At 45.8% G+C, this 102,678-nt stretch overlaps 73 non-coding genes and 2 pseudogenes across 73 annotated transcripts; all 75 read left to right on the top strand.

Moving 5' to 3' along the window:
* Positions 1 to 430: 430 nt before the first annotated feature.
* LOC141247226 (U2 spliceosomal RNA) lies at positions 431 to 528 on the top strand (annotated as a pseudogene).
* Positions 529 to 6,072: 5,544 nt separating this feature from the next.
* Positions 6,073 to 6,273, top strand: LOC141247225 (U2 spliceosomal RNA; annotated as a pseudogene).
* A 1,120-nt stretch (positions 6,274 to 7,393) lies between these two features.
* On the top strand, positions 7,394 to 7,584 carry LOC141247208 (U2 spliceosomal RNA). Its single transcript, XR_012310694.1, has one exon. It is a non-coding gene; the product is annotated as a U2 spliceosomal RNA (small nuclear RNA).
* Positions 7,585 to 8,703: 1,119 nt separating this feature from the next.
* Positions 8,704 to 8,894, top strand: LOC141247207 (U2 spliceosomal RNA). Its single transcript, XR_012310693.1, has one exon. It is a non-coding gene; the product is annotated as a U2 spliceosomal RNA (small nuclear RNA).
* Positions 8,895 to 10,014: 1,120 nt separating this feature from the next.
* LOC141247221 (U2 spliceosomal RNA) lies at positions 10,015 to 10,205 on the top strand. Its single transcript, XR_012310707.1, has one exon. It is a non-coding gene; the product is annotated as a U2 spliceosomal RNA (small nuclear RNA).
* A 1,112-nt stretch (positions 10,206 to 11,317) lies between these two features.
* LOC141247219 (U2 spliceosomal RNA) lies at positions 11,318 to 11,509 on the top strand. The gene has a single exon (XR_012310705.1). It is a non-coding gene; the product is annotated as a U2 spliceosomal RNA (small nuclear RNA).
* Positions 11,510 to 12,629: 1,120 nt separating this feature from the next.
* On the top strand, positions 12,630 to 12,820 carry LOC141247206 (U2 spliceosomal RNA). Its single transcript, XR_012310692.1, has one exon. It is a non-coding gene; the product is annotated as a U2 spliceosomal RNA (small nuclear RNA).
* A 1,124-nt stretch (positions 12,821 to 13,944) lies between these two features.
* On the top strand, positions 13,945 to 14,135 carry LOC141247203 (U2 spliceosomal RNA). Its single transcript, XR_012310690.1, has one exon. It is a non-coding gene; the product is annotated as a U2 spliceosomal RNA (small nuclear RNA).
* Positions 14,136 to 15,265: 1,130 nt separating this feature from the next.
* LOC141247202 (U2 spliceosomal RNA) lies at positions 15,266 to 15,456 on the top strand. The gene has a single exon (XR_012310689.1). It is a non-coding gene; the product is annotated as a U2 spliceosomal RNA (small nuclear RNA).
* A 1,119-nt stretch (positions 15,457 to 16,575) lies between these two features.
* LOC141247201 (U2 spliceosomal RNA) lies at positions 16,576 to 16,766 on the top strand. The gene has a single exon (XR_012310688.1). It is a non-coding gene; the product is annotated as a U2 spliceosomal RNA (small nuclear RNA).
* A 1,120-nt stretch (positions 16,767 to 17,886) lies between these two features.
* On the top strand, positions 17,887 to 18,077 carry LOC141247212 (U2 spliceosomal RNA). Its single transcript, XR_012310698.1, has one exon. It is a non-coding gene; the product is annotated as a U2 spliceosomal RNA (small nuclear RNA).
* A 1,124-nt stretch (positions 18,078 to 19,201) lies between these two features.
* On the top strand, positions 19,202 to 19,392 carry LOC141247200 (U2 spliceosomal RNA). The gene has a single exon (XR_012310687.1). It is a non-coding gene; the product is annotated as a U2 spliceosomal RNA (small nuclear RNA).
* A 1,121-nt stretch (positions 19,393 to 20,513) lies between these two features.
* On the top strand, positions 20,514 to 20,704 carry LOC141247199 (U2 spliceosomal RNA). The gene has a single exon (XR_012310686.1). It is a non-coding gene; the product is annotated as a U2 spliceosomal RNA (small nuclear RNA).
* Positions 20,705 to 21,828: 1,124 nt separating this feature from the next.
* Positions 21,829 to 22,019, top strand: LOC141247274 (U2 spliceosomal RNA). Its single transcript, XR_012310757.1, has one exon. It is a non-coding gene; the product is annotated as a U2 spliceosomal RNA (small nuclear RNA).
* Positions 22,020 to 23,143: 1,124 nt separating this feature from the next.
* LOC141247273 (U2 spliceosomal RNA) lies at positions 23,144 to 23,334 on the top strand. The gene has a single exon (XR_012310756.1). It is a non-coding gene; the product is annotated as a U2 spliceosomal RNA (small nuclear RNA).
* A 1,120-nt stretch (positions 23,335 to 24,454) lies between these two features.
* Positions 24,455 to 24,645, top strand: LOC141247272 (U2 spliceosomal RNA). Its single transcript, XR_012310755.1, has one exon. It is a non-coding gene; the product is annotated as a U2 spliceosomal RNA (small nuclear RNA).
* A 1,119-nt stretch (positions 24,646 to 25,764) lies between these two features.
* Positions 25,765 to 25,955, top strand: LOC141247223 (U2 spliceosomal RNA). The gene has a single exon (XR_012310709.1). It is a non-coding gene; the product is annotated as a U2 spliceosomal RNA (small nuclear RNA).
* A 1,121-nt stretch (positions 25,956 to 27,076) lies between these two features.
* On the top strand, positions 27,077 to 27,267 carry LOC141247271 (U2 spliceosomal RNA). The gene has a single exon (XR_012310754.1). It is a non-coding gene; the product is annotated as a U2 spliceosomal RNA (small nuclear RNA).
* A 1,121-nt stretch (positions 27,268 to 28,388) lies between these two features.
* Positions 28,389 to 28,579, top strand: LOC141247270 (U2 spliceosomal RNA). Its single transcript, XR_012310753.1, has one exon. It is a non-coding gene; the product is annotated as a U2 spliceosomal RNA (small nuclear RNA).
* A 1,120-nt stretch (positions 28,580 to 29,699) lies between these two features.
* LOC141247268 (U2 spliceosomal RNA) lies at positions 29,700 to 29,890 on the top strand. Its single transcript, XR_012310751.1, has one exon. It is a non-coding gene; the product is annotated as a U2 spliceosomal RNA (small nuclear RNA).
* Positions 29,891 to 31,010: 1,120 nt separating this feature from the next.
* On the top strand, positions 31,011 to 31,201 carry LOC141247267 (U2 spliceosomal RNA). The gene has a single exon (XR_012310750.1). It is a non-coding gene; the product is annotated as a U2 spliceosomal RNA (small nuclear RNA).
* A 1,123-nt stretch (positions 31,202 to 32,324) lies between these two features.
* Positions 32,325 to 32,515, top strand: LOC141247266 (U2 spliceosomal RNA). The gene has a single exon (XR_012310749.1). It is a non-coding gene; the product is annotated as a U2 spliceosomal RNA (small nuclear RNA).
* A 1,120-nt stretch (positions 32,516 to 33,635) lies between these two features.
* On the top strand, positions 33,636 to 33,826 carry LOC141247265 (U2 spliceosomal RNA). The gene has a single exon (XR_012310748.1). It is a non-coding gene; the product is annotated as a U2 spliceosomal RNA (small nuclear RNA).
* Positions 33,827 to 34,947: 1,121 nt separating this feature from the next.
* On the top strand, positions 34,948 to 35,138 carry LOC141247264 (U2 spliceosomal RNA). The gene has a single exon (XR_012310747.1). It is a non-coding gene; the product is annotated as a U2 spliceosomal RNA (small nuclear RNA).
* A 1,121-nt stretch (positions 35,139 to 36,259) lies between these two features.
* LOC141247213 (U2 spliceosomal RNA) lies at positions 36,260 to 36,450 on the top strand. The gene has a single exon (XR_012310699.1). It is a non-coding gene; the product is annotated as a U2 spliceosomal RNA (small nuclear RNA).
* Positions 36,451 to 37,571: 1,121 nt separating this feature from the next.
* Positions 37,572 to 37,762, top strand: LOC141247217 (U2 spliceosomal RNA). Its single transcript, XR_012310703.1, has one exon. It is a non-coding gene; the product is annotated as a U2 spliceosomal RNA (small nuclear RNA).
* Positions 37,763 to 38,883: 1,121 nt separating this feature from the next.
* LOC141247263 (U2 spliceosomal RNA) lies at positions 38,884 to 39,074 on the top strand. The gene has a single exon (XR_012310746.1). It is a non-coding gene; the product is annotated as a U2 spliceosomal RNA (small nuclear RNA).
* A 1,124-nt stretch (positions 39,075 to 40,198) lies between these two features.
* On the top strand, positions 40,199 to 40,389 carry LOC141247262 (U2 spliceosomal RNA). Its single transcript, XR_012310745.1, has one exon. It is a non-coding gene; the product is annotated as a U2 spliceosomal RNA (small nuclear RNA).
* A 1,120-nt stretch (positions 40,390 to 41,509) lies between these two features.
* Positions 41,510 to 41,700, top strand: LOC141247261 (U2 spliceosomal RNA). Its single transcript, XR_012310744.1, has one exon. It is a non-coding gene; the product is annotated as a U2 spliceosomal RNA (small nuclear RNA).
* Positions 41,701 to 42,821: 1,121 nt separating this feature from the next.
* Positions 42,822 to 43,012, top strand: LOC141247260 (U2 spliceosomal RNA). The gene has a single exon (XR_012310743.1). It is a non-coding gene; the product is annotated as a U2 spliceosomal RNA (small nuclear RNA).
* Positions 43,013 to 44,132: 1,120 nt separating this feature from the next.
* On the top strand, positions 44,133 to 44,323 carry LOC141247259 (U2 spliceosomal RNA). The gene has a single exon (XR_012310742.1). It is a non-coding gene; the product is annotated as a U2 spliceosomal RNA (small nuclear RNA).
* A 1,121-nt stretch (positions 44,324 to 45,444) lies between these two features.
* Positions 45,445 to 45,635, top strand: LOC141247257 (U2 spliceosomal RNA). The gene has a single exon (XR_012310740.1). It is a non-coding gene; the product is annotated as a U2 spliceosomal RNA (small nuclear RNA).
* Positions 45,636 to 46,755: 1,120 nt separating this feature from the next.
* On the top strand, positions 46,756 to 46,946 carry LOC141247256 (U2 spliceosomal RNA). Its single transcript, XR_012310739.1, has one exon. It is a non-coding gene; the product is annotated as a U2 spliceosomal RNA (small nuclear RNA).
* A 1,120-nt stretch (positions 46,947 to 48,066) lies between these two features.
* Positions 48,067 to 48,257, top strand: LOC141247255 (U2 spliceosomal RNA). Its single transcript, XR_012310738.1, has one exon. It is a non-coding gene; the product is annotated as a U2 spliceosomal RNA (small nuclear RNA).
* A 1,122-nt stretch (positions 48,258 to 49,379) lies between these two features.
* LOC141247254 (U2 spliceosomal RNA) lies at positions 49,380 to 49,570 on the top strand. Its single transcript, XR_012310737.1, has one exon. It is a non-coding gene; the product is annotated as a U2 spliceosomal RNA (small nuclear RNA).
* Positions 49,571 to 50,691: 1,121 nt separating this feature from the next.
* On the top strand, positions 50,692 to 50,882 carry LOC141247218 (U2 spliceosomal RNA). Its single transcript, XR_012310704.1, has one exon. It is a non-coding gene; the product is annotated as a U2 spliceosomal RNA (small nuclear RNA).
* A 1,122-nt stretch (positions 50,883 to 52,004) lies between these two features.
* On the top strand, positions 52,005 to 52,195 carry LOC141247253 (U2 spliceosomal RNA). Its single transcript, XR_012310736.1, has one exon. It is a non-coding gene; the product is annotated as a U2 spliceosomal RNA (small nuclear RNA).
* A 1,119-nt stretch (positions 52,196 to 53,314) lies between these two features.
* On the top strand, positions 53,315 to 53,505 carry LOC141247252 (U2 spliceosomal RNA). The gene has a single exon (XR_012310735.1). It is a non-coding gene; the product is annotated as a U2 spliceosomal RNA (small nuclear RNA).
* Positions 53,506 to 54,625: 1,120 nt separating this feature from the next.
* On the top strand, positions 54,626 to 54,816 carry LOC141247251 (U2 spliceosomal RNA). The gene has a single exon (XR_012310734.1). It is a non-coding gene; the product is annotated as a U2 spliceosomal RNA (small nuclear RNA).
* Positions 54,817 to 55,936: 1,120 nt separating this feature from the next.
* Positions 55,937 to 56,127, top strand: LOC141247250 (U2 spliceosomal RNA). Its single transcript, XR_012310733.1, has one exon. It is a non-coding gene; the product is annotated as a U2 spliceosomal RNA (small nuclear RNA).
* A 1,123-nt stretch (positions 56,128 to 57,250) lies between these two features.
* Positions 57,251 to 57,441, top strand: LOC141247249 (U2 spliceosomal RNA). Its single transcript, XR_012310732.1, has one exon. It is a non-coding gene; the product is annotated as a U2 spliceosomal RNA (small nuclear RNA).
* Positions 57,442 to 58,564: 1,123 nt separating this feature from the next.
* Positions 58,565 to 58,755, top strand: LOC141247210 (U2 spliceosomal RNA). The gene has a single exon (XR_012310696.1). It is a non-coding gene; the product is annotated as a U2 spliceosomal RNA (small nuclear RNA).
* A 1,120-nt stretch (positions 58,756 to 59,875) lies between these two features.
* Positions 59,876 to 60,066, top strand: LOC141247215 (U2 spliceosomal RNA). The gene has a single exon (XR_012310701.1). It is a non-coding gene; the product is annotated as a U2 spliceosomal RNA (small nuclear RNA).
* Positions 60,067 to 61,192: 1,126 nt separating this feature from the next.
* Positions 61,193 to 61,383, top strand: LOC141247248 (U2 spliceosomal RNA). The gene has a single exon (XR_012310731.1). It is a non-coding gene; the product is annotated as a U2 spliceosomal RNA (small nuclear RNA).
* Positions 61,384 to 62,504: 1,121 nt separating this feature from the next.
* LOC141247246 (U2 spliceosomal RNA) lies at positions 62,505 to 62,695 on the top strand. Its single transcript, XR_012310729.1, has one exon. It is a non-coding gene; the product is annotated as a U2 spliceosomal RNA (small nuclear RNA).
* A 1,122-nt stretch (positions 62,696 to 63,817) lies between these two features.
* Positions 63,818 to 64,008, top strand: LOC141247245 (U2 spliceosomal RNA). Its single transcript, XR_012310728.1, has one exon. It is a non-coding gene; the product is annotated as a U2 spliceosomal RNA (small nuclear RNA).
* Positions 64,009 to 65,129: 1,121 nt separating this feature from the next.
* Positions 65,130 to 65,320, top strand: LOC141247244 (U2 spliceosomal RNA). The gene has a single exon (XR_012310727.1). It is a non-coding gene; the product is annotated as a U2 spliceosomal RNA (small nuclear RNA).
* Positions 65,321 to 66,444: 1,124 nt separating this feature from the next.
* Positions 66,445 to 66,635, top strand: LOC141247209 (U2 spliceosomal RNA). The gene has a single exon (XR_012310695.1). It is a non-coding gene; the product is annotated as a U2 spliceosomal RNA (small nuclear RNA).
* A 1,126-nt stretch (positions 66,636 to 67,761) lies between these two features.
* Positions 67,762 to 67,952, top strand: LOC141247243 (U2 spliceosomal RNA). The gene has a single exon (XR_012310726.1). It is a non-coding gene; the product is annotated as a U2 spliceosomal RNA (small nuclear RNA).
* Positions 67,953 to 69,078: 1,126 nt separating this feature from the next.
* Positions 69,079 to 69,269, top strand: LOC141247242 (U2 spliceosomal RNA). Its single transcript, XR_012310725.1, has one exon. It is a non-coding gene; the product is annotated as a U2 spliceosomal RNA (small nuclear RNA).
* A 1,114-nt stretch (positions 69,270 to 70,383) lies between these two features.
* Positions 70,384 to 70,574, top strand: LOC141247241 (U2 spliceosomal RNA). The gene has a single exon (XR_012310724.1). It is a non-coding gene; the product is annotated as a U2 spliceosomal RNA (small nuclear RNA).
* A 1,122-nt stretch (positions 70,575 to 71,696) lies between these two features.
* On the top strand, positions 71,697 to 71,887 carry LOC141247240 (U2 spliceosomal RNA). The gene has a single exon (XR_012310723.1). It is a non-coding gene; the product is annotated as a U2 spliceosomal RNA (small nuclear RNA).
* Positions 71,888 to 73,005: 1,118 nt separating this feature from the next.
* LOC141247239 (U2 spliceosomal RNA) lies at positions 73,006 to 73,196 on the top strand. Its single transcript, XR_012310722.1, has one exon. It is a non-coding gene; the product is annotated as a U2 spliceosomal RNA (small nuclear RNA).
* A 1,122-nt stretch (positions 73,197 to 74,318) lies between these two features.
* LOC141247238 (U2 spliceosomal RNA) lies at positions 74,319 to 74,509 on the top strand. Its single transcript, XR_012310721.1, has one exon. It is a non-coding gene; the product is annotated as a U2 spliceosomal RNA (small nuclear RNA).
* A 1,115-nt stretch (positions 74,510 to 75,624) lies between these two features.
* On the top strand, positions 75,625 to 75,815 carry LOC141247237 (U2 spliceosomal RNA). The gene has a single exon (XR_012310720.1). It is a non-coding gene; the product is annotated as a U2 spliceosomal RNA (small nuclear RNA).
* A 1,114-nt stretch (positions 75,816 to 76,929) lies between these two features.
* On the top strand, positions 76,930 to 77,120 carry LOC141247234 (U2 spliceosomal RNA). Its single transcript, XR_012310718.1, has one exon. It is a non-coding gene; the product is annotated as a U2 spliceosomal RNA (small nuclear RNA).
* A 1,117-nt stretch (positions 77,121 to 78,237) lies between these two features.
* LOC141247233 (U2 spliceosomal RNA) lies at positions 78,238 to 78,428 on the top strand. Its single transcript, XR_012310717.1, has one exon. It is a non-coding gene; the product is annotated as a U2 spliceosomal RNA (small nuclear RNA).
* A 1,121-nt stretch (positions 78,429 to 79,549) lies between these two features.
* On the top strand, positions 79,550 to 79,740 carry LOC141247232 (U2 spliceosomal RNA). Its single transcript, XR_012310716.1, has one exon. It is a non-coding gene; the product is annotated as a U2 spliceosomal RNA (small nuclear RNA).
* A 1,114-nt stretch (positions 79,741 to 80,854) lies between these two features.
* On the top strand, positions 80,855 to 81,045 carry LOC141247231 (U2 spliceosomal RNA). The gene has a single exon (XR_012310715.1). It is a non-coding gene; the product is annotated as a U2 spliceosomal RNA (small nuclear RNA).
* A 1,117-nt stretch (positions 81,046 to 82,162) lies between these two features.
* LOC141247230 (U2 spliceosomal RNA) lies at positions 82,163 to 82,353 on the top strand. Its single transcript, XR_012310714.1, has one exon. It is a non-coding gene; the product is annotated as a U2 spliceosomal RNA (small nuclear RNA).
* Positions 82,354 to 83,474: 1,121 nt separating this feature from the next.
* On the top strand, positions 83,475 to 83,665 carry LOC141247229 (U2 spliceosomal RNA). The gene has a single exon (XR_012310713.1). It is a non-coding gene; the product is annotated as a U2 spliceosomal RNA (small nuclear RNA).
* A 1,120-nt stretch (positions 83,666 to 84,785) lies between these two features.
* Positions 84,786 to 84,976, top strand: LOC141247228 (U2 spliceosomal RNA). Its single transcript, XR_012310712.1, has one exon. It is a non-coding gene; the product is annotated as a U2 spliceosomal RNA (small nuclear RNA).
* Positions 84,977 to 86,101: 1,125 nt separating this feature from the next.
* On the top strand, positions 86,102 to 86,292 carry LOC141247227 (U2 spliceosomal RNA). Its single transcript, XR_012310711.1, has one exon. It is a non-coding gene; the product is annotated as a U2 spliceosomal RNA (small nuclear RNA).
* A 1,120-nt stretch (positions 86,293 to 87,412) lies between these two features.
* Positions 87,413 to 87,603, top strand: LOC141247216 (U2 spliceosomal RNA). The gene has a single exon (XR_012310702.1). It is a non-coding gene; the product is annotated as a U2 spliceosomal RNA (small nuclear RNA).
* A 1,120-nt stretch (positions 87,604 to 88,723) lies between these two features.
* Positions 88,724 to 88,913, top strand: LOC141247222 (U2 spliceosomal RNA). Its single transcript, XR_012310708.1, has one exon. It is a non-coding gene; the product is annotated as a U2 spliceosomal RNA (small nuclear RNA).
* Positions 88,914 to 90,033: 1,120 nt separating this feature from the next.
* On the top strand, positions 90,034 to 90,224 carry LOC141247205 (U2 spliceosomal RNA). Its single transcript, XR_012310691.1, has one exon. It is a non-coding gene; the product is annotated as a U2 spliceosomal RNA (small nuclear RNA).
* Positions 90,225 to 91,350: 1,126 nt separating this feature from the next.
* On the top strand, positions 91,351 to 91,541 carry LOC141247220 (U2 spliceosomal RNA). Its single transcript, XR_012310706.1, has one exon. It is a non-coding gene; the product is annotated as a U2 spliceosomal RNA (small nuclear RNA).
* A 1,123-nt stretch (positions 91,542 to 92,664) lies between these two features.
* LOC141247269 (U2 spliceosomal RNA) lies at positions 92,665 to 92,855 on the top strand. Its single transcript, XR_012310752.1, has one exon. It is a non-coding gene; the product is annotated as a U2 spliceosomal RNA (small nuclear RNA).
* Positions 92,856 to 93,977: 1,122 nt separating this feature from the next.
* Positions 93,978 to 94,168, top strand: LOC141247258 (U2 spliceosomal RNA). Its single transcript, XR_012310741.1, has one exon. It is a non-coding gene; the product is annotated as a U2 spliceosomal RNA (small nuclear RNA).
* A 1,120-nt stretch (positions 94,169 to 95,288) lies between these two features.
* Positions 95,289 to 95,479, top strand: LOC141247214 (U2 spliceosomal RNA). The gene has a single exon (XR_012310700.1). It is a non-coding gene; the product is annotated as a U2 spliceosomal RNA (small nuclear RNA).
* Positions 95,480 to 96,606: 1,127 nt separating this feature from the next.
* On the top strand, positions 96,607 to 96,797 carry LOC141247247 (U2 spliceosomal RNA). Its single transcript, XR_012310730.1, has one exon. It is a non-coding gene; the product is annotated as a U2 spliceosomal RNA (small nuclear RNA).
* Positions 96,798 to 97,922: 1,125 nt separating this feature from the next.
* LOC141247211 (U2 spliceosomal RNA) lies at positions 97,923 to 98,113 on the top strand. The gene has a single exon (XR_012310697.1). It is a non-coding gene; the product is annotated as a U2 spliceosomal RNA (small nuclear RNA).
* A 1,122-nt stretch (positions 98,114 to 99,235) lies between these two features.
* On the top strand, positions 99,236 to 99,426 carry LOC141247224 (U2 spliceosomal RNA). Its single transcript, XR_012310710.1, has one exon. It is a non-coding gene; the product is annotated as a U2 spliceosomal RNA (small nuclear RNA).
* Positions 99,427 to 100,547: 1,121 nt separating this feature from the next.
* Positions 100,548 to 100,738, top strand: LOC141247236 (U2 spliceosomal RNA). Its single transcript, XR_012310719.1, has one exon. It is a non-coding gene; the product is annotated as a U2 spliceosomal RNA (small nuclear RNA).
* Positions 100,739 to 101,862: 1,124 nt separating this feature from the next.
* On the top strand, positions 101,863 to 102,053 carry LOC141247198 (U2 spliceosomal RNA). Its single transcript, XR_012310685.1, has one exon. It is a non-coding gene; the product is annotated as a U2 spliceosomal RNA (small nuclear RNA).
* The last annotated feature ends 625 nt before the right edge of the window (positions 102,054 to 102,678 follow it).

The following is a 102,678-nucleotide window of genomic DNA, read 5'->3' as shown; positions in this document are numbered from 1 at the left end:
AACGCTGGCTGCGCGTGTCATAATAGGCTCTGAGCCTTTATATACCTGCGCACAGCAGCAGCCACCTTCAGTCTGCTGCTGGACAGCCAGCAGCAGCAGCAGCAGGAGAGGTAATTAATCAGCAACCCTCCTGCTAAGGGTAGACAGCTGCTCGTTCCACCCCCCCCACCGCCTTAATTGGTTCTCCTCCCTTCCAACGGTGTTGAGGCGGGTGGGAACAGCCGGGGGTTGAGGGTACTGTGCTAAAAGAGGTGGAGTTATGCAGATCTAAAACGCGTGGATTGCAGCAGCAGCAAGCCGAAAAGTGCAGGCATGTGAGGGATCTAGAGGTTGACAGCATGTCTTCTTAACGGGAGTCCAGGTGGCCATCTCCACAAATGGACTTTTCAGAATCCTTGGGTGGCACCGTAGTCGGAAACCAATTCTGGTTATCGCTTCTCGGCCTTTTGGCTAAGATCAAGTGTAGTATCTGTTCTTTTAAGAACACAAGAGCTACGATCTACACTTGACGAGAGCGATCGAACTCAGAAGGAGAAGAGCTTCGGAGCCCAGCTGACATCGGAGAAGGAAGGCGGATATCGGTGGGAGGAAGAAGCTCTAAAGAATCCAGAAGAAGACGAAGACTCGGAGAAGAATTGGGCTGTCCTGTGGAATCTTCGACGTAGAAAATCATCGAGACAAAGACCTTTCGGGGAATTTGTCCAGAACACGACGGGAGAAGAATCTGCATAGCTCCACCCATTCCGGGAAGAGTTCCAGATCCAGCTCCAAGAAGTAACTGCAGGAGGAAAGCCATGGCAAGCGCTGCGAGGAAGGCCGAAAAGAAGAGCCTGGAGCCGGGGACAGCCAGGAGGGCCCAGCCAGGAGCCGATTCTGACCCCAAGGACTCTGCCTCCACGAATGGCCAGCAGAAGGGACCCCAGAAGCCCCGCCACGAAGCTCCAGCCCTGGAGCCATGGATGCGGCAGACGGTGGCCCTGAAGCTGAAGGAAGTGGATGGGAGGGTGCCGGACATGTCCTCGGACGTGTTCTGCCAGAAGATGCTGCTGGATCGAGGCTTCTCCAGGTCGGACACCCTCAGCATCCAGACCTTCTTGACGGGGATCTTCTTCGTCACCTTCGCCACTGTGAACACCTGCAGGAGGTTCTGGGAAATGGTAAGCGCAAAAGGACCGGATAATTCTTTCTCTGCCTTTACAGGTAGCTGCCCTATCCAGAGGGACGAAAGGAGGATCACGGTCTCCATGCGCAACCCGCACACCCCAGGCCAAGACATCTGTACCTTCCTGAGACGCTTCTGTTTGGTTGTGAAGGAACCCTCTCACATCCTGAATGGACTCGGCTTCTGGACAGGTAAGTGGTCGGTGACCGTTAGACTTCACAGGGACCTGGCGTACTCAGACGGACTTCGGCACCTGCCCCCGACATTCTCCCTGGGCAACTCCTACGGCCTCATCTATTACCCGGACATGCCGCGGAACTGCAGGAGATGCGGCAAGAACGGCCACGAGATGAAGAACTGCAAGGAGGATGCCTGCAGGATTTGTCGAGTGACGGGACACAGCTCGAAGGACTGCCCGAAGAAGACGTCCTGCAACCTGTGTGGGCTGGCGGCTCATCTGTACAAGGATTGCCCCAAGCGTGAGAGATCCTGGGCATCGGTGGTTGCGACGACCCCTGCTCCGGAGGACAAGGCCCCGACGACCAGGCCTGTGAAGGTCAAGGACGCGACGACCAAGGCCCCAGCGGCCAAGGCCGAGACGACCAAGGCCAAAGCGGTCAAGGAGTCGGTGGCCAAAGCCGCAGCGACGGTCCCAGCAGCTCCGAAGCAGAAGAAAAAGTCAAAGGAGGGTAAGAGTTCTGTCACCCCTCTCTCGATCCCTCCCCCTGCCACCCCTGTCCAATCCCCCCCCACCCCGGCCACCCCTGCTGAGGATTCCACTTCCTCTTCTTCCTTCCCCTACTCCTCAGCAGGTGTCCTTTCCCCTGCCCCGGCAGCCACTCTCCCTCCCCAGACCATGGTAGCGGTGGAATTAACCTTTCCTCCACCTGCCGCTATCTATTCCGAGGAGGATTTTCCCCTTCTTGTCTCCCCAGTTCCAACTCGGGGAAAGAGGAAGGTGGAGGACAGCCCTGCTACTGAATCCTCCAAAAAGAAGATTCTGGATTTCGTAGGCGAAAAGGAGGATACCCTCCCTGAGCCAGAAGAGATGGAGCACATGGTTGAGACCCTGGTGGCCGAGCCAGAAGAGGAGGAACTGGTGGTCGCCGAGATCGAGGCCGCGCTGCTTGACCAGATGGAGGAAGAGGGCCTGCTGGTGATCCCGTCACCAGCAGTCAACACCGACGAGGGACCACCCGACCGGAGTGGTAACTAAGGTGTATTGCCTGCGCTAACTTTTTCTTTTTTCCCTACATGATGGCTAATATTAACTTATTTTCCATTAATGTCAGGAGCATCAAGGACAAGTTCAGACGTCAGACTATTTATGCCTTCCTTACTTCCCAGTTGTGTGATGTTTATATGTTGCAGGAATGTTCCCTTCCCTCCTCTAGGTCCTTCAAACATCTGGCCAGGGAGTGGTCCCACGGTCCATCCTACTGGTCCGGTGGGGGTGACTGCAAGTCTGCGGGGGTCGCAATTCTGATCAGGGGGGGCGCATTCACGCTTGAGTCCGTCCAGGAGCTCATCTGCAGCAGGGCTCTTGTTGTAGATGGCAACTGGGCGGGAGAACCTGTCAGGTTCATCAACGTGTATGCGTCCCCACTGAAGAATGAGCGTTTGGAGCTTTTCCAGACCCTGCGGCTTCAGCTTGCCACCACCAGGACCTTAGTGATGGCCGGGGATTTCAACTGCCCCATCGAGGAGGATGGTCGTAGTTCTGGCACATCTGCCAAGTTGGACTTCACGTCCAAGCTGCTCATCGAGATGGTAACCGAGGCCTCTCTTCAGGACGTGGTGGGCTCCATGGGGAGAGGCTCCACAAACTATTCGTGGAGCCGACCCGATGGCTCACTCCGCTCCAGGATTGACTTTGTGTTCACCTCTCGGGCAGTCAGGCAGAGTAGGCACTCGATGGTCCCCTGCTTCTTCTCCGACCACAGAGCCATTCACTTACAAGGTGTCCTCGGCGACGGTTTTCCGTCCGGCCCCGGCTCCTGGAAGCTGAATTGTGCTCTGCTGGCTCAGGATGAAGTCGTGGAGGAGCTGAGAGCAGCCTACGCAATGTGGCAGTCCTACAAGGGTAGCTTCCAAACAGTCTCTGATTGGTGGGAATATGTTAAACTTGAGTTTCGCTGTTTCTTTCAGGCCAAGGGTCGACAACAGGCGTGTGAGAAGAGGAGGGACTTCAGAGGGCTGCAGCGCGAGCTGCGGTCGCTGCAGGACCTTCTTCACTGCGGCTGGGACGTGAGGGAGGAGCTGGAGGAGACCAAGAAGAGCCTGAAAAGGCACTTTGAGGAGGAGTCCAAGCGAATCGTCTTCCGTTCCAAAGTGGAGAATCTGGAGAAGGGTGAGAAATGTAACTCATTCTTTTTCAGGAAACTTCATGCCGGTCACACGCCCCTGAACGAGCTGCGAGACGAGAGCGGAAACATGCGACGTGGGAAGGAGGACGTGATGAGGGTCGTCAGCGACTTCTACAGCGAACTCTACTCCCACAAGACTACCGACCCCGACGCTGCTGATAAGTTCCTGTCAGGTATCACTAACCATCTTGATCCTGCAGGCACGGCAGCCTTGGACAAACCTCTGATGGTGGGCGAATTGCTCTCTGCCGCTAAATCCTTTAGGACCGGCAGGACCCCGGGCAGTGATGGTCTTCCAGCGGAGCTCTATGTAGCGCTGGGAGACCTCATCTGTCCGGACCTGTTGGACCTGTACGAGGAGATGGTGGTGGAGGGTAGAATGCCTCCATCTTTGAGGGAAGGAATGGTCACGATCCTGTACAAGCGGAAGGGAGAGAGGTGCGACCTGAGGAATTGGCGTCCCATCACTCTGCTCAACGTGGACTACAAGATCCTGGCCAAGACGATGGCGACACGACTTAAGACGGTCATCGGACGGATTATCCACCCGGACCAGACCTGCGGCATCCCTGGACGTCGCATCGCAGACAGCCTCGCTCTCGTGCGGGACACGGTCGAGTACATCAAGGTCCGCCGCGCACACGCGGCCCTGGTCTCCTTGGATCAGGAGAAGGCCTTCGACCGGGTTTCCCACGAGTTCATGGGCCGAGCTCTGCACCGGTTAGGTTTGGGTAACATGTTTTGTTCGTATGTCCGTCTGATGTATTTTGATATCCACAGCTCGGTGTTGGTGAACGGCTGGAAGACTGACCCCTTCCCTGTCCTCTCTGGGGTCAGACAAGGCTGCCCTCTATCACCTCTTCTTTTTGTTTGTGTTATAGAACTCTTCGCAGAGGCTATCCGGCAGAATGGAGAGATCAGAGGGATCACCGCACCGGGTCCGGGACGACACGAGGTCAAGTGCTCGCTCTACATGGACGACGTCACCGTCTTCTGCGCTGATCGTGGTTCAGTCGACGCCCTCGTCCAGACGTGTGAGAGGTTCGGCCGGGCTTCAGGGGCCAAAGTCAACTGCAGGAAGTCGGAAGCCATGCTCTTCGGGGATTGGCAGCCGGCCTCCTCCGCCCCCTTCCCCTTCAACATTCAACCGGATTTCCTCAAGGTGCTGGGAGTCTGGTTCGGGAAGGAAGGAGCGGCCCTCAAGTCCTGGCAAGAACGCTTGGCCAAGGTGAAGCAACGGATCGGACTCTGGAGCCTCAGACACCTCACTTGTGAGGGTAAGGCACTCGTCCTGCGTAATGAGGTCCTGCCCGTCTTGCAGTACACGGCGCAGGCCTGGCCCCCACACGTCACTGTGTGCAGGGCCATTACCAGGACAGTGTTTCACTTTGTCTGGGGATCCAAGATGGACAGAGTCAGGCGGGCCGTCATGTACAAGGAGCCTCGCAAGGGTGGGAAGGGCGTTCCAGATATCCCCACCCTCCTGCGATCCTCTTTTGTGTGTGATTGTGTCCGCCGGACTTTGCAAGTCAAGAATGGCTCCGCGGGCAGGTCCATGTCTCGCTTCTTCCTGCTTCCTCTTTGGAGGCGACTCGGCTGGGACAAGTGGGACAGCTCCTTCCCCTACAACTGGACGACGCCATGGTTCTACGGAGACGTCGTTCGATTTGTGGGGGAACATCAACTGGAGGGACTCAAGCCCGACTTGTGGAAGCCCAAAACTATCCACAAGCTCATCAGAGCCAAGGATGACGTGGAGAACATCACAGGACTTCACCAGGACACGCTGGAGACTGTGTGGACAAATGTGTCGTCTGACAGGCTGACCAACGGGCACAAGGACTTGTCGTGGATGGCGATTCAGGGCGGACTGCCCGTCCGGTCATTCATGCATGCCCGGAACCTGTGCAAGACCCGGTACTGCCAAAGATGCCCCTTCGTGGAGGAAACATCTTTGCACACTTTTTGGGACTGCGGATTTGCACAGCGCCTGTTGACTGCCCTTGAGGACGACCTGAGGAACTCTGTCCCCAGGGCGAGCCTATCGCACCATTCTGTGTTTTACGGACTCTTCCCTGGGGTTCATACCGTCGGAGCCATCCAGGAGGCTTGGCGCCTTATGAACTGCTTCAAGGATGCCGTTTGGGTCGCCAGGAACCGGCTCATCTTGAGGAGGGAGAGGATGTCCATCCAGGACTGCCGCAGGCTGATCCACAGCCTGCTCAGAGACTATTCCATCGTGGACAGTACGGAGGACGAGGATGAGGACTAAACCCCTCCTCCCCCTCTCCCCTTATGTGTCTTGTCTTTCAATAAAGCTTCGGGCCTGTGATTTTCCCCTCCCCATCCCCTTTTTCCCAATCCCCATCCCTTTTCACGGTTCGTCGTACTGTATTGATTGACATGCTTTTTCTTTCAGATTGAGTGTTTTGTGTAGCATAGGGGTGTGATGTGTCTAGTTAGTGCGTCGTATCCTCATGCTATGTAAATATGATGTAGAATTCTGTGTGTACTGGGCTGCGGCACTGTACACTGTCTGTTAACTTATTTTTTTGTGCTAATAAAAGATATATTCAATAAAAAAAAAAAAATTCTGTTCTTATCAGTTTAATATCTGATACGTCCCCTATCTGGGGAACATATATTAAATGGATTTTTAGAACAGGGAGATGGAAAAAGAGCTTGCTCTGTCCACTCCACGCATTGACCTGGTATTGCAGTATCTCCAGGACCGGTGCACCCCTTCTTTAATGCAGTTTCTAAAATCAGAAAGAATTGAATTCAATGCTTTTTGTTCATTTTGCTTGTTTGTCGGATTTTGGGATGGACTCTTTGGCTTTGCTTTTCTTCTCCTCATTGGATTTTTCATGTTAAAAGTTGCAGAAGCCAGATGACAAGCTCATTTTGGTTCAACTGCAGCAACTGTGCATTGCATTGCCATGTAATGTAATGTAATGCAATGCTATCTATCTAGCTCTCCCTCTATACTTCCTTTTGGATAAACAGACATATTAGGCAAGCATTTTGGAGCTTTCACCTAAATAACTACAGGTGGTGAGATAAGCTGCACAATATAATTGACCTTTCAGTATATTGTTGCACACACACCATCTATTTAGCAAATGCCCTTGTTATCAACAGCAGCCTTTTAAACTCACCTGAGCTAACAGGTATGTGAGCTGGTTACTCTGCTGCGCTTAAAATTTCTTTTTTGGTTTGCTACAATGCCTTTTCTGAAACGTTGTCTCCCTCTGCTGGAACACTGACTTCTTTCATTTAATGCCTGCAGACTATAAAAGAGAAACCAACCCAAAAAGTTTGGTTGATTAGTCTGTGTCATTCTTTTAAACTGTTGCTTATGGCGGTCTCTGTGAGCTTCTCAGTGACATTCAGCCATCCAGGTATCCCGCCTGCAGTAGACGGAATGTGGCAATGGAACGCTGGCTGCGCGTGTCATAATAGGCTCTGAGCCTTTATATACCTGCGCACAGCAGCAGCCACCTTCAGTCTGCTGCTGGACAGCCAGCAGCAGCAGCAGCAGGAGAGGTAATTAATCAGCAACCCTCCTGCTAAGGGTAGACAGCTGCTCGTTCCACCCCCCCCCCGCCTTAATTGGTTCTCCTCCCTTCCAACGGTGTTGAGGCGGGTGGGAACAGCCGGGGGTTGAGGGTACTGTGCTAAAAGAGGTGGAGTTATGCAGATCTAAAACGCGTGGATTGCAGCAGCAGCAAGCCGAAAAGTGCAGGCATGTGAGGGATCTAGAGGTTGACAGCATGTCTTCTTAACGGGAGTCCAGGTGGCCATCTCCACAAATGGACTTTTCAGAATCCTTGGGTGGCACCGTAGTCGGAAACCAATTCTGGTTATCGCTTCTCGGCCTTTTGGCTAAGATCAAGTGTAGTATCTGTTCTTATCAGTTTAATATCTGATACGTCCCCTATCTGGGGACCATATATTAAATGGATTTTTAGAACAGGGAGATGGAAAAAGAGCTTGCTCTGTCCACTCCACGCATTGACCTGGTATTGCAGTATCTCCAGGACCGGTGCACCCCTTCTTTAATGCAGTTTCTAAAATCAGAAAGAATTGAATTCAATGCTTTTTGTTCATTTTGCTTGTTTGTTGGATTTTGGGATGGACTCTTTGGCTTTGCTTTTCTTCTCCTCATTGGATTTTTCATGTTAAAAGTTGCAGAAGCCAGATGACAAGCTCATTTTGGTTCAACTTCAGCAACTGTGCATTGCATTGCCATGTAATGTAATGTAATGCAATGCTATCTATCTAGCTCTCCCTCTATACTTCCTTTTGGATAAACAGACATATTAGGCAAGCATTTTGGAGCTTTCACCTAAATAACTACAGGTGGTGAGATAAGCTGCACAATATAATTGACCTTTCAGTATATTGTTGCACACACACCATCTATTTAGCAAATGCCCTTGTTATCAACAGCAGCCTTTTAAACTCACCTGAGCTAACAGGTATGTGAGCTGGTTACTCTGCTGCGCTTAAAATTTCTTTTTTGGTTTGCTACAATGCCTTTTCTGAAACGTTGTCTCCCTCTGCTGGAACACTGACTTCTTTCATTTAATGCCTGCAGACTATAAAAGAGAAACCAACCCAAAAAGTTTGGTTGATTAGTCTATGGCATTCTTTTAAACTGTTGCTTATGGCGGTCTCTGTGAGCTTCTCAGTGACATTCAGCCATCCAGGTATCCCGCCTGCAGTAGACGGAATGTGGCAATGGAACGCTGGCTGCGCGTGTCATAATAGGCTCTGAGCCTTTATATACATGCGCACAGCAGCAGCCACCTTCAGTCTGCTGCTGGACAGCCAGCAGCAGCAGCAGCAGGAGAGGTAATTAATCAGCAACCCTCCTGCTAAGGGTAGACAGCTGCTCGTTCCACCCCCCCCCGCCTTAATTGGTACTCCTCCCTTCCAACGGTGTTGAGGCGGGTGGGAACAGCCGGGGGTTGAGGGTACTGTGCTAAAAGAGGTGGAGTTATGCAGATCTAAAACGCGTTGATTGCAGCAGCAGCAAGCCGAAAAGTGCAGGCATGTGAGGGATCTAGAGGTTGACAGCATGTCTTCTTAACGGGAGTCCAGGTGGCCATCTCCACAAATGGACTTTTCAGAATCCTTGGGTGGCACCGTAGTCGGAAACCAATTCTGGTTATCGCTTCTCGGCCTTTTGGCTAAGATCAAGTGTAGTATCTGTTCTTATCAGTTTAATATCTGATACGTCCCCTATCTGGGGACCATATATTAAATGGATTTTTAGAACAGGGAGATGGAAAAAGAGCTTGCTCTGTCCACTCCACGCATTGACCTGGTATTGCAGTATCTCCAGGACCGGTGCACCCCTTCTTTAATGCAGTTTCTAAAATCAGAAAGAATTGAATTCAATGCTTTTTGTTCATTTTGCTTGTTTGTCGGATTTTGGGATGGACTCTTTGGCTTTGCTTTTCTTCTCCTCATTGGATTTTTCATGCTAAAAGTTGCAGAAGCCAGATGACAAGCTCATTTTGGTTCAACTTCAGCAACTGTGCATTGCATTGCCATGTAATGTAATGTAATGCAATGCCATCTATCTAGCTCTCCCTCTATACTTCCTTTTGGATAAACAGACATATTAGGCAAGCATTTTGGAGCTTTCACCTAAATAACTACAGGTGGTGAGATAAGCTGCACAATATAATTGACCTTTCAGTATATTGTTGCACACACACCATCTATTTAGCAAATGCCCTTGTTATCAACAGCAGCCTTTTAAACTCACCTGAGCTAACAGGTATGTGAGCTGGTTACTCTGCTGCGCTTAAAATTTCTTTTTTGGTTTGCTACAATGCCTTTTCTGAAACGTTGTCTCCCTCTGCTGGAACACTGACTTCTTTCATTTAATGCCTGCAGACTATAAAAGAGAAACCAACCCAAAAAGTTTGGTTGATTAGTCTGTGGCATTCTTTTAAACTGTTGCTTATGGCGGTCTCTGTGAGCTTCTCAGTGACATTCAGCCATCCAGGTATCCCGCCTGCAGTAGACGGAATGTGGCAATGGAACGCTGGCTGCGCGTGTCATAATAGGCTCTGAGCCTTTATATACCTGCGCACAGCAGCAGCCACCTTCAGTCTGCTGCTGGACAGCCAGCAGCAGCAGCAGCAGGAGAGGTAATTAATCAGCAACCCTCCTGCTAAGGGTAGACAGCTGCTCGTTCCACCCCCCCCCCCCGCTTAATTGGTTCTCCTCCCTTCCAACGGTGTTGAGGCGGGTGGGAACAGCCGGGGGTTGAGGGTACTGTGCTAAAAGAGGTGGAGTTATGCAGATCTAAAACGCGTGGATTGCAGCAGCAGCAAGCCGAAAAGTGCAGGCATGTGAGGGATCTAGAGGTTGACAGCATGTCTTCTTAACGGGAGTCCAGGTGGCCATCTCCACAAATGGACTTTTCAGAATCCTTGGGTGGCACGTAGTCGGAAACCAATTCTGGTTATCGCTTCTCGGCCTTTTGGCTAAGATCAAGTGTAGTATCTGTTCTTATCAGTTTAATATCTGATACGTCCCCTATCTGGGGACCATAATATTAAATGGATTTTTAGAACAGGGAGATGGAAAAGAGCTTGCTCTGTCCACTCCACGCATTGACCTGGTATTGCAGTATCTCCAGGACAGGTGCACCCCTTCTTTAATGCAGTTTCTAAAATCAGAAAGAATTGAATTCAATGCTTTTTGTTCATTTTGCTTGTTTGTCGGATTTTGGGATGGACTCTTTGGCTTTGCTTTTCTTCTCCTCATTGGATTTTTCATGTTAAAGTTGCAGAAGCCAGCTGACAAGCTCATTTTGTTCAACTTCAGCAACTGTGCATTGCATTGCCATGTAATGTAATGTAATGCAATGCTATCTATCTAGCTCTCCCTCTATACTTCCTTTTGGATAAACAGACATATTAGGCAAGCATTTTGGAGCTTTCACCTCAATAACTACAGGTGGTGAGATAAGCTGCACAATATAATTGACCTTTCAGTATATTGTTGCACACACACCATCTATTTAGCAAATGCCCTTGTTATCAACGCAGCCTTTTAAAACTCACCTGAGCTAACAGGTATGTGAGCTGGTTACTCTGCTGCGCTTAAAATTTCTTTTTTGGTTTGCTACAATGCCTTTTCTGAAACGTTGTTCTCCTCTGCTGGAACACTGACTTCTTCATTTAATGCCTGCAGACTATAAAAGAGAAACCAACCCAAAAAGTTTGGTTGATTAGTCTGTGGCATTCTTTTAAACTGTTGCTTATGGCGGTCTCTGTGAGCTTCTCAGGGACATTCAGCCTTCCAGGTATCCGCCTGCAGTAGACGGAATGTGGCAATGGAACGCTGGCTGCGCGTGTCTTAATAGGCTCTGAGCCTTTATATACCTGCGCACAGCAGCAGCCACCTTCAGTCTGCTGCTGGACAGCCGGCAGCAGCAGCAGCAGGAGAGGTAATTAATCAGCAACCCTCCTGCTAAGGGTAGACAGCTGCTCGTTCCACCCCCCCCCCGCCTTAATTGGTCTCCTCCCTTCCAACGGTGTTGAGGCGGGTGGGAACAGCCGGGGGTTGAGGGTACTGTGTATAAGAGGTGGAGTTATGCAGATCTAAAACGCGTGGATTGCAGCAGCAGCAAGCCGAAAAGTGCAGGCATGTGAGGGATCTAGAGGTTGACAGCATGTCTTCTTAACGGAGTCCAGGTGGCCATCTCACAAATGGACTTTTCAGATTCCTTGGGTGGCACCGTAGTCGGAAACCAATTCTGGTTATCGCTTCTCCGGCCTTTTGGCTAAGATCAAGTGTAGTATCTGTTCTTATCAGTTTAATATCTGATACGTCCCCTATCTGGGGACCATATATTAAATGGATTTTTAGAACAGGGAGATGGAAAAAGAGCTTGCTCTGTCCACTCCACGCATTGACCTGGTATTGCAGTATCTCCAGGACCGGTGCACCCTTCTTTAATGCAGTTTCTAAAATCAGAAAGAATTGAATTCAATGCTTTTTGTTCATTTTGCTTGTTTGTCGGATTTTGGATGGACTCTTTGGCTTTGCTTTTCTTCTCCTCATTGGATTTTTCATGTTAAAAGTTGCAGAAGCCAGATGACAAGCTCATTTTGGTTCAACTTCAGCAACTGTGCATTGCATTGCCATGTAATGTAATGTAATGCAATGCTATCTATCTAGCTCTCCCTCTATACTTCCTTTTGGATAAACAGACATATTAGGCAAGCATTTTGGAGCTTTCACCTAAATAACTACAGGTGGTGAGATAAGCTGCACAATATAATTGACCTTTCAGTATATTGTTGCACACACACCATCTATTTAGCAAATGCCCTTGTTATCAACAGCAGCCTTTTAAACTCACCTGAGCTAACAGGTATGTGAGCTGGTTACTCTGCTGCGCTTAAAATTTCTTTTTTGGTTTGCTACAATGCCTTTTCTGAAACGTTGTCTCCCTCTGCTGGAACACTGACTTCTTTCATTTAATGCCTGCAGACTATAAAAGAGAAACCAACCCAAAAAGTTTGGCTGATTAGTCTGTGGCATTCTTTTAAACTGTTGCTTATGTCGGTCTCTGTGAGCTTCTCAGTGACATTCAGCCATCCAGGTATCCCGCCTGCAGTAGACGGAATGTGGCAATGGAACGCTGGCTGCGCGTGTCATAATAGGCTCTGAGCCTTTATATACCTGCGCACAGCAGCAGCCACCTTCAGTCTGCTGCTGGACAGCCAGGAGCAGCAGCAGCAGGAGAGGTAATTAATCAGCAACCCTCCTGCTAAGGGTAGACAGCTGCTCGTTCCACCCCCCCCCCCCGCCTTAATTGGTTCTCCTCCCTTCCAACGGTGTTGAGGCGGGTGGGAACAGCCGGGGGTTGAGGGTACTGTGCTAAAAGAGGTGGAGTTATGCAGATCTAAAACGCGTGGATTGCAGCAGCAGCAAGCCGAAAAGTGCAGGCATGTGAGGGATCTAGAGGTTGACAGCATGTCTTCTTAACGGGAGTCCAGGTGGCCATCTCCACAAATGGACTTTTCAGAATCCTTGGGTGGCACCGTAGTCGGAAACCAATTCTGGTTATCGCTTCTCGGCCTTTTGGCTAAGATCAAGTGTAGTATCTGTTCTTATCAGTTTAATATCTGATACGTCCCCTATCTGGGGACCATATATTAAATGGATTTTTAGAACAGGGAGATGGAAAAAGAGCTTGCTCTGTCCACTCCACGCATTGACCTGGTATTGCAGTATCTCCAGGACCGGTGCACCCCTTCTTTAATGCAGTTTCTAAAATCAGAAAGAATTGAATTCAATGCTTTTTGTTCATTTTGCTTGTTTGTCGGATTTTGGGATGGACTCTTTGGCTTTGCTTTTCTTCTCCTCATTGGATTTTTCATGTTAAAAGTTGCAGAAGCCAGATGACAAGCTCATTTTGGTTCAACTTCAGCAATTGTGCATTGCATTGCCATGTAATGTAATGTAATGCAATGCTATCTATCTAGCTCTCCCTCTATACTTCCTTTTGGATAAACAGACATATTAGGCAAGCATTTTGGAGCTTTCACCTAAATAACTACAGGTGGTGAGATAAGCTGCACAATATAATTGACCTTTCAGTATATTGTTGCACACACACCATCTATTTAGCAAATGCCCTTGTTATCAACAGCAGCCTTTTAAACTCACCTGAGCTAACAGGTATGTGAGCTGGTTACTCTGCTGCGCTTAAAATTTCTTTTTTGGTTTGCTACAATGCCTTTTCTGAAACGTTGTCTCCCTCTGCTGGAACACTGACTTCTTTCATTTAATGCCTGCAGACTATAAAAGAGAAACCAACCCAAAAAGTTTGGTTGATTAGTCTGTGGCATTCTTTTAAACTGTTGCTTATGGCGGTCTCTGTGAGCTTCTCAGTGACATTCAGCCATCCAGGTATCCCGCCTGCAGTAGACGGAATGTGGCAATGGAACGCTGGCTGCGCGTGTCATAATAGGCTCTGAGCCTTTATATACCTGCGCACAGCAGCAGCCACCTTCAGTCTGCTGCTGGACAGCCAGCAGCAGCAGCAGCAGGAGAGGTAATTAATCAGCAACCCTCCTGCTAAGGGTAGACAGCTGCTCGTTCCACCCCCCCCCCCCCCGCCTTAATTGGTTCTCCTCCCTTCCAACGGTGTTGAGGCGGGTGGGAACAGCCGGAGGTTGAGGGTACTGTGCTAAAAGAGGTGGAGTTATGCAGATCTAAAACGCGTGGATTGCAGCAGCAGCAAGCCGAAAAGTGCAGGCATGTGAGGGATCTAGAGGTTGACAGCATGTCTTCTTAACGGGAGTCCAGGTGGCCATCTCCACAAATGGACTTTTCAGAATCCTTGGGTGGCACCGTAGTCGGAAACAAATTCTGGTTATCGCTTCTCGGCCTTTTGGCTAAGATCAAGTGTAGTATCTGTTCTTATCAGTTTAATATCTGATACGTCCCCTATCTGGGGACCATATATTAAATGGATTTTTAGAACAGGGAGATGGAAAAAGAGCTTGCTCTGTCCACTCCACGCATTGACCTGGTATTGCAGTATCTCCAGGACCGGTGCACCCCTTCTTTAATGCAGTTTCTAAAATCAGAAAGAATTGAATTCAATGCTTTTTGTTCATTTTGCTTGTTTGTCGGATTTTGGGATGGACTCTTTGGCTTTGCTTTTCTTCTCCTCATTGGATTTTTCATGTTAAAAGTTGCAGAAGCCAGATGACAAGCTCATTTTGGTTCAACTTCAGCAACTGTGCATTGCATTGCCATGTAATGTAATGTAATGCAATGCTATCTATCTAGCTCTCCCTCTATACTTCCTTTTGGATAAACAGACATATTAGGCAAGCATTTTGGAGCTTTCACCTAAATAACTACAGGTGGTGAGATAAGCTGCACAATATAATTGACCTTTCAGTATATTGTTGCACACACACCATCTATTTAGCAAATGCCCTTGTTATCAACAGCAGCCTTTTAAACTCACCTGAGCTAACAGGTATGTGAGCTGGTTACTCTGCTGCGCTTAAAATTTCTTTTTTGGTTTGCTACAATGCCTTTTCTGAAACGTTGTCTCCCTCTGCTGGAACACTGACTTCTTTCATTTAATGCCTGCAGACTATAAAAGAGAAACCAACCCAAAAAGTTTGGTTGATTAGTCTGTGGCATTCTTTTAAACTGTTGCTTATGGCGGTCTCTGTGAGCTTCTCAGTGACATTCAGCCATCCAGGTATCCCGCCTGCAGTAGACGGAATGTGGCAATGGAACGCTGGCTGCGCGTGTCATAATAGGCTCTGAGCCTTTATATACCTGCGCACAGCAGCAGCCACCTTCAGTCTGCTGCTGGACAGCCAGCAGCAGCAGCAGCAGGAGAGGTAATTAATCAGCAACCCTCCTGCTAAGGGTAGACAGCTGCTCGTTCCACCCCCCCCCCGCCTTAATTGGTTCTCCTCCCTTCCAACGGTGTTGAGGCGGGTGGGAACAGCCGGGGGTTGAGGGTACTGTGCTAAAAGAGGTGGAGTTATGCAGATCTAAAACGCGTGGATTGCAGCAGCAGCAAGCCGAAAAGTGCAGGCATGTGAGGGATCTAGAGGATGACAGCATGTCTTCTTAACGGGAGTCCAGGTGGCCATCTCCACAAATGGACTTTTCAGAATCCTTGGGTGGCACCGTAGTCGGAAGTAGTCGGAAACCAATTCTGGTTATCGCTTCTCGGCCTTTTGGCTAAGATCAAGTGTAGTATCTGTTCTTATCAGTTTAATATCTGATACGTCCCCTATCTGGGGACCATATATTAAATGGATTTTTAGAACAGGGAGATGGAAAAAGAGCTTGCTCTGTCCACTCCACGCATTGACCTGGTATTGCAGTATCTCCAGGACCGGTGCACCCCTTCTTTAATGCAGTTTCTAAAATCAGAAAGAATTGAATTCAATGCTTTTTGTTCATTTTGCTTGTTTGTCGGATTTTGGGATGGACTCTTTGGCTTTGCTTTTCTTCTCCTCATTGGATTTTTCATGTTAAAAGTTGCAGAAGCCAGATGACAAGCTCATTTTGGTTCAACTTCAGCAACTGTGCATTGCATTGCCATGTAATGTAATGTAATGCAATGCTATCTATCTAGCTCTCCCTCTATACTTCCTTTTGGATAAACAGACATATTAGGCAAGCATTTTGGAGCTTTCACCTAAATAACTACAGGTGGTGAGATAAGCTGCACAATATAATTGACCTTTCAGTATATTGTTGCACACACACCATCTATTTAGCAAATGCCCTTGTTATCAACAGCAGCCTTTTAAACTCACCTGAGCTAACAGGTATGTGAGCTGGTTACTCTGCTGCGCTTAAAATTTCTTTTTTGGTTTGCTACAATGCCTTTTCTGAAACGTTGTCTCCCTCTGCTGGAACACTGACTTCTTTCATTTAATGCCTGCAGACTATAAAAGAGAAACCAACCCAAAAAGTTTGGTTGATTAGTCTGTGGCATTCTTTTAAACTGTTGCTTATGGCGGTCTCTGTGAGCTTCTCAGTGACATTCAGCCATCCAGGTATCCCGCCTGCAGTAGACGGAATGTGGCAATGGAACGCTGGCTGCGCGTGTCATAATAGGCTCTGAGCCTTTATATACCTGCGCACAGCAGCAGCCACCTTCAGTCTGCTGCTGGACAGCCAGCAGCAGCAGCAGCAGGAGAGGTAATTAATCAGCAACCCTCCTGCTAAGGGTAGACAGCTGCTCGTTCCACCCCCCCCCGCCTTAATTGGTTCTCCTCCCTTCCAACGGTGTTGAGGCGGGTGGGAACAGCCGGGGGTTGAGGGTACTGTGCTAAAAGAGGTGGAGTTATGCAGATCTAAAACGCGTGGATTGCAGCAGCAGCAAGCCGAAAAGTGCAGGCATGTGAGGGATCTAGAGGTTGACAGCATGTCTTCTTAACGGGAGTCCAGGTGGCCATCTCCACAAATGGACTTTTCAGAATCCTTGGGTGGCACCGTAGTCGGAAACCAATTCTGGTTATCGCTTCTCGGCCTTTTGGCTAAGATCAAGTGTAGTATCTGTTCTTATCAGTTTAATATCTGATACGTCCCCTATCTGGGGACCATATATTAAATGGATTTTTAGAACAGGGAGATGGAAAAAGAGCTTGCTCTGTCCACTCCACGCATTGACCTGGTATTGCAGTATCTCCAGGACCGGTGCACCCCTTCTTTAATGCAGTTTCTAAAATCAGAAAGAATTGAATTCAATGCTTTTTGTTCATTTTGCTTGTTTGTCGGATTTTGGGATGGACTCTTTGGCTTTGCTTTTCTTCTCCTCATTGGATTTTTCATGTTAAAAGTTGCAGAAGCCAGATGACAAGCTCATTTTGGTTCAACTTCAGCAACTGTGCATTGCATTGCCATGTAATGTAATGTAATGCAATGCTATCTATCTAGCTCTCCCTCTATACTTCCTTTTGGATAAACAGACATATTAGGCAAGCATTTTGGAGCTTTCACCTAAATAACTACAGGTGGTGAGATAAGCTGCACAATATAATTGACCTTTCAGTATATTGTTGCACACACACCATCTATTTAGCAAATACCCTTGTTATCAACAGTAGCCTTTTAAACTCACCTGAGCTAACAGGTATGTGAGCTGGTTACTCTGCTGCGCTTAAAATTTCTTTTTTGGTTTGCTACAATGCCTTTTCTGAAACGTTGTCTCCCTCTGCTGGAACACTGACTTCTTTCATTTAATGCCTGCAGACTATAAAAGAGAAACCAACCCAAAATGTTTGGTTGATTAGTCTGTGGCATTCTTTTAAACTGTTGCTTATGGCGGTCTCTGTGAGCTTCTCAGTGACATTCAGCCATCCAGGTATCCCGCCTGCAGTAGACGGAATGCGGCAATGGAACGCTGGCTGCGCGTGTCATAATAGGCTCTGAGCCTTTATATACCTGCGCACAGCAGCAGCCACCTTCAGTCTGCTGCTGGACAGCCAGCAGCAGCAGCAGGAGAGGTAATTAATCAGCAACCCTCCTGCTAAGGGTAGACAGCTGCTCGTTCCACCCCCCCCCCCCCGCCTTAATTGGTTCTCCTCCCTTCCAACGGTGTTGAGGCGGGTGGGAACAGCCGGGGGTTGAGGGTACTGTGCTAAAAGAGGTGGAGTTATGCAGATCTAAAACGCGTGGATTGCAGCAGCAGCAAGCCGAAAAGTGCAGGCATGTGAGGGATCTAGAGGTTGACAGCATGTCTTCTTAACGGGAGTCCAGGTGGCCATCTCCACAAATGGACTTTTCAGAATCCTTGGGTGGCACCGTAGTCGGAAACCAATTCTGGTTATCGCTTCTCGGCCTTTTGGCTAAGATCAAGTGTAGTATCTGTTCTTATCAGTTTAATATCTGATACGTCCCCTATCTGGGGACCATATATTAAATGGATTTTTAGAACAGGGAGATGGAAAAAGAGCTTGCTCTGTCCACTCCACGCATTGACCTGGTATTGCAGTATCTCCAGGACTGGTGCACCCCTTCTTTAATGCAGTTTCTAAAATCAGAAAGAATTGAATTCAATGCTTTTTGTTCATTTTGCTTGTTTGTCGGATTTTGGGATGGACTCTTTGGCTTTGCTTTTCTTCTCCTCATTGGATTTTTCATGTTAAAAGTTGCAGAAGCCAGATGACAAGCTCATTTTGGTTCAACTTCAGCAACTGTGCATTGCATTGCCATGTAATGTAATGTAATGCAATGCTATCTATCTAGCTCTCCCTCTATACTTCCTTTTGGATAAACAGACATATTAGGCAAGCATTTTGGAGCTTTCACCTAAATAACTACAGGTGGTGAGATAAGCTGCACAATATAATTGACCTTTCAGTATATTGTTGCACACACACCATCTATTTAGCAAATGCCCTTGTTATCAACAGCAGCCTTTTAAACTCACCTGAGCTAACAGGTATGTGAGCTGGTTACTCTGCTGCGCTTAAAATTTCTTTTTTGGTTTGCTACAATGCCTTTTCTGAAACGTTGTCTCCCTCTGCTGGAACACTGACTTCTTTCATTTAATGCCTGCAGACTATAAAAGAGAAACCAACCCAAAAAGTTTGGTTGATTAGTCTGTGGCATTCTTTTAAACTGTTGCTTATGGCGGTCTCTGTGAGCTTCTCAGTGACATTCAGCCATCCAGGTATCCCGCCTGCAGTAGACGGAATGTGGCAATGGAACGCTGGCTGCGCGTGTCATAATAGGCTCTGAGCCTTTATATACCTGCGCACAGCAGCAGCCACCTTCAGTCTGCTGCTGGACAGCCAGCAGCAGCAGCAGCAGGAGAGGTAATTAATCAGCAACCCTCCTGCTAAGGGTAGACAGCTGCTCGTTCCACCCCCCCCCCCCCCGCCTTAATTGGTTCTCCTCCCTTCCAACGGTGTTGAGGCGGGTGGGAACAGCCGGGGGTTGAGGGTACTGTGCTAAAAGAGGTGGAGTTATGCAGATCTAAAACGCGTGGATTGCAGCAGCAGCAAGCCGAAAAGTGCAGGCATGTGAGGGATCTAGAGGTTGACAGCATGTCTTCTTAACGGGAGTCCAGGTGGCCATCTCCACAAATGGACTTTTCAGAATCCTTGGGTGGCACCGTAGTCGGAAACCAATTCTGGTTATCGCTTCTCGGCCTTTTGGCTAAGATCAAGTGTAGTATCTGTTCTTATCAGTTTAATATCTGATACGTCCCCTATCTGGGGACCATATATTAAATGGATTTTTAGAACAGGGAGATGGAAAAAGAGCTTGCTCTGTCCACTCCACGCATTGACCTGGTATTGCAGTATCTCCAGGACCGGTGCACCCCTTCTTTAATGCAGTTTCTAAAATCAGAAAGAATTGAATTCAATGCTTTTTGTTCATTTTGCTTGTTTGTCGGATTTTGGGATGGACTCTTTGGCTTTGCTTTTCTTCTCCTCATTGGATTTTTCATGTTAAAAGTTGCAGAAGCCAGATGACAAGCTCATTTTGGTTCAACTTCAGCAACTGTGCATTGCATTGCCATGTAATGTAATGTAATGCAATGCTATCTATCTAGATCTCCCTCTATACTTCCTTTTGGATAAACAGACATATTAGGCAAGCATTTTGGAGCTTTCACCTAAATAACTACAGGTGGTGAGATAAGCTGCACAATATAATTGACCTTTCAGTATATTGTTGCACACACACCATCTATTTAGCAAATGCCCTTGTTATCAACAGCAGCCTTTTAAACTCACCTGAGCTAACAGGTATGTGAGCTGGTTACTCTGCTGCGCTTAAAATTTCTTTTTTGGTTTGCTACAATGCCTTTTCTGAAACGTTGTCTCCCTCTGCTGGAACACTGACTTCTTTCATTTAATGCCTGCAGACTATAAAAGAGAAACCAACCCAAAAAGTTTGGTTGATTAGTCTGTGGCATTCTTTTAAACTGTTGCTTATGGCGGTCTCTGTGAGCTTCTCAGTGACATTCAGCCATCCAGGTATCCCGCCTGCAGTAGACGGAATGTGGCAATGGAACGCTGGCTGCGCGTGTCATAATAGGCTCTGAGCCTTTATATACCTGCGCACAGCAGCAGCCACCTTCAGTCTGCTGCTGGACAGCCAGCAGCAGCAGCAGCAGGAGAGGTAATTAATCAGCAACCCTCCTGCTAAGGGTAGACAGCTGCTCGTTCCACCCCCCCCCCCGCCTTAATTGGTTCTCCTCCCTTCCAACGGTGTTGAGGCGGGTGGGAACAGCCGGGGGTTGAGGGTACTGTGCTAAAAGAGGTGGAGTTATGCAGATCTAAAACGCGTGGATTGCAGCAGCAGCAAGCCGAAAAGTGCAGGCATGTGAGGGATCTAGAGGTTGACAGCATGTCTTCTTAACGGGAGTCCAGGTGGCCATCTCCACAAATGGACTTTTCAGAATCCTTGGGTGGCACCGTAGTCGGAAACCAATTCTGGTTATCGCTTCTCGGCCTTTTGGCTAAGATCAAGTGTAGTATCTGTTCTTATCAGTTTAATATCTGATACGTCCCCTATCTGGGGACCATATATTAAATGGATTTTTAGAACAGGGAGATGGAAAAAGAGCTTGCTCTGTCCACTCCACGCATTGACCTGGTATTGCAGTATCTCCAGGACCGGTGCACCCCTTCTTTAATGCAGTTTCTAAAATCAGAAAGAATTGAATTCAATGCTTTTTGTTCATTTTGCTTGTTTGTCGGATTTTGGGATGGACTCTTTGGCTTTGCTTTTCTTCTCCTCATTGGATTTTTCATGTTAAAAGTTGCAGAAGCCAGATGACAAGCTCATTTTGGTTCAACTTCAGCAACTGTGCATTGCATTGCCATGTAATGTAATGTAATGCAATGCTATCTATCTAGCTCTCCCTCTATACTTCCTTTTGGATAAACAGACATATTAGGCAAGCATTTTGGAGCTTTCACCTAAATAACTACAGGTGGTGAGATAAGCTGCACAATATAATTGACCTTTCAGTATATTGTTGCACACACACCATCTATTTAGCAAATGCCCTTGTTATCAACAGCAGCCTTTTAAACTCACCTGAGCTAACAGGTATGTGAGCTGGTTACTCTGCTGCGCTTAAAATTTCTTTTTTGGTTTGCTACAATGCCTTTTCTGAAACGTTGTCTCCCTCTGCTGGAACACTGACTTCTTTCATTTAATGCCTGCAGACTATAAAAGAGAAACCAACCCAAAAAGTTTGGTTGATTAGTCTGTGGCATTCTTTTAAACTGTTGCTTATGGCGGTCTCTGTGAGCTTCTCAGTGACATTCAGCCATCCAGGTATCCCGCCTGCAGTAGACGGAATGTGGCAATGGAACGCTGGCTGCGCGTGTCATAATAGGCTCTGAGCCTTTATATACCTGCGCACAGCAGCAGCCACCTTCAGTCTGCTGCTGGACAGCCAGCAGCAGCAGCAGCAGGAGAGGTAATTAATCAGCAACCCTCCTGCTAAGGGTAGACAGCTGCTCGTTCCACCCCCCCCCCCCCCGCCTTAATTGGTTCTCCTCCCTTCCAACGGTGTTGAGGCGGGTGGGAACAGCCGGGGGTTGAGGGTACTGTGCTAAAAGAGGTGGAGTTATGCAGATCTAAAACGCGTGGATTGCAGCAGCAGCAAGCCGAAAAGTGCAGGCATGTGAGGGATCTAGAGGTTGACAGCATGTCTTCTTAACGGGAGTCCAGGTGGCCATCTCCACAAATGGACTTTTCAGAATCCTTGGGTGGCACCGTAGTCGGAAACCAATTCTGGTTATCGCTTCTCGGCCTTTTGGCTAAGATCAAGTGTAGTATCTGTTCTTATCAGTTTAATATCTGATACGTCCCCTATCTGGGGACCATATATTAAATGGATTTTTAGAACAGGGAGATGGAAAAAGAGCTTGCTCTGTCCACTCCACGCATTGACCTGGTATTGCAGTATCTCCAGGACCGGTGCACCCCTTCTTTAATGCAGTTTCTAAAATCAGAAAGAATTGAATTCAATGCTTTTTGTTCATTTTGCTTGTTTGTCGGATTTTGGGATGGACTCTTTGGCTTTGCTTTTCTTCTCCTCATTGGATTTTTCATGTTAAAAGTTGCAGAAGCCAGATGACAAGCTCATTTTGGTTCAACTTCAGCAACTGTGCATTGCATTGCCATGTAATGTAATGTAATGCAATGCTATCTATCTAGCTCTCCCTCTATACTTCCTTTTGGATAAACAGACATATTAGGCAAGCATTTTGGAGCTTTCACCTAAATAACTACAGGTGGTGAGATAAGCTGCACAATATAATTGACCTTTCAGTATATTGTTGCACACACACCATCTATTTAGCAAATGCCCTTGTTATCAACAGCAGCCTTTTAAACTCACCTGAGCTAACAGGTATGTGAGCTGGTTACTCTGCTGCGCTTAAAATTTCTTTTTTGGTTTGCTACAATGCCTTTTCTGAAACGTTGTCTCCCTCTGCTGGAACACTGACTTCTTTCATTTAATGCCTGCAGACTATAAAAGAGAAACCAACCCAAAAAGTTTGGTTGATTAGTCTGTGGCATTCTTTTAAACTGTTGCTTATGGCGGTCTCTGTGAGCTTCTCAGTGACATTCAGCCATCCAGGTATCCCGCCTGCAGTAGACGGAATGTGGCAATGGAACGCTGGCTGCGCGTGTCATAATAGGCTCTGAGCCTTTATATACCTGCGCACAGCAGCAGCCACCTTCAGTCTGCTGCTGGACAGCCAGCAGCAGCAGCAGCAGGAGAGGTAATTAATCAGCAACCCTCCTGCTAAGGGTAGACAGCTGCTCGTTCCACCCCCCCCCCCCCCGCCTTAATTGGTTCTCCTCCCTTCCAACGGTGTTGAGGCGGGTGGGAACAGCCGGGGGTTGAGGGTACTGTGCTAAAAGAGGTGGAGTTATGCAGATCTAAAACGCGTGGATTGCAGCAGCAGCAAGCCGAAAAGTGCAGGCATGTGAGGGATCTAGAGGTTGACAGCATGTCTTCTTAACGGGAGTCCAGGTGGCCATCTCCACAAATGGACTTTTCAGAATCCTTGGGTGGCACCGTAGTCGGAAACCAATTCTGGTTATCGCTTCTCGGCCTTTTGGCTAAGATCAAGTGTAGTATCTGTTCTTATCAGTTTAATATCTGATACGTCCCCTATCTGGGGACCATATATTAAATGGATTTTTAGAACAGGGAGATGGAAAAAGAGCTTGCTCTGTCCACTCCACGCATTGACCTGGTATTGCAGTATCTCCAGGACCGGTGCACCCCTTCTTTAATGCAGTTTCTAAAATCAGAAAGAATTGAATTCAATGCTTTTTGTTCATTTTGCTTGTTTGTCGGATTTTGGGATGGACTCTTTGGCTTTGCTTTTCTTCTCCTCATTGGATTTTTCATGTTAAAAGTTGCAGAAGCCAGATGACAAGCTCATTTTGGTTCAACTTCAGCAACTGTGCATTGCATTGCCATGTAATGTAATGTAATGCAATGCTATCTATCTAGCTCTCCCTCTATACTTCCTTTTGGATAAACAGACATATTAGGCAAGCATTTTGGAGCTTTCACCTAAATAACTACAGGTGGTGAGATAAGCTGCACAATATAATTGACCTTTCAGTATATTGTTGCACACACACCATCTATTTAGCAAATGCCCTTGTTATCAACAGCAGCCTTTTAAACTCACCTGAGCTAACAGGTATGTGAGCTGGTTACTCTGCTGCGCTTAAAATTTCTTTTTTGGTTTGCTACAATGCCTTTTCTGAAACGTTGTCTCCCTCTGCTGGAACACTGACTTCTTTCATTTAATGCCTGCAGGCTATAAAAGAGAAACCAACCCAAAAAGTTTGGTTGATTAGTCTGTGGCATTCTTTTAAACTGTTGCTTATGGCGGTCTCTGTGAGCTTCTCAGTGACATTCAGCCATCCAGGTATCCCGCCTGCAGTAGACGGAATGTGGCAATGGAACGCTGGCTGCGCGTGTCATAATAGGCTCTGAGCCTTTATATACCTGCGCACAGCAGCAGCCACCTTCAGTCTGCTGCTGGACAGCCAGCAGCAGCAGCAGCAGGAGAGGTAATTAATCAGCAACCCTCCTGCTAAGGGTAGACAGCTGCTCGTTCCACCCCCCCCCCGCCTTAACTGGTTCTCCTCCCTTCCAACGGTGTTGAGGCGGGTGGGAACAGCCGGGGGTTGAGGGTACTGTGCTAAAAGAGGTGGAGTTATGCAGATCTAAAACGCGTGGATTGCAGCAGCAGCAAGCCGAAAAGTGCAGGCATGTGAGGGATCTAGAGGTTGACAGCATGTCTTCTTAACGGGAGTCCAGGTGGCCATCTCCACAAATGGACTTTTCAGAATCCTTGGGTGGCACCGTAGTCGGAAACCAATTCTGGTTATCGCTTCTCGGCCTTTTGGCTAAGATCAAGTGTAGTATCTGTTCTTATCAGTTTAATATCTGATACGTCCCCTATCTGGGGACCATATATTAAATGGATTTTTAGAACAGGGAGATGGAAAAAGAGCTTGCTCTGTCCACTCCACGCATTGACCTGGTATTGCAGTATCTCCAGGACCGGTGCACCCCTTCTTTAATGCAGTTTCTAAAATCAGAAAGAATTGAATTCAATGCTTTTTGTTCATTTTGCTTGTTTGTCGGATTTTGGGATGGACTCTTTGGCTTTGCTTTTCTTCTCCTCATTGGATTTTTCATGTTAAAAGTTGCAGAAGCCAGATGACAAGCTCATTTTGGTTCAACTTCAGCAACTGTGCATTGCATTGCCATGTAATGTAATGTAATGCAATGCTATCTATCTAGCTCTCCCTCTATACTTCCTTTTGGATAAACAGACATATTAGGCAAGCATTTTGGAGCTTTCACCTAAATAACTACAGGTGGTGAGATAAGCTGCACAATATAATTGACCTTTCAGTATATTGTTGCACACACACCATCTATTTAGCAAATGCCCTTGTTATCAACAGTAGCCTTTTAAACTCACCTGAGCTAACAGGTATGTGAGCTGGTTACTCTGCTGCGCTTAAAATTTCTTTTTTGGTTTGCTACAATGCCTTTTCTGAAACGTTGTCTCCCTCTGCTGGAACACTGACTTCTTTCATTTAATGCCTGCAGACTATAAAAGAGAAACCAACCCAAAAAGTTTGGTTGATTAGTCTGTGGCATTCTTTTAAACTGTTGCTTATGGCGGTCTCTGTGAGCTTCTCAGTGACATTCAGCCATCCAGGTATCCCGCCTGCAGTAGACGGAATGCGGCAATGGAACGCTGGCTGCGCGTGTCATAATAGGCTCTGAGCCTTTATATACCTGCGCACAGCAGCAGCCACCTTCAGTCTGCTGCTGGACAGCCAGCAGCAGCAGCAGGAGAGGTAATTAATCAGCAACCCTCCTGCTAAGGGTAGACAGCTGCTCGTTCCACCCCCCCCCCCCGCCTTAATTGGTTCTCCTCCCTTCCAACGGTGTTGAGGCGGGTGGGAACAGCCGGGGGTTGAGGGTACTGTGCTAAAAGAGGTGGAGTTATGCAGATCTAAAACGCGTGGATTGCAGCAGCAGCAAGCCGAAAAGTGCAGGCATGTGAGGGATCTAGAGGTTGACAGCATGTCTTCTTAACGGGAGTCCAGGTGGCCATCTCCACAAATGGACTTTTCAGAATCCTTGGGTGGCACCGTAGTCGGAAACCAATTCTGGTTATCGCTTCTCGGCCTTTTGGCTAAGATCAAGTGTAGTATCTGTTCTTATCAGTTTAATATCTGATACGTCCCCTATCTGGGGACCATATATTAAATGGATTTTTAGAACAGGGAGATGGAAAAAGATCTTGCTCTGTCCACTCCACGCATTGACCTGGTATTGCAGTATCTCCAGGACTGGTGCACCCCTTCTTTAATGCAGTTTCTAAAATCAGAAAGAATTGAATTCAATGCTTTTTGTTCATTTTGCTTGTTTGTCGGATTTTGGGATGGACTCTTTGGCTTTGCTTTTCTTCTCCTCATTGGATTTTTCATGTTAAAAGTTGCAGAAGCCAGATGACAAGCTCATTTTGGTTCAACTTCAGCAACTGTGCATTGCATTGCCATGTAATGTAATGTAATGCAATGCTATCTATCTAGCTCTCCCTCTATACTTCCTTTTGGATAAACAGACATATTAGGCAAGCATTTTGGAGCTTTCACCTAAATAACTACAGGTGGTGAGATAAGCTGCACAATATAATTGACCTTTCAGTATATTGTTGCACACACACCATCTATTTAGCAAATGCCCTTGTTATCAACAGAAGCCTTTTAAACTCACCTGAGCTAACAGGTATGTGAGCTGGTTACTCTGCTGCGCTTAAAATTTCTTTTTTGGTTTGCTACAATGCCTTTTCTGAAACGTTGTCTCCCTCTGCTGGAACACTGACTTCTTTCATTTAATGCCTGCAGACTATAAAAGAGAAACCAACCCAAAAAGTTTGGTTGATTAGTCTGTGGCATTCTTTTAAACTGTTGCTTATGGCGGTCTCTGTGAGCTTCTCAGTGACATTCAGCCATCCAGGTATCCCGCCTGCAGTAGACGGAATGTGGCAATGGAACGCTGGCTGCGCGTGTCATAATAGGCTCTGAGCCTTTATATACCTGCGCACAGCAGCAGCCACCTTCAGTCTGCTGCTGGACAGCCAGCAGCAGCAGCAGCAGGAGAGGTAATTAATCAGCAACCCTCCTGCTAAGGGTAGACAGCTGCTCGTTCCACCCCCCCCCCCGCCTTAACTGGTTCTCCTCCCTTCCAACGGTGTTGAGGCGGGTGGGAACAGCCGGGGGTTGAGGGTACTGTGCTAAAAGAGGTGGAGTTATGCAGATCTAAAACGCGTGGATTGCAGCAGCAGCAAGCCGAAAAGTGCAGGCATGTGAGGGATCTAGAGGTTGACAGCATGTCTTCTTAACGGGAGTCCAGGTGGCCATCTCCACAAATGGACTTTTCAGAATCCTTGGGTGGCACCGTAGTCGGAAACCAATTCTGGTTATCGCTTCTCGGCCTTTTGGCTAAGATCAAGTGTAGTATCTGTTCTTATCAGTTTAATATCTGATACGTCCCCTATCTGGGGACCATATATTAAATGGATTTTTAGAACAGGGAGATGGAAAAAGAGCTTGCTCTGTCCACTCCACGCATTGACCTGGTATTGCAGTATCTCCAGGACCGGTGCACCCCTTCTTTAATGCAGTTTCTAAAATCAGAAAGAATTGAATTCAATGCTTTTTGTTCATTTTGCTTGTTTGTCGGATTTTGGGATGGACTCTTTGGCTTTGCTTTTCTTCTCCTCATTGGATTTTTCATGTTAAAAGTTGCAGAAGTCAGATGACAAGCTCATTTTGGTTCAACTTCAGCAACTGTGCATTGCATTGCCATGTAATGTAATGTAATGCAATGCTATCTATCTAGCTCTCCCTCTATACTTCCTTTTGGATAAACAGACATATTAGGCAAGCATTTTGGAGCTTTCACCTAAATAACTACAGGTGGTGAGATAAGCTGCACAATATAATTGACCTTTCAGTATATTGTTGCACACACACCATCTATTTAGCAAATGCCCTTGTTATCAACAGAAGCCTTTTAAACTCACCTGAGCTAACAGGTATGTGAGCTGGTTACTCTGCTGCGCTTAAAATTTCTTTTTTGGTTTGCTACAATGCCTTTTCTGAAACGTTGTCTCCCTCTGCTGGAACACTGACTTCTTTCATTTAATGCCTGCAGACTATAAAAGAGAAACCAACCCAAAAAGTTTGGTTGATTAGTCTGTGGCATTCTTTTAAACTGTTGCTTATGGCGGTCTCTGTGAGCTTCTCAGTGACATTCAGCCATCCAGGTATCCCGCCTGCAGTAGACGGAATGTGGCAATGGAACGCTGGCTGCGCGTGTCATAATAGGCTCTGAGCCTTTATATACCTGCGCACAGCAGCAGCCACCTTCAGTCTGCTGCTGGACAGCCAGCAGCAGCAGCAGCAGGAGAGGTAATTAATCAGCAACCCTCCTGCTAAGGGTAGACAGCTGCTCGTTCCACCCCCCCCCCCGCCTTAACTGGTTCTCCTCCCTTCCAACGGTGTTGAGGCGGGTGGGAACAGCCGGGGGTTGAGGGTACTGTGCTAAAAGAGGTGGAGTTATGCAGATCTAAAACGCGTGGATTGCAGCAGCAGCAAGCCGAAAAGTGCAGGCATGTGAGGGATCTAGAGGTTGACAGCATGTCTTCTTAACGGGAGTCCAGGTGGCCATCTCCACAAATGGACTTTTCAGAATCCTTGGGTGGCACCGTAGTCGGAAACCAATTCTGGTTATCGCTTCTCGGCCTTTTGGCTAAGATCAAGTGTAGTATCTGTTCTTATCAGTTTAATATCTGATACGTCCCCTATCTGGGGACCATATATTAAATGGATTTTTAGAACAGGGAGATGGAAAAAGAGCTTGCTCTGTCCACTCCACGCATTGACCTGGTATTGCAGTATCTCCAGGACCGGTGCACCCCTTCTTTAATGCAGTTTCTAAAATCAGAAAGAATTGAATTCAATGCTTTTTGTTCATTTTGCTTGTTTGTCGGATTTTGGGATGGACTCTTTGGCTTTGCTTTTCTTCTCCTCATTGGATTTTTCATGTTAAAAGTTGCAGAAGTCAGATGACAAGCTCATTTTGGTTCAACTTCAGCAACTGTGCATTGCATTGCCATGTAATGTAATGTAATGCAATGCTATCTATCTAGCTCTCCCTCTATACTTCCTTTTGGATAAACAGACATATTAGGCAAGCATTTTGGAGCTTTCACTTAAATAACTACAGGTGGTGAGATAAGCTGCACAATATAATTGACCTTTCAGTATATTGTTGCACACACACCATCTATTTAGCAAATGCCCTTGTTATCAACAGCAGCCTTTTAAACTCACCTGAGCTAACAGGTATGTGAGCTGGTTACTCTGCTGCGCTTAAAATTTCTTTTTTGGTTTGCTACAATGCCTTTTCTGAAACGTTGTCTCCCTCTGCTGGAACACTGACTTCTTTCATTTAATGCCTGCAGACTATAAAAGAGAAACCAACCCAAAAAGTTTGGTTGATTAGTCTGTGGCATTCTTTTAAACTGTTGCTTATGGCGGTCTCTGTGAGCTTCTCAGTGACATTCAGCCATCCAGGTATCCCGCCTGCAGTAGACGGAATGTGGCAATGGAACGCTGGCTGCGCGTGTCATAATAGGCTCTGAGCCTTTATATACCTGCGCACAGCAGCAGCCACCTTCAGTCTGCTGCTGGACAGCCAGCAGCAGCAGCAGCAGGAGAGGTAATTAATCAGCAACCCTCCTGCTAAGGGTAGACAGCTGCTCGTTCCACCCCCCCCCCGCCTTAATTGGTTCTCCTCCCTTCCAACGGTGTTGAGGCGGGTGGGAACAGCCGGGGGTTGAGGGTACTGTGCTAAAAGAGGTGGAGTTATGCAGATCTAAAACGCGTGGATTGCAGCAGCAGCAAGCCGAAAAGTGCAGGCATGTGAGGGATCTAGAGGTTGACAGCATGTCTTCTTAACGGGAGTCCAGGTGGCCATCTCCACAAATGGACTTTTCAGAATCCTTGGGTGGCACCGTAGTCGGAAACCAATTCTGGTTATCGCTTCTCGGCCTTTTGGCTAAGATCAAGTGTAGTATCTGTTCTTATCAGTTTAATATCTGATACGTCCCCTATCTGGGGACCATATATTAAATGGATTTTTAGAACAGGGAGATGGAAAAAGAGCTTGCTCTGTCCACTCCACGCATTGACCTGGTATTGCAGTATCTCCAGGACCGGTGCACCCCTTCTTTAATGCAGTTTCTAAAATCAGAAAGAATTGAATTCAATGCTTTTTGTTCATTTTGCTTGTTTGTCGGATTTTGGGATGGACTCTTTGGCTTTGCTTTTCTTCTCCTCATTGGATTTTTCATGTTAAAAGTTGCAGAAGCCAGATGACAAGCTCATTTTGGTTCAACTTCAGCAACTGTGCATTGCATTGCCATGTAATGTAATGTAATGCAATGCTATCTATCTAGCTCTCCCTCTATACTTCCTTTTGGATAAACAGACATATTAGGCAAGCATTTTGGAGCTTTCACCTAAATAACTTCAGGTGGTGAGATAAGCTGCACAATATAATTGACCTTTCAGTATATTGTTGCACACACACCATCTATTTAGCAAATGCCCTTGTTATCAACAGCAGCCTTTTAAACTCACCTGAGCTAACAGGTATGTGAGCTGGTTACTCTGCTGCGCTTAAAATTTCTTTTTTGGTTTGCTACAATGCCTTTTCTGAAACGTTGTCTCCCTCTGCTGGAACACTGACTTCTTTCATTTAATGCCTGCAGACTATAAAAGAGAAACCAACCCAAAAAGTTTGGTTGATTAGTCTGTGGCATTCTTTTAAACTGTTGCTTATGGCGGTCTCTGTGAGCTTCTCAGTGACATTCAGCCATCCAGGTATCCCGCCTGCAGTAGACGGAATGTGGCAATGGAACGCTGGCTGCGCGTGTCATAATAGGCTCTGAGCCTTTATATACCTGCGAACAGCAGCAGCCACCTTCAGTCTGCTGCTGGACAGCCAGCAGCAGCAGCAGCAGGAGAGGTAATTAATCAGCAACCCTCCTGCTAAGGGTAGACAGCTGCTCGTTCCACCCCCCCCCCGCCTTAATTGGTTCTCCTCCCTTCCAACGGTGTTGAGGCGGGTGGGAACAGCCGGGGGTTGAGGGTACTGTGCTAAAAGAGGTGGAGTTATGCAGATCTAAAACGCGTGGATTGCAGCAGCAGCAAGCCGAAAAGTGCAGGCATGTGAGGGATCTAGAGGTTGACAGCATGTCTTCTTAACGGGAGTCCAGGTGGCCATCTCCACAAATGGACTTTTCAGAATCCTTGGGTGGCACCGTAGTCGGAAACCAATTCTGGTTATCGCTTCTCGGCCTTTTGGCTAAGATCAAGTGTAGTATCTGTTCTTATCAGTTTAATATCTGATACGTCCCCTATCTGGGGACCATATATTAAATGGATTTTTAGAACAGGGAGATGGAAAAAGAGCTTGCTCTGTCCACTCCACGCATTGACCTGGTATTGCAGTATCTCCAGGACCGGTGCACCCCTTCTTTAATGCAGTTTCTAAAATCAGAAAGAATTGAATTCAATGCTTTTTGTTCATTTTGCTTGTTTGTCGGATTTTGGGATGGACTCTTTGGCTTTGCTTTTCTTCTCCTCATTGGATTTTTCATGTTAAAAGTTGCAGAAGCCAGATGACAAGCTCATTTTGGTTCAACTTCAGCAACTGTGCATTGCATTGCCATGTAATGTAATGTAATGCGATGCTATCTATCTAGCTCTCCCTCTATACTTCCTTTTGGATAAACAGACATATTAGGCAAGCATTTTGGAGCTTTCACCTAAATAACTACAGGTGGTGAGATAAGCTGCACAATATAATTGACCTTTCAGTATATTGTTGCACACACACCATCTATTTAGCAAATGCCCTTGTTATCAACAGCAGCCTTTTAAACTCACCTGAGCTAACAGGTATGTGAGCTGGTTACTCTGCTGCGCTTAAAATTTCTTTTTTGGTTTGCTACAATGCCTTTTCTGAAACGTTGTCTCCCTCTGCTGGAACACTGACTTCTTTCATTTAATGCCTGCAGACTATAAAAGAGAAACCAACCCAAAATGTTTGGTTGATTAGTCTGTGGCATTCTTTTAAACTGTTGCTTATGGCGGTCTCTGTGAGCTTCTCAGTGACATTCAGCCATCCAGGTATCCCGCCTGCAGTAGACGGAATGTGGCAATGGAACGCTGGCTGCGCGTGTCATAATAGGCTCTGAGCCTTTATATACCTGCGCACAGCAGCAGCCACCTTCAGTCTGCTGCTGGACAGCCAGCAGCAGCAGCAGCAGGAGAGGTAATTAATCAGCAACCCTCCTGCTAAGGGTAGACAGCTGCTCGTTCCACCCCCCCTCCCCCGCCTTAATTGGTTCTCCTCCCTTCCAACGGTGTTGAGGCGGGTGGGAACAGCCGGGGGTTGAGGGTACTGTGCTAAAAGAGGTGGAGTTATGCAGATCTAAAACGCGTGGATTGCAGCAGCAGCAAGCCGAAAAGTGCAGGCATGTGAGGGATCTAGAGGTTGACAGCATGTCTTCTTAACGGGAGTCCAGGTGGCCATCTCCACAAATGGACTTTTCAGAATCCTTGGGTGGCACCGTAGTCGGAAACCAATTCTGGTTATCGCTTCTCGGCCTTTTGGCTAAGATCAAGTGTAGTATCTGTTCTTATCAGTTTAATATCTGATACGTCCCCTATCTGGGGACCATATATTAAATGGATTTTTAGAACAGGGAGATGGAAAAAGAGCTTGCTCTGTCCACTCCACGCATTGACCTGGTATTGCAGTATCTCCAGGACCGGTGCACCCCTTCTTTAATGCAGTTTCTAAAATCAGAAAGAATTGAATTCAATGCTTTTTGTTCATTTTGCTTGTTTGTCGGATTTTGGGATGGACTCTTTGGCTTTGCTTTTCTTCTCCTCATTGGATTTTTCATGTTAAAAGTTGCAGAAGCCAGATGACAAGCTCATTTTGGTTCAACTTCAGCAACTGTGCATTGCATTGCCATGTAATGTAATGTAATGCAATGCTATCTATCTAGCTCTCCCTCTATACTTCCTTTTGGATAAACAGACATATTAGGCAAGCATTTTGGAGCTTTCACCTAAATAACTACAGGTGGTGAGATAAGCTGCACAATATAATTGACCTTTCAGTATATTGTTGCACACACACCATCTATTTAGCAAATGCCCTTGTTATCAACAGCAGCCTTTTAAACTCACCTGAGCTAACAGGTATGTGAGCTGGTTACTCTGCTGCGCTTAAAATTTCTTTTTTGGTTTGCTACAATGCCTTTTCTGAAACGTTGTCTCCCTCTGCTGGAACACTGACTTCTTTCATTTAATGCCTGCAGACTATAAAAGAGAAACCAACCCAAAAAGTTTGGTTGATTAGTCTGTGGCATTCTTTTAAACTGTTGCTTATGGCGGTCTCTGTGAGCTTCTCAGTGACATTCAGCCATCCAGGTATCCCGCCTGCAGTAGACGGAATGTGGCAATGGAACGCTGGCTGCGCGTGTCATAATAGGCTCTGAGCCTTTATATACCTGCGCACAGCAGCAGCCACCTTCAGTCTGCTGCTGGACAGCCAGCAGCAGCAGCAGCAGGAGAGGTAATTAATCAGCAACCCTCCTGCTAAGGGTAGACAGCTGCTCGTTCCACCCCCCCCCCGCCTTAACTGGTTCTCCTCCCTTCCAACGGTGTTGAGGCGGGTGGGAACAGCCGGGGGTTGAGGGTACTGTGCTAAAAGAGGTGGAGTTATGCAGATCTAAAACGCGTGGATTGCAGCAGCAGCAAGCCGAAAAGTGCAGGCATGTGAGGGATCTAGAGGTTGACAGCATGTCTTCTTAACGGGAGTCCAGGTGGCCATCTCCACAAATGGACTTTTCAGAATCCTTGGGTGGCACCGTAGTCGGAAACCAATTCTGGTTATCGCTTCTCGGCCTTTTGGCTAAGATCAAGTGTAGTATCTGTTCTTATCAGTTTAATATCTGATACGTCCCCTATCTGGGGACCATATATTAAATGGATTTTTAGAACAGGGAGATGGAAAAAGAGCTTGCTCTGTCCACTCCACGCATTGACCTGGTATTGCAGTATCTCCAGGACCGGTGCACCCCTTCTTTAATGCAGTTTCTAAAATCAGAAAGAATTGAATTCAATGCTTTTTGTTCATTTTGCTTGTTTGTCGGATTTTGGGATGGACTCTTTGGCTTTGCTTTTCTTCTCCTCATTGGATTTTTCATGTTAAAAGTTGCAGAAGCCAGATGACAAGCTCATTTTGGTTCAACTTCAGCAACTGTGCATTGCATTGCCATGTAATGTAATGTAATGCAATGCTATCTATCTAGCTCTCCCTCTATACTTCCTTTTGGATAAACAGACATATTAGGCAAGCATTTTGGAGCTTTCACCTAAATAACTACAGGTGGTGAGATAAGCTGCACAATATAATTGACCTTTCAGTATATTGTTGCACACACACCATCTATTTAGCAAATGCCCTTGTTATCAACAGCAGCCTTTTAAACTCACCTGAGCTAACAGGTATGTGAGCTGGTTACTCTGCTGCGCTTAAAATTTCTTTTTTGGTTTGCTACAATGCCTTTTCTGAAACGTTGTCTCGCTCTGCTGGAACACTGACTTCTTTCATTTAATGCCTGCAGACTATAAAAGAGAAACCAACCCAAAAAGTTTGGTTGATTAGTCTGTGGCATTCTTTTAAACTGTTGCTTATGGCGGTCTCTGTGAGCTTCTCAGTGACATTCAGCCATCCAGGTATCCCGCCTGCAGTAGACGGAATGTGGCAATGGAACGCTGGCTGCGCGTGTCATAATAGGCTCTGAGCCTTTATATACCTGCGCACAGCAGCAGCCACCTTCAGTCTGCTGCTGGACAGCCAGCAGCAGCAGCAGCAGGAGAGGTAATTAATCAGCAACCCTCCTGCTAAGGGTAGACAGCTGCTCGTTCCACCCCCCCCCCCGCCTTAATTGGTTCTCCTCCCTTCCAACGGTGTTGAGGCGGGTGGGAACAGCCGGGGGTTGAGGGTACTGTGCTAAAAGAGGTGGAGTTATGCAGATCTAAAACGCGTGGATTGCAGCAGCAGCAAGCCGAAAAGTGCAGGCATGTGAGGGATCTAGAGGTTGACAGCATGTCTTCTTAACGGGAGTCCAGGTGGCCATCTCCACAAATGGACTTTTCAGAATCCTTGGGTGGCACCGTAGTCGGAAACCAATTCTGGTTATCGCTTCTCGGCCTTTTGGCTAAGATCAAGTGTAGTATCTGTTCTTATCAGTTTAATATCTGATACGTCCCCTATCTGGGGACCATATATTAAATGGATTTTTAGAACAGGGAGATGGAAAAAGAGCTTGCTCTGTCCACTCCACGCATTGACCTGGTATTGCAGTATCTCCAGGACCGGTGCACCCCTTCTTTAATGCAGTTTCTAAAATCAGAAAGAATTGAATTCAATGCTTTTTGTTCATTTTGCTTGTTTGTCGGATTTTGGGATGGACTCTTTGGCTTTGCTTTTCTTCTCCTCATTGGATTTTTCATGTTAAAAGTTGCAGAAGCCAGATGACAAGCTCATTTTGGTTCAACTTCAGCAACTGTGCATTGCATTGCCATGTAATGTAATGTAATGCAATGCTATCTATCTAGATCTCCCTCTATACTTCCTTTTGGATAAACAGACATATTAGGCAAGCATTTTGGAGCTTTCACCTAAATAACTACAGGTGGTGAGATAAGCTGCACAATATAATTGACCTTTCAGTATATTGTTGCACACACACCATCTATTTAGCAAATGCCCTTGTTATCAACAGCAGCCTTTTAAACTCACCTGAGCTAACAGGTATGTGAGCTGGTTACTCTGCTGCGCTTAAAATTTCTTTTTTGGTTTGCTACAATGCCTTTTCTGAAACGTTGTCTCCCTCTGCTGGAACACTGACTTCTTTCATTTAATGCCTGCAGACTATAAAAGAGAAACCAACCCAAAAAGTTTGGTTGATTAGTCTGTGGCATTCTTTTAAACTGTTGCTTATGGCGGTCTCTGTGAGCTTCTCAGTGACATTCAGCCATCCAGGTATCCCGCCTGCAGTAGACGGAATGTGGCAATGGAACGCTGGCTGCGCGTGTCATAATAGGCTCTGAGCCTTTATATACCTGCGCACAGCAGCAGCCACCTTCAGTCTGCTGCTGGACAGCCAGCAGCAGCAGCAGCAGGAGAGGTAATTAATCAGCAACCCTCCTGCTAAGGGTAGACAGCTGCTCGTTCCACCCCCCCCCCCGCCTTAATTGGTTCTCCTCCCTTCCAACGGTGTTGAGGCGGGTGGGAACAGCCGGGGGTTGAGGGTACTGTGCTAAAAGAGGTGGAGTTATGCAGATCTAAAACGCGTGGATTGCAGCAGCAGCAAGCCGAAAAGTGCAGGCATGTGAGGGATCTAGAGGTTGACAGCATGTCTTCTTAACGGGAGTCCAGGTGGCCATCTCCACAAATGGACTTTTCAGAATCCTTGGGTGGCACCGTAGTCGGAAACCAATTCTGGTTATCGCTTCTCGGCCTTTTGGCTAAGATCAAGTGTAGTATCTGTTCTTATCAGTTTAATATCTGATACGTCCCCTATCTGGGGACCATATATTAAATGGATTTTTAGAACAGGGAGATGGAAAAAGAGCTTGCTCTGTCCACTCCACGCATTGACCTGGTATTGCAGTATCTCCAGGACCGGTGCACGCCTTCTTTAATGCAGTTTCTAAAATCAGAAAGAATTGAATTCAATGCTTTTTGTTCATTTTGCTTGTTTGTCGGATTTTGGGATGGACTCTTTGGCTTTGCTTTTCTTCTCCTCATTGGATTTTTCATGTTAAAAGTTGCAGAAGCCAGATGACAAGCTCATTTTGGTTCAACTTCAGCAACTGTGCATTGCATTGCCATGTAATGTAATGTAATGCAATGCTATCTATCTAGCTCTCCCTCTATACTTCCTTTTGGATAAACAGACATATTAGGCAAGCATTTTGGAGCTTTCACCTAAATAACTACAGGTGGTGAGATAAGCTGCACAATATAATTGACCTTTCAGTATATTGTTGCACACACACCATCTATTTAGCAAATGCCCTTGTTATCAACAGCAGCCTTTTAAACTCACCTGAGCTAACAGGTATGTGAGCTGGTTACTCTGCTGCGCTTAAAATTTCTTTTTTGGTTTGCTACAATGCCTTTTCTGAAACGTTGTCTCCCTCTGCTGGAACACTGACTTCTTTCATTTAATGCCTGCAGACTATAAAAGAGAAACCAACCCAAAAAGTTTGGTTGATTAGTCTGTGGCATTCTTTTAAACTGTTGCTTATGGCGGTCTCTGTGAGCTTCTCAGTGACATTCAGCCATCCAGGTATCCCGCCTGCAGTAGACGGAATGTGGCAATGGAACGCTGGCTGCGCGTGTCATAATAGGCTCTGAGCCTTTATATACCTGCGCACAGCAGCAGCCACCTTCAGTCTGCTGCTGGACAGCCAGCAGCAGCAGCAGCAGGAGAGGTAATTAATCAGCAACCCTCCTGCTAAGGGTAGACAGCTGCTCGTTCCACCCCCCCCCCCGCCTTAATTGGTTCTCCTCCCTTCCAACGGTGTTGAGGCGGGTGGGAACAGCCGGGGGTTGAGGGTACTGTGCTAAAAGAGGTGGAGTTATGCAGATCTAAAACGCGTGGATTGCAGCAGCAGCAAGCCGAAAAGTGCAGGCATGTGAGGGATCTAGAGGTTGACAGCATGTCTTCTTAACGGGAGTCCAGGTGGCCATCTCCACAAATGGACTTTTCAGAATCCTTGGGTGGCACCGTAGTCGGAAACCAATTCTGGTTATCACTTCTCGGCCTTTTGGCTAAGATCAAGTGTAGTATCTGTTCTTATCAGTTTAATATCTGATACGTCCCCTATCTGGGGACCATATATTAAATGGATTTTTAGAACAGGGAGATGGAAAAAGAGCTTGCTCTGTCCACTCCACGCATTGACCTGGTATTGCAGTATCTCCAGGACCGGTGCACGCCTTCTTTAATGCAGTTTCTAAAATCAGAAAGAATTGAATTCAATGCTTTTTGTTCATTTTGCTTGTTTGTCGGATTTTGGGATGGACTCTTTGGCTTTGCTTTTCTTCTCCTCATTGGATTTTTCATGTTAAAAGTTGCAGAAGCCAGATGACAAGCTCATTTTGGTTCAACTTCAGCAACTGTGCATTGCATTGCCATGTAATGTAATGTAATGCAATGCTATCTATCTAGCTCTCCCTCTATACTTCCTTTTGGATAAACAGACATATTAGGCAAGCATTTTGGAGCTTTCACCTAAATAACTACAGGTGGTGAGATAAGCTGCACAATATAATTGACCTTTCAGTATATTGTTGCACACACACCATCTATTTAGCAAATGCCCTTGTTATCAACAGCAGCCTTTTAAACTCACCTGAGCTAACAGGTATGTGAGCTGGTTACTCTGCTGCGCTTAAAATTTCTTTTTTGGTTTGCTACAATGCCTTTTCTGAAACGTTGTCTCCCTCTGCTGGAACACTGACTTCTTTCATTTAATGCCTGCAGACTATAAAAGAGAAACCAACCCAAAAAGTTTGGTTGATTAGTCTGTGGCATTCTTTTAAACTGTTGCTTATGGCGGTCTCTGTGAGCTTCTCAGTGACATTCAGCCATCCAGGTATCCCGCCTGCAGTAGACGGAATGTGGCAATGGAACGCTGGCTGCGCGTGTCATAATAGGCTCTGAGCCTTTATATACCTGCGCACAGCAGCAGCCACCTTCAGTCTGCTGCTGGACAGCCAGCAGCAGCAGCAGCAGGAGAGGTAATTAATCAGCAACCCTCCTGCTAAGGGTAGACAGCTGCTCGTTCCACCCCCCCCCCCGCCTTAACTGGTTCTCCTCCCTTCCAACGGTGTTGAGGCGGGTGGGAACAGCCGGGGGTTGAGGGTACTGTGCTAAAAGAGGTGGAGTTATGCAGATCTAAAACGCGTGGATTGCAGCAGCAGCAAGCCGAAAAGTGCAGGCATGTGAGGGATCTAGAGGTTGACAGCATGTCTTCTTAACGGGAGTCCAGGTGGCCATCTCCACAAATGGACTTTTCAGAATCCTTGGGTGGCACCGTAGTCGGAAACCAATTCTGGTTATCGCTTCTCGGCCTTTTGGCTAAGATCAAGTGTAGTATCTGTTCTTATCAGTTTAATATCTGATACGTCCCCTATCTGGGGACCATATATTAAATGGATTTTTAGAACAGGGAGATGGAAAAAGAGCTTGCTCTGTCCACTCCACGCATTGACCTGGTATTGCAGTATCTCCAGGACCGGTGCACCCCTTCTTTAATGCAGTTTCTAAAATCAGAAAGAATTGAATTCAATGCTTTTTGTTCATTTTGCTTGTTTGTCGGATTTTGGGATGGACTCTTTGGCTTTGCTTTTCTTCTCCTCATTGGATTTTTCATGTTAAAAGTTGCAGAAGTCAGATGACAAGCTCATTTTGGTTCAACTTCAGCAACTGTGCATTGCATTGCCATGTAATGTAATGTAATGCAATGCTATCTATCTAGCTCTCCCTCTATACTTCCTTTTGGATAAACAGACATATTAGGCAAGCATTTTGGAGCTTTCACTTAAATAACTACAGGTGGTGAGATAAGCTGCACAATATAATTGACCTTTCAGTATATTGTTGCACACACACCATCTATTTAGCAAATGCCCTTGTTATCAACAGCAGCCTTTTAAACTCACCTGAGCTAACAGGTATGTGAGCTGGTTACTCTGCTGCGCTTAAAATTTCTTTTTTGGTTTGCTACAATGCCTTTTCTGAAACGTTGTCTCCCTCTGCTGGAACACTGACTTCTTTCATTTAATGCCTGCAGACTATAAAAGAGAAACCAACCCAAAAAGTTTGGTTGATTAGTCTGTGGCATTCTTTTAAACTGTTGCTTATGGCGGTCTCTGTGAGCTTCTCAGTGACATTCAGCCATCCAGGTATCCCGCCTGCAGTAGACGGAATGTGGCAATGGAACGCTGGCTGCGCGTGTCATAATAGGCTCTGAGCCTTTATATACCTGCGCACAGCAGCAGCCACCTTCAGTCTGCTGCTGGACAGCCAGCAGCAGCAGCAGCAGGAGAGGTAATTAATCAGCAACCCTCCTGCTAAGGGTAGACAGCTGCTCGTTCCACCCCCCCCCCCCCCGCCTTAATTGGTTCTCCTCCCTTCCAACGGTGTTGAGGCGGGTGGGAACAGCCGGGGGTTGAGGGTACTGTGCTAAAAGAGGTGGAGTTATGCAGATCTAAAACGCGTGGATTGCAGCAGCAGCAAGCCGAAAAGTGCAGGCATGTGAGGGATCTAGAGGTTGACAGCATGTCTTCTTAACGGGAGTCCAGGTGGCCATCTCCACAAATGGACTTTTCAGAATCCTTGGGTGGCACCGTAGTCGGAAACCAATTCTGGTTATCGCTTCTCGGCCTTTTGGCTAAGATCAAGTGTAGTATCTGTTCTTATCAGTTTAATATCTGATACGTCCCCTATCTGGGGACCATATATTAAATGGATTTTTAGAACAGGGAGATGGAAAAAGAGCTTGCTCTGTCCACTCCACGCATTGACCTGGTATTGCAGTATCTCCAGGACCGGTGCACCCCTTCTTTAATGCAGTTTCTAAAATCAGAAAGAATTGAATTCAATGCTTTTTGTTCATTTTGCTTGTTTGTCGGATTTTGGGATGGACTCTTTGGCTTTGCTTTTCTTCTCCTCATTGGATTTTTCATGTTAAAAGTTGCAGAAGCCAGATGACAAGCTCATTTTGGTTCAACTTCAGCAACTGTGCATTGCATTGCCATGTAATGTAATGTAATGCAATGCTATCTATCTAGCTCTCCCTCTATACTTCCTTTTGGATAAACAGACATATTAGGCAAGCATTTTGGAGCTTTCACCTAAATAACTACAGGTGGTGAGATAAGCTGCACAATATAATTGACCTTTCAGTATATTGTTGCACACACACCATCTATTTAGCAAATGCCCTTGTTATCAACAGCAGCCTTTTAAACTCACCTGAGCTAACAGGTATGTGAGCTGGTTACTCTGCTGCGCTTAAAATTTCTTTTTTGGTTTGCTACAATGCCTTTTCTGAAACGTTGTCTCCCTCTGCTGGAACACTGACTTCTTTCATTTAATGCCTGCAGACTATAAAAGAGAAACCAACCCAAAAAGTTTGGTTGATTAGTCTGTGGCATTCTTTTAAACTGTTGCTTATGGCGGTCTCTGTGAGCTTCTCAGTGACATTCAGCCATCCAGGTATCCCGCCTGCAGTAGACGGAATGTGGCAATGGAACGCTGGCTGCGCGTGTCATAATAGGCTCTGAGCCTTTATATACCTGCGCACAGCAGCAGCCACCTTCAGTCTGCTGCTGGACAGCCAGCAGCAGCAGCAGCAGGAGAGGTAATTAATCAGCAACCCTCCTGCTAAGGGTAGACAGCTGCTCGTTCCACCCCCCCCCCGCCTTAATTGGTTCTCCTCCCTTCCAACGGTGTTGAGGCGGGTGGGAACAGCCGGGGGTTGAGGGTACTGTGCTAAAAGAGGTGGAGTTATGCAGATCTAAAACGCGTGGATTGCAGCAGCAGCAAGCCGAAAAGTGCAGGCATGTGAGGGATCTAGAGGTTGACAGCATGTCTTCTTAACGGGAGTCCAGGTGGCCATCTCCACAAATGGACTTTTCAGAATCCTTGGGTGGCACCGTAGTCGGAAACCAATTCTGGTTATCGCTTCTCGGCCTTTTGGCTAAGATCAAGTGTAGTATCTGTTCTTATCAGTTTAATATCTGATACGTCCCCTATCTGGGGACCATATATTAAATGGATTTTTAGAACAGGGAGATGGAAAAAGAGCTTGCTCTGTCCACTCCACGCATTGACCTGGTATTGCAGTATCTCCAGGACCGGTGCACCCCTTCTTTAATGCAGTTTCTAAAATCAGAAAGAATTGAATTCAATGCTTTTTGTTCATTTTGCTTGCTTGTCGGATTTTGGGATGGACTCTTTGGCTTTGCTTTTCTTCTCCTCATTGGATTTTTCATGTTAAAAGTTGCAGAAGCCAGATGACAAGCTCATTTTGGTTCAACTTCAGCAACTGTGCATTGCATTGCCATGTAATGTAATGTAATGCAATGCTATCTATCTAGCTCTCCCTCTATACTTCCTTTTGGATAAACAGACATATTAGGCAAGCATTTTGGAGCTTTCACCTAAATAACTACAGGTGGTGAGATAAGCTGCACAATATAATTGACCTTTCAGTATATTGTTGCACACACACCATCTATTTAGCAAATGCCCTTGTTATCAACAGCAGCCTTTTAAACTCACCTGAGCTAACAGGTATGTGAGCTGGTTACTCTGCTGCGCTTAAAATTTCTTTTTTGGTTTGCTACAATGCCTTTTCTGAAACGTTGTCTCCCTCTGCTGGAACACTGACTTCTTTCATTTAATGCCTGCAGACTATAAAAGAGAAACCAACCCAAAAAGTTTGGTTGATTAGTCTGTGGCATTCTTTTAAACTGTTGCTTATGGCGGTCTCTGTGAGCTTCTCAGTGACATTCAGCCATCCAGGTATCCCGCCTGCAGTAGACGGAATGTGGCAATGGAACGCTGGCTGCGCGTGTCATAATAGGCTCTGAGCCTTTATATACCTGCGCACAGCAGCAGCCACCTTCAGTCTGCTGCTGGACAGCCAGCAGCAGCAGCAGCAGGAGAGGTAATTAATCAGCAACCCTCCTGCTAAGGGTAGACAGCTGCTCGTTCCACCCCCCCCCCCGCCTTAATTGGTTCTCCTCCCTTCCAACGGTGTTGAGGCGGGTGGGAACAGCCGGGGGTTGAGGGTACTGTGCTAAAAGAGGTGGAGTTATGCAGATCTAAAACGCGTGGATTGCAGCAGCAGCAAGCCGAAAAGTGCAGGCATGTGAGGGATCTAGAGGTTGACAGCATGTCTTCTTAACGGGAGTCCAGGTGGCCATCTCCACAAATGGACTTTTCAGAATCCTTGGGTGGCACCGTAGTCGGAAACCAATTCTGGTTATCGCTTCTCGGCCTTTTGGCTAAGATCAAGTGTAGTATCTGTTCTTATCAGTTTAATATCTGATACGTCCCCTATCTGGGGACCATATATTAAATGGATTTTTAGAACAGGGAGATGGAAAAAGAGCTTGCTCTGTCCACTCCACGCATTGACCTGGTATTGCAGTATCTCCAGGACCGGTGCACCCCTTCTTTAATGCAGTTTCTAAAATCAGAAAGAATTGAATTCAATGCTTTTTGTTCATTTTGCTTGTTTGTCGGATTTTGGGATGGACTCTTTGGCTTTGCTTTTCTTCTCCTCATTGGATTTTTCATGTTAAAAGTTGCAGAAGCCAGATGACAAGCTCATTTTGGTTCAACTTCAGCAACTGTGCATTGCATTGCCATGTAATGTAATGTAATGCAATGCTATCTATCTAGCTCTCCCTCTATACTTCCTTTTGGATAAACAGACATATTAGGCAAGCATTTTGGAGCTTTCACCTAAATAACTACAGGTGGTGAGATAAGCTGCACAATATAATTGACCTTTCAGTATATTGTTGCACACACACCATCTATTTAGCAAATGCCCTTGTTATCAACAGCAGCCTTTTAAACTCACCTGAGCTAACAGGTATGTGAGCTGGTTACTCTGCTGCGCTTAAAATTTCTTTTTTGGTTTGCTACAATGCCTTTTCTGAAACGTTGTCTCCCTCTGCTGGAACACTGACTTCTTTCATTTAATGCCTGCAGACTATAAAAGAGAAACCAACCCAAAAAGTTTGGTTGATTAGTCTGTGGCATTCTTTTAAACTGTTGCTTATGGCGGTCTCTGTGAGCTTCTCAGTGACATTCAGCCATCCAGGTATCCCGCCTGCAGTAGACGGAATGTGGCAATGGAACGCTGGCTGCGCGTGTCATAATAGGCTCTGAGCCTTTATATACCTGCGCACAGCAGCAGCCACCTTCAGTCTGCTGCTGGACAGCCAGCAGCAGCAGCAGCAGGAGAGGTAATTAATCAGCAACCCTCCTGCTAAGGGTAGACAGCTGCTCGTTCCACCCCCCCCCCGCCTTAACTGGTTCTCCTCCCTTCCAACGGTGTTGAGGCGGGTGGGAACAGCCGGGGGTTGAGGGTACTGTGCTAAAAGAGGTGGAGTTATGCAGATCTAAAACGCGTGGATTGCAGCAGCAGCAAGCCGAAAAGTGCAGGCATGTGAGGGATCTAGAGGTTGACAGCATGTCTTCTTAACGGGAGTCCAGGTGGCCATCTCCACAAATGGACTTTTCAGAATCCTTGGGTGGCACCGTAGTCGGAAACCAATTCTGGTTATCGCTTCTCGGCCTTTTGGCTAAGATCAAGTGTAGTATCTGTTCTTATCAGTTTAATATCTGATACGTCCCCTATCTGGGGACCATATATTAAATGGATTTTTAGAACAGGGAGATGGAAAAAGAGCTTGCTCTGTCCACTCCACGCATTGACCTGGTATTGCAGTATCTCCAGGACCGGTGCACCCCTTCTTTAATGCAGTTTCTAAAATCAGAAAGAATTGAATTCAATGCTTTTTGTTCATTTTGCTTGTTTGTCGGATTTTGGGATGGACTCTTTGGCTTTGCTTTTCTTCTCCTCATTGGATTTTTCATGTTAAAAGTTGCAGAAGTCAGATGACAAGCTCATTTTGGTTCAACTTCAGCAACTGTGCATTGCATTGCCATGTAATGTAATGTAATGCAATGCTATCTATCTAGCTCTCCCTCTATACTTCCTTTTGGATAAACAGACATATTAGGCAAGCATTTTGGAGCTTTCACTTAAATAACTACAGGTGGTGAGATAAGCTGCACAATATAATTGACCTTTCAGTATATTGTTGCACACACACCATCTATTTAGCAAATGCCCTTGTTATCAACAGCAGCCTTTTAAACTCACCTGAGCTAACAGGTATGTGAGCTGGTTACTCTGCTGCGCTTAAAATTTCTTTTTTGGTTTGCTACAATGCCTTTTCTGAAACGTTGTCTCCCTCTGCTGGAACACTGACTTCTTTCATTTAATGCCTGCAGACTATAAAAGAGAAACCAACCCAAAAAGTTTGGTTGATTAGTCTGTGGCATTCTTTTAAACTGTTGCTTATGGCGGTCTCTGTGAGCTTCTCAGTGACATTCAGCCATCCAGGTATCCCGCCTGCAGTAGACGGAATGTGGCAATGGAACGCTGGCTGCGCGTGTCATAATAGGCTCTGAGCCTTTATATACCTGCGCACAGCAGCAGCCACCTTCAGTCTGCTGCTGGACAGCCAGCAGCAGCAGCAGCAGGAGAGGTAATTAATCAGCAACCCTCCTGCTAAGGGTAGACAGCTGCTCGTTCCACCCCCCCCCCCGCCTTAATTGGTTCTCCTCCCTTCCAACGGTGTTGAGGTGGGTGGGAACAGCCGGGGGTTGAGGGTACTGTGCTAAAAGAGGTGGAGTTATGCAGATCTAAAACGCGTGGATTGCAGCAGCAGCAAGCCGAAAAGTGCAGGCATGTGAGGGATCTAGAGGTTGACAGCATGTCTTCTTAACGGGAGTCCAGGTGGCCATCTCCACAAATGGACTTTTCAGAATCCTTGGGTGGCACCGTAGTCGGAAACCAATTCTGGTTATCGCTTCTCGGCCTTTTGGCTAAGATCAAGTGTAGTATCTGTTCTTATCAGTTTAATATCTGATACGTCCCCTATCTGGGGACCATATATTAAATGGATTTTTAGAACAGGGAGATGGAAAAAGAGCTTGCTCTGTCCACTCCACGCATTGACCTGGTATTGCAGTATCTCCAGGACCGGTGCACCCCTTCTTTAATGCAGTTTCTAAAATCAGAAAGAATTGAATTCAATGCTTTTTGTTCATTTTGCTTGTTTGTCGGATTTTGGGATGGACTCTTTGGCTTTGCTTTTCTTCTCCTCATTGGATTTTTCATGTTAAAAGTTGCAGAAGCCAGATGACAAGCTCATTTTGGTTCAACTTCAGCAACTGTGCATTGCATTGCCATGTAATGTAATGTAATGCAATGCTATCTATCTAGCTCTCCCTCTATACTTCCTTTTGGATAAACAGACATATTAGGCAAGCATTTTGGAGCTTTCACCTAAATAACTACAGGTGGTGAGATAAGCTGCACAATATAATTGACCTTTCAGTATATTGTTGCACACACACCATCTATTTAGCAAATGCCCTTGTTATCAACAGCAGCCTTTTAAACTCACCTGAGCTAACAGGTATGTGAGCTGGTTACTCTGCTGCGCTTAAAATTTCTTTTTTGGTTTGCTACAATGCCTTTTCTGAAACGTTGTCTCCCTCTGCTGGAACACTGACTTCTTTCATTTAATGCCTGCAGACTATAAAAGAGAAACCAACCCAAAAAGTTTGGTTGATTAGTCTGTGGCATTCTTTTAAACTGTTGCTTATGGCGGTCTCTGTGAGCTTCTCAGTGACATTCAGCCATCCAGGTATCCCGCCTGCAGTAGACGGAATGTGGCAATGGAACGCTGGCTGCGCGTGTCATAATAGGCTCTGAGCCTTTATATACCTGCGCACAGCAGCAGCCACCTTCAGTCTGCTGCTGGACAGCCAGCAGCAGCAGCAGCAGGAGAGGTAATTAATCAGCAACCCTCCTGCTAAGGGTAGACAGCTGCTCGTTCCACCCCCCCCCCGCCTTAATTGGTTCTCCTCCCTTCCAACGGTGTTGAGGCGGGTGGGAACAGCCGGGGGTTGAGGGTACTGTGCTAAAAGAGGTGGAGTTATGCAGATCTAAAACGCGTGGATTGCAGCAGCAGCAAGCCGAAAAGTGCAGGCATGTGAGGGATCTAGAGGTTGACAGCATGTCTTCTTAACGGGAGTCCAGGTGGCCATCTCCACAAATGGACTTTTCAGAATCCTTGGGTGGCACCGTAGTCGGAAACCAATTCTGGTTATCGCTTCTCGGCCTTTTGGCTAAGATCAAGTGTAGTATCTGTTCTTATCAGTTTAATATCTGATACGTCCCCTATCTGGGGACCATATATTAAATGGATTTTTAGAACAGGGAGATGGAAAAAGAGCTTGCTCTGTCCACTCCACGCATTGACCTGGTATTGCAGTATCTCCAGGACCGGTGCACCCCTTCTTTAATGCAGTTTCTAAAATCAGAAAGAATTGAATTCAATGCTTTTTGTTCATTTTGCTTGCTTGTCGGATTTTGGGATGGACTCTTTGGCTTTGCTTTTCTTCTCCTCATTGGATTTTTCATGTTAAAAGTTGCAGAAGCCAGATGACAAGCTCATTTTGGTTCAACTTCAGCAACTGTGCATTGCATTGCCATGTAATGTAATGTAATGCAATGCTATCTATCTAGCTCTCCCTCTATACTTCCTTTTGGATAAACAGACATATTAGGCAAGCATTTTGGAGCTTTCACCTAAATAACTACAGGTGGTGAGATAAGCTGCACAATATAATTGACCTTTCAGTATATTGTTGCACACACACCATCTATTTAGCAAATGCCCTTGTTATCAACAGCAGCCTTTTAAACTCACCTGAGCTAACAGGTATGTGAGCTGGTTACTCTGCTGCGCTTAAAATTTCTTTTTTGGTTTGCTGCAATGCCTTTTCTGAAACGTTGTCTCCCTCTGCTGGAACACTGACTTCTTTCATTTAATGCCTGCAGACTATAAAAGAGAAACCAACCCAAAAAGTTTGGTTGATTAGTCTGTGGCATTCTTTTAAACTGTTGCTTATGGCGGTCTCTGTGAGCTTCTCAGTGACATTCAGCCATCCAGGTATCCCGCCTGCAGTAGACGGAATGTGGCAATGGAACGCTGGCTGCGCGTGTCATAATAGGCTCTGAGCCTTTATATACCTGCGCACAGCAGCAGCCACCTTCAGTCTGCTGCTGGACAGCCAGCAGCAGCAGCAGCAGGAGAGGTAATTAATCAGCAACCCTCCTGCTAAGGGTAGACAGCTGCTCGTTCCACCCCCCCCCCGCCTTAATTGGTTCTCCTCCCTTCCAACGGTGTTGAGGCGGGTGGGAACAGCCGGGGGTTGAGGGTACTGTGCTAAAAGAGGTGGAGTTATGCAGATCTAAAACGCGTGGATTGCAGCAGCAGCAAGCCGAAAAGTGCAGGCATGTGAGGGATCTAGAGGTTGACAGCATGTCTTCTTAACGGGAGTCCAGGTGGCCATCTCCACAAATGGACTTTTCAGAATCCTTGGGTGGCACCGTAGTCGGAAACCAATTCTGGTTATCGCTTCTCGGCCTTTTGGCTAAGATCAAGTGTAGTATCTGTTCTTATCAGTTTAATATCTGATACGTCCCCTATCTGGGGACCATATATTAAATGGATTTTTAGAACAGGGAGATGGAAAAAGAGCTTGCTCTGTCCACTCCACGCATTGACCTGGTATTGCAGTATCTCCAGGACCGGTGCACCCCTTCTTTAATGCAGTTTCTAAAATCAGAAAGAATTGAATTCAATGCTTTTTGTTCATTTTGCTTGTTTGTCGGATTTTGGGATGGACTCTTTGGCTTTGCTTTTCTTCTCCTCATTGGATTTTTCATGTTAAAAGTTGCAGAAGCCAGATGACAAGCTCATTTTGGTTCAACTTCAGCAACTGTGCATTGCATTGCCCTGTAATGTAATGTAATGCGATGCTATCTATCTAGCTCTCCCTCTATACTTCCTTTTGGATAAACAGACATATTAGGCAAGCATTTTGGAGCTTTCACCTAAATAACTACAGGTGGTGAGATAAGCTGCACAATATAATTGACCTTTCAGTATATTGTTGCACACACACCATCTATTTAGCAAATGCCCTTGTTATCAACAGCAGCCTTTTAAACTCACCTGAGCTAACAGGTATGTGAGCTGGTTACTCTGCTGCGCTTAAAATTTCTTTTTTGGTTTGCTACAATGCCTTTTCTGAAACGTTGTCTCCCTCTGCTGGAACACTGACTTCTTTCATTTAATGCCTGCAGACTATAAAAGAGAAACCAACCCAAAATGTTTGGTTGATTAGTCTGTGGCATTCTTTTAAACTGTTGCTTATGGCGGTCTCTGTGAGCTTCTCAGTGACATTCAGCCATCCAGGTATCCCGCCTGCAGTAGACGGAATGTGGCAATGGAACGCTGGCTGCGCGTGTCATAATAGGCTCTGAGCCTTTATATACCTGCGCACAGCAGCAGCCACCTTCAGTCTGCTGCTGGACAGCCAGCAGCAGCAGCAGCAGGAGAGGTAATTAATCAGCAACCCTCCTGCTAAGGGTAGACAGCTGCTCGTTCCACCCCCCCACCCCGCCTTAATTGGTTCTCCTCCCTTCCAACGGTGTTGAGGCGGGTGGGAACAGCCGGGGGTTGAGGGTACTGTGCTAAAAGAGGTGGAGTTATGCAGATCTAAAACGCGTGGATTGCAGCAGCAGCAAGCCGAAAAGTGCAGGCATGTGAGGGATCTAGAGGTTGACAGCATGTCTTCTTAACGGGAGTCCAGGTGGCCATCTCCACAAATGGACTTTTCAGAATCCTTGGGTGGCACCGTAGTCGGAAACCAATTCTGGTTATCGCTTCTCGGCCTTTTGGCTAAGATCAAGTGTAGTATCTGTTCTTATCAGTTTAATATCTGATACGTCCCCTATCTGGGGACCATATATTAAATGGATTTTTAGAACAGGGAGATGGAAAAAGAGCTTGCTCTGTCCACTCCACGCATTGACCTGGTATTGCAGTATCTCCAGGACCGGTGCACCCCTTCTTTAATGCAGTTTCTAAAATCAGAAAGAATTGAATTCAATGCTTTTTGTTCATTTTGCTTGTTTGTCGGATTTTGGGATGGACTCTTTGGCTTTGCTTTTCTTCTCCTCATTGGATTTTTCATGTTAAAAGTTGCAGAAGCCAGATGACAAGCTCATTTTGGTTCAACTTCAGCAACTGTGCATTGCATTGCCATGTAATGTAATGTAATGCAATGCTATCTATCTAGCTCTCCCTCTATACTTCCTTTTGGATAAACAGACATATTAGGCAAGCATTTTGGAGCTTTCACCTAAATAACTACAGGTGGTGAGATAAGCTGCACAATATAATTGACCTTTCAGTATATTGTTGCACACACACCATCTATTTAGCAAATGCCCTTGTTATCAACAGCAGCCTTTTAAACTCACCTGAGCTAACAGGTATGTGAGCTGGTTACTCTGCTGCGCTTAAAATTTCTTTTTTGGTTTGCTACAATGCCTTTTCTGAAACGTTGTCTCCCTCTGCTGGAACACTGACTTCTTTCATTTAATGCCTGCAGACTATAAAAGAGAAACCAACCCAAAAAGTTTGGTTGATTAGTCTGTGGCATTCTTTTAAACTGTTGCTTATGGCGGTCTCTGTGAGCTTCTCAGTGACATTCAGCCATCCAGGTATCCCGCCTGCAGTAGACGGAATGTGGCAATGGAACGCTGGCTGCGCGTGTCATAATAGGCTCTGAGCCTTTATATACCTGCGCACAGCAGCAGCCACCTTCAGTCTGCTGCTGGACAGCCAGCAGCAGCAGCAGCAGGAGAGGTAATTAATCAGCAACCCTCCTGCTAAGGGTAGACAGCTGCTCGTTCCACCCCCCCCCCCGCCTTAATTGGTTCTCCTCCCTTCCAACGGTGTTGAGGCGGGTGGGAACAGCCGGGGGTTGAGGATACTGTGCTAAAAGAGGTGGAGTTATGCAGATCTAAAACGCGTGGATTGCAGCAGCAGCAAGCCGAAAAGTGCAGGCATGTGAGGGATCTAGAGGTTGACAGCATGTCTTCTTAACGGGAGTCCAGGTGGCCATCTCCACAAATGGACTTTTCAGAATCCTTGGGTGGCACCGTAGTCGGAAACCAATTCTGGTTATCGCTTCTCGGCCTTTTGGCTAAGATCAAGTGTAGTATCTGTTCTTATCAGTTTAATATCTGATACGTCCCCTATCTGGGGACCATATATTAAATGGATTTTTAGAACAGGGAGATGGAAAAAGAGCTTGCTCTGTCCACTCCACGCATTGACCTGGTATTGCAGTATCTCCAGAACCGGTGCACCCCTTCTTTAATGCAGTTTCTAAAATCAGAAAGAATTGAATTCAATGCTTTTTGTTCATTTTGCTTGTTTGTCGGATTTTGGGATGGACTCTTTGGCTTTGCTTTTCTTCTCCTCATTGGATTTTTCATGTTAAAAGTTGCAGAAGCCAGATGACAAGCTCATTTTGGTTCAACTTCAGCAACTGTGCATTGCATTGCCATGTAATGTAATGTAATGCAATGCTATCTATCTAGCTCTCCCTCTATACTTCCTTTTGGATAAACAGACATATTAGGCAAGCATTTTGGAGCTTTCACCTAAATAACTACAGGTGGTGAGATAAGCTGCACAATATAATTGACCTTTCAGTATATTGTTGCACACACACCATCTATTTAGCAAATGCCCTTGTTATCAACAGCAGCCTTTTAAACTCACCTGAGCTAACAGGTATGTGAGCTGGTTACTCTGCTGCGCTTAAAATTTCTTTTTTGGTTTGCTACAATGCCTTTTCTGAAACGTTGTCTCCCTCTGCTGGAACACTGACTTCTTTCATTTAATGCCTGCAGACTATAAAAGAGAAACCAACCCAAAAAGTTTGGTTGATTAGTCTGTGGCATTCTTTTAAACTGTTGCTTATGGCGGTCTCTGTGAGCTTCTCAGTGACATTCAGCCATCCAGGTATCCCGCCTGCAGTAGACGGAATGTGGCAATGGAACGCTGGCTGCGCGTGTCATAATAGGCTCTGAGCCTTTATATACCTGCGCACAGCAGCAGCCACCTTCAGTCTGCTGCTGGACAGCCAGCAGCAGCAGCAGCAGGAGAGGTAATTAATCAGCAACCCTCCTGCTAAGGGTAGACAGCTGCTCGTTCCACCCCCCCCCCCCGCCTTAATTGGTTCTCCTCCCTTCCAACGGTGTTGAGGCGGGTGGGAACAGCCGGGGGTTGAGGGTACTGTGCTAAAAGAGGTGGAGTTATGCAGATCTAAAACGCGTGGATTGCAGCAGCAGCAAGCCGAAAAGTGCAGGCATGTGAGGGATCTAGAGGTTGACAGCATGTCTTCTTAACGGGAGTCCAGGTGGCCATCTCCACAAATGGACTTTTCAGAATCCTTGGGTGGCACCGTAGTCGGAAACCAATTCTGGTTATCGCTTCTCGGCCTTTTGGCTAAGATCAAGTGTAGTATCTGTTCTTATCAGTTTAATATCTGATACGTCCCCTATCTGGGGACCATATATTAAATGGATTTTTAGAACAGGGAGATGGAAAAAGAGCTTGCTCTGTCCACTCCACGCATTGACCTGGTATTGCAGTATCTCCAGGACCGGTGCACCCCTTCTTTAATGCAGTTTCTAAAATCAGAAAGAATTGAATTCAATGCTTTTTGTTCATTTTGCTTGTTTGTCGGATTTTGGGATGGACTCTTTGGCTTTGCTTTTCTTCTCCTCATTGGATTTTTCATGTTAAAAGTTGCAGAAGCCAGATGACAAGCTCATTTTGGTTCAACTTCAGCAACTGTGCATTGCATTGCCATGTAATGTAATGTAATGCAATGCTATCTATCTAGCTCTCCCTCTATACTTCCTTTTGGATAAACAGACATATTAGGCAAGCATTTTGGAGCTTTCACCTAAATAACTACAGGTGGTGAGATAAGCTGCACAATATAATTGACCTTTCAGTATATTGTTGCACACACACCATCTATTTAGCAAATGCCCTTGTTATCAACAGCAGCCTTTTAAACTCACCTGAGCTAACAGGTATGTGAGCTGGTTACTCTGCTGCGCTTAAAATTTCTTTTTTGGTTTGCTACAATGCCTTTTCTGAAACGTTGTCTCCCTCTGCTGGAACACTGACTTCTTTCATTTAATGCCTGCAGACTATAAAAGAGAAACCAACCCAAAAAGTTTGGTTGATTAGTCTGTGGCATTCTTTTAAACTGTTGCTTATGGCGGTCTCTGTGAGCTTCTCAGTGACATTCAGCCATCCAGGTATCCCGCCTGCAGTAGACGGAATGTGGCAATGGAACGCTGGCTGCGCGTGTCATAATAGGCTCTGAGCCTTTATATACCTGCGCACAGCAGCAGCCACCTTCAGTCTGCTGCTGGACAGCCAGCAGCAGCAGCAGCAGGAGAGGTAATTAATCAGCAACCCTCCTGCTAAGGGTAGACAGCTGCTCGTTCCACCCCCCCCCGCCTTAATTGGTTCTCCTCCCTTCCAACGGTGTTGAGGCGGGTGGGAACAGCCGGGGGTTGAGGGTACTGTGCTAAAAGAGGTGGAGTTATGCAGATCTAAAACGCGTGGATTGCAGCAGCAGCAAGCCGAAAAGTGCAGGCATGTGAGGGATCTAGAGGTTGACAGCATGTCTTCTTAACGGGAGTCCAGGTGGCCATCTCCACAAATGGACTTTTCAGAATCCTTGGGTGGCACCGTAGTCGGAAACCAATTCTGGTTATCGCTTCTCGGCCTTTTGGCTAAGATCAAGTGTAGTATCTGTTCTTATCAGTTTAATATCTGATACGTCCCCTATCTGGGGACCATATATTAAATGGATTTTTAGAACAGGGAGATGGAAAAAGAGCTTGCTCTGTCCACTCCACGCATTGACCTGGTATTGCAGTATCTCCAGGACCGGTGCACCCCTTCTTTAATGCAGTTTCTAAAATCAGAAAGAATTGAATTCAATGCTTTTTGTTCATTTTGCTTGTTTGTCGGATTTTGGGATGGACTCTTTGGCTTTGCTTTTCTTCTCCTCATTGGATTTTTCATGTTAAAAGTTGCAGAAGCCAGATGACAAGCTCATTTTGGTTCAACTTCAGCAACTGTGCATTGCATTGCCATGTAATGTAATGTAATGCAATGCTATCTATCTAGCTCTCCCTCTATACTTCCTTTTGGATAAACAGACATATTAGGCAAGCATTTTGGAGCTTTCACCTAAATAACTACAGGTGGTGAGATAAGCTGCACAATATAATTGACCTTTCAGTATATTGTTGCACACACACCATCTATTTAGCAAATGCCCTTGTTATCAACAGCAGCCTTTTAAACTCACCTGAGCTAACAGGTATGTGAGCTGGTTACTCTGCTGCGCTTAAAATTTCTTTTTTGGTTTGCTACAATGCCTTTTCTGAAACGTTGTCTCCCTCTGCTGGAACACTGACTTCTTTCATTTAATGCCTGCAGACTATAAAAGAGAAACCAACCCAAAAAGTTTGGTTGATTAGTCTGTGGCATTCTTTTAAACTGTTGCTTATGGCGGTCTCTGTGAGCTTCTCAGTGACATTCAGCCATCCAGGTATCCCGCCTGCAGTAGACGGAATGTGGCAATGGAACGCTGGCTGCGCGTGTCATAATAGGCTCTGAGCCTTTATATACCTGCGCACAGCAGCAGCCACCTTCAGTCTGCTGCTGGACAGCCAGCAGCAGCAGCAGCAGGAGAGGTAATTAATCAGCAACCCTCCTGCTAAGGGTAGACAGCTGCTCGTTCCACCCCCCCCCCGCCTTAATTGGTTCTCCTCCCTTCCAACGGTGTTGAGGCGGGTGGGAACAGCCGGGGGTTGAGGGTACTGTGCTAAAAGAGGTGGAGTTATGCAGATCTAAAACGCGTGGATTGCAGCAGCAGCAAGCCGAAAAGTGCAGGCATGTGAGGGATCTAGAGGTTGACAGCATGTCTTCTTAACGGGAGTCCAGGTGGCCATCTCCACAAATGGACTTTTCAGAATCCTTGGGTGGCACCGTAGTCGGAAACCAATTCTGGTTATCGCTTCTCGGCCTTTTGGCTAAGATCAAGTGTAGTATCTGTTCTTATCAGTTTAATATCTGATACGTCCCCTATCTGGGGACCATATATTAAATGGATTTTTAGAACAGGGAGATGGAAAAAGAGCTTGCTCTGTCCACTCCACGCATTGACCTGGTATTGCAGTATCTCCAGGACCGGTGCACCCCTTCTTTAATGCAGTTTCTAAAATCAGAAAGAATTGAATTCAATGCTTTTTGTTCATTTTGCTTGTTTGTCGGATTTTGGGATGGACTCTTTGGCTTTGCTTTTCTTCTCCTCATTGGATTTTTCATGTTAAAAGTTGCAGAAGTCAGATGACAAGCTCATTTTGGTTCAACTTCAGCAACTGTGCATTGCATTGCCATGTAATGTAATGTAATGCAATGCTATCTATCTAGCTCTCCCTCTATACTTCCTTTTGGATAAACAGACATATTAGGCAAGCATTTTGGAGCTTTCACCTAAATAACTACAGGTGGTGAGATAAGCTGCACAATATAATTGACCTTTCAGTATATTGTTGCACACACACCATCTATTTAGCAAATGCCCTTGTTATCAACAGCAGCCTTTTAAACTCACCTGAGCTAACAGGTATGTGAGCTGGTTACTCTGCTGCGCTTAAAATTTCTTTTTTGGTTTGCTACAATGCCTTTTCTGAAACGTTGTCTCCCTCTGCTGGAACACTGACTTCTTTCATTTAATGCCTGCAGACTATAAAAGAGAAACCAACCCAAAAAGTTTGGTTGATTAGTCTGTGGCATTCTTTTAAACTGTTGCTTATGGCGGTCTCTGTGAGCTTCTCAGTGACATTCAGCCATCCAGGTATCCCGCCTGCAGTAGACGGAATGTGGCAATGGAACGCTGGCTGCGCGTGTCATAATAGGCTCTGAGCCTTTATATACCTGCGCACAGCAGCAGCCACCTTCAGTCTGCTGCTGGACAGCCAGCAGCAGCAGCAGCAGGAGAGGTAATTAATCAGCAACCCTCCTGCTAAGGGTAGACAGCTGCTCGTTCCACCCCCCCCCCGCCTTAATTGGTTCTCCTCCCTTCCAACGGTGTTGAGGCGGGTGGGAACAGCCGGGGGTTGAGGGTACTGTGCTAAAAGAGGTGGAGTTATGCAGATCTAAAACGCGTGGATTGCAGCAGCAGCAAGCCGAAAAGTGCAGGCATGTGAGGGATCTAGAGGTTGACAGCATGTCTTCTTAACGGGAGTCCAGGTGGCCATCTCCACAAATGGACTTTTCAGAATCCTTGGGTGGCACCGTAGTCGGAAACCAATTCTGGTTATCGCTTCTCGGCCTTTTGGCTAAGATCAAGTGTAGTATCTGTTCTTATCAGTTTAATATCTGATACGTCCCCTATCTGGGGACCATATATTAAATGGATTTTTAGAACAGGGAGATGGAAAAAGAGCTTGCTCTGTCCACTCCACGCATTGACCTGGTATTGCAGTATCTCCAGGACCGGTGCACCCCTTCTTTAATGCAGTTTCTAAAATCAGAAAGAATTGAATTCAATGCTTTTTGTTCATTTTGCTTGTTTGTCGGATTTTGGGATGGACTCTTTGGCTTTGCTTTTCTTCTCCTCATTGGATTTTTCATGTTAAAAGTTGCAGAAGCCAGATGACAAGCTCATTTTGGTTCAACTTCAGCAACTGTGCATTGCATTGCCATGTAATGTAATGTAATGCAATGCTATCTATCTAGCTCTCCCTCTATACTTCCTTTTGGATAAACAGACATATTAGGCAAGCATTTTGGAGCTTTCACCTAAATAACTACAGGTGGTGAGATAAGCTGCACAATATAATTGACCTTTCAGTATATTGTTGCACACACACCATCTATTTAGCAAATGCCCTTGTTATCAACAGCAGCCTTTTAAACTCACCTGAGCTAACAGGTATGTGAGCTGGTTACTCTGCTGCGCTTAAAATTTCTTTTTTGGTTTGCTACAATGCCTTTTCTGAAATGTTGTCTCCCTCTGCTGGAACACTGACTTCTTTCATTTAATGCCTGCAGACTATAAAAGAGAAACCAACCCAAAAAGTTTGGTTGATTAGTCTGTGGCATTCTTTTAAACTGTTGCTTATGGCGGTCTCTGTGAGCTTCTCAGTGACATTCAGCCATCCAGGTATCCCGCCTGCAGTAGACGGAATGTGGCAATGAAACGCTGGCTGCGCGTGTCATAATAGGCTCTGAGCCTTTATATACCTGCGCACAGCAGCAGCCACCTTCAGTCTGCTGCTGGACAGCCAGCAGCAGCAGCAGCAGGAGAGGTAATTAATCAGCAACCCTCCTGCTAAGGGTAGACAGCTGCTCGTTCCACCCCCCCCCCCCCGCCTTAATTGGTTCTCCTCCCTTCCAACGGTGTTGAGGCGGGTGGGAACAGCCGGGGGTTGAGGGTACTGTGCTAAAAGAGGTGGAGTTATGCAGATCTAAAACGCGTGGATTGCAGCAGCAGCAAGTCGAAAAGTGCAGGCATGTGAGGGATCTAGAGGTTGACAGCATGTCTTCTTAACGGGAGTCCAGGTGGCCATCTCCACAAATGGACTTTTCAGAATCCTTGGGTGGCACCGTAGTCGGAAACCAATTCTGGTTATCGCTTCTCGGCCTTTTGGCTAAGATCAAGTGTAGTATCTGTTCTTATCAGTTTAATATCTGATACGTCCCCTATCTGGGGACCATATATTAAATGGATTTTTAGAACAGGGAGATGGAAAAAGAGCTTGCTCTGTCCACTCCACGCATTGACCTGGTATTGCAGTATCTCCAGGACCGGTGCACCCCTTCTTTAATGCAGTTTCTAAAATCAGAAAGAATTGAATTCAATGCTTTTTGTTCATTTTGCTTGTTTGTCGGATTTTGGGATGGACTCTTTGGCTTTGCTTTTCTTCTCCTCATTGGATTTTTCATGTTAAAAGTTGCAGAAGCCAGATGACAAGCTCATTTTGGTTCAACTTCAGCAACTGTGCATTGCATTGCCATGTAATGTAATGTAATGCAATGCTATCTATCTAGCTCTCCCTCTATACTTCCTTTTGGATAAACAGACATATTAGGCAAGCATTTTGGAGCTTTCACCTAAATAACTACAGGTGGTGAGATAAGCTGCACAATATAATTGACCTTTCAGTATATTGTTGCACACACACCATCTATTTAGCAAATGCCCTTGTTATCAACAGCAGCCTTTTAAACTTACCTGAGCTAACAGGTTTGTGAGCTGGTTACTCTGCTGCGCTTAAAATTTCTTTTTTGGTTTGCTACAATGCCTTTTCTGAAACGTTGTCTCCCTCTGCTGGAACACTGACTTCTTTCATTTAATGCCTGCAGACTATAAAAGAGAAACCAACCCAAAAAGTTTGGTTGATTAGTCTGTGGCATTCTTTTAAACTGTTGCTTATGGCGGTCTCTGTGAGCTTCTCAGTGACATTCAGCCATCCAGGTATCCCGCCTGCAGTAGACGGAATGTGGCAATGGAACGCTGGCTGCGCGTGTCATAATAGGCTCTGAGCCTTTATATACCTGCGCACAGCAGCAGCCACCTTCAGTCTGCTGCTGGACAGCCAGCAGCAGCAGCAGCAGGAGAGGTAATTAATCAGCAACCCTCCTGCTAAGGGTAGACAGCTGCTCGTTCCACCCCCCCCACCCCGCCTTAATTGGTTCTCCTCCCTTCCAACGGTGTTGAGGCGGGTGGGAACAGCCGGGGGTTGAGGGTACTGTGCTAAAAGAGGTGGAGTTATGCAGATCTAAAACGCGTGGATTGCAGCAGCAGCAAGCCGAAAAGTGCAGGCATGTGAGGGATCTAGAGGTTGACAGCATGTCTTCTTAACGGGAGTCCAGGTGGCCATCTCCACAAATGGACTTTTCAGAATCCTTGGGTGGCACCGTAGTCGGAAACCAATTCTGGTTATCGCTTCTCGGCCTTTTGGCTAAGATCAAGTGTAGTATCTGTTCTTATCAGTTTAATATCTGATACGTCCCCTATCTGGGGACCATATATTAAATGGATTTTTAGAGCAGGGAGATGGAAAAAGAGCTTGCTCTGTCCACTCCACGCATTGACCTGGTATTGCAGTATCTCCAGGACCGGTGCACCCCTTCTTTAATGCAGTTTCTAAAATCAGAAAGAATTGAATTCAATGCTTTTTGTTCATTTTGCTTGTTTGTCGGATTTTGGGATGGACTCTTTGGCTTTGCTTTTCTTCTCCTCATTGGATTTTTCAAGTTAAAAGTAGCAGAAGCCAGATGACAAGCTCATTTTGGTTCAACTTCAGCAACTGTGCATTGCATTGCCATGTAATGTAATGTAATGCAATGCTATCTATCTAGCTCTCCCTCTATACTTCCTTTTGGATAAACAGACATATTAGGCAAGCATTTTGGAGCTTTCACCTAAATAACTACAGGTGGTGAGATAAGCTGCACAATATAATTGACCTTTCAGTATATTGTTGCACACACACCATCTATTTAGCAAATGCCCTTGTTATCAACAGCAGCCTTTTAAACTCACCTGAGCTAACAGGTATGTGAGCTGGTTACTCTGCTGCGCTTAAAATTTCTTTTTTGGTTTGCTACAATGCCTTTTCTGAAACGTTGTCTCCCTCTGCTGGAACACTGACTTCTTTCATTTAATGCCTGCAGACTATAAAAGAGAAACCAACCCAAAAAGTTTGGTTGATTAGTCTGTGGCATTCTTTTAAACTGTTGCTTATGGCGGTCTCTGTGAGCTTCTCAGTGACATTCAGCCATCCAGGTATCCCGCCTGCAGTAGACGGAATGTGGCAATGGAACGCTGGCTGCGCGTGTCATAATAGGCTCTGAGCCTTTATATACCTGCGCACAGCAGCAGCCACCTTCAGTCTGCTGCTGGACAGCCAGCAGCAGCAGCAGCAGGAGAGGTAATTAATCAGCAACTCTCCTGCTAAGGGTAGACAGCTGCTCGTTCCACCCCCCCCCCACCTTAATTGGTTCTCCTCCCTTCCAACGGTGTTGAGGCGGGTGGGAACAGCCGGGGGTTGAGGGTACTGTGCTAAAAGAGGTGGAGTTATGCAGATCTAAAACGCGTGGATTGCAGCAGCAGCAAGCCGAAAAGTGCAGGCATGTGAGGGATCTAGAGGTTGACAGCATGTCTTCTTAACGGGAGTCCAGGTGGCCATCTCCACAAATGGACTTTTCAGAATCCTTGGGTGGCACCGTAGTCGGAAACCAATTCTGGTTATCGCTTCTCGGCCTTTTGGCTAAGATCAAGTGTAGTATCTGTTCTTATCAGTTTAATATCTGATACGTCCCCTTTCTGGGGACCATATATTAAATGGATTTTTAGAGCAGGGAGATGGAAAAAGAGCTTGCTCTGTCCACTCCACGCATTGACCTGGTATTGCAGTATCTCCAGGACCGGTGCACCCCTTCTTTAATGCAGTTTCTAAAATCAGAAAGAATTGAATTCAATGCTTTTTGTTCATTTTGCTTGTTTGTCGGATTTTGGGATGGACTCTTTGGCTTTGCTTTTCTTCTCCTCATTGGATTTTTCAAGTTAAAAGTAGCAGAAGCCAGATGACAAGCTCATTTTGGTTCAACTTCAGCAACTGTGCATTGCATTGCCATGTAATGTAATGTAATGCAATGCTATCTATCTAGCTCTCCCTCTATACTTCCTTTTGGATAAACAGACATATTAGGCAAGCATTTTGGAGCTTTCACCTAAATAACTACAGGTGGTGAGATAAGCTGCACAATATAATTGACCTTTCAGTATATTGTTGCACACACACCATCTATTTAGCAAATGCCCTTGTTATCAACAGCAGCCTTTTAAACTCACCTGAGCTAACAGGTATGTGAGCTGGTTACTCTGCTGCGCTTAAAATTTCTTTTTTGGTTTGCTACAATGCCTTTTCTGAAACGTTGTCTCCCTCTGCTGGAACACTGACTTCTTTCATTTAATGCCTGCAGACTATAAAAGAGAAACCAACCCAAAAAGTTTGGTTGATTAGTCTGTGGCATTCTTTTAAACTGTTGCTTATGGCGGTCTCTGTGAGCTTCTCAGTGACATTCAGCCATCCAGGTATCCCGCCTGCAGTAGACGGAATGTGGCAATGGAACGCTGGCTGCGCGTGTCATAATAGGCTCTGAGCCTTTATATACCTGCGCACAGCAGCAGCCACCTTCAGTCTGCTGCTGGACAGCCAGCAGCAGCAGCAGCAGGAGAGGTAATTAATCAGCAACCCTCCTGCTAAGGGTAGACAGCTGCTCGTTCCACCCCCCCCCCCACCCCGCCTTAATTGGTTCTCCTCCCTTCCAACGGTGTTGAGGCGGGTGGGAACAGCCGGGGGTTGAGGGTACTGTGCTAAAAGAGGTGGAGTTATGCAGATCTAAAACGCGTGGATTGCAGCAGCAGCAAGCCGAAAAGTGCAGGCATGTGAGGGATCTAGAGGTTGACAGCATGTCTTCTTAACGGGAGTCCAGGTGGCCATCTCCACAAATGGACTTTTCAGAATCCTTGGGTGGCACCGTAGTCGGAAACCAATTCTGGTTATCGCTTCTCGGCCTTTTGGCTAAGATCAAGTGTAGTATCTGTTCTTATCAGTTTAATATCTGATACGTCCCCTATCTGGGGACCATATATTAAATGGATTTTTAGAACAGGGAGATGGAAAAAGAGCTTGCTCTGTCCACTCCACGCATTGACCTGGTATTGCAGTATCTCCAGGACCGGTGCACCCCTTCTTTAATGCAGTTTCTAAAATCAGAAAGAATTGAATTCAATGCTTTTTGTTCATTTTGCTTGTTTGTCGGATTTTGGGATGGACTCTTTGGCTTTGCTTTTCTTCTCCTCATTGGATTTTTCATGTTAAAAGTTGCAGAAGCCAGATGACAAGCTCATTTTGGTTCAACTTCAGCAACTGTGCATTGCATTGCCATGTAATGTAATGTAATGCAATGCTATCTATCTAGCTCTCCCTCTATACTTCCTTTTGGATAAACAGACATATTAGGCAAGCATTTTGGAGCTTTCACCTAAATAACTACAGGTGGTGAGATAAGCTGCACAATATAATTGACCTTTCAGTATATTGTTGCACACACACCATCTATTTAGCAAATGCCCTTGTTATCAACAGCAGCCTTTTAAACTCACCTGAGCTAACAGGTATGTGAGCTGGTTACTCTGCTGCGCTTAAAATTTCTTTTTTGGTTTGCTACAATGCCTTTTCTGAAACGTTGTCTCCCTCTGCTGGAACACTGACTTCTTTCATTTAATGCCTGCAGACTATAAAAGAGAAACCAACCCAAAAAGTTTGGTTGATTAGTCTGTGGCATTCTTTTAAACTGTTGCTTATGGCGGTCTCTGTGAGCTTCTCAGTGACATTCAGCCATCCAGGTATCCCGCCTGCAGTAGACGGAATGTGGCAATGGAACGCTGGCTGCGCGTGTCATAATAGGCTCTGAGCCTTTATATACCTGCGCACAGCAGCAGCCACCTTCAGTCTGCTGCTGGACAGCCAGCAGCAGCAGCAGCAGGAGAGGTAATTAATCAGCAACTCTCCTGCTAAGGGTAGACAGCTGCTCGTTCCACCCCCCCCCCCGCCTTAATTGGTTCTCCTCCCTTCCAACGGTGTTGAGGCGGGTGGGAACAGCCGGGGGTTGAGGGTACTGTGCTAAAAGAGGTGGAGTTATGCAGATCTAAAACGCGTGGATTGCAGCAGCAGCAAGCCGAAAAGTGCAGGCATGTGAGGGATCTAGAGGTTGACAGCATGTCTTCTTAACGGGAGTCCAGGTGGCCATCTCCACAAATTGACTTTTCAGAATCCTTGGGTGGCACCGTAGTCGGAAACCAATTCTGGTTATCGCTTCTCGGCCTTTTGGCTAAGATCAAGTGTAGTATCTGTTCTTATCAGTTTAATATCTGATACGTCCCCTATCTGGGGACCATATATTAAATGGATTTTTAGAACAGGGAGATGGAAAAAGAGCTTGCTCTGTCCACTCCACGCATTGACCTGGTATTGCAGTATCTCCAGGACCGGTGCACCCCTTCTTTAATGCAGTTTCTAAAATCAGAAAGAATTGAATTCAATGCTTTTTGTTCATTTTGCTTGTTTGTCGGATTTTGGGATGGACTCTTTGGCTTTGCTTTTCTTCTCCTCATTGGATTTTTCATGTTAAAAGTTGCAGAAGCCAGATGACAAGCTCATTTTGGTTCAACTTCAGCAACTGTGCATTGCATTGCCATGTAATGTAATGTAATGCAATGCTATCTATCTAGCTCTCCCTCTATACTTCCTTTTGGATAAACAGACATATTAGGCAAGCATTTTGGAGCTTTCACCTAAATAACTACAGGTGGTGAGATAAGCTGCACAATATAATTGACCTTTCAGTATATTGTTGCACACACACCATCTATTTAGCAAATGCCCTTGTTATCAACAGCAGCCTTTTAAACTCACCTGAGCTAACAGGTATGTGAGCTGGTTACTCTGCTGCGCTTAAAATTTCTTTTTTGGTTTGCTACAATGCCTTTTCTGAAATGTTGTCTCCCTCTGCTGGAACACTGACTTCTTTCATTTAATGCCTGCAGACTATAAAAGAGAAACCAACCCAAAAAGTTTGGTTGATTAGTCTGTGGCATTCTTTTAAACTGTTGCTTATGGCGGTCTCTGTGAGCTTCTCAGTGACATTCAGCCATCCAGGTATCCCGCCTGCAGTAGACGGAATGTGGCAATGGAACGCTGGCTGCGCGTGTCATAATAGGCTCTGAGCCTTTATATACCTGCGCACAGCAGCAGCCACCTTCAGTCTGCTGCTGGACAGCCAGCAGCAGCAGCAGCAGGAGAGGTAATTAATCAGCAACCCTCCTGCTAAGGGTAGACAGCTGCTCGTTCCACCCCCCCCCCCCGCCTTAATTGGTTCTCCTCCCTTCCAACGGTGTTGAGGCGGGTGGGAACAGCCGGGGGTTGAGGGTACTGTGCTAAAAGAGGTGGAGTTATGCAGATCTAAAACGCGTGGATTGCAGCAGCAGCAAGCCGAAAAGTGCAGGCATGTGAGGGATCTAGAGGTTGACAGCATGTCTTCTTAACGGGAGTCCAGGTGGCCATCTCCACAAATGGACTTTTCAGAATCCTTGGGTGGCACCGTAGTCGGAAACCAATTCTGGTTATCGCTTCTCGGCCTTTTGGCTAAGATCAAGTGTAGTATCTGTTCTTATCAGTTTAATATCTGATACGTCCCCTATCTGGGGACCATATATTAAATGGATTTTTAGAACAGGGAGATGGAAAAAGAGCTTGCTCTGTCCACTCCACGCATTGACCTGGTATTGCAGTATCTCCAGGACCGGTGCACCCCTTCTTTAATGCAGTTTCTAAAATCAGAAAGAATTGAATTCAATGCTTTTTGTTCATTTTGCTTGTTTGTCGGATTTTGGGATGGACTCTTTGGCTTTGCTTTTCTTCTCCTCATTGGATTTTTCATGTTAAAAGTTGCAGAAGCCAGATGACAAGCTCATTTTGGTTCAACTTCAGCAACTGTGCATTGCATTGCCATGTAATGTAATGTAATGCAATGCTATCTATCTAGCTCTCCCTCTATACTTCCTTTTGGATAAACAGACATATTAGGCAAGCATTTTGGAGCTTTCACCTAAATAACTACAGGTGGTGAGATAAGCTGCACAATATAATTGACCTTTCAGTATATTGTTGCACACACACCATCTATTTAGCAAATGCCCTTGTTATCAACAGCAGCCTTTTAAACTTACCTGAGCTAACAGGTATGTGAGCTGGTTACTCTGCTGCGCTTAAAATTTCTTTTTTGGTTTGCTACAATGCCTTTTCTGAAACGTTGTCTCCCTCTGCTGGAACACTGACTTCTTTCATTTAATGCCTGCAGACTATAAAAGAGAAACCAACCCAAAAAGTTTGGTTGATTAGTCTGTGGCATTCTTTTAAACTGTTGCTTATGGCGGTCTCTGTGAGCTTCTCAGTGACATTCAGCCATCCAGGTATCCCGCCTGCAGTAGACGGAATGTGGCAATGGAACGCTGGCTGCGCGTGTCATAATAGGCTCTGAGCCTTTATATACCTGCGCACAGCAGCAGCCACCTTCAGTCTGCTGCTGGACAGCCAGCAGCAGCAGCAGCAGGAGAGGTAATTAATCAGCAACCCTCCTGCTAAGGGTAGACAGCTGCTCGTTCCACCCCCCCCCCCGCCTTAATTGGTTCTCCTCCCTTCCAACGGTGTTGAGGCGGGTGGGAACAGCCGGGGGTTGAGGGTACTGTGCTAAAAGAGGTGGAGTTATGCAGATCTAAAACGCGTGGATTGCAGCAGCAGCAAGCCGAAAAGTGCAGGCATGTGAGGGATCTAGAGGTTGACAGCATGTCTTCTTAACGGGAGTCCAGGTGGCCATCTCCACAAATGGACTTTTCAGAATCCTTGGGTGGCACCGTAGTCGGAAACCAATTCTGGTTATCGCTTCTCGGCCTTTTGGCTAAGATCAAGTGTAGTATCTGTTCTTATCAGTTTAATATCTGATACGTCCCCTATCTGGGGACCATATATTAAATGGATTTTTAGAACAGGGAGATGGAAAAAGAGCTTGCTCTGTCCACTCCACGCATTGACCTGGTATTGCAGTATCTCCAGGACCGGTGCACCCCTTCTTTAATGCAGTTTCTAAAATCAGAAAGAATTGAATTCAATGCTTTTTGTTCATTTTGCTTGTTTGTCGGATTTTGGGATGGACTCTTTGGCTTTGCTTTTCTTCTCCTCATTGGATTTTTCATGTTAAAAGTTGCAGAAGCCAGATGACAAGCTCATTTTGGTTCAACTTCAGCAACTGTGCATTGCATTGCCATGTAATGTAATGTAATGCAATGCTATCTATCTAGCTCTCCCTCTATACTTCCTTTTGGATAAACAGACATATTAGGCAAGCATTTTGGAGCTTTCACCTAAATAACTACAGGTGGTGAGATAAGCTGCACAATATAATTGACCTTTCAGTATATTGTTGCACACACACCATCTATTTAGCAAATGCCCTTGTTATCAACAGCAGCCTTTTAAACTCACCTGAGCTAACAGGTATGTGAGCTGGTTACTCTGCTGCGCTTAAAATTTCTTTTTTGGTTTGCTACAATGCCTTTTCTGAAACGTTGTCTCCCTCTGCTGGAACACTGACTTCTTTCATTTAATGCCTGCAGACTATAAAAGAGAAACCAACCCAAAAAGTTTGGTTGATTAGTCTGTGGCATTCTTTTAAACTGTTGCTTATGGCGGTCTCTGTGAGCTTCTCAGTGACATTCAGCCATCCAGGTATCCCGCCTGCAGTAGACGGAATGTGGCAATGGAACGCTGGCTGCGCGTGTCATAATAGGCTCTGAGCCTTTATATACCTGCGCACAGCAGCAGCCACCTTCAGTCTGCTGCTGGACAGCCAGCAGCAGCAGCAGCAGGAGAGGTAATTAATCAGCAACCCTCCTGCTAAGGGTAGACAGCTGCTCGTTCCACCCCCCCCCACCCCGCCTTAATTGGTTCTCCTCCCTTCCAACGGTGTTGAGGCGGGTGGGAACAGCCGGGGGTTGAGGGTACTGTGCTAAAAGAGGTGGAGTTATGCAGATCTAAAACGCGTGGATTGCAGCAGCAGCAAGCCGAAAAGTGCAGGCATGTGAGGGATCTAGAGGTTGACAGCATGTCTTCTTAACGGGAGTCCAGGTGGCCATCTCCACAAATGGACTTTTCAGAATCCTTGGGTGGCACCGTAGTCGGAAACCAATTCTGGTTATCGCTTCTCGGCCTTTTGGCTAAGATCAAGTGTAGTATCTGTTCTTATCAGTTTAATATCTGATACGTCCCCTATCTGGGGACCATATATTAAATGGATTTTTAGAGCAGGGAGATGGAAAAAGAGCTTGCTCTGTCCACTCCACGCATTGACCTGGTATTGCAGTATCTCCAGGACCGGTGCACCCCTTCTTTAATGCAGTTTCTAAAATCAGAAAGAATTGAATTCAATGCTTTTTGTTCATTTTGCTTGTTTGTCGGATTTTGGGATGGACTCTTTGGCTTTGCTTTTCTTCTCCTCATTGGATTTTTCAAGTTAAAAGTAGCAGAAGCCAGATGACAAGCTCATTTTGGTTCAACTTCAGCAACTGTGCATTGCATTGCCATGTAATGTAATGTAATGCAATGCTATCTATCTAGCTCTCCCTCTATACTTCCTTTTGGATAAACAGACATATTAGGCAAGCATTTTGGAGCTTTCACCTAAATAACTACAGGTGGTGAGATAAGCTGCACAATATAATTGACCTTTCAGTATATTGTTGCACACACACCATCTATTTAGCAAATGCCCTTGTTATCAACAGCAGCCTTTTAAACTCACCTGAGCTAACAGGTATGTGAGCTGGTTACTCTGCTGCGCTTAAAATTTCTTTTTTGGTTTGCTACAATGCCTTTTCTGAAACGTTGTCTCCCTCTGCTGGAACACTGACTTCTTTCATTTAATGCCTGCAGACTATAAAAGAGAAACCAACCCAAAAAGTTTGGTTGATTAGTCTGTGGCATTCTTTTAAACTGTTGCTTATGGCGGTCTCTGTGAGCTTCTCAGTGACATTCAGCCATCCAGGTATCCCGCCTGCAGTAGACGGAATGTGGCAATGGAACGCTGGCTGCGCGTGTCATAATAGGCTCTGAGCCTTTATATACCTGCGCACAGCAGCAGCCACCTTCAGTCTGCTGCTGGACAGCCAGCAGCAGCAGCAGCAGGAGAGGTAATTAATCAGCAACCCTCCTGCTAAGGGTAGACAGCTGCTCGTTCCACCCCCCCCCCCACCCCGCCTTAATTGGTTCTCCTCCCTTCCAACGGTGTTGAGGCGGGTGGGAACAGCCGGGGGTTGAGGGTACTGTGCTAAAAGAGGTGGAGTTATGCAGATCTAAAACGCGTGGATTGCAGCAGCAGCAAGCCGAAAAGTGCAGGCATGTGAGGGATCTAGAGGTTGACAGCATGTCTTCTTAACGGGAGTCCAGGTGGCCATCTCCACAAATGGACTTTTCAGAATCCTTGGGTGGCACCGTAGTCGGAAACCAATTCTGGTTATCGCTTCTCGGCCTTTTGGCTAAGATCAAGTGTAGTATCTGTTCTTATCAGTTTAATATCTGATACGTCCCCTATCTGGGGACCATATATTAAATGGATTTTTAGAACAGGGAGATGGAAAAAGAGCTTGCTCTGTCCACTCCACGCATTGACCTGGTATTGCAGTATCTCCAGGACCGGTGCACCCCTTCTTTAATGCAGTTTCTAAAATCAGAAAGAATTGAATTCAATGCTTTTTGTTCATTTTGCTTGTTTGTCGGATTTTGGGATGGACTCTTTGGCTTTGCTTTTCTTCTCCTCATTGGATTTTTCATGTTAAAAGTTGCAGAAGCCAGATGACAAGCTCATTTTGGTTCAACTTCAGCAACTGTGCATTGCATTGCCATGTAATGTAATGTAATGCAATGCTATCTATCTAGCTCTCCCTCTATACTTCCTTTTGGATAAACAGACATATTAGGCAAGCATTTTGGAGCTTTCACCTAAATAACTACAGGTGGTGAGATAAGCTGCACAATATAATTGACCTTTCAGTATATTGTTGCACACACACCATCTATTTAGCAAATGCCCTTGTTATCAACAGCAGCCTTTTAAACTCACCTGAGCTAACAGGTATGTGAGCTGGTTACTCTGCTGCGCTTAAAATTTCTTTTTTGGTTTGCTACAATGCCTTTTCTGAAACGTTGTCTCCCTCTGCTGGAACACTGACTTCTTTCATTTAATGCCTGCAGACTATAAAAGAGAAACCAACCCAAAAAGTTTGGTTGATTAGTCTGTGGCATTCTTTTAAACTGTTGCTTATGGCGGTCTCTGTGAGCTTCTCAGTGACATTCAGCCATCCAGGTATCCCGCCTGCAGTAGACGGAATGTGGCAATGGAACGCTGGCTGCGCGTGTCATAATAGGCTCTGAGCCTTTATATACCTGCGCACAGCAGCAGCCACCTTCAGTCTGCTGCTGGACAGCCAGCAGCAGCAGCAGCAGGAGAGGTAATTAATCAGCAACCCTCCTGCTAAGGGTAGACAGCTGCTCGTTCCACCCCCCCCCCCACCCCGCCTTAATTGGTTCTCCTCCCTTCCAACGGTGTTGAGGCGGGTGGGAACAGCCGGGGGTTGAGGGTACTGTGCTAAAAGAGGTGGAGTTATGCAGATCTAAAACGCGTGGATTGCAGCAGCAGCAAGCCGAAAAGTGCAGGCATGTGAGGGATCTAGAGGTTGACAGCATGTCTTCTTAACGGGAGTCCAGGTGGCCATCTCCACAAATGGACTTTTCAGAATCCTTGGGTGGCACCGTAGTCGGAAACCAATTCTGGTTATCGCTTCTCGGCCTTTTGGCTAAGATCAAGTGTAGTATCTGTTCTTATCAGTTTAATATCTGATACGTCCCCTATCTGGGGACCATATATTAAATGGATTTTTAGAACAGGGAGATGGAAAAAGAGCTTGCTCTGTCCACTCCACGCATTGACCTGGTATTGCAGTATCTCCAGGACCGGTGCACCCCTTCTTTAATGCAGTTTCTAAAATCAGAAAGAATTGAATTCAATGCTTTTTGTTCATTTTGCTTGTTTGTCGGATTTTGGGATGGACTCTTTGGCTTTGCTTTTCTTCTCCTCATTGGATTTTTCATGTTAAAAGTTGCAGAAGCCAGATGACAAGCTCATTTTGGTTCAACTTCAGCAACTGTGCATTGCATTGCCATGTAATGTAATGTAATGCAATGCTATCTATCTAGCTCTCCCTCTATACTTCCTTTTGGATAAACAGACATATTAGGCAAGCATTTTGGAGCTTTCACCTAAATAACTACAGGTGGTGAGATAAGCTGCACAATATAATTGAACTTTCAGTATATTGTTGCACACACACCATCTATTTAGCAAATGCCCTTGTTATCAACAGCAGCCTTTTAAACTCACCTGAGCTAACAGGTATGTGAGCTGGTTACTCTGCTGCGCTTAAAATTTCTTTTTTGGTTTGCTACAATGCCTTTTCTGAAACGTTGTCTCCCTCTGCTGGAACACTGACTTCTTTCATTTAATGCCTGCAGACTATAAAAGAGAAACCAACCCAAAAAGTTTGGTTGATTAGTCTGTGGCATTCTTTTAAACTGTTGCTTATGGCGGTCTCTGTGAGCTTCTCAGTGACATTCAGCCATCCAGGTATCCCGCCTGCAGTAGACGGAATGTGGCAATGGAACGCTGGCTGCGCGTGTCATAATAGGCTCTGAGCCTTTATATACCTGCGCACAGCAGCAGCCACCTTCAGTCTGCTGCTGGACAGCCAGCAGCTGCAGGAGAGGTAATTAATCAGCAACCCTCCTGCTAAGGGTAGACAGCTGCTCGTTCCACCCCCCCCCCGCCTTAATTGGTTCTCCTCCCTTCCAACGGTGTTGAGGCGGGTGGGAACAGCCGGGGGTTGAGGGTACTGTGCTAAAAGAGGTGGAGTTATGCAGATCTAAAACGCGTGGATTGCAGCAGCAGCAAGCCGAAAAGTGCAGGCATGTGAGGGATCTAGAGGTTGACAGCATGTCTTCTTAACGGGAGTCCAGGTGGCCATCTCCACAAATGGACTTTTCAGAATCCTTGGGTGGCACCGTAGTCGGAAACCAATTCTGGTTATCGCTTCTCGGCCTTTTGGCTAAGATCAAGTGTAGTATCTGTTCTTATCAGTTTAATATCTGATACGTCCCCTATCTGGGGACCATATATTAAATGGATTTTTAGAACAGGGAGATGGAAAAAGAGCTTGCTCTGTCCACTCCACGCATTGACCTGGTATTGCAGTATCTCCAGGACCGGTGCACCCCTTCTTTAATGCAGTTTCTAAAATCAGAAAGAATTGAATTCAATGCTTTTTGTTCATTTTGCTTGTTTGTCGGATTTTGGGATGGACTCTTTGGCTTTGCTTTTCTTCTCCTCATTGGATTTTTCATGTTAAAAGTTGCAGAAGCCAGATGACAAGCTCATTTTGGTTCAACTTCAGCAACTGTGCATTGCATTGCCATGTAATGTAATGTAATGCAATGCTATCTATCTAGCTCTCCCTCTATACTTCCTTTTGGATAAACAGACATATTAGGCAAGCATTTTGGAGCTTTCACCTAAATAACTACAGGTGGTGAGATAAGCTGCACAATATAATTGACCTTTCAGTATATTGTTGCACACACACCATCTATTTAGCAAATGCCCTTGTTATCAACAGCAGCCTTTTAAACTCACCTGAGCTAACAGGTATGTGAGCTGGTTACTCTGCTGCGCTTAAAATTTCTTTTTTGGTTTGCTACAATGCCTTTTCTGAAACGTTGTCTCCCTCTGCTGGAACACTGACTTCTTTCATTTAATGCCTGCAGACTATAAAAGAGAAACCAACCCAAAAAGTTTGGTTGATTAGTCTGTGGCATTCTTTTAAACTGTTGCTTATGGCGGTCTCTGTGAGCTTCTCAGTGACATTCAGCCATCCAGGTATCCCGCCTGCAGTAGACGGAATGTGGCAATGGAACGCTGGCTGCGCGTGTCATAATAGGCTCTGAGCCTTTATATACCTGCGCACAGCAGCAGCCACCTTCAGTCTGCTGCTGGACAGCCAGCAGCAGCAGCAGCAGGAGAGGTAATTAATCAGCAACCCTCCTGCTAAGGGTAGACAGCTGCTCGTTCCACCCCCCCCCCCCGCCTTAATTGGTTCTCCTCCCTTCCAACGGTGTTGAGGCGGGTGGGAACAGCCGGGGGTTGAGGGTACTGTGCTAAAAGAGGTGGAGTTATGCAGATCTAAAACGCGTGGATTGCAGCAGCAGCAAGCCGAAAAGTGCAGGCATGTGAGGGATCTAGAGGTTGACAGCATGTCTTCTTAACGGGAGTCCAGGTGGCCATCTCCACAAATGGACTTTTCAGAATCCTTGGGTGGCACCGTAGTCGGAAACCAATTCTGGTTATCGCTTCTCGGCCTTTTGGCTAAGATCAAGTGTAGTATCTGTTCTTATCAGTTTAATATCTGATACGTCCCCTATCTGGGGACCATATATTAAATGGATTTTTAGAACAGGGAGATGGAAAAAGAGCTTGCTCTGTCCACTCCACGCATTGACCTGGTATTGCAGTATCTCCAGGACCGGTGCACCCCTTCTTTAATGCAGTTTCTAAAATCAGAAAGAATTGAATTCAATGCTTTTTGTTCATTTTGCTTGTTTGTCGGATTTTGGGATGGACTCTTTGGCTTTGCTTTTCTTCTCCTCATTGGATTTTTCATGTTAAAAGTTGCAGAAGCCAGATGACAAGCTCATTTTGGTTCAACTTCAGCAACTGTGCATTGCATTGCCATGTAATGTAATGTAATGCAATGCTATCTATCTAGCTCTCCCTCTATACTTCCTTTTGGATAAACAGACATATTAGGCAAGCATTTTGGAGCTTTCACCTAAATAACTACAGGTGGTGAGATAAGCTGCACAATATAATTGACCTTTCAGTATATTGTTGCACACAGACCATCTATTTAGCAAATGCCCTTGTTATCAACAGCAGCCTTTTAAACTCACCTGAGCTAACAGGTATGTGAGCTGGTTACTCTGCTGCGCTTAAAATTTCTTTTTTGGTTTGCTACAATGCCTTTTCTGAAACGTTGTCTCCCTCTGCTGGAACACTGACTTCTTTCATTTAATGCCTGCAGACTATAAAAGAGAAACCAACCCAAAAAGTTTGGTTGATTAGTCTGTGGCATTCTTTTAAACTGTTGCTTATGGCGGTCTCTGTGAGCTTCTCAGTGACATTCAGCCATCCAGGTATCCCGCCTGCAGTAGACGGAATGTGGCAATGGAACGCTGGCTGCGCGTGTCATAATAGGCTCTGAGCCTTTATATACCTGCGCACAGCAGCAGCCACCTTCAGTCTGCTGCTGGACAGCCAGCAGCAGCAGCAGCAGGAGAGGTAATTAATCAGCAACCCTCCTGCTAAGGGTAGACAGCTGCTCGTTCCACCCCCCCCGCCTTAATTAGTTCTCCTCCCTTCCAACGGTGTTGAGGCGGGTGGGAACAGCCGGGGGTTGAGGGTACTGTGCTAAAAGAGGTGGAGTTATGCAGATCTAAAACGCGTGGATTGCAGCAGCAGCAAGCCGAAAAGTGCAGGCATGTGAGGGATCTAGAGGTTGACAGCATGTCTTCTTAACGGGAGTCCAGGTGGCCATCTCCACAAATGGACTTTTCAGAATCCTTGGGTGGCACCGTAGTCGGAAACCAATTCTGGTTATCGCTTCTCGGCCTTTTGGCTAAGATCAAGTGTAGTATCTGTTCTTATCAGTTTAATATCTGATACGTCCCCTATCTGGGGACCATATATTAAATGGATTTTTAGAACAGGGAGATGGAAAAAGAGCTTGCTCTGTCCACTCCACGCATTGACCTGGTATTGCAGTATCTCCAGGACCGGTGCACCCCTTCTTTAATGCAGTTTCTAAAATCAGAAAGAATTGAATTCAATGCTTTTTGTTCATTTTGCTTGTTTGTCGGATTTTGGGATGGACTCTTTGGCTTTGCTTTTCTTCTCCTCATTGGATTTTTCATGTTAAAAGTTGCAGAAGCCAGATGACAAGCTCATTTTGGTTCAACTTCAGCAACTGTGCATTGCATTGCCATGTAATGTAATGTAATGCAATGCTATCTATCTAGCTCTCCCTCTATACTTCCTTTTGGATAAACAGACATATTAGGCAAGCATTTTGGAGCTTTCACCTAAATAACTACAGGTGGTGAGATAAGCTGCACAATATAATTGACCTTTCAGTATATTGTTGCACACACACCATCTATTTAGCAAATGCCCTTGTTATCAACAGCAGCCTTTTAAACTCACCTGAGCTAACAGGTATGTGAGCTGGTTACTCTGCTGCGCTTAAAATTTCTTTTTTGGTTTGCTACAATGCCTTTTCTGAAACGTTGTCTCCCTCTGCTGGAACACTGACTTCTTTCATTTAATGCCTGCAGACTATAAAAGAGAAACCAACCCAAAAAGTTTGGTTGATTAGTCTGTGGCATTCTTTTAAACTGTTGCTTATGGCGGTCTCTGTGAGCTTCTCAGTGACATTCAGCCATCCAGGTATCCCGCCTGCAGTAGACGGAATGTGGCAATGGAACGCTGGCTGCGCGTGTCATAATAGGCTCTGAGCCTTTATATACCTGCGCACAGCAGCAGCCACCTTCAGTCTGCTGCTGGACAGCCAGCAGCAGCAGCAGCAGGAGAGGTAATTAATCAGCAACCCTCCTGCTAAGGGTAGACAGCTGCTCGTTCCACCCCCCCCCCCCGCCTTAATTGGTTCTCCTCCCTTCCAACGGTGTTGAGGCGGGTGGGAACAGCCGGGGGTTGAGGGTACTGTGCTAAAAGAGGTGGAGTTATGCAGATCTAAAACGCGTGGATTGCAGCAGCAGCAAGCCGAAAAGTGCAGGCATGTGAGGGATCTAGAGGTTGACAGCATGTCTTCTTAACGGGAGTCCAGGTGGCCATCTCCACAAATGGACTTTTCAGAATCCTTGGGTGGCACCGTAGTCGGAAACCAATTCTTGTTATCGCTTCTCGGCCTTTTGGCTAAGATCAAGTGTAGTATCTGTTCTTATCAGTTTAATATCTGATACGTCCCCTATCTGGGGACCATATATTAAATGGATTTTTAGAACAGGGAGATGGAAAAAGAGCTTGCTCTGTCCACTCCACGCATTGACCTGGTATTGCAGTATCTCCAGGACCGGTGCACCCCTTCTTTAATGCAGTTTCTAAAATCAGAAAGAATTGAATTCAATGCTTTTTGTTCATTTTGCTTGTTTGTCGGATTTTGGGATGGACTCTTTGGCTTTGCTTTTCTTCTCCTCATTGGATTTTTCATGTTAAAAGTTGCAGAAGCCAGATGACAAGCTCATTTTGGTTCAACTTCAGCAACTGTGCATTGCATTGCCATGTAATGTAATGTAATGCAATGCTATCCATCTAGCTCTCCCTCTATACTTCCTTTTGGATAAACAGACATATTAGGCAAGCATTTTGGAGCTTTCACCTAAATAACTACAGGTGGTGAGATAAGCTGCACAATATAATTGACCTTTCAGTATATTGTTGCACACACACCATCTATTTAGCAAATGCCCTTGTTATCAACAGCAGCCTTTTAAACTCACCTGAGCTAACAGGTATGTGAGCTGGTTACTCTGCTGCGCTTAAAATTTCTTTTTTGGTTTGCTACAATGCCTTTTCTGAAACGTTGTCTCCCTCTGCTGGAACACTGACTTCTTTCATTTAATGCCTGCAGACTATAAAAGAGAAACCAACCCAAAAAGTTTGGTTGATCAGTCTGTGGCATTCTTTTAAACTGTTGCTTATGGCGGTCTCTGTGAGCTTCTCAGTGACATTCAGCCATCCAGGTATCCCGCCTGCAGTAGACGGAATGTGGCAATGGAACGCTGGCTGCGCGTGTCATAATAGGCTCTGAGCCTTTATATACCTGCGCACAGCAGCAGCCACCTTCAGTCTGCTGCTGGACAGCCAGCAGCAGCAGGAGAGGTAATTAATCAGCAACCCTCCTGCTAAGGGTAGACAGCTGCTCGTTCCACCCCCCCCCCCGCCTTAATTGGTTCTCCTCCCTTCCAACGGTGTTGAGGCGGGTGGGAACAGCCGGGGGTTGAGGGTACTGTGCTAAAAGAGGTGGAGTTATGCAGATCTAAAACGCGTGGATTGCAGCAGCAGCAAGCCGAAAAGTGCAGGCATGTGAGGGATCTAGAGGTTGACAGCATGTCTTCTTAACGGGAGTCCAGGTGGCCATCTCCACAAATGGACTTTTCAGAATCCTTGGGTGGCACCGTAGTCGGAAACCAATTCTGGTTATCGCTTCTCGGCCTTTTGGCTAAGATCAAGTGTAGTATCTGTTCTTATCAGTTTAATATCTGATACGTCCCCTATCTGGGGACCATATATTAAATGGATTTTTAGAACAGGGAGATGGAAAAAGAGCTTGCTCTGTCCACTCCACGCATTGACCTGGTATTGCAGTATCTCCAGGACCGGTGCACCCCTTCTTTAATGCAGTTTCTAAAATCAGAAAGAATTGAATTCAATGCTTTTTGTTCATTTTGCTTGTTTGTCGGATTTTGGGATGGACTCTTTGGCTTTGCTTTTCTTCTCCTCATTGGATTTTTCATGTTAAAAGTTGCAGAAGCCAGATGACAAGCTCATTTTGGTTCAACTTCAGCAACTGTGCATTGCATTGCCATGTAATGTAATGTAATGCAATGCTATCTATCTAGCTCTCCCTCTATACTTCCTTTTGGATAAACAGACATATTAGGCAAGCATTTTGGAGCTTTCACCTAAATAACTACAGGTGGTGAGATAAGCTGCACAATATAATTGACCTTTCAGTATATTGTTGCACACACACCATCTATTTAGCAAATGCCCTTGTTATCAACAGCAGCCTTTTAAACTCACCTGAGCTAACAGGTATGTGAGCTGGTTACTCTGCTGCGCTTAAAATTTCTTTTTTGGTTTGCTACAATGCCTTTTCTGAAACGTTGTCTCCCTCTGCTGGAACACTGACTTCTTTCATTTAATGCCTGCAGACTATAAAAGAGAAACCAACCCAAAAAGTTTGGTTGATTAGTCTGTGGCATTCTTTTAAACTGTTGCTTATGGCGGTCTCTGTGAGCTTCTCAGTGACATTCAGCCATCCAGGTATCCCGCCTGCAGTAGACGGAATGTGGCAATGGAACGCTGGCTGCGCGTGTCATAATAGGCTCTGAGCCTTTATATACCTGCGCACAGCAGCAGCCACCTTCAGTCTGCTGCTGGACAGCCAGCAGCAGCAGGAGAGGTAATTAATCAGCAACCCTCCTGCTAAGGGTAGACAGCTGCTCGTTCCACCCCCCCCCCGCCTTAATTGGTTCTCCTCCCTTCCAACGGTGTTGAGGCGGGTGGGAACAGCCGGGGGTTGAGGGTACTGTGCTAAAAGAGGTGGAGTTATGCAGATCTAAAACGCGTGGATTGCAGCAGCAGCAAGCCGAAAAGTGCAGGCATGTGAGGGATCTAGAGGTTGACAGCATGTCTTCTTAACGGGAGTCCAGGTGGCCATCTCCACAAATGGACTTTTCAGAATCCTTGGGTGGCACCGTAGTCGGAAACCAATTCTGGTTATCGCTTCTCGGCCTTTTGGCTAAGATCAAGTGTAGTATCTGTTCTTATCAGTTTAATATCTGATACGTCCCCTATCTGGGGACCATATATTAAATGGATTTTTAGAACAGGGAGATGGAAAAAGAGCTTGCTCTGTCCACTCCACGCATTGACCTGGTATTGCAGTATCTCCAGGACCGGTGCACCCCTTCTTTAATGCAGTTTCTAAAATCAGAAAGAATTGAATTCAATGCTTTTTGTTCATTTTGCTTGTTTGTCGGATTTTGGGATGGACTCTTTGGCTTTGCTTTTCTTCTCCTCATTGGATTTTTCATGTTAAAAGTTGCAGAAGCCAGATGACAAGCTCATTTTGGTTCAACTTCAGCAACTGTGCATTGCATTGCCATGTAATGTAATGTAATGCAATGCTATCTATCTAGCTCTCCCTCTATACTTCCTTTTGGATAAACAGACATATTAGGCAAGCATTTTGGAGCTTTCACCTAAATAACTACAGGTGGTGAGATAAGCTGCACAATATAATTGACCTTTCAGTATATTGTTGCACACACACCATCTATTTAGCAAATGCCCTTGTTATCAACAGCAGCCTTTTAAACTCACCTGAGCTAACAGGTATGTGAGCTGGTTACTCTGCTGCGCTTAAAATTTCTTTTTTGGTTTGCTACAATGCCTTTTCTGAAACGTTGTCTCCCTCTGCTGGAACACTGACTTCTTTCATTTAATGCCTGCAGACTATAAAAGAGAAACCAACCCAAAAAGTTTGGTTGATTAGTCTGTGGCATTCTTTTAAACTGTTGCTTATGGCGGTCTCTGTGAGCTTCTCAGTGACATTCAGCCATCCAGGTATCCCGCCTGCAGTAGACGGAATGTGGCAATGGAACGCTGGCTGCGCGTGTCATAATAGGCTCTGAGCCTTTATATACCTGCGCACAGCAGCAGCCACCTTCAGTCTGCTGCTGGACAGCCAGCAGCAGCAGCAGGAGAGGTAATTAATCAGCAACCCTCCTGCTAAGGGTAGACAGCTGCTCGTTCCACCCCCCCCCCGCCTTAATTGGTTCTCCTCCCTTCCAACGGTGTTGAGGCGGGTGGGAACAGCCGGGGGTTGAGGGTACTGTGCTAAAAGAGGTGGAGTTATGCAGATCTAAAACGCGTGGATTGCAGCAGCAGCAAGCCGAAAAGTGCAGGCATGTGAGGGATCTAGAGGTTGACAGCATGTCTTCTTAACGGGAGTCCAGGTGGCCATCTCCACAAATGGACTTTTCAGAATCCTTGGGTGGCACCGTAGTCGGAAACCAATTCTGGTTATCGCTTCTCGGCCTTTTGGCTAAGATCAAGTGTAGTATCTGTTCTTATCAGTTTAATATCTGATACGTCCCCTATCTGGGGACCATATATTAAATGGATTTTTAGAACAGGGAGATGGAAAAAGAGCTTGCTCTGTCCACTCCACGCATTGACCTGGTATTGCAGTATCTCCAGGACCGGTGCACCCCTTCTTTAATGCAGTTTCTAAAATCAGAAAGAATTGAATTCAATGCTTTTTGTTCATTTTGCTTGTTTGTCGGATTTTGGGATGGACTCTTTGGCTTTGCTTTTCTTCTCCTCATTGGATTTTTCATGTTAAAAGTTGCAGAAGCCAGATGACAAGCTCATTTTGGTTCAACTTCAGCAACTGTGCATTGCATTGCCATGTAATGTAATGTAATGCAATGCTATCTATCTAGCTCTCCCTCTATACTTCCTTTTGGATAAACAGACATATTAGGCAAGCATTTTGGAGCTTTCACCTAAATAACTACAGGTGGTGAGATAAGCTGCACAATATAATTGACCTTTCAGTATATTGTTGCACACACACCATCTATTTAGCAAATGCCCTTGTTATCAACAGCAGCCTTTTAAACTCACCTGAGCTAACAGGTATGTGAGCTGGTTACTCTGCTGCGCTTAAAATTTCTTTTTTGGTTTGCTACAATGCCTTTTCTGAAACGTTGTCTCCCTCTGCTGGAACACTGACTTCTTTCATTTAATGCCTGCAGACTATAAAAGAGAAACCAACCCAAAAAGTTTGGTTGATTAGTCTGTGGCATTCTTTTAAACTGTTGCTTATGGCGGTCTCTGTGAGCTTCTCAGTGACATTCAGCCATCCAGGTATCCCGCCTGCAGTAGACGGAATGTGGCAATGGAACGCTGGCTGCGCGTGTCATAATAGGCTCTGAGCCTTTATATACCTGCGCACAGCAGCAGCCACCTTCAGTCTGCTGCTGGACAGCCAGCAGCAGCAGCAGCAGGAGAGGTAATTAATCAGCAACCCTCCTGCTAAGGGTAGACAGCTGCTCGTTCCACCCCCCCCCCCGCCTTAATTAGTTCTCCTCCCTTCCAACGGTGTTGAGGTGGGTGGGAACAGCCGGGGGTTGAGGGTACTGTGCTAAAAGAGGTGGAGTTATGCAGATCTAAAACGCGTGGATTGCAGCAGCAGCAAGCCGAAAAGTGCAGGCATGTGAGGGATCTAGAGGTTGACAGCATGTCTTCTTAACGGGAGTCCAGGTGGCCATCTCCACAAATGGACTTTTCAGAATCCTTGGGTGGCACCGTAGTCGGAAACCAATTCTGGTTATCGCTTCTCGGCCTTTTGGCTAAGATCAAGTGTAGTATCTGTTCTTATCAGTTTAATATCTGATACGTCCCCTATCTGGGGACCATATATTAAATGGATTTTTAGAACAGGGAGATGGAAAAAGAGCTTGCTCTGTCCACTCCACGCATTGACCTGGTATTGCAGTATCTCCAGGACCGGTGCACCCCTTCTTTAATGCAGTTTCTAAAATCAGAAAGAATTGAATTCAATGCTTTTTGTTCATTTTGCTTGTTTGTCGGATTTTGGGATGGACTCTTTGGCTTTGCTTTTCTTCTCCTCATTGGATTTTTCATGTTAAAAGTTGCAGAAGCCAGATGACAAGCTCATTTTGGTTCAACTTCAGCAACTGTGCATTGCATTGCCATGTAATGTAATGTAATGCAATGCTATCTATCTAGCTCTCCCTCTATACTTCCTTTTGGATAAACAGACATATTAGGCAAGCATTTTGGAGCTTTCACCTAAATAACTACAGGTGGTGAGATAAGCTGCACAATATAATTGACCTTTCAGTATATTGTTGCACACACACCATCTATTTAGCAAATGCCCTTGTTATCAACAGCAGCCTTTTAAACTCACCTGAGCTAACAGGTATGTGAGCTGGTTACTCTGCTGCGCTTAAAATTTCTTTTTTGGTTTGCTACAATGCCTTTTCTGAAACGTTGTCTCCCTCTGCTGGAACACTGACTTCTTTCATTTAATGCCTGCAGACTATAAAAGAGAAACCAACCCAAAAAGTTTGGTTGATTAGTCTGTGGCATTCTTTTAAACTGTTGCTTATGGCGGTCTCTGTGAGCTTCTCAGTGACATTCAGCCATCCAGGTATCCCGCCTGCAGTAGACGGAATGTGGCAATGGAACGCTGGCTGCGCGTGTCATAATAGGCTCTGAGCCTTTATATACCTGCGCACAGCAGCAGCCACCTTCAGTCTGCTGCTGGACAGCCAGCAGCAGCAGGAGAGGTAATTAATCAGCAACCCTCCTGCTAAGGGTAGACAGCTGCTCGTTCCACCCCCCCCCCGCCTTAATTGGTTCTCCTCCCTTCCAACGGTGTTGAGGCGGGTGGGAACAGCCGGGGGTTGAGGGTACTGTGCTAAAAGAGGTGGAGTTATGCAGATCTAAAACGCGTGGATTGCAGCAGCAGCAAGCCGAAAAGTGCAGGCATGTGAGGGATCTAGAGGTTGACAGCATGTCTTCTTAACGGGAGTCCAGGTGGCCATCTCCACAAATGGACTTTTCAGAATCCTTGGGTGGCACCGTAGTCGGAAACCAATTCTGGTTATCGCTTCTCGGCCTTTTGGCTAAGATCAAGTGTAGTATCTGTTCTTATCAGTTTAATATCTGATACGTCCCCTATCTGGGGACCATATATTAAATGGATTTTTAGAACAGGGAGATGGAAAAAGAGCTTGCTCTGTCCACTCCACGCATTGACCTGGTATTGCAGTATCTCCAGGACCGGTGCACCCCTTCTTTAATGCAGTTTCTAAAATCAGAAAGAATTGAATTCAATGCTTTTTGTTCATTTTGCTTGTTTGTCGGATTTTGGGATGGACTCTTTGGCTTTGCTTTTCTTCTCCTCATTGGATTTTTCATGTTAAAAGTTGCAGAAGCCAGATGACAAGCTCATTTTGGTTCAACTTCAGCAACTGTGCATTGCATTGCCATGTAATGTAATGTAATGCAATGCTATCTATCTAGCTCTCCCTCTATACTTCCTTTTGGATAAACAGACATATTAGGCAAGCATTTTGGAGCTTTCACCTAAATAACTACAGGTGGTGAGATAAGCTGCACAATATAATTGACCTTTCAGTATATTGTTGCACACACACCATCTATTTAGCAAATGCCCTTGTTATCAACAGCAGCCTTTTAAACTCACCTGAGCTAACAGGTATGTGAGCTGGTTACTCTGCTGCGCTTAAAATTTCTTTTTTGGTTTGCTACAATGCCTTTTCTGAAACGTTGTCTCCCTCTGCTGGAACACTGACTTCTTTCATTTAATGCCTGCAGACTATAAAAGAGAAACCAACCCAAAAAGTTTGGTTGATTAGTCTGTGGCATTCTTTTAAACTGTTGCTTATGGCGGTCTCTGTGAGCTTCTCAGTGACATTCAGCCATCCAGGTATCCCGCCTGCAGTAGACGGAATGTGGCAATGGAACGCTGGCTGCGCGTGTCATAATAGGCTCTGAGCCTTTATATACCTGCGCACAGCAGCAGCCACCTTCAGTCTGCTGCTGGACAGCCAGCAGCAGCAGCAGGAGAGGTAATTAATCAGCAACCCTCCTGCTAAGGGTAGACAGCTGCTCGTTCCACCCCCCCCCCGCCTTAATTGGTTCTCCTCCCTTCCAACGGTGTTGAGGCGGGTGGGAACAGCCGGGGGTTGAGGGTACTGTGCTAAAAGAGGTGGAGTTATGCAGATCTAAAACGCGTGGATTGCAGCAGCAGCAAGCCGAAAAGTGCAGGCATGTGAGGGATCTAGAGGTTGACAGCATGTCTTCTTAACGGGAGTCCAGGTGGCCATCTCCACAAATGGACTTTTCAGAATCCTTGGGTGGCACCGTAGTCGGAAACCAATTCTGGTTATCGCTTCTCGGCCTTTTGGCTAAGATCAAGTGTAGTATCTGTTCTTATCAGTTTAATATCTGATACGTCCCCTATCTGGGGACCATATATTAAATGGATTTTTAGAACAGGGAGATGGAAAAAGAGCTTGCTCTGTCCACTCCACGCATTGACCTGGTATTGCAGTATCTCCAGGACCGGTGCACCCCTTCTTTAATGCAGTTTCTAAAATCAGAAAGAATTGAATTCAATGCTTTTTGTTCATTTTGCTTGTTTGTCGGATTTTGGGATGGACTCTTTGGCTTTGCTTTTCTTCTCCTCATTGGATTTTTCATGTTAAAAGTTGCAGAAGCCAGATGACAAGCTCATTTTGGTTCAACTTCAGCAACTGTGCATTGCATTGCCATGTAATGTAATGTAATGCAATGCTATCTATCTAGCTCTCCCTCTATACTTCCTTTTGGATAAACAGACATATTAGGCAAGCATTTTGGAGCTTTCACCTAAATAACTACAGGTGGTGAGATAAGCTGCACAATATAATTGACCTTTCAGTATATTGTTGCACACACACCATCTATTTAGCAAATGCCCTTGTTATCAACAGCAGCCTTTTAAACTCACCTGAGCTAACAGGTATGTGAGCTGGTTACTCTGCTGCGCTTAAAATTTCTTTTTTGGTTTGCTACAATGCCTTTTCTGAAACGTTGTCTCCCTCTGCTGGAACACTGACTTCTTTCATTTAATGCCTGCAGACTATAAAAGAGAAACCAACCCAAAAAGTTTGGTTGATTAGTCTGTGGCATTCTTTTAAACTGTTGCTTATGGCGGTCTCTGTGAGCTTCTCAGTGACATTCAGCCATCCAGGTATCCCGCCTGCAGTAGACGGAATGTGGCAATGGAACGCTGGCTGCGCGTGTCATAATAGGCTCTGAGCCTTTATATACCTGCGCACAGCAGCAGCCACCTTCAGTCTGCTGCTGGACAGCCAGCAGCAGCAGCAGCAGGAGAGGTAATTAATCAGCAACCCTCCTGCTAAGGGTAGACAGCTGCTCGTTCCACCCCCCCCCCCGCCTTAATTAGTTCTCCTCCCTTCCAACGGTGTTGAGGCGGGTGGGAACAGCCGGGGGTTGAGGGTACTGTGCTAAAAGAGGTGGAGTTATGCAGATCTAAAACGCGTGGATTGCAGCAGCAGCAAGCCGAAAAGTGCAGGCATGTGAGGGATCTAGAGGTTGACAGCATGTCTTCTTAGCGGGAGTCCAGGTGGCCATCTCCACAAATGGACTTTTCAGAATCCTTGGGTGGCACCGTAGTCGGAAACCAATTCTGGTTATCGCTTCTCGGCCTTTTGGCTAAGATCAAGTGTAGTATCTGTTCTTATCAGTTTAATATCTGATACGTCCCCTATCTGGGGACCATATATTAAATGGATTTTTAGAACAGGGAGATGGAAAAAGAGCTTGCTCTGTCCACTCCACGCATTGACCTGGTATTGCAGTATCTCCAGGACCGGTGCACCCCTTCTTTAATGCAGTTTCTAAAATCAGAAAGAATTGAATTCAATGCTTTTTGTTCATTTTGCTTGTTTGTCGGATTTTGGGATGGACTCTTTGGCTTTGCTTTTCTTCTCCTCATTGGATTTTTCATGTTAAAAGTTGCAGAAGCCAGATGACAAGCTCATTTTGGTTCAACTTCAGCAACTGTGCATTGCATTGCCATGTAATGTAATGTAATGCAATGCTATCTATCTAGCTCTCCCTCTATACTTCCTTTTGGATAAACAGACATATTAGGCAAGCATTTTGGAGCTTTCACCTAAATAACTACAGGTGGTGAGATAAGCTGCACAATATAATTGACCTTTCAGTATATTGTTGCACACACACCATCTATTTAGCAAATGCCCTTGTTATCAACAGCAGCCTTTTAAACTCACCTGAGCTAACAGGTATGTGAGCTGGTTACTCTGCTGCGCTTAAAATTTCTTTTTTGGTTTGCTACAATGCCTTTTCTGAAACGTTGTCTCCCTCTGCTGGAACACTGACTTCTTTCATTTAATGCCTGCAGACTATAAAAGAGAAACCAACCCAAAAAGTTTGGTTGATTAGTCTGTGGCATTCTTTTAAACTGTTGCTTATGGCGGTCTCTGTGAGCTTCTCAGTGACATTCAGCCATCCAGGTATCCCGCCTGCAGTAGACGGAATGTGGCAATGGAACGCTGGCTGCGCGTGTCATAATAGGCTCTGAGCCTTTATATACCTGCGCACAGCAGCAGCCACCTTCAGTCTGCTGCTGGACAGCCAGCAGCAGCAGCAGCAGGAGAGGTAATTAATCAGCAACCCTCCTGCTAAGGGTAGACAGCTGCTCGTTCCACCCCCCCCCCGCCTTAATTGGTTCTCCTCCCTTCCAACGGTGTTGAGGCGGGTGGGAACAGCCGGGGGTTGAGGGTACTGTGCTAAAAGAGGTGGAGTTATGCAGATCTAAAACGCGTGGATTGCAGCAGCAGCAAGCCGAAAAGTGCAGGCATGTGAGGGATCTAGAGGTTGACAGCATGTCTTCTTAATGGGAGTCCAGGTGGCCATCTCCACAAATGGACTTTTCAGAATCCTTGGGTGGCACCGTAGTCGGAAACCAATTCTGGTTATCGCTTCTCGGCCTTTTGGCTAAGATCAAGTGTAGTATCTGTTCTTATCAGTTTAATATCTGATACGTCCCCTATCTGGGGACCATATATTAAATGGATTTTTAGAACAGGGAGATGGAAAAAGAGCTTGCTCTGTCCACTCCACGCATTGACCTGGTATTGCAGTATCTCCAGGACCGGTGCACCCCTTCTTTAATGCAGTTTCTAAAATCAGAAAGAATTGAATTCAATGCTTTTTGTTCATTTTGCTTGTTTGTCGGATTTTGGGATGGACTCTTTGGCTTTGCTTTTCTTCTCCTCATTGGATTTTTCATGTTAAAAGTTGCAGAAGCCAGATGACAAGCTCATTTTGGTTCAACTTCAGCAACTGTGCATTGCATTGCCATGTAATGTAATGTAATGCAATGCTATCTATCTAGCTCTCCCTCTATACTTCCTTTTGGATAAACAGACATATTAGGCAAGCATTTTGGAGCTTTCACCTAAATAACTACAGGTGGTGAGATAAGCTGCACAATATAATTGACCTTTCAGTATATTGTTGCACACACACCATCTATTTAGCAAATGCCCTTGTTATCAACAGCAGCCTTTTAAACTCACCTGAGCTAACAGGTATGTGAGCTGGTTACTCTGCTGCGCTTAAAATTTCTTTTTTGGTTTGCTACAATGCCTTTTCTGAAACGTTGTCTCCCTCTGCTGGAACACTGACTTCTTTCATTTAATGCCTGCAGACTATAAAAGAGAAACCAACCCAAAAAGTTTGGTTGATTAGTCTGTGGCATTCTTTTAAACTGTTGCTTATGGCGGTCTCTGTGAGCTTCTCAGTGACATTCAGCCATCCAGGTATCCCGCCTGCAGTAGACGGAATGTGGCAATGGAACGCTGGCTGCGCGTGTCATAATAGGCTCTGAGCCTTTATATACCTGCGCACAGCAGCAGCCACCTTCAGTCTGCTGCTGGACAGCCAGCAGCAGCAGCAGCAGGAGAGGTAATTAATCAGCAACCCTCCTGCTAAGGGTAGACAGCTGCTCGTTCCACCCCCCCCCCCCCCCGCCTTAATTGGTTCTCCTCCCTTCCAACGGTGTTGAGGCGGGTGGGAACAGCCGGGGGTTGAGGGTACTGTGCTAAAAGAGGTGGAGTTATGCAGATCTAAAACGCGTGGATTGCAGCAGCAGCAAGCCGAAAAGTGCAGGCATGTGAGGGATCTAGAGGTTGACAGCATGTCTTCTTAACGGGAGTCCAGGTGGCCATCTCCACAAATGGACTTTTCAGAATCCTTGGGTGGCACCGTAGTCGGAAACCAATTCTTGTTATCGCTTCTCGGCCTTTTGGCTAAGATCAAGTGTAGTATCTGTTCTTATCAGTTTAATATCTGATACGTCCCCTATCTGGGGACCATATATTAAATGGATTTTTAGAACAGGGAGATGGAAAAAGAGCTTGCTCTGTCCACTCCACGCATTGACCTGGTATTGCAGTATCTCCAGGACCGGTGCACCCCTTCTTTAATGCAGTTTCTAAAATCAGAAAGAATTGAATTCAATGCTTTTTGTTCATTTTGCTTGTTTGTCGGATTTTGGGATGGACTCTTTGGCTTTGCTTTTCTTCTCCTCATTGGATTTTTCATGTTAAAAGTTGCAGAAGCCAGATGACAAGCTCATTTTGGTTCAACTTCAGCAACTGTGCATTGCATTGCCATGTAATGTAATGTAATGCAATGCTATCCATCTAGCTCTCCCTCTATACTTCCTTTTGGATAAACAGACATATTAGGCAAGCATTTTGGAGCTTTCACCTAAATAACTACAGGTGGTGAGATAAGCTGCACAATATAATTGACCTTTCAGTATATTGTTGCACACACACCATCTATTTAGCAAATGCCCTTGTTATCAACAGCAGCCTTTTAAACTCACCTGAGCTAACAGGTATGTGAGCTGGTTACTCTGCTGCGCTTAAAATTTCTTTTTTGGTTTGCTACAATGCCTTTTCTGAAACGTTGTCTCCCTCTGCTGGAACACTGACTTCTTTCATTTAATGCCTGCAGACTATAAAAGAGAAACCAACCCAAAAAGTTTGGTTGATTAGTCTGTGGCATTCTTTTAAACTGTTGCTTATGGCGGTCTCTGTGAGCTTCTCAGTGACATTCAGCCATCCAGGTATCCCGCCTGCAGTAGACGGAATGTGGCAATGGAACGCTGGCTGCGCGTGTCATAATAGGCTCTGAGCCCTTATATACCTGCGCACAGCAGCAGCCACCTTCAGTCTGCTGCTGGACAGCCAGCAGCAGCAGCAGCAGGAGAGGTAATTAATCAGCAACCCTCCTGCTAAGGGTAGACAGCTGCTCGTTCCACGCCCCCCCCGCCTTAATTGGTTCTCCTCCCTTCCAACGGTGTTGAGGCGGGTGGGAACAGCCGGGGGTTGAGGGTACTGTGCTAAAAGAGGTGGAGTTATGCAGATCTAAAACGCGTGGATTGCAGCAGCAGCAAGCCGAAAAGTGCAGGCATGTGAGGGATCTAGAGGTTGACAGCATGTCTTCTTAACGGGAGTCCAGGTGGCCATCTCCACAAATGGACTTTTCAGAATCCTTGGGTGGCACCGTAGTCGGAAACCAATTCTTGTTATCGCTTCTCGGCCTTTTGGCTAAGATCAAGTGTAGTATCTGTTCTTATCAGTTTAATATCTGATACGTCCCCTATCTGGGGACCATATATTAAATGGATTTTTAGAACAGGGAGATGGAAAAAGAGCTTGCTCTGTCCACTCCACGCATTGACCTGGTATTGCAGTATCTCCAGGACCGGTGCACCCCTTCTTTAGTGCAGTTTCTAAAATCAGAAAGAATTGAATTCAATGCTTTTTGTTCATTTTGCTTGTTTGTCGGATTTTGGGATGGACTCTTTGGCTTTGCTTTTCTTCTCCTCATTGGATTTTTCATGTTAAAAGTTGCAGAAGCCAGATGACAAGCTCATTTTGGTTCAACTTCAGCAACTGTGCATTGCATTGCCATGTAATGTAATGTAATGCAATGCTATCTATCTAGCTCTCCCTCTATACTTCCTTTTGGATAAACAGACATATTAGGCAAGCATTTTGGAGCTTTCACCTAAATAACTACAGGTGGTGAGATAAGCTGCACAATATAATTGACCTTTCAGTATATTGTTGCACACACACCATCTATTTAGCAAATGCCCTTGTTATCAACAGCAGCCTTTTAAACTCACCTGAGCTAACAGGTATGTGAGCTGGTTACTCTGCTGCGCTTAAAATTTCTTTTTTGGTTTGCTACAATGCCTTTTCTGAAACGTTGTCTCCCTCTGCTGGAACACTGACTTCTTTCATTTAATGCCTGCAGACTATAAAAGAGAAACCAACCCAAAAAGTTTGGTTGATTAGTCTGTGGCATTCTTTTAAACTGTTGCTTATGGCGGTCTCTGTGAGCTTCTCAGTGACATTCAGCCATCCAGGTATCCCGCCTGCAGTAGACGGAATGTGGCAATGGAACGCTGGCTGCGCGTGTCATAATAGGCTCTGAGCCTTTATATACCTGCGCACAGCAGCAGCCACCTTCAGTCTGCTGCTGGACAGCCAGCAGCAGCAGCAGCAGGAGAGGTAATTAATCAGCAACCCTCCTGCTAAGGGTAGACAGCTGCTCGTTCCACCCCCCCCCCACCTTAATTTGTTCTCCTCCCTTCCAACGGTGTTGAGGCGGGTGGGAACAGCCGGGGGTTGAGGGTACTGTGCTAAAAGAGGTGGAGTTATGCAGATCTAAAACGCGTGGATTGCAGCAGCAGCAAGCCAAAAAGTGCAGGCATGTGAGGGATCTAGAGGTTGACAGCATGTCTTCTTAACGGGAGTCCAGGTGGCCATCTCCACAAATGGACTTTTCAGAATCCTTGGGTGGCACCGTAGTCGGAAACCAATTCTGGTTATCGCTTCTCGGCCTTTTGGCTAAGATCAAGTGTAGTATCTGTTCTTATCAGTTTAATATCTGATACGTCCCCTATCTGGGGACCATATATTAAATGGATTTTAGAACAGGGAGATGGAAAAAGAGCTTGCTCTGTCCACTCCACGCATTGACCTGGTATTGCAGTATCTCCAGGACCGGTGCACCCCTTCTTTAATGCAGTTTCTAAAATCAGAAAGAATTGAATTCAATGCTTTTTGTTCATTTTGCTTGTTTGTCGGATTTTGGGATGGACTCTTTGGCTTTGCTTTTCTTCTCCTCATTGGATTTTTCATGTTAAAAGTTGCAGAAGCCAGATGACAAGCTCATTTTGGTTCAACTTCAGCAACTGTGCATTGCATTGCCATGTAATGTAATGTAATGCAATGCTATCTATCTAGCTCTCCCTCTATACTTCCTTTTGGATAAACAGACATATTAGGCAAGCATTTTGGAGCTTTCACCTAAATAACTACAGGTGGTGAGATAAGCTGCACAATATAATTGACCTTTCAGTATATTGTTGCACACACACCATCTATTTAGCAAATGCCCTTGTTATCAACAGCAGCCTTTTAAACTCACCTGAGCTAACAGGTATGTGAGCTGGTTACTCTGCTGCGCTTAAAATTTCTTTTTTGGTTTGCTACAATGCCTTTTCTGAAACGTTGTCTCCCTCTGCTGGAACACTGACTTCTTTCATTTAATGCCTGCAGACTATAAAAGAGAAACCAACCCAAAAAGTTTGGTTGATTAGTCTGTGGCATTCTTTTAAACTGTTGCTTATGGCGGTCTCTGTGAGCTTCTCAGTGACATTCAGCCATCCAGGTATCCCGCCTGCAGTAGACGGAATGTGGCAATGGAACGCTGGCTGCGCGTGTCATAATAGGCTCTGAGCCTTTATATACCTGCGCACAGCAGCAGCCACCTTCAGTCTGCTGCTGGACAGCCAGCAGCAGCAGCAGCAGGAGAGGTAATTAATCAGCAACCCTCCTGCTAAGGGTAGACAGCTGCTCGTTCCACCCCCCCCCCGCCTTAATTGGTTCTCCTCCCTTCCAACGGTGTTGAGGCGGGTGGGAACAGCCGGGGGTTGAGGGTACTGTGCTAAAAGAGGTGGAGTTATGCAGATCTAAAACGCGTGGATTGCAGCAGCAGCAAGCCGAAAAGTGCAGGCATGTGAGGGATCTAGAGGTTGACAGCATGTCTTCTTAACGGGAGTCCAGGTGGCCATCTCCACAAATGGACTTTTCAGAATCCTTGGGTGGCACCGTAGTCGGAAACCAATTCTGGTTATCGCTTCTCGGCCTTTTGGCTAAGATCAAGTGTAGTATCTGTTCTTATCAGTTTAATATCTGATACGTCCCCTATCTGGGGACCATATATTAAATGGATTTTTAGAACAGGGAGATGGAAAAAGAGCTTGCTCTGTCCACTCCACGCATTGACCTGGTATTGCAGTATCTCCAGGACCGGTGCACCCCTTCTTTAATGCAGTTTCTAAAATCAGAAAGAATTGAATTCAATGCTTTTTGTTCATTTTGCTTGTTTGTCGGATTTTGGGATGGACTCTTTGGCTTTGCTTTTCTTCTCCTCATTGGATTTTTCATGTTAAAAGTTGCAGAAGCCAGATGACAAGCTCATTTTGGTTCAACTTCAGCAACTGTGCATTGCATTGCCATGTAATGTAATGTAATGTAATGCAATGCTATCTATCTAGCTCTCCCTCTATACTTCCTTTTGGATAAACAGACATATTAGGCAAGCATTTTGGAGCTTTCACCTAAATAACTACAGGTGGTGAGATAAGCTGCACAATATAATTGACCTTTCAGTATATTGTTGCACACACACCATCTATTTAGCAAATGCCCTTGTTATCAACAGCAGCCTTTTAAACTCACCTGAGCTAACAGGTATGTGAGCTGGTTACTCTGCTGCGCTTAAAATTTCTTTTTTGGTTTGCTACAATGCCTTTTCTGAAACGTTGTCTCCCTCTGCTGGAACACTGACTTCTTTCATTTAATGCCTGCAGACTATAAAAGAGAAACCAACCCAAAAAGTTTGGTTGATTAGTCTGTGGCATTCTTTTAAACTGTTGCTTATGGCGGTCTCTGTGAGCTTCTCAGTGACATTCAGCCATCCAGGTATCCCGCCTGCAGTAGACGGAATGTGGCAATGGAACGCTGGCTGCGCGTGTCATAATAGGCTCTGAGCCTTTATATACCTGCGCACAGCAGCAGCCACCTTCAGTCTGCTGCTGGACAGCCAGCAGCAGCAGCAGCAGGAGAGGTAATTAATCAGCAACCCTCCTGCTAAGGGTAGACAGCTGCTCGTTCCACCCCCCCCCCCGCCTTAATTGGTTCTCCTCCCTTCCAACGGTGCTGAGGCGGGTGGGAACAGCCGGGGGTTGAGGGTACTGTGCTAAAAGAGGTGGAGTTATGCAGATCTAAAACGCGTGGATTGCAGCAGCAGCAAGCCGAAAAGTGCAGGCATGTGAGGGATCTAGAGGTTGACAGCATGTCTTCTTAACGGGAGTCCAGGTGGCCATCTCCACAAATGGACTTTTCAGAATCCTTGGGTGGCACCGTAGTCGGAAACCAATTCTGGTTATCGCTTCTCGGCCTTTTGGCTAAGATCAAGTGTAGTATCTGTTCTTATCAGTTTAATATCTGATACGTCCCCTATCTTGGGACCATATATTAAATGGATTTTTAGAACAGGGAGATGGAAAAAGAGCTTGCTCTGTCCACTCCACGCATTGACCTGGTATTGCAGTATCTCCAGGACCGGTGCACCCCTTCTTTAATGCAGTTTCTAAAATCAGAAAGAATTGAATTCAATGCTTTTTGTTCATTTTGCTTGTTTGTCGGATTTTGGGATGGACTCTTTGGCTTTGCTTTTCTTCTCCTCATTGGATTTTTCATGTTAAAAGTTGCAGAAGCCAGATGACAAGCTCATTTTGGTTCAACTTCAGCAACTGTGCATTGCATTGCCATGTAATGTAATGTAAGGCAATGCTATCTATCTAGCTCTCCCTCTATACTTCCTTTTGGATAAACAGACATATTAGGCAAGCATTTTGGAGCTTTCACCTAAATAACTACAGGTGGTGAGATAAGCTGCACAATATAATTGACCTTTCAGTATATTGTTGCACACACACCATCTATTTAGCAAATGCCCTTGTTATCAACAGCAGCCTTTTAAACTCACCTGAGCTAACAGGTATGTGAGCTGGTTACTCTGCTGCGCTTAAAATTTCTTTTTTGGTTTGCTACAATGCCTTTTCTGAAACGTTGTCTCCCTCTGCTGGAACACTGACTTCTTTCATTTAATGCCTGCAGACTATAAAAGAGAAACCAACCCAAAATGTTTGGTTGATTAGTCTGTGGCATTCTTTTAAACTGTTGCTTATGGCGGTCTCTGTGAGCTTCTCAGTGACATTCAGCCATCCAGGTATCCCGCCTGCAGTAGACGGAATGTGGCAATGGAACGCTGGCTGCGCGTGTCATAATAGGCTCTGAGCCTTTATATACCTGCGCACAGCAGCAGCCACCTTCAGTCTGCTGCTGGACAGCCAGCAGCAGCAGCAGCAGGAGAGGTAATTAATCAGCAACCCTCCTGCTAAGGGTAGACAGCTGCTCGTTCCACCCCCCCCCCCCCGCCTTAATTGGTTCTCCTCCCTTCCAACGGTGTTGAGGCGGGTGGGAACAGCCGGGGGTTGAGGGTACTGTGCTAAAAGAGGTGGAGTTATGCAGATCTAAAACGCGTGGATTGCAGCAGCAGCAAGCCGAAAAGTGCAGGCATGTGAGGGATCTAGAGGTTGACAGCATGTCTTCTTAACGGGAGTCCAGGTGGCCATCTCCACAAATGGACTTTTCAGAATCCTTGGGTGGCACCGTAGTCGGAAACCAATTCTGGTTATCGCTTCTCGGCCTTTTGGCTAAGATCAAGTGTAGTATCTGTTCTTATCAGTTTAATATCTGATACGTCCCCTATCTGGGGACCATATATTAAATGGATTTTTAGAACAGGGAGATGGAAAAAGAGCTTGCTCTGTCCACTCCACGCATTGACCTGGTATTGCAGTATCTCCAGGACCGGTGCACCCCTTCTTTAATGCAGTTTCTAAAATCAGAAAGAATTGAATTCAATGCTTTTTGTTCATTTTGCTTGTTTGTCGGATTTTGGGATGGACTCTTTGGCTTTGCTTTTCTTCTCCTCATTGGATTTTTCATGTTAAAAGTTGCAGAAGCCAGATGACAAGCTCATTTTGGTTCAACTTCAGCAACTGTGCATTGCATTGCCATGTAATGTAATGTAATGCAATGCTATCTATCTAGCTCTCCCTCTATACTTCCTTTTGGATAAACAGACATATTAGGCAAGCATTTTGGAGCTTTCACCTAAATAACTACAGGTGGTGAGATAAGCTGCACAATATAATTGACCTTTCAGTATATTGTTGCACACACACCATCTATTTAGCAAATGCCCTTGTTATCAACAGCAGCCTTTTAAACTCACCTGAGCTAACAGGTATGTGAGCTGGTTACTCTGCTGCGCTTAAAATTTCTTTTTTGGTTTGCTACAATGCCTTTTCTGAAACGTTGTCTCCCTCTGCTGGAACACTGACTTCTTTCATTTAATGCCTGCAGACTATAAAAGAGAAACCAACCCAAAAAGTTTGGTTGATTAGTCTGTGGCATTCTTTTAAACTGTTGCTTATGGCGGTCTCTGTGAGCTTCTCAGTGACATTCAGCCATCCAGGTATCCCGCCTGCAGTAGACGGAATGTGGCAATGGAACGCTGGCTGCGCGTGTCATAATAGGCTCTGAGCCTTTATATACCTGCGCACAGCAGCAGCCACCTTCAGTCTGCTGCTGGACAGCCAGCAGCAGCAGCAGCAGGAGAGGTAATTAATCAGCAACCCTCCTGCTAAGGGTAGACAGCTGCTCGTTCCACCCCCCCCCCCCGCCTTAATTGGTTCTCCTCCCTTCCAACGGTGTTGAGGCGGGTGGGAACAGCCGGGGGTTGAGGGTACTGTGCTAAAAGAGGTGGAGTTATGCAGATCTAAAACGCGTGGATTGCAGCAGCAGCAAGCCGAAAAGTGCAGGCATGTGAGGGATCTAGAGGTTGACAGCATGTCTTCTTAACGGGAGTCCAGGTGGCCATCTCCACAAATGGACTTTTCAGAATCCTTGGGTGGCACCGTAGTCGGAAACCAATTCTGGTTATCGCTTCTCGGCCTTTTGGCTAAGATCAAGTGTAGTATCTGTTCTTATCAGTTTAATATCTGATACGTCCCCTATCTGGGGACCATATATTAAATGGATTTTTAGAACAGGGAGATGGAAAAAGAGCTTGCTCTGTCCACTCCACGCATTGACCTGGTATTGCAGTATCTCCAGGACCGGTGCACCCCTTCTTTAATGCAGTTTCTAAAATCAGAAAGAATTGAATTCAATGCTTTTTGTTCATTTTGCTTGTTTGTCGGATTTTGGGATGGACTCTTTGGCTTTGCTTTTCTTCTCCTCATTGGATTTTTCATGTTAAAAGTTGCAGAAGCCAGATGACAAGCTCATTTTGGTTCAACTTCAGCAACTGTGCATTGCATTGCCATGTAATGTAATGTAATGCAATGCTATCTATCTAGCTCTCCCTCTATACTTCCTTTTGGATAAACAGACATATTAGGCAAGCATTTTGGAGCTTTCACCTAAATAACTACAGGTGGTGAGATAAGCTGCACAATATGATTGACCTTTCAGTATATTGTTGCACACACACCATCTATTTAGCAAATGCCCTTGTTATCAACAGCAGCCTTTTAAACTCACCTGAGCTAACAGGTATGTGAGCTGGTTACTCTGCTGCGCTTAAAATTTCTTTTTTGGTTTGCTACAATGCCTTTTCTGAAACGTTGTCTCCCTCTGCTGGAACACTGACTTCTTTCATTTAATGCCTGCAGACTATAAAAGAGAAACCAACCCAAAAAGTTTGGTTGATTAGTCTGTGGCATTCTTTTAAACTGTTGCTTATGGCGGTCTCTGTGAGCTTCTCAGTGACATTCAGCCATCCAGGTATCCCGCCTGCAGTAGACGGAATGTGGCAATGGAACGCTGGCTGCGCGTGTCATAATAGGCTCTGAGCCTTTATATACCTGCGCACAGCAGCAGCCACCTTCAGTCTGCTGCTAGACAGCCAGCAGCAGCAGCAGCAGGAGAGGTAATTAATCAGCAACCCTCCTGCTAAGGGTAGACAGCTGCTCGTTCCACCCCCCCCCCGCCTTAATTGGTTCTCCTCCCTTCCAACGGTGTTGAGGCGGGTGGGAACAGCCGGGGGTTGAGGGTACTGTGCTAAAAGAGGTGGAGTTATGCAGATCTAAAACGCGTGGATTGCAGCAGCAGCAAGCCGAAAAGTGCAGGCATGTGAGGGATCTAGAGGTTGACAGCATGTCTTCTTAACGGGAGTCCAGGTGGCCATCTCCACAAATGGACTTTTCAGAATCCTTGGGTGGCACCGTAGTCGGAAACCAATTCTGGTTATCGCTTCTCGGCCTTTTGGCTAAGATCAAGTGTAGTATCTGTTCTTATCAGTTTAATATCTGATACGTCCCCTATCTGGGGACCATATATTAAATGGATTTTTAGAACAGGGAGATGGAAAAAGAGCTTGCTCTGTCCACTCCACGCATTGACCTGGTATTGCAGTATCTCCAGGACTGGTGCACTCCTTCTTTAATGCAGTTTCTAAAATCAGAAAGAATTGAATTCAATGCTTTTTGTTCATTTTGCTTGTTTGTCGGATTTTGGGATGGACTCTTTGGCTTTGCTTTTCTTCTCCTCATTGGATTTTTCATGTTAAAAGTTGCAGAAGCCAGATGACAAGCTCATTTTGGTTCAACTTCAGCAACTGTGCATTGCATTGCCATGTAATGTAATGTAATGCAATGCTATCTATCTAGCTCTCCCTCTATACTTCCTTTTGGATAAACAGACATATTAGGCAAGCATTTTGGAGCTTTCACCTAAATAACTACAGGTGGTGAGATAAGCTGCACAATATAATTGACCTTTCAGTATATTGTTGCACACACACCATCTATTTAGCAAATGCCCTTGTTATCAACAGCAGCCTTTTAAACTCACCTGAGCTAACAGGTATGTGAGCTGGTTACTCTGCTGCGCTTAAAATTTCTTTTTTGGTTTGCTACAATGCCTTTTCTGAAACGTTGTCTCCCTCTGCTGGAACACTGACTTCTTTCATTTAATGCCTGCAGACTATAAAAGAGAAACCAACCCAAAAAGTTTGGTTGATTAGTCTGTGGCATTCTTTTAAACTGTTGCTTATGGCGGTCTCTGTGAGCTTCTCAGTGACATTCAGCCATCCAGGTATCCCGCCTGCAGTAGACGGAATGTGGCAATGGAACGCTGGCTGCGCGTGTCATAATAGGCTCTGAGCCTTTATATACCTGCGCACAGCAGCAGCCACCTTCAGTCTGCTGCTGGACAGCCAGCAGCAGCAGCAGCAGGAGAGGTAATTAATCAGCAACCCTCCTGCTAAGGGTAGACAGCTGCTCGTTCCACCCCCCCCCCCCCCCCCGCCTTAATTGGTTCTCCTCCCTTCCAACGGTGTTGAGGCGGGTGGGAACAGCCGGGGGTTGAGGGTACTGTGCTAAAAGAGGTGGAGTTATGCAGATCTAAAACGCGTGGATTGCAGCAGCAGCAAGCCGAAAAGTGCAGGCATGTGAGGGATCTAGAGGTTGACAGCATGTCTTCTTAACGGGAGTCCAGGTGGCCATCTCCACAAATGGACTTTTCAGAATCCTTGGGTGGCACCGTAGTCGGAAACCAATTCTGGTTATCGCTTCTCGGCCTTTTGGCTAAGATCAAGTGTAGTATCTGTTCTTATCAGTTTAATATCTGATACGTCCCCTATCTGGGGACCATATATTAAATGGATTTTTAGAACAGGGAGATGGAAAAAGAGCTTGCTCTGTCCACTCCACGCATTGACCTGGTATTGCAGTATCTCCAGGACCGGTGCACCCCTTCTTTAATGCAGTTTCTAAAATCAGAAAGAATTGAATTCAATGCTTTTTGTTAATTTTGCTTGTTTGTCGGATTTTGGGATGGACTCTTTGGCTTTGCTTTTCTTCTCCTCATTGGATTTTTCATGTTAAAAGTTGCAGAAGCCAGATGACAAGCTCATTTTGGTTCAACTTCAGCAACTGTGCATTGCATTGCCATGTAATGTAATGTAATGCAATGCTATCTATCTAGCTCTCCCTCTATACTTCCTTTTGGATAAACAGACATATTAGGCAAGCATTTTGGAGCTTTCACCTAAATAACTACAGGTGGTGAGATAAGCTGCACAATATAATTGACCTTTCAGTATATTGTTGCACACACACCATCTATTTAGCAAATGCCCTTGTTATCAACAGCAGCCTTTTAAACTCACCTGAGCTAACAGGTATGTGAGCTGGTTACTCTGCTGCGCTTAAAATTTCTTTTTTGGTTTGCTACAATGCCTTTTCTGAAACGTTGTCTCCCTCTGCTGGAACACTGACTTCTTTCATTTAATGCCTGCAGACTATAAAAGAGAAACCAACCCAAAAAGTTTGGTTGATTAGTCTGTGGCATTCTTTTAAACTGTTGCTTATGGCGGTCTCTGTGAGCTTCTCAGTGACATTCAGCCATCCAGGTATCCCGCCTGCAGTAGACGGAATGTGGCAATGGAACGCTGGCTGCGCGTGTCATAATAGGCTCTGAGCCTTTATATACCTGCGCACAGCAGCAGCCACCTTCAGTCTGCTGCTGGACAGCCAGCAGCAGCAGCAGCAGGAGAGGTAATTAATCAGCAACCCTCCTGCTAAGGGTAGACAGCTGCTCGTTCCACCCCCCCCCCCCCCCGCCTTAATTGGTTCTCCTCCCTTCCAACGGTGTTGAGGCGGGTGGGAACAGCCGGGGGTTGAGGGTACTGTGCTAAAAGAGGTGGAGTTATGCAGATCTAAAACGCGTGGATTGCAGCAGCAGCAAGCCGAAAAGTGCAGGCATGTGAGGGATCTAGAGGTTGACAGCATGTCTTCTTAACGGGAGTCCAGGTGGCCATCTCCACAAATGGACTTTTCAGAATCCTTGGGTGGCACCGTAGTCGGAAACCAATTCTGGTTATCGCTTCTCGGCCTTTTGGCTAAGATCAAGTGTAGTATCTGTTCTTATCAGTTTAATATCTGATACGTCCCCTATCTGGGGACCATATATTAAATGGATTTTTAGAACAGGGAGATGGAAAAAGAGCTTGCTCTGTCCACTCCACGCATTGACCTGGTATTGCAGTATCTCCAGGACTGGTGCACCCCTTCTTTAATGCAGTTTCTAAAATCAGAAAGAATTGAATTCAATGCTTTTTGTTCATTTTGCTTGTTTGTCGGATTTTGGGATGGACTCTTTGGCTTTGCTTTTCTTCTCCTCATTGGATTTTTCATGTTAAAAGTTGCAGAAGCCAGATGACAAGCTCATTTTGGTTCAACTTCAGCAACTGTGCATTGCATTGCCATGTAATGTAATGTAATGCAATGCTATCTATCTAGCTCTCCCTCTATACTTCCTTTTGGATAAACAGACATATTAGGCAAGCATTTTGGAGCTTTCACCTAAATAACTACAGGTGGTGAGATAAGCTGCACAATATAATTGACCTTTCAGTATATTGTTGCACACACACCATCTATTTAGCAAATGCCCTTGTTATCAACAGCAGCCTTTTAAACTCACCTGAGCTAACAGGTATGTGAGCTGGTTACTCTGCTGCGCTTAAAATTTCTTTTTTGGTTTGCTACAATGCCTTTTCTGAAATGTTGTCTCCCTCTGCTGGAACACTGACTTCTTTCATTTAATGCCTGCAGACTATAAAAGAGAAACCAACCCAAAAAGTTTGGTTGATTAGTCTGTGGCATTCTTTTAAACTGTTGCTTATGGCGGTCTCTGTGAGCTTCTCAGTGACATTCAGCCATCCAGGTATCCCGCCTGCAGTAGACGGAATGTGGCAATGGAACGCTGGCTGCGCGTGTCATAATAGGCTCTGAGCCTTTATATACCTGCGCACAGCAGCAGCCACCTTCAGTCTGCTGCTGGACAGCCAGCAGCAGCAGCAGCAGGAGAGGTAATTAATCAGCAACCCTCCTCCTAAGGGTAGACAGCTGCTCGTTCCACCCCCCCCCCCCGCCTTAATTGGTTCTCCTCCCTTCCAACGGTGTTGAGGCGGGTGGGAACAGCCGGGGGTTGAGGGTACTGTGCTAAAAGAGGTGGAGTTATGCAGATCTAAAACGCGTGGATTGCAGCAGCAGCAAGCCGAAAAGTGCAGGCATGTGAGGGATCTAGAGGTTGACAGCATGTCTTCTTAACGGGAGTCCAGGTGGCCATCTCCACAAATGGACTTTTCAGAATCCTTGGGTGGCACCGTAGTCGGAAACCAATTCTGGTTATCGCTTCTCTGCCTTTTGGCTAAGATCAAGTGTAGTATCTGTTCTTATCAGTTTAATATCTGATACGTCCCCTATCTGGGGACCATATATTAAATGGATTTTTAGAACAGGGAGATGGAAAAAGAGCTTGCTCTGTCCACTCCACGCATTGACCTGGTATTGCAGTATCTAAAGGACCGGTGCACCCCTTCTTTAATGCAGTTTCTAAAATCAGAAAGAATTGAATTCAATGCTTTTTGTTCATTTTGCTTGTTTGTCGGATTTTGGGATGGACTCTTTGGCTTTGCTTTTCTTCTCCTCATTGGATTTTTCATGTTAAAAGTTGCAGAAGCCAGATGACAAGCTCATTTTGGTTCAACTTCAGCAACTGTGCATTGCATTGCCATGTAATGTAATGTAATGCAATGCTATCTATCTAGCTCTCCCTCTATACTTCCTTTTGGATAAACAGACATATTAGGCAAGCATTTTGGAGCTTTCACCTAAATAACTACAGATGGTGAGATAAGCTGCACAATATAATTGACCTTTCAGTATATTGTTGCACACACACCATCTATTTAGCAAATGCCCTTGTTATCAACAGCAGCCTTTTAAACTCACCTGAGCTAACAGGTATGTGAGCTGGTTACTCTGCTGCGCTTAAAATTTCTTTTTTGGTTTGCTACAATGCCTTTTCTGAAACGTTGTCTCCCTCTGCTGGAACACTGACTTCTTTCATTTAATGCCTGCAGACTATAAAAGAGAAACCAACCCAAAAAGTTTGGTTGATTAGTCTGTGGCATTCTTTTAAACTGTTGCTTATGGCGGTCTCTGTGAGCTTCTCAGTGACATTCAGCCATCCAGGTATCCCGCCTGCAGTAGACGGAATGTGGCAATGGAACGCTGGCTGCGCGTGTCATAATAGGCTCTGAGCCTTTATATACCTGCGCACAGCAGCAGCCACCTTCAGTCTGCTGCTGGACAGCCAGCAGCAGCAGCAGCAGGAGAGGTAATTAATCAGCAACCCTCCTGCTAAGGGTAGACAGCTGCTCGTTCCACCCCCCCCCCCGCCTTAATTGGTTCTCCTCCCTTCCAACGGTGTTGAGGCGGGTGGGAACAGCCGGGGGTTGAGGGTACTGTGCTAAAAGAGGTGGAGTTATGCAGATCTAAAACGCGTGGATTGCAGCAGCAGCAAGCCGAAAAGTGCAGGCATGTGAGGGATCTAGAGGTTGACAGCATGTCTTCTTAACGGGAGTCCAGGTGGCCATCTCCACAAATGGACTTTTCAGAATCCTTGGGTGGCACCGTAGTCGGAAACCATTTCTGGTTATCGCTTCTCGGCCTTTTGGCTAAGATCAAGTGTAGTATCTGTTCTTATCAGTTTAATATCTGATACGTCCCCTATCTGGGGACCATATATTAAATGGATTTTTAGAACAGGGAGATGGAAAAAGAGCTTGCTCTGTCCACTCCACGCATTGACCTGGTATTGCAGTATCTCCAGGACCGGTGCACCCCTTCTTTAATGCAGTTTCTAAAATCAGAAAGAATTGAATTCAATGCTTTTTGTTCATTTTGCTTGTTTGTCGGATTTTGGGATGGACTCTTTGGCTTTGCTTTTCTTCTCCTCATTGGATTTTTCATGTTAAAAGTTGCAGAAGCCAGATGACAAGCTCATTTTGGTTCAACTTCAGCAACTGTGCATTGCATTGCCATGTAATGTAATGTAATGCAATGCTATCTATCTAGCTCTCCCTCTATACTTCCTTTTGGATAAACAGACATATTAGGCAAGCATTTTGGAGCTTTCACCTAAATAACTACAGGTGGTGAGATAAGCTGCACAATATAATTGACCTTTCAGTATATTGTTGCACACACACCATCTATTTAGCAAATGCCCTTGTTATCAACAGCAGCCTTTTAAACTCACCTGAGCTAACAGGTATGTGAGCTGGTTACTCTGCTGCGCTTAAAATTTCTTTTTTGGTTTGCTACAATGCCTTTTCTGAAACGTTGTCTCCCTCTGCTGGAACACTGACTTCTTTCATTTAATGCCTGCAGACTATAAAAGAGAAACCAACCCAAAAAGTTTGGTTGATTAGTCTGTGGCATTCTTTTAAACTGTTGCTTATGGCGGTCTCTGTGAGCTTCTCAGTGACATTCAGCCATCCAGGTATCCCGCCTGCAGTAGACGGAATGTGGCAATGGAACGCTGGCTGCGCGTGTCATAATAGGCTCTGAGCCTTTATATACCTGCGCACAGCAGCAGCCACCTTCAGTCTGCTGCTGGACAGCCAGCAGCAGCAGCAGCAGGAGAGGTAATTAATCAGCAACCCTCCTGCTAAGGGTAGACAGCTGCTCGTTCCACCCCCCCCCCCCCCGCCTTAATTGGTTCTCCTCCCTTCCAACGGTGTTGAGGCGGGTGGGAACAGCTGGGGGTTGAGGGTACTGTGCTAAAAGAGGTGGAGTTATGCAGATCTAAAACGCGTGGATTGCAGCAGCAGCAAGCCGAAAAGTGCAGGCATGTGAGGGATCTAGAGGTTGACAGCATGTCTTCTTAACGGGAGTCCAGGTGGCCATCTCCACAAATGGACTTTTCAGAATCCTTGGGTGGCACCGTAGTCGGAAACCAATTCTGGTTATCGCTTCTCGGCCTTTTGGCTAAGATCAAGTGTAGTATCTGTTCTTATCAGTTTAATATCTGATACGTCCCCTATCTGGGGACCATATATTAAATGGATTTTTAGAACAGGGAGATGGAAAAAGAGCTTGCTCTGTCCACTCCACGCATTGACCTGGTATTGCAGTATCTCCAGGACCGGTGCACCCCTTCTTTAATGCAGTTTCTAAAATCAGAAAGAATTGAATTCAATGCTTTTTGTTCATTTTGCTTGTTTGTCGGATTTTGGGATGGACTCTTTGGCTTTGCTTTTCTTCTCCTCATTGGATTTTTCATGTTAAAAGTTGCAGAAGCCAGATGACAAGCTCATTTTGGTTCAACTTCAGCAACTGTGCATTGCATTGCCATGTAATGTAATGTAATGCAATGCTATCTATCTAGCTCTCCCTCTATACTTCCTTTTGGATAAACAGACATATTAGGCAAGCATTTTGGAGCTTTCACCTAAATAACTACAGGTGGTGAGATAAGCTGCACAATATAATTGACCTTTCAGTATATTGTTGCACACACACCATCTATTTAGCAAATGCCCTTGTTATCAACAGCAGCCTTTTAAACTCACCTGAGCTAACAGGTATGTGAGCTGGTTACTCTGCTGCGCTTAAAATTTCTTTTTTGGTTTGCTACAATGCCTTTTCTGAAACGTTGTCTCCCTCTGCTGGAACACTGACTTCTTTCATTTAATGCCTGCAGACTATAAAAGAGAAACCAACCCAAAAAGTTTGGTTGATTAGTCTGTGGCATTCTTTTAAACTGTTGCTTATGGCGGTCTCT

This window comes from Phyllobates terribilis, unplaced genomic scaffold (genome assembly GCF_046119375.1).
Source record: "Phyllobates terribilis strain yellow unplaced genomic scaffold, ASM4611937v1 Scaffold_2849__1_contigs__length_102677, whole genome shotgun sequence".
NCBI lineage: Eukaryota > Metazoa > Chordata > Amphibia > Anura > Dendrobatidae > Phyllobates > Phyllobates terribilis.
Note: the sequence above shows the minus strand (reverse complement) of the source record. Positions and strands in the feature narration are given on the sequence as shown.